The 142,247-nt window shown below is 40.0% G+C and overlaps 9 protein-coding genes and 1 long non-coding RNA gene across 24 annotated transcripts; 4 read left to right on the top strand and 6 right to left on the bottom strand.

The window, feature by feature from the left end:
- Window positions 1-3,748: 3,748 nt before the first annotated feature.
- Window positions 3,749-8,380, bottom strand: cdca7a (cell division cycle associated 7a). The gene is made up of 10 exons (XM_026375643.1): window positions 8,307-8,380; window positions 7,429-7,578; window positions 7,158-7,280; window positions 6,339-6,539; window positions 6,162-6,233; window positions 5,861-6,052; window positions 5,636-5,764; window positions 5,383-5,532; window positions 5,162-5,298; window positions 3,749-5,070 (listed from the first exon to the last, which is right to left on the bottom strand). Exons 1-10 carry the CDS (start codon window positions 8,325-8,327, stop codon window positions 5,037-5,039), a joined length of 1,209 nt encoding a protein of 402 aa, XP_026231428.1. The 5' UTR covers window positions 8,328-8,380; the 3' UTR covers window positions 3,749-5,036.
- A 777-nt stretch (window positions 8,381-9,157) lies between these two features.
- Window positions 9,158-28,863, bottom strand: zak (sterile alpha motif and leucine zipper containing kinase AZK). 2 transcript variants are annotated; one of them, XM_026376873.1, is made up of 20 exons: window positions 28,732-28,863; window positions 27,031-27,220; window positions 25,312-25,399; window positions 22,193-22,294; window positions 22,035-22,100; window positions 21,903-21,931; window positions 21,145-21,282; window positions 19,506-19,592; window positions 19,008-19,082; window positions 18,814-18,920; window positions 16,757-16,892; window positions 13,467-13,511; window positions 13,350-13,380; window positions 13,113-13,252; window positions 12,932-12,994; window positions 12,757-12,846; window positions 10,752-10,868; window positions 10,575-10,649; window positions 10,239-10,389; window positions 9,158-10,079 (listed from the first exon to the last, which is right to left on the bottom strand). In XM_026376873.1, exons 2-20 carry the CDS (start codon window positions 27,187-27,189, stop codon window positions 9,379-9,381), a joined length of 2,400 nt encoding a protein of 799 aa, XP_026232658.1. In that variant the 5' UTR covers window positions 27,190-27,220; window positions 28,732-28,863; the 3' UTR covers window positions 9,158-9,378. The 2 variants fall into 2 exon arrangements, with proteins under 2 accessions (XP_026232658.1, XP_026232659.1); XM_026376874.1 differs by lacking the exons at window positions 9,158-10,079; window positions 10,239-10,389; window positions 10,575-10,649; ... (4 more) ...; window positions 13,350-13,380; window positions 13,467-13,511 and adding an exon at window positions 13,518-16,000.
- Window positions 28,864-29,372: 509 nt separating this feature from the next.
- rapgef4 (Rap guanine nucleotide exchange factor (GEF) 4) lies at window positions 29,373-54,117 on the bottom strand. Of its 3 annotated transcripts, XM_026375700.1 has the most exons (31): window positions 54,050-54,117; window positions 51,750-51,892; window positions 51,538-51,626; window positions 50,754-50,900; window positions 40,992-41,064; window positions 38,746-38,810; window positions 37,688-37,738; window positions 37,475-37,581; window positions 36,857-36,978; window positions 36,573-36,756; window positions 36,393-36,477; window positions 36,157-36,217; window positions 35,965-36,041; window positions 35,723-35,869; window positions 35,097-35,221; window positions 34,222-34,307; window positions 33,824-33,902; window positions 33,592-33,742; window positions 33,216-33,304; window positions 33,009-33,039; window positions 32,825-32,903; window positions 32,052-32,198; window positions 31,812-31,909; window positions 31,503-31,628; window positions 31,190-31,368; window positions 31,003-31,093; window positions 30,872-30,922; window positions 30,600-30,687; window positions 30,355-30,419; window positions 30,183-30,237; window positions 29,373-30,069 (listed from the first exon to the last, which is right to left on the bottom strand). In XM_026375700.1, the coding sequence occupies exons 1-31, from the start codon at window positions 54,115-54,117 to the stop codon at window positions 29,942-29,944; spliced, it is 3,087 nt and encodes a 1,028-aa protein (XP_026231485.1). In that variant the 3' UTR covers window positions 29,373-29,941. The 3 variants fall into 3 exon arrangements, with proteins under 3 accessions (XP_026231485.1, XP_026231488.1, XP_026231487.1); XM_026375703.1 differs by lacking the exons at window positions 50,754-50,900; window positions 51,538-51,626; window positions 51,750-51,892; window positions 54,050-54,117 and adding an exon at window positions 49,595-49,704 and having other exon boundaries at window positions 29,942-30,069; XM_026375702.1 differs by lacking the exons at window positions 50,754-50,900; window positions 51,538-51,626; window positions 51,750-51,892; window positions 54,050-54,117 and adding an exon at window positions 49,600-49,686 and having other exon boundaries at window positions 29,942-30,069.
- Window positions 54,118-60,392: 6,275 nt separating this feature from the next.
- ppp1r9ala (protein phosphatase 1 regulatory subunit 9A-like A) lies at window positions 60,393-83,073 on the top strand. 10 transcript variants are annotated; one of them, XM_026376243.1, is made up of 20 exons: window positions 60,393-60,663; window positions 61,129-63,200; window positions 70,549-70,681; window positions 70,887-71,007; window positions 71,311-71,415; window positions 71,785-71,917; window positions 72,883-73,041; window positions 73,162-73,215; window positions 73,596-73,825; window positions 76,255-76,351; window positions 76,440-76,566; window positions 76,741-76,892; window positions 77,476-77,800; window positions 77,881-77,938; window positions 78,025-78,096; window positions 78,536-78,743; window positions 79,300-79,344; window positions 80,229-80,345; window positions 81,175-81,363; window positions 81,858-82,016. In XM_026376243.1, exons 2-20 carry the CDS (start codon window positions 61,317-61,319, stop codon window positions 82,014-82,016), a joined length of 4,368 nt encoding a protein of 1,455 aa, XP_026232028.1. In that variant the 5' UTR covers window positions 60,393-60,663; window positions 61,129-61,316. The 10 variants fall into 10 exon arrangements, with proteins under 10 accessions (XP_026232028.1, XP_026232026.1, XP_026232031.1 ...); XM_026376241.1 differs by having other exon boundaries at window positions 61,142-63,200; XM_026376246.1 differs by having other exon boundaries at window positions 61,153-63,200.
- Window positions 83,074-83,164: 91 nt separating this feature from the next.
- On the bottom strand, window positions 83,165-88,083 carry pdk1 (pyruvate dehydrogenase kinase, isozyme 1). Its single transcript, XM_026376256.1, has 11 exons — window positions 87,642-88,083; window positions 86,999-87,140; window positions 86,826-86,897; window positions 86,541-86,725; window positions 85,843-85,932; window positions 85,635-85,712; window positions 85,395-85,471; window positions 85,135-85,233; window positions 84,943-85,053; window positions 84,590-84,703; window positions 83,165-84,502 (listed from the first exon to the last, which is right to left on the bottom strand). Exons 1-11 carry the CDS (start codon window positions 87,748-87,750, stop codon window positions 84,362-84,364), a joined length of 1,218 nt encoding a protein of 405 aa, XP_026232041.1. The 5' UTR covers window positions 87,751-88,083; the 3' UTR covers window positions 83,165-84,361.
- Window positions 88,084-88,718: 635 nt separating this feature from the next.
- Window positions 88,719-91,154, top strand: nup62l (nucleoporin 62 like). The gene is made up of 2 exons (XM_026376255.1): window positions 88,719-90,617; window positions 90,717-91,154. Exons 1-2 carry the CDS (start codon window positions 89,016-89,018, stop codon window positions 90,873-90,875), a joined length of 1,761 nt encoding a protein of 586 aa, XP_026232040.1. The 5' UTR covers window positions 88,719-89,015; the 3' UTR covers window positions 90,876-91,154.
- A 129-nt stretch (window positions 91,155-91,283) lies between these two features.
- itga6a (integrin, alpha 6a) lies at window positions 91,284-107,276 on the bottom strand. Of its 2 annotated transcripts, XM_026376254.1 has the most exons (26): window positions 106,935-107,275; window positions 100,443-100,567; window positions 100,271-100,350; window positions 99,925-100,186; window positions 99,624-99,755; window positions 98,231-98,444; window positions 97,833-98,026; window positions 97,660-97,754; window positions 97,380-97,507; window positions 97,208-97,297; window positions 97,058-97,119; window positions 96,797-96,966; window positions 96,111-96,254; window positions 95,873-95,988; window positions 95,381-95,540; window positions 94,912-94,998; window positions 94,742-94,821; window positions 94,541-94,618; window positions 94,349-94,451; window positions 94,081-94,254; window positions 93,843-93,944; window positions 93,651-93,758; window positions 93,436-93,534; window positions 93,210-93,335; window positions 92,594-92,714; window positions 92,016-92,145 (listed from the first exon to the last, which is right to left on the bottom strand). In XM_026376254.1, exons 1-25 carry the CDS (start codon window positions 107,120-107,122, stop codon window positions 92,613-92,615), a joined length of 3,219 nt encoding a protein of 1,072 aa, XP_026232039.1. In that variant the 5' UTR covers window positions 107,123-107,275; the 3' UTR covers window positions 92,016-92,145; window positions 92,594-92,612. The 2 variants fall into 2 exon arrangements, with proteins under 2 accessions (XP_026232038.1, XP_026232039.1); XM_026376253.1 differs by lacking the exon at window positions 92,594-92,714 and having other exon boundaries at window positions 91,284-92,145; window positions 106,935-107,276.
- A 7,397-nt stretch (window positions 107,277-114,673) lies between these two features.
- dlx2a (distal-less homeobox 2a) lies at window positions 114,674-116,717 on the top strand. Its single transcript, XM_026375771.1, has 3 exons — window positions 114,674-115,233; window positions 115,654-115,838; window positions 115,982-116,717. Exons 1-3 carry the CDS (start codon window positions 114,915-114,917, stop codon window positions 116,306-116,308), a joined length of 831 nt encoding a protein of 276 aa, XP_026231556.1. The 5' UTR covers window positions 114,674-114,914; the 3' UTR covers window positions 116,309-116,717.
- Window positions 116,718-117,552: 835 nt separating this feature from the next.
- On the top strand, window positions 117,553-130,359 carry LOC113173621. Of its 2 annotated transcripts, XR_003299831.1 has the most exons (3): window positions 117,553-117,999; window positions 119,360-119,423; window positions 128,051-130,359. It is a non-coding gene; the product is annotated as an uncharacterized LOC113173621 (long non-coding RNA). The 2 variants fall into 2 exon arrangements; XR_003299830.1 differs by lacking the exon at window positions 117,553-117,999 and having other exon boundaries at window positions 119,291-119,423.
- Window positions 121,633-125,687, bottom strand: dlx1a (distal-less homeobox 1a). The gene is made up of 4 exons (XM_026377084.1): window positions 125,480-125,687; window positions 123,720-124,306; window positions 123,240-123,439; window positions 121,633-122,930 (listed from the first exon to the last, which is right to left on the bottom strand). The coding sequence occupies exons 2-4, from the start codon at window positions 124,021-124,023 to the stop codon at window positions 122,679-122,681; spliced, it is 756 nt and encodes a 251-aa protein (XP_026232869.1). The 5' UTR covers window positions 124,024-124,306; window positions 125,480-125,687; the 3' UTR covers window positions 121,633-122,678.
- Window positions 130,360-142,247: the final 11,888 nt, after the last annotated feature.

Consider the following 142,247-nt stretch of genomic DNA (forward strand, 5'->3'; position numbering starts at 1 on the left):
CTATTTTGAATGCTTATTGCACAGTTTTTATTAAATTCACAACGAGTCTGTTGTTGTTGACAAGTACAAAGAAATTATACTAAAAATGCAATTAAATGCATCCAATAATCATTCTTATTGGGTTGTGTGTTGTGAAATCTCTAGGAGTGCATTTAAACGTTTCTTTACAGTCCAGTTTATTTATTATTTATTGGCACTGTACAGTCCATCAGAAGTGATTTGATCTGTATGAAGCTGTTGTCTGAACTAGTCTCAAGTACAAACAGCAAGAGTCACAGTTTAACACATTTACAAAATGAATGAATTCCAAGTGGATAAGAAGCAGATTTTGTTTTAGATAAACCCATACAGGCTGGAGACGTGCACACGAAAAACAGAATTGTCACGTTCAGCTGCCTGATGTGCCTACCCCTCCACCACCATGAACAATTCTATATTTATAATGTCATCTTATCACGTTCCCCTTGAAGGCAGCAGCAAGTGCACTTATGCCTTCCTTTGTTAGGGTGAGTTGGCAATTTCCTGTGAGATGGAGCAACTGCAGGCAGCCCTTTTCTTTGATAATGTCCCTGACACCTAGACCAAACTGCTGTTTCCATCACTTTACAGGCTGGAACAGGAGGAAAGGAACATGTCACAAGCCTCCTGCCACCCAGAGTCACTCACTGTGCATTTAACAGCACTCTCCTCACTATATTTTCCAGGATGTAGAGGTCGGAGCCGGAGGGAGATTCTTGTGTGAAAAGTTGTCTTGCTGAGCTGCTTCGAAAAGTAGGAACAGTGACCGTAACTCCACGTTTCCTTTTATTATCAGAAATGTGTAAGTATTTACTTATACATATCCGCTGTTATAACTTAGCTTTGCATGGCATACCATGGTGTACCATGTTACATTTGTACCATGTAGAGCTGGTTGTTAAGCAGCTAGCCTGAAAGGGTGTTTATTACAGAGGCCTGACAGATTGATTTTAAATTATAATTAATCAGTTGATTTTGACCCACAGATTGTGATTGTGCCCTGTGAGTTTCATTTATTCAGCTTTTCTTCTGGCTCTACTACAATCACTGTAGACCTGCAGGACTCTCAAGCAAATTAACAGTCTTCACGCTACCCTGCAGCCATAATGAAAATATCAGTCAATCAAAACCCATATTATGCTGTGAAATCCTACCACACATCTCCAGACCTGCATACAAATAGAAACTGCAGAATAAGTGCTCAACCAGTTTCAGTTTTATGGCTGACAATATATCAGTGAGACGCTATTTGAAAGGCTTTCTGCGCTGAGCATGTCCACCTGAGGCGCCACTGTACTGAGATGTTCTAGTGCGTTGTCTGTTGACCAACGATAAAACAGTTAATCTGGACATTAAGATGCTTTGGGGAAATCCAGCCCATAATTCCTGGAGTTAGAAGAGGAGGGCACGCAGGGATGTGAGGCCCATCTGCGACCTGTCTGCAGGTCCGGTGATGTATGGCTGTGGGCTGGACGGTCACAGCGAGGCTGTGTGTTGCTGCTCAGTGTGCCATGGCACACAGGGTACTTCAACCCTGAGTCCCTCCTTACAGGTACCCCACAGCCCGCCACCATGCGCTACTCATTTACTGCTACACTGGTTTTCATAATTAGCGCCGCAAGGCCTCATTAAATCTGCTCTAATGAATAAATATTGTATTTCATAGCCTGATTACCAGATCAGCTCAATGCTTGAGCGTAGTAAACAATTACTTCCCTAAATATTCATCACTCCAAAGTGGATGATCATTGGTATTTAATACAGGACTAGTATTTTCAAGTGCATCTTTATTATACTAATAATAGTTTTTGAAATGTTCCTTTTGGAGCAAAACATAAAGGAAAAAAAAAAGATATGTTATGTTGGAAGTTAGTATCTACACAGATGTAGCCAAAAATGTATGATAATGTGATGATGAATTTATTAATGTAGTATTTCATTGATGTAATACAACCACTCTGCTACACATTACATTTTACTTTTAATTGTGATTTGCTTTTGTGTCTGAGAGATGTTAATTCAGCTGTATAATAATTTTTTAACCAGTGACCATAATTAGTGAGAGGTAATCCTAATATTCTATTCACCCCAAACATCTATGGGACTGGACAAAATACATGTATCTTTGTATGCATAGAAAAATATATGAGCATGTTTTTATTATTATTTATTGTTGTGATAATAATTTGTTTTATTCTAATTGTTGCATCAATAGTTGTGTAATTAGTAATATATAGATTTACAGATTCATTAGGAATGTCTTATAACAGCTACTTATTTAATTTAGAAATTGGCACACAAACAGACAGTTGTTTCAGCAGCTTCCAGTGTTCATCCATAAAAACATGGAAATGACATGCAGCAAAGTCTTGTTCTGATTTCCATTTAGCTAATTGATCATTTCGAGGAGGACTTTGTCTAAGTCTCAACTGGCTGACAGGCATTTGTCTTTGTTTCATACAGGCTCATGCGGGCTACGTGGCCCATCTCTGCCTGATAGTGTACACATTTGGATCTTCTAGAATATTCTAAGGTAAGTAGAATACCTTTATCATGATTGCTTTGTTATCTTTATTTCTAGCAACATATTAGCCTGGTAAATGTACCTTTAAACATTATTTCAGCCATCCCTCAAAGACATGGCTCGTCATTATTCATGCCTGAAAAATCCATCAGTACCGCTAAAATGCATGTATGCCATGTATTACTATTATTACACTTGAGTCTGCAGAGCTAAGCATCTGTTTTTCTGAAAGCGATCTTTGATAAATCCCGAGTCCATTTAACAGCACTTACCACTGAAGGTATTTCTGAACTTGAAAAAGATATTCAGTCTGCTACACAATAAAATAAGATTTCAACTTGGTCCCCAGTTGTCAGTCTACTTCTGATCATTGGTGCATTTGAAGGACTTTCTTGTAATGTACATTACTTCTGTGAAAAACATTACAGTTATTACATATTACATATTACAGCTGTATAAATAAGCAGCTTCTATATCAACTGAAGAGGTCGCAAATGCTGTGTTTACAACTTGTTTCCGTTGACTCCAAATGACTAATTATTGCAGTTAAACCTGCAATAAATCAGTTATTATAGGTTTAACCGTAGATAGAATGGGTAGATACAGTAGAACCAGATTGAACCCAACTTTAAGACAACCATTCACACAGACGTAACTAACATCACTCGTCCAGGTGGCCATTTTCTGACTATTCTAACAGGTATGTTTGAATATTTTAATATTGGATAGCAATTACAGTTTATACACTATATTAATGTGGGGTGGTGCATACTAGATGTTTTCTTTACCCTTAAAATAATCAAACAATCATTAATCTATCAATGATTTGTTAAACTTTGAGCACAGAGTAGTTCCTTTAGTGCAGCTGGAGGCAGTTGTAGTCATGGAGGCAGTTCACTCCTTTCCCGACAGTTCAGAGGTAACCCTCAGAGTGCAGGGGTTCTGACAGTCTAGCAGGAGATTGTGTTGACTATTTAAACGAGATAAGCTTAGTCAACATTGTCCTCGCTGAAGTAATGTAAACTCACTATAAATACAGACTGTGGAAAACACTCCAGTTCCACTAAACCTCCAGTTCTTCGGTCTTTAAGATCTTCAATCATTATGAGCATTCAGGATTTCTCCCCCATGTTTCAAAAACAGTAATTACAGCTGCCACTACTGTAGATAGAGTGATGGTCAAGTCGAAGAAAAGTAATAACGTGATTCTGCAGTGGCGAACGTTTTAATGAAAATGTACAGTTTACCCTGAGCACAAAGCAAGCATCAGCAGTTCAGGAGTACATTACCTGATAAACACAAGAAGCAGAATAACCTCCATCTGTCATTACAATAAAGAAGAAATCTCCCCCGCTGGTTATTTTGAAACATTTCATATAATCAGAGTTCGTCCTGGCACAGGTCAGATGAAGTACATTTCAAAGATGAACGACACAGAGGTTAATTCCATGTCATTTCGCGTAGAGTATCACACTTCTGAACAGAAAATGCAGGCCATAACTCTATAGCCACTTCAGTGGCACCTTCAACCATTCCTACTGAACAGTGTAAGGCAGAAAATGAGCCAAAGAGACTGGAGCAGAGCGAGAATGTGCTTTAACAGGGTAAAATGATTTACAGGTATGAGATTCCCATTAGAGTGTGCTAATTGTTTCCACACCATTAGTGACAGTTATCTAATGAGGGATATTTAACCAGGCGCTGTAGTATATCACACAGTTCCTCTCCGTTTAGAAGTGAGAGGCAGTGGACCCCGGTCTGTGCCCTTTCCACCTGCACTGCTTCGCTAGCAAGCAGAGTATTGAGCCATCTCTACAGGACATCCCAGGTAAAGCAAACACATTTTGCCTTTTTTAAACATACACACTTTTACCAGATTTACAAAAGGGTAAAAAAAACTTGTAAAAACACAAGCATAAATTTGAACAAAGGCACAAAGATGAATCCCTTGAAAGCAAAGTCATACCCAATAATACATTTAAAACAATGTAAAAAAAAAAAAAAAAAAACACATACAGTATAAAATTTCAACAGTATTTTCTGCAGCAGAGAAGATGATTCAGTCATAAAAGGGGATTTCTTACATGTCTGGGGAAAAGGAAATATGTCCATCAAATGCTAACATCTTGAAATATTAAGATCACAGGTGCTGTTTGGTAAATCTACACATTAGGGTTGAAACATTTCATTTAAATTCGATTTCCTCTGCGTTAGCTCACAACCATCCAGTCTTAATTTAAAGGCTGAACTATTGAGAACAGGCAGGAAAATATGTAGGAGAACAAAAAAAACAATAAACACTCTGAGCTGGAGGGAGCTGGCCATGTTGTGCCTCCTCCATACGTCAGTCAATGCTCAAAAGGTGTATGAAGTTTCACAAGAGGAACAATAAGCATTTTCTTCTAATTCTTGAAACACTACAACAGTAACTGAACTGTGTAAATGGTCAATGAGTATGTCGGTCAGGCCCAGGATCAGCTTCATCCTCCACACTTCACTCACTGCTCTCCTCCAGCTCCTTCTTCAAGCTGAAGAGAAGAAAAGAATCTCAGTGGTAAAAACACACATTTAAAAACATTTCAGCCAACACTTGTCAAATGTTACAAATGCTCTAGTTACCTTTTCAGGTAAGCATGTACATTGTCGAAGCCGTGATATTTAGCCAGGTAAACCAACACCCCTGTGGCACAGCGACCTTCTCGGGCACGACAGAAGCTGCAGTTACAGATCCCTCTGCACGGAGGGCACTGCCACTCCTGCCAATGAGACTGAAGTTAGTCACTCTCATCCAGCACATACACAAGACCATGTTAATACAGTCTCCACGCTCAAGTACTCACCGGATTCAGCAGAGCGTCTTGGACCTCCTCTCCATAGCGGTTACGGAGACAGGGGCCACAGAACTGACCCCTCACCCCCACACACTCTGGATTACGACAGTTTGTTTTTGTGTCAGTTGTTTTCTGGCGGCACTGGTGGCAAGTGGATCCCTGAGAGAAAGAAAAAAGGTTTTACTATCTGCAGCCACAGAGCTTTACAACAAAAAGGCAGCAGCTCAGATATTCTCTGCTTTACAGTGAAAGTGGGACCTACAGTGGAGCTGTTGTAGACTTTCTCTCGCACATTATGGCAAATGTTCTGCAGCTCTGCCTCTGTGATGTCCTCCACAGGACGCACCACGTGAGGAATGGCCTTGGTACCGTTGAAGGAGCGGCGCCGGTGCTGTAAATGAAATTAAATGTTTCGAATTTGATCAACACTTAGCAGTAGAATTGAATGTGAAGTTCATGGAGACAGACTATTTGCAATAGGACTTACTGGCTCGTCAACTTCCTCATAGTAGCGGCTTTTGCGAACCAGGCTGAACTTATCCTCTGGCTCATCCTCAGGAGTCGGGCTAGGGGGTCCGTCCACCAGAGTGCGGGATCGTGTGTGGGGTCGAGACAAGCGCTCTGGGTTTCTTCTGCAAGCTCCCGGAGATTTTATGGACCGCCGTGGTGCCTGTCGGGGCTGAAGAGGTTTAGATAACATCAGTTAAAACAGAGCTCTAATGGGACACAACATACGTTAATCTTGTGTCAAACAGAAAATGCAATAAACTAGCTTTAAGTGAAATTACCATAGCAGACATTGCCATCCGTGAGGGGAAGAGTCCGGGTACTTTGTTCAGCTCTGCCATGAGCTTTGCAAGCTGCAAATGCAAATCAATAAATTAATATATGAAGAAAGGACATTTCTGTAGCTGTCACCAGAGTTCAGAAATGTATGTGAAATATAAAAATATAACATATTGTACCATTTCTTTGTTCTCTTTAATATTCAGTGCTCTTTTGCTCATGAAGTTCTCTTCTTCCTCAGAGTCGGAGTCCACTACTTTAGGCTGAGGAAGTGGTTCGGATGCAGGCCTCTTCTTGCCGGTCCTCTTAGAGGGAAACGTCAGAGCAACCTTCAGGACATTAGACCTGCGGCCACGTCTCGGAGGTTCAGAGTCTACTTTCTGAAAAGGAAAAAATTATAAAATCTATAGTTAGAAGGAACATATGCAATCTCTGATGAAGTTATGAAATACACTGCCCGTCCAAAAAAAGAAAAAGTCACACACTAATATTTTGTTGGACCATCTTTGGCTTTGATTACAGCACACAAAAATCTCAAATTCTTCAATGGGCTTAAGGTCTGGACTCTGTGGTGGCCAATCCATGTGTGAAAATGATGTGTGATTTAAGCCTGATGAATCCTGGCGTCATCTTGTAATAAGTCTGTGCCATCAAGGAAGAAAACATCATCAGACCTGGTCATTCAATATATTCAGGTAGTCAGCTGACCTCATTCTTTGGGCACATAACGTTACTGAACCTAGACCTGACCAACTACAGCAACCCCAGATCATAGCACTGCCCCCACAGGCTTGTACAGTAGGCACTAGGCATGATGAGTACATCACTTCACCCGCCTCTCTTCTTACCCTGATGCTCCAATCACTGTGGAACAGGGTAAATCTGGACTCATCAGACCACGTGACCTTCTTCCATTGGACAGTTCTTAACCAGGTATTAGTGTTACTACTTTTTTTTTTTGGGATGGGAAGTTCATGTTGCAATTGTATTTTTATTACCATGGCTTTCAACTGGCTGTTGATCACGTTCTCCTCAAACCCGCTGCACGTGTCTTCCTCTGATGTAGCACCGGACACCTTTGATTTCTCTGCCATCCTCCTCGTCTGTCTTAAGCTGCCCCTCTAAACACATAAACACAGGGATTAGTTGCAGAGGGAGCTGGAAAGAGCCTACAACGGGCAACCTTTAGACCAACACATTATCTGGCACATAACCCCTTTAAAACCACGAGGATTGTATTTTATGTAAGACTTGGTGCTACATTATTACCGTATTTGCAAAGCCTCCATCGGAGCCAAAGCTGTCGCAGCTGTCATCAGAAGAAGAAGAAGAAGACGAGGAAGTCTCTATGGGAACCAGTGGGACGCTGCGAAAGCTCCTCAGACTCATCCTGGTGGTTGGAGGCTGGACTGCCAGTTTCTATAAAAGGAAAACAAGCAAGTCGTTTTATAACCAGCTAGTACAGTGTACTCCATCCAGGCAGGAAGTGTTTGTGTCTTTGCTCAACAACACTTTAACGGTATGGCACCTGAGGATATTTAAGTTTATGCAGACACACACTTCTTAATCAGCATTTAAATAACAATTCATACTGGATATCTCCACCTGATCCAGCTTGAAGGGCTTTGTATCAGTATGAATTACCCATGTCCTTGTTTAATTGTTTGAAACAATGCTATAAACTTTAAAAAAAAAAAAGAAAAATACAACTGTTATATAATAATGTAAATTTTCTGTGAATGGACTCATTGATAAATCAGCTAATGATTGATTTGTAATAGCTGCTCATGGACACACCCCTGCACACAGATCACACCAAATGCAGGTAACTAACTAGGTCAGACATATAACTACTGTAAAAATTCAATAAAGACACATTGCATTAACTTATTGTAAGTTAACAAGATCAACAGACAGCTTTTATAACTCGATTAATTTTGGTTTGTGTTTGTTTTTAACCAGCAACGATTGTTCGACTCGGAAACGACTTCAGTTTCCTGATCCAGGAAATAGGATTTAAATGGTAACTAAACTGTTATACACGGTCATAAAAACTGTACGTTTGAGAATCAATCAGACAGACTAAATGTCTTTGACTAGATGTCTACAAGCCTTTTTTCTTTTTTAATCCGTGCATGTGTTCTTACCTTGGAGCGGGTGGACGGCATTGTGTCCTTTAAACCTGGTCTCACTCAGCTCTGCAGCGAACCGCGGGTCCTGCAGCTGCATGCAGCTCGCATTTCCCGCGCCACCGCAGAGTCCTGAACGCTGCATAAACTCTAAATCTGTAGTCTAACAAAATTACAAACTCTCTGAAAACTACAGGAGGTAAAAACAATGAGCGGAAATCCGTAAAAAAATATTTGAGATATGTTCAAACCATCAAATCGTGAAAAATGAATTGATTTGTGTTGCATTTAAGGACTCAGTTTTGCGGGTCTTCCATGTACTTCGCCGTGGCGCGAATGTTTTATTTGTCGATTTGCATAGAAGGCGGGTAAAATCTTGACTTCATTCCAGCTTTGTAGCCCTGCAGCTATAAAACATATCAAATTGAATGTTGTGGAGTTCACAGCACATAACTTATGTGGATCAGAGTTTAGTGGATTAAACAGTAGAGTGTCTGAAGAATTAGGAAAAGGAGATTTAATGAGACACTGCAATGAAAGATATTGAATTATTTCTTTCTTTGCAGTGATTGCAGTTTATTAACATATGCAAAAAAAAAAAAAAAATGGAATAACATCATGAAAATTAAAATGAGACATGAACTTTGCAGGATTAAGTGTGTGCATGCTTATAGTACCAAGGAAAACATTACTACATTATAGTGGGGCCAGTGATACACAGTTAAATGAGTGGATCTTATACAAGTGAATATACAAGAGCCCAAAATGAACATACTCAGATGTAATTGGAAGAAGAAACCACAATATGTGCAGGATCTTATCTGCAATTTAATATGCAAAAAAAAAAAAAAAAAGGCAGACAAGGACTGAACTTTTTATTTTTTATTAATAAATACAGTAGATGCTGAGCATAGACTCATATAATATTAACCACACAACAGCTATTTTTTAAAATCAAAATCTTATTGTGTAAAGCATATAAACAGCGTGATTCTCTTACAACTGTTTATCTTGCAGCGTATTTCATATCTTTTTTCAGAGAAGGACATGTTGAGCATAAAAGAAGCTGTCAGTTCACGTGTGGCCTACATTAAGTTCTTCCTGCTGCACCGCGCCCTCCCCTGCCGCCCCTCCTCTGTCGACCTCTGACTTGTTTATTGTCCTGACGGGGTAATCTTTTCTGCCGCTCCACTTTGATCCAGCCTCCATCGCTGGCTTTGGCCCCCTCTTTTTCCTCACTGGGGTTTCCTGTCACAGACAATATACCTGGGATCGAGGGTGGGTGGTTCTGTGGTGTGACATTGTAAACGTTGGACCGTGGCCTCCCTGGCTGTCGTGAGGTTTTGCTGGTTTTATTATGAATATAGCTACCTCTAGTATAGGTCCATGGATTCCCCTTAACCTGCCCACTTCCCACAGATAAACTGCTGCCAAAGTAGCTGTTTCTGTGACGGTCACGCGCCGCTCCGGCACTGAGTGGGCGCTCTCGTTCCCTCTCTGAGGTGCTCTCTGATGTAGTGCTGGAAGGGCTGCTGCCCTTTGACCCCAGATAGAGTGGTGAGAGTTTGGCCGACAGGCTGGCAGTTGGCGACGAGCTGCGTGAGTCAATCCAGGGAGTTACATGGACACGGTTTGGAGAGCGGCGCACAGCTGCAGCATAAGAAGACTCCTGGCTTTCATGTGCAGACAGGAACTGAGGCAGAGTGGCAGTTCGAGCAGCAGACGGCTGCGGGGATTTCTGGTTGATTATGTGCCTCAGCCTTACGTTGTACATCCACGAGGGATCGATATCTAAAAAAAGAGGATGAAACTGGTGTCACGTACTGATCTGTATATATCAAATTTACAGGAAAATCAAGAGCAACATGTTGTTTTGTCTGGCAGTAGAAACAGTTGTTTGGGCACTTTTCAGCTCGTCAAAGACAACAAAACTATAAATATAACAATTACCAGAGTTTGCTCTGTCCCTGGGGTTCCAGTCGATGTCAGCTGGTGCTGTTTCAATAATCAGCTCCACAGTCTTGATCTCGTTTTGCCCACCACTGTGACTCCACGTCATTAGATAGCTGTGTTTTGTAGACTTTGGAGACTTGACATCATTCTGAAGTGTCATGTCGAAGGGAAAAGAGAATATGAGGACATTTAGTGTCAGAACTGTTTATACCTGTTTCACAGGGTGTGACTGGGACTTTAGTTTGTGATAAATTTGAAATGTGTATTTCAACATGATGCTGTGTAAATTTTTGTTTTTGTGAAGTGCGTCCCACAGAAGCTGAACTGACTCACCTCGTAGTTGACTGTGTAGTCCACTCTCTGGTTCTGTTGCATTCCAACCATCCATTTGTCCATCACAAAAGGAGGCTGCGTTGATAATAACATTAGATCATTGAAAAGTAAGAACCAAAACCACAATACCACAATCCTGTAGGTAAAGTACAATAAGTTAATGAGTTTTGACAACACCTTAGTCATCCGCAGGATTTCCACGTCCGGTTGGTTGGCATTAAAAATCACTTCTTTGATGTAGGTTACTGCAATGTCATCCCCATCAAGTTCCATGTACATTTTCCATTTGCAGTCCTTAAAAGAAAACAATTAATGATGACATAGTGTGGCTTCTCCGGTGCACCTGGAGACACCTGATCCTAAGAAAAAGTTAATAACTGCACGGTTCAATGTGGAGAACTTACTCCTGTACATAAACCAACAGCACAACCTAGAGGTGGTTAAATGGCAGTGGCCACACAGTATAACATAAAACATGAAAACTAGAAATTACACGGGGTCATAAAAAGGAGTAATTATATCAAATGCAATTTGAATGCAGTAACTCAGCATGGTCAAACTTAATTCACAAACAAATCTTAATGGAAATCAATTGTCCACTATTCTGCTATCTTCTACACTTCAGTTGCATTTTGTATAATTATTGTAGCTGAGATAAAGAAATAAATGACAATAGTGATTCATTTTATGCAAACATTTTAATTGTATGTGTCAAACATTTGATGTGTATTTATGTATTAATGCCAGCGTGCTCTGTATTAATTTTGGGGTATAAGAGATAGGTCAATTTTAGTTGATAAGGGTGAAAATGTATTCTTTATTATGAGTTGCCGCTTGCAGCATGCATTAAATCCTCACCAGGAGGCGGAAGTTTGAACAATTCCCTATCCCTCTTCTCCTGCATACTGAATGCTGACGAAGCAGTAATGACTCTGCCAATCCCCATAAGCTGGCTACGGAGCCACAGGTCACTGCTTAACCACGCAGGGTTCACGGCACAGTCAATCCATTGTGTAGTGATCATAGAGAAAGACATCAGAGGAGTGGCACTAACACACTCGTCTGAGGAGCCTTCGCCCTCTTCTGCATCGTCCCCAGGGGCTGGAAACGGCTCAAAGGGGAAGCTTCAGCAATCCTCTGGCTCAGAAACACACCAGTGGTCCCACGCTGGCCTGGTGTCGGCCCTGGACGGTCACACCAGGGCTCCCAGGTCCATGCTAGTCTAATCACTCCAGCAGAAACAATGTCTGGTAATGATGCCTAGGACCCGAGTGCGTCTAATGACAACTCATACATAATTCAGCACCTTTCACTTGGCTGCACGGTGATATCCTCATTAGTAGGGGACCCTCAGTGGCTGTCAGATGGTGGCCGCACAATCGCAGGCCCTCATTTTGTCTTTGAGAAGTGCAGCTGCTTCCATGACATCGCCAGCAAAGAGGGGCGAAGAAAAAAAATGCAGTGCGGGTTTGTTTTATTTAGTGCAAAAAACCTTCCAGTTTGTAAAAACAAGGCTGACACGGAACCTGACACCAGGCAGGGGAAAATAATTAGCTCTCATTTTCTCAGCCTCCTGTTTCCTTCTCCCTGCTGTGTTTTCTACCCACTAAACCACCACATGTCAGAAGAAATGGGAGGCAATTAGCAGGCTCGTTTCAGCCCTGCCGAACACACTGAAAGAGGACTATTTATGATGGGACAATGAACAGCTGAAAGATTAAATAACGTTTGCCTTTTAAAAAGAAAATGACTTCTGGCTAAATGGGCTATTTTTGATTAAATTCAAACAGCAAGTGAAGAGCCACCCTTTCTCCACAGTTTGAGACCCTAACAAAGGGCTGTGAGCAAGTCGAGGTGGATGTGGTGCATGGCTGAGAATGAAATGTTTATTTGTCTGGTTTTATATATGTCTAGTGATGCCTTCAGTGGTCAGCATGACAGCTGTCATCATGAATCCTCACAACAAAGAGCTCAGGACAAGGAGGCTGATTCAATCAACGCAAAAACATGGTTCTGTACATCTCCAGTATTTCAAAAGGGACTTTAATAACAACTATGATCAAATTAGATGCAATATTTATTTGTGACTCTCCCTAACCCTTTAAATTGAGCTACATCACATGCTTGCACCTAATGAATACGTTGAGGCAGAAAGTGTGTTTGTGTTTTACTGTAAACTTACAGATTTCCCAGTTCCTGGTTTCCAATGGTACCCAAACACCAGCTCCAGATTTACAGTTTTACTCAGTTCCACCTCCTTTTCCAGCTCATCCTGAGAAGATAAAGTGCACATTACAGGCTCAGACATGCACTGAAACGCAGGAACTACTTCTGACACTGAGGAAGAAATTTCAGACCTTCAGCAGTGGTGGGAAGTGGACGAATCCGAGGTAATCATTAGTTAGCTTCTCAATTTCAGCCTGCAAAAAAGACGAAATGTAAGATTAACTTTAATTCTAAATAACAATAAGCACAGAATTATGTGTAGATTGTAAAAAATATGTTGACAGTTGTGGTTAATGGTTAAATATGCCTTGCCTGAAGGTGCATGGCATGACCTTTAGACCTGACCCCCATGTCCCGCATGTCGCTTTCTGTGAGCAATAACAGCCTCTTTCCAGTGATGTGATTTTCTTTGAACAGGTCAGCGTACAACTGCATGTCGCATGAACTCTCCCCTGCCATAGAAATTGTATAAATGAAGTGTGTGAAGGTGCCAAAGTCCGCTTAACGATCGTCTTACGGTGTGAAACACAAGAAAGTAAATGAACAAACCTGCACCGAATATTTGCTGCATCCAGAAATACTGAAAGAATCAAATTGCCACAGATTAGATTTAAATAACTATGTTGTAGAGCTATTAAAATATATTTATAGTATACCAATACTGACCACATGCTCCTCAGTCCAGGTATAGATGTCAAGGGTTGGCAGCAACTGCGTAGAAGCACATGACAAATAGACGTAACAGCAAAAGAATATGGATGGATCCAGACATCATGTATGTATATTTATGTCACAGAGATCCTCAAGTAAAAATCTCAGGACTGAAGTAAATGTTATTAAAATGGAAAATAGCCATGTTCCTATCTTCAAGGCCATTGCTTTTCCGGTTACTGTGGTGTGTGATTAAAAGGACTTGCCTCTAATGGTCTATACCAAACAGAAATGTCCATCTGACTGATCTAAAGCGATCTATTTGAATGATAAATCATTTATTGCTCATTAAATGTAATCAGGCAGAAACATGCCAACCAAAATAAAGATTCCATCATTGTGATCATGAGCCTGCTGTATAATGACACAAATAATGGAATGGAAAATTGGGAGAAAGATGACTAAATGAATGAGTGATCCTCATTCACTGTCTTCTTCCCACGGAGTCTCATAACAGCTCAGATTATGAACTGAATGCTGGGTTCAATACACAGCCGCTGCCATACATTTCTGTACAGCCTGCTGCCTCATAAAGCCACTCAGCCCTGAAGCATTTCCGCCTCCTACAGCGTTGCAGTTTGGAAGTAAACAAATTTCGAAACACCCTGCCACTGCCAAAGACTCATCGGAGTGACATAACGTCACCTTTCAAGCCCCATATTGTATTTCACATATATGCTGATGACATATGATAACTGTAATTCAAATTAAAAACAGGGCTGTGCTTTAGGTGTTTATGATATGTGCGTGTGGAATCAGAAGAGATGAAAAAGACTTTGAGTTGGGTTGACTTCACACAATCCTGCCCCCATGTGGACTAATGGATGATGGTTAACTAGGCCTTGAATACTGAGAATCACAAAGTGGAAATAAATTTAGTATCACAAGAATAAACCCAACAAAAATATCCAGTGAAGCAATATATTATAAAATGGTTTCAGTAATGCTTTGTTGTAATGCTTTATTCAATCATAAAGATTTTGGTAATGATAGTAGCAGTACAACTTACTTCCACACAATTTCATTACTCTTTGTGCATGTATGGGAAGTAATATAGTCAATTAAAGACAGAGAGGTGAGCAGAGAGAGTCAAAAGAAACAGATTTATTGATAAAACAATGAAGGATGCTGGGGGGGGGGGGGGTCACATCAAGAAGCTGCAAGTTGCATGATCGAGGTTACATGTTACAGAAGTGACTAGATTTCACACAGGGGAATGTAAATATTGGTGGGAGTGCATGTTAATTGTTCTGTCTAGCATGATATCTCTAGGGCCTGACGACACAGGACTACAGGTGATGTTTGAAAAAGGAATATTAGCTCATAGCAGGAAGCTAACAAGCAAAAACGCAGGAATACAGAGGATTACATCCTCATGAGACCGACTGATGATAAGGGACAATATAATAGGCTATGCTCAAGGAAGCAAGTACAATACCTACCTAAGTATTAACGCTAATATAATATTCTCTACTGTAAAATGCAGGTCTTGGGGCTAATATTCAGTTAGATCAAATGTGTCTATAAGGTTTATTTGGTAAAAACTGTGACTTTTGATTGACTATTATTTATATAAATCATTTTTAAGTCATTTTGGCCTTAGGGTGAAGCACACTCAAAAAGTAAAATGTAAAATGAGAGAATGAAGCTGACAATCGCACAGTGTACACCCTCTCCTGCTGTTTTGAACCTAGGTCAGCCAGAGGGAAAAAAAAAAAAAACACATGTACTTTCTCATCCTGGTAAGAGACTGCATCTCAACAACTGCACTCCACCACATCCAGAACAAATTGGCCAATCTTAATGTCAGCAAAATGTCACTTCATCATAAAAGCCTGGCCTTCTCTAAGCAACTGGCTTACGTCGTTCTTTCCTCACAGCAGGGCACTATACATCCAGTACATTAGGCATACAGTAAATTACATCTATAATATCCATAGGTGGAGGAATTCAAATATGTTCTGTAATATGTTTCTGTGCTTCGCGGAGTTATTACTGAATGTGCTGCGCATTATAATTAAAACTTGAATAAAGCTTCAAAAATTGTATGTTCTTATACATTTTAAGAGTGGACTGAAGAGTGATGCAACAGTGCTTCCACAACACCAATAACGATTCATGTGAGATCACAGTATTGGACACGTGCAGGTGTGGCAACACCAAACATCGGAGAGGTTTTATTCACTGTCGTCAGACCAAGTGAAGCATCTCGTCCCCACAGTCATGTTGATTTTGTGGCCCTCTCTGACACAGCTCGACTTGGAGGAGTTCTGCTTGGCCTGCATGTTGACCTGCATGCCAGAGTGCAAGACAGGCTGGCCAAAGTCCATGGAAAACATGTCCCCAAAGCCTTTCATCACGGACAGCAGATTCACCTCCTCGTTACTCGAGGCTGTGATCTGACATGACATCAGCGAACTGTTTGATTCCTCCATCTTAGACTGATATAACGACTTAGCGCTTATCTTTTTTGCCACAGGTAAGAAGAGCTGAGAGAGGCAGGTGAAGAGCAGGGACAGAGGGGGAAAAGGGGAAACAAAAGAGAGGATAGAAAGGAAAAGGAAGTAAGTAATCAGGTTCAATCCACAAAATGAAGTGTAACTAAGAAGATGCGAGATGTTTTAACCCAAAAAAGATGTGATTGTGGAAAACAAGATGGTAAAGGGAAGCTAACAGAACAGATGTGTGGTGGAGTGGACGATGGGAAAAGAAAGGAAACCACATATTCAGTAAACTTCATTCAAAGGTTGTTGATGCCATTCCATGTTGCTGAGTGATATTTCCCAAGATAACGACACTGTACACCATTGTGACATGCAGAGTGAGATAAACAACAGTGTGACAGTGACAGAAACTGCAAACAATTAGATGACTGATTGATCTGGATATCTATTAATCACGTCTGTAATTTCTCTGCTGATTCTAGTTTCTCCAAAGGTTTTCTGTTTTTCTTTGTCATCGAAGTTGTAAACAGAAAACCTTTGGCTATGAGAAATTATAATATGCACTTAATACTGCAAACGGCGCCTGCGTCTCATAATGTGCTTCCCTTCCTTTCTCATTCCACACGTTTTACTTTCAAGTCGCTGCTTTCCAATTTCCACTTCACTCTATCAGGAAAACTCTGTACTTCTCTTAATGCATGTGGCGAATCCAGGAAATACACACGTGAACAGCAAATTGTAAAAGTGGGGCGATGTGAGGAGTGAGGTGCTGTGAAGAGATAAAGATGACGAAGAACTCACCGGGCTGTTTGACTGTTCGATGAGTTTGCGCTCCCACATCTTTAGGCGCCGCTCTCGCTCCTTCAGCTCCTGTTCCTTAGTGCTCAGATCTCTCTCCAGCTTCTTAAGTCTTTCTAATGTAGCTTCAATCTCACATCTACAGCAGACAGCAGCAAAGATCTTAGTCCATCTCTAAATATGTTCCATTGTTCCTCCCTTATATGACCCACTCAGCCCCACACACATGCTAAGAAGCAAATACATCTATTTTTGAAAGGAAGTTTTTAGCAGATGTTACTATAACAATAGTGTAGATGCATCTGTCAGTCACAGATTAATGCACATTTGGCACTAGTGACTATTTACGGCAGCGGTTGGACTACAGTAATGCCCACTGCATTACTGCTGATCAGTTATGTGTTTCTTTAACAATACAAACCCCTTTAAGTTTAAATGGCCAATCGTATCCTGTCTCAACACGTTTGGCACTTTTATGGCTGCATCATTTAGTTGAACATAAATATTTGGCATCTTTGGCAAGTGTGGGACTTCCCATGGTATTTAGAAATGAAGTTAAGAGCGTTTTGAAAAATGAATGTTTGAAAAGCAGCAACCACTTCAGATCTGTGGGGTTTATAGTTTTTGGACAACAGTGGAGCTCAGGCTTTGGATACACATAATTGACTTGTTAGGATCATCAGGATTTGAGACGTTGTCTTTTGCTCACTACAGTATAGCCCAGCAGGTGGAGCTGCACAGTGTGTCGTTGAAATCCATGCTTAGCTTCAGCCCAACAATGTTTTACATAAACAATGTAACCCAAGCAGGAAGGCCAATCCACACTCCACCCAGTGTGACACTTTCTAAACTATTTTCACTTTTACTTAGCTTGTCAAATAAATTTCTCTATTGTTTCCCACTTTCCTGAACAGATTTTCTCATTTTACAGGGTTGTATGCAAATTTAGTTTGCAACAAGAGACTTGTAGTTTAGTTTTACACATTCAATTTTGAACAAAATATTCATTTCTGTATCTCAACCACCTAAATAATTCCACACAAAGATATGAATACAATGATATTGTGGCCATTAAAGAGCTATAACTTGGCTTTTGACTTGTATTATGTCAATTAGAATACAAAGTGTTGACTCCCAGCTTTATTTGATGGCTTTTACATCCACATCAGTGTGGCATTGTAAAGTATGTGTAAAGTATATGTAAAGTATGTGTAGATCAATCCTGCCCAAGAGTAAAGAGAGCTAACATTTCTACACTGTCAACCCAGTATGAACCTGAACACCTGTTAAACACGAAACATTTTTACATCATGGCCATTCTTTCATTTAAAGCCTAATGAGCTGAATAACAGTCAAAAACATGATCTGTGATACCAATACCCATGGCCTGCTCTACATAAGATATACAAACTATAATGCTTCTATTTCTGGATAAAGCAGATCAGCTGCAGAATAAGCACCTGCATGACCAATCCCATCCCTCTACCACAAGGCTCTTCTTTCGTTTTCAGTCAAACCTCCTCGTTGGCTAAAACCACTTGTTCTATCTGTGTCACACATATAGAAACCAGTCTCTGGTTTCACTCCGACCTGCTCCACCTGCAGATGGCTGCCTGGACATATTCCCATCAGCACAACTTCTGAGGAAAAACCTCAGAGCACAGACAAGCCCAGCAGAGAGGCAGACAGAGAATAAAGTAACAGCTGAGACTCAGGCTGTGCTGATCATCACCAAACCTCCAGCTGCTCATACAGGCCAATTAAACACTTCTACTTGAAAAAGATGGTGATTATTTTTAGGGCCTTATGGGTAAAGAGAGGAAGTATATCCAGATGGATGATTCTTTGGAGGTTTTCATGCCTTTATGTAGCTATCAGTGTAATTATTAAAGATCTATATGCATGAACTCAAGTTCTTTTTTGTATTTCATGGCTCCCATCAGCTACATTTCCACCTCATTCTTTGACAACAGTTGCACATTTAGGCTGCAGCAGTATACTGGTGAAGAAAGGGGGTTATAAATACATTTACTGGTTCTGGAGACGGCTGATCACATTACCTCCATTCAGCCTTGTTGTGAAGAAACGAGTTGCACTGTTGAGGAAGTTGGCTGTCGTTAGACATGGAGTCCAGAGTAGAGAGGATCTGCTTAAACACTGGCCTTACCTAAATGAACACAAAACACTTGTATCTGTTCGTGATTCAAATTAAAGCATAAATATGTTGTTTAGCGTGACTTTGTGGATAACTTACTTTTGGCTCTGTTGCCCAGCAGTTCCTCATGAGCTCAGCAAAGCTGCTAGGGCAGCCACTAGGGATGGTTAACCTCTGAAACACATACGGTAAGTTGGAAAAATGTCAGGAGGTCAGGTGAATCCCTGGATAATTGGGTCTTAACTTAGTATTCTGTTTCCACTGTTTATGCTAAAATGAGTCTCCGGGTTTCAGGTCCATGTTTAATGTACAGTCATGAGAGTGGTATTAATCTTCTCATACTTATCTCTGCAAGAACGACAAGAAGAACTACGTGAAATACGTGAAAGTAGTTCTTTAACTGAATAAAGTACATGTAAGATGTAATATAAAAATATACAGTTATGTACTGGCAATAAATATAAATGTCATAATAATAATATGCAGTAAATATCAACGTGAGTGTGAAGGAATGGAAATTTTTGAACAATAATGATCCCCCATTTGTGAGGGTCAGTACTGTGTACACTGTGTACATCTAATCACACGCTTGAGTACCTCATTTTTCTCCACCACCAGCCAGGCCACTTGTAAACCTTCCAGGCCTTTGAAAGGTATCTCACGGGTGAGCATTTCCCAAAGCACCTGTCACAGAAATCAAGAGGTAAACAAAGGACCTACACATATACATATATACATGTATACAAATGTGGTAATAGGCAACAATCTGCTGTGGTGCTCAAGCATGTGACATGATTTCACATAATAAAGTAGAGATACATAAATACTGTTCAGCAGGTAGCATGTTTTATGTTTTAATATAGCATAAGTGTTCATTAAAGATGATCAAATGTATCATAGATAAAAAATAAACACAACATTCATGTAATATATTTCCAACACCCCATGGGGTTTACTGTATTTGCACCATATGTAATCTGCATTTCTGTACTTGTCGGTTGCCTTTCATTACATATATGTAATCTACTACAGAAATCAGTGCCTCTTAAAGGGGAATACTTAAATTTGCAAATCGTGTGCATTACTTCTGGCATAGAAAACATCCACTGCAATTATAAAAACTGTCTGTTTACTTTGTAAAGTCCTACATAGATCTTAGGAAATATAACTTAAAGATTTTTTTAAAGAAAAACAGCAGGTTTAAGGTTGAGGGCAACTGGTAATGGTTTCCATTTTAAAGGTACTTTGAAATGTCTTTAGACAGTAGATTCAAAGAGAAAGAACGAGATAGAAAGTTTCTAAGAAGCTGTAATTCAGCAAAGGTCAGAATCACTTCTGTTGTCCACTTAAGCTGAGAATGAAACACAGAAATGAAAATATCAGCAGGATTGGTTGACTGGCAGTTGTTTTTAAGCCTTGAATGACTTTAGTGCAATCTTGTATGTATTTGATCCAATTTTTCACAGTTGGATTTAAGCATTATTGTCTGTCAAACCTTTCCTTTAAATGACAAAGAAATTCTTATAAATGTGTTCTGACTGGGTTCAGCCCAGGCTGTGAGTCTCACTGCCCTTGTCAATCACTCACTTGTGATCTTTGATAATAAATATAACATAAATGAATGAATAAATAAATAACTCTTCTAACTCCTATTATGGTCTTAGGAACTGTCCTGAACTAATCCTAAATCAATGTTGTTTAAAGAAGCTAAAAGCAGCTTTTTGCACTGTTTAAGCTGTAAATTTATGTCCATTAGCCGGTAGCTGTCCTCCAAATGTCATGTGTCGTGGTTGCATCACATCTATCACAACTTCTTGTACACTTTAAATGACACTGAGAGGCTACAAATAATTCATTGTTTTCAACATTATATATGCTTCAGTGTACTAAAACATTAGGAAAAAGAAAGCCGGCATTCTCCTATGATAATAGTTCATGTATAGGAACAATGTACTATTTAAAATATTTGTCATATATTGAATAGGGCATAAGTGAAAGGAGGAGGTTAAACAATGGTCGGTGAAACCTTTTTTTAATATATACTTTTAATATACTATTTAAAATGAGCCAAGTTAGGTTTATTGTTCTTTTTTTGCTGCTTTAGAATCATCAGATTTAAGTTTTAGTTTAATATTAATAATAATAATAAATAGAAGAAATAGAAGAAGATCGACATGCTTTATTGATGTCTTTCAGGGTTATGAGAGGTTCCCGTCCTCTTCTTCTCGCCACTCACCACTCCATATGAGAAAGTGTCACAAGTCTCAGACACAGGCAGGCTCTGGATCACCTCTGGAGCCATCCAGGGAAACGTACCAACCAAGGACATGTGTGTTGTGTGGGTCAAGAACTTAGACGCCCCAAAATCACAAATCTGTGGAGATTTGAGAGAGAGCAGAATAGAAATTAACAATCAACAGTGTAGAGTTTTTCTCAACTGGAATCAGATGATGATTGGTGTTAGTAAACTGTACAAATGTGGGTTTCTTTTTTGAGGATCACTTTTTTATCTGATAGTTTCACAGTGGTCCCCAACCAGACTCAAACTGCAGAGACTGTGGCTACATGGCAATAACCACTAATCCACAAGTGCGCTCCACAAATGTGGGTTTCTACTGCACTGTAATCACATTATTTAGGTCACTGCAGTGTCACAGGAAAATGTAATTTAGCACATTGTGGTCTCTTTGATACAGCAGCTGAATACAGAATATCCCTAAACAGGCCTGGCAAAACATGTATGAACAGACAGAATAGCTTTCCCTAAAAACTCTAACACTGATACATCTGCTTTTTCCCTTTGGGTGATGCTGTCAGTGGTTTCTTGTAAATGCTAAGTTAATCACTGCCCTCTTGTGTCCATATACTGCAGTTAAATAAAGTAGACGTATTCCAAGCAACTATTAGACATATAACATTATATTTTCATCTAACAGGACAATTTCACTTCACCAGAACTATGTATGTTCAAGCTCAGCCATATAAAAAACCTACCTTGAGAACTTTGTCTGCAGATAAAACAACTGAAAGGGAAAACAGATTTTTTTTAAAGTCAGTGTAAAAACACATAAATAAATAAATATGTATAGGGCATGGTAAACTGATGGAAGTAATAAAATCTGTTACCATTCCTGGACTTTAGGTCTCTGTGGATCACCTTAACAGGGGCCTCTGAGTGTAAGTAATGCATCCCTACACGTGAGATAAAGGAGAATTGAGGACATTAAGAAAATGAGAGTTTCCAGTTACTCAATTAATCGAACGACGGCAGTCACAGCTGTTACCTCTGGCAATCTCTCCAGCCCATGTCATGATCTGTCCCATGTCCATCTCCTCACTCTCATCGCTGGACAGGTAATCATACAACGACCCACCACTTGCATACTCTGTGGAGAAATGTGATTACATTGACTTAGCATTGGAAGAACTGATGGCAGCAATCAAATGATTAAGTAAAGTGTGATTATTTGTGGTCGTCAAATGTCGTGAAAAGAGAAATGTCTTTTCTTGAGGCGTTACATTAAACATTTGAGTGCGGCATGTCGGAGCATTACGTGAAAACAATATATAGTTGAAATTCTGGTGCACAACTCCTGGAAGCCAGCTGACAGCATCTTGTTTACAGATTGCACTTGTCACTGGCCTGTCGCTGTGGATGAGCTCAATTTTTCACAGTGTACATGAACACACTGAGTCATCCTGTTCCCTCAGGACTGGATGTGTCAAATTCTGATATTTCTACGACACAAAAGAACAATCTTGCTGCTCTGGTTCATACTCCTCTAATAGGCCACAACCTTGAAAACCATGTGGCCTTTTGCCAAACCGTCTTTACAAGACTCACAGGAGGCACAGCTTTGAAAATGAAAGAGATAGAACAGGCAAATCAACATTTTTGCTACCTGTAGGCTACCTTATGAAGTACTCGAATAAAGATAAACAAGCGCTACCTCATACTAACTGCAACAGCAGGAAACATCTGTTTGTGCATAATAACCTAATCATGTCTTAGTCCAGCAATGTAAACATGCACACGCACCAAGACAAGTCTAACTAACAAAAACACACGGGTTTTTCTTCTTATTCTTTGCGTCGGCTTTTTACTTGTGTTGAATTAAACCTGGATGATGGCGGGTATAGAAAGTGTGTTTAAATACAGTAACATGCAGCCACCATAAAGCTGAGTCAAACCACACATCTCTTTTTGAACTTTGTACTTTAATATATCCGTCCACATTCCAGAGATAATGTGACCTGTGGCTCTGTTGTAAATTGCACTTTGATTTCACTGCCATTCACCTCCTCAGAGCGAATTGGTCTAATGTCACAGAAAGTTTATTACATCAGGTTTATGACGCTGCTGACTGACAGGAGATATTGTCAAACGGGAGCGGGTCAACAGAGACAAACAGGCCTCTCAGATAGGTTGTAGATACTGGCTGTTAGGGAGAGCGAACTGACCGACCCAATAGTGTATGTCAACAGACAGAGGAAATTTATAGCAGAGCTGATGAATGTGGACATGGCATGGTCAGGGTGGTCATAAACATCTTTCATGTGTCTGGTGTTAATTAGTTTCTGCTTTGACAAACAGAGACAGCAACCAGCTCCTTGACGACAAAGCCTTTCTCTTTCACGGCCGCAAAATACTACAGCGCCTGCTAAGGAGCCGCTTGTCACGGGTTCTTCTCCACTGGTCAGGCGCAGTTCTGCAAGTCATGCTGAGCAACTGTAAATGCAGTGGTCAAAACTTCAAGTGGTTCACTCAGCTGTTAATGATATCTGGCTCTTTAACTGTTAATAATTTCTTGGTTTCTTTCAACTTTTCACATAACTTTTACGTAGAAAGCGAGGTTTGCACAACATTGACACTGAACGCAGATTCAACCAGATTCCAATTTCCAGTTTATCCCACCCAGCACCAGCTCCTATTTTTTATACTGCTTTTAGTTATTCCAGTGATATGATGTGTATTTTTTCTAACCTTACCTTGATGCACTTGTTGTAGCGTGATGCTTTTTATGTTCAATAAATGTATGGAGGAAAACAGCGATTATCTGCAGGGACGAGGCATTTAGACACGTTTCTGCATGAATCTTTCCCTAACTGTGACATAAATTCAGTTCGCAGGATTTCTCTCTCCACAAAAACGTTTTTGTAATGATGCTGTTCTGATTTATGATTACATCTCTCGCTGTACCATTCATTGTAGTGTTTAAATACACTTAGTATAAAGTATTTCAGATGAAAGCTCCTTTCAAGAGAGAAATGTAACAGCATCCGAGGTTGTGGGAGGAAAATGAATCGCAGTGTGCTACAGTAGATAACACACCATAAACACATTCGATTTAGTGAGGCCAGACAAAGGGAACAAAGGAAATCTTGTATGTGTTTCTGCTGCACTGCTGGACACTGTGTATTGTCCACATGATGAAAGCGGGTGATACTCCCTGTTCGGGATATTTTCACTAACAGTGTGTTTTGCTGTTTATCTTGAAGGACACTAATCTTTGCAGCAGTAGGGACAAGACATGGCTTATGGTTGCTAAGTTTCCCAAACCTGGAAATCCCTAGATCAGTTTTTGATGTAGAGTGAGTAAACAAGTTAAAAGTCTGTAGCACAGCTTCTATCTACGTGTAGGTTGAGCTATTTATACTAAACTGCTGCTCGAGTGCTCTTTTGTTTGGCTTGTCAGAAAGAAGGACTGGTCCCCAGTTTCTCGAAAGTGAGGATTTCCTATTTTAATCACAGTACACTGAATATTTAATAAGTTTTGCATTGTTGGTTTATATTATCTAATGGGCTCGATGTAGCTTGTAACTGTAAAAAACGAATTTATTTAATTCTATTACATTTCATTCCTTTCCCTCACTGATAAATCCAGAATCTATGACTATGTAAATATTATTAAATTACTGCTGGATTCTCAGTTTCCACATCCTGCTTGTGTAAGTTGTATATTATACTGGCAAACTAGCTGCCTAACTTAAGTTTGTACGTTCGCATTTTAGTTTAGTTTATTAGTATCAATAAACAACACACATTTTTCAACTGAGGGGGACTTGTACATTCCCGCTAGCGCCTTGTTTTCTGCAGTCCACAGTTACATGAGCTTTGCGGGTTGAATCATTCTCTCAGCCTCATCTACACAAAAAACACAAGCACAAAACTAATCTATCAATGTGTACACTTCCTGAACCCTCTGGCATCCACTACAGCTTCCATAGAAACCTTTGTATCATTCATTGTTGAACAAACTGTGCAACTGGTGCAAACAGATTCGGCTGCTGCATTTTCTGTCACGATAAGGCTCAGTACGTCTGTTGGACATTACTTAATATTGAGTAATACTGTACTGTACATAGAGAAGTGTGAAGGTTTTGTAATTTAAAAAAAACTTACCAGTGACAATTCCATAGTTAGGAGCCTCAACAATCGCTCCATAAAACTGAATGATGTTGCGGTGGCTGAGAACACTGAGGATTTCAGCCTGAGCAATAAACACACAAATAGAAATCAAGACTTCTTCATTATTAAGAAGGTTTCTTTACAAAAGTCTGCAAATCATCACAGGGGCATCTAAAGAAGCAGGACTGAGAGTCTCCAGCTATAGCTAGCAGCAATGTGAGGAAGCACTTCTACATATGAATGGCAGCATGTTGATGTTTCACATATACACTATCTCAGGTTTGAGTGTGCATGACAATTATTTCTTTTTTGGTCGAATATTGTACTTTACTTGATTTTCTGAATATCTCATCATGTGATATTTTTTCTCTTTTTGCATCAGATAAAATACATCAACTAAATAATTACTAATAATACACAGATATGCTGAACTTAAATGAACATTTAATGAATTATGAAAAGTTTTCAAAAAGAGTTTGAGAAACACAGATGACCTACACTCGATTTTGTGCCTGAACGCCTCACCAGACCTGCTGCTGTGAGGAATGGTCACTCATTTGGTTCATTTACTACAAGACTAGAGGAAATATCTGATATCCAGGAGATTTATTAATTTACAGGCACCAGGGAGAGGTGGGATGTTTGTCATTCTGAGAGACTCTGCTTGTTTAACAGGTGTTTTGATTAACTATTTTATTGCTTTTTATCGAGCGTACAATAACAAGTCTAGTGTAACATCTCTTTCTTTTAAATCCAGTAAACTAGTCAAGTTTCACATTTGTACTTTTGAACCATAGCAAGTACATTTTAGAGCATCATACTTTTACTTGGATTTACATAGAGTATTTTTAAACAGCTAAACAGTAAGTAAAAGGTGAAGGTTATCAGTATCGTAGGTATCTGGACAGAAACGTAAGTTGGAAAAGTTGACATTTTGGATGAAAAGTTAAGAGACTACAAACCATGGTTCTTATGCTTAATTACAAAAATCACCAAATCCATAAGGATTAATTCTCATGGGACTGGAAAATGTATTTAAAATGTCATGGTGATTCATGAAATAGTTGGAGAGATATTTCAGTCTGGACCATAGTGTTGGTACAACAGACCAAGAGCCATCAGCATGAATTAAATACAGCATGAATATACAATATATAGAGACATATTAACATAAAGTCTTACGTGTCACCAGTCCTACAATGAACAGAAACCTGACAAAACTAATTCATTTAATTGTATTCAAACACTATAATTAAATGAACAATTAGTTGAATGTGAAAAGATTACATTATTATTTTCACTGAACAATCATCTCTCCAACACTTGAGTGAAGCTGAATGGATATCTGTGATCTTTTACAATATTATAAAAGAAACCATGAATATTTTTCTGAATATCTCATCATAGTCCAATAAATGTAGTACAATCTTCCTGAAAAGATTTCAAAGATAATTCCTTTTTTGTCTTTAAGACAATGAGCCTGATCTTTCAAAGGGATTTTAAGAATGGTTCCTGCTGTAATTGGGCCAAATACATTCTTTCATTTGGGAATAATGTTTCCTTTGCAGCACATTGCTAAGAGTGGGGGAGTATAAGAGCGTGAGTGATGGGTAAAGAAGTCAATACATCCCACTAAATGGGGTAGCAATTAAAATGATTACTCTACTGACAATTAAAAAGTATATGAAAAGCCCAGCCAATTATGACTCCTACCTCGTTTTCAATCTTGAGCAGTTTTTTCACTGCCACCTCTTTGTCCTTGGAGATCCACCTGGCTCGGTACACACTCCCGAAGCTGCCGCCGCCACAGTTCTCATAGAAAACGATGTCATCAAACTTGATTTGCACGAAGGAGGCGCTGGGAGACGACATCTCATAATGACACTTAGCACCAGTTCAGCTTCTAGGGGGATCACACGGAGGGAGGGAAGTCTGGTTCACTCAACAAAGTCCTCTATGACAAATGAACCTGTTGTTGTACTTCAACAGAACAGCTTCGTACTGAAACACAACAGCAGATTAGACTGGACTCCAACATGACCCGTGTGAGGCCGCTGTGCCATTGGCTGATTCTGCATGTAGTGTCAGTGTGACATCCCTGCTTTTAGCTCTGTGATTTACTGACCATCCTCTGTCTCTTTCTTCTGTCTACACAGTCATCATCATCGTCGGAACCAGTAAGCTATGAGCTCAGGGTCCAGACTCTGCTTGTATAAGGGCGAAGGCATGCCTGGCATGCGGTGATCACGCAGCCAAAGACTATTCCAGCACGCTCTGCTGTGTTCGGTACAAGTAAGGCTAATGCTCATGATGATAAACCGTCTCTGACTGTGTCAGGACACAAACCTGGAGAGCCCCTCATATTCTCTTTATCTTCTAAACTAAAAAATGAGCTCTTGTTGCCTGTGTAAAGGCCATACATGCAGTATTTGTGTAAGCCAGGGTTAGGAGCAGCACAATGCTCCTAAACTGGAGTCCACACAGAATGATTATCACATCCTTTTGTTTGTCTGTAACAGCATAAAAGCATCTTGTAAAGAAATAATTCCATCATTACAGGAAATTGTAGCTCTGTTATTGTTCATAGGTTTCCCATTTACAGCTGAGCAATTACAGCTTTTAAAAGGCTGTTACCTGGGTCTTCATTGGGATTGCTATCCGTCTCAGTGGGGAATGCCTCTATTGTCACAGGGGGGAGCCATTGCTTTCTGCTGATTTACTTGTATTCATGCTATACTTAGCCTCACAGCAATTTTCTCAGCGGACCAGCCCCCCATTATTGTCCATCTACTCAAGAAGCCAGGGTTACTGTGATGTGGCGGCTCTCTCCTGCACAAAATCCTGCCAGTTTCTCAGTTAACAGCAAACACTGCTTTAAGCACTGCAAGGATACCGGCCTGATAACCGCAGGTTGTTACTGTGATCAAATCTAAATGAAAAATAACTCCCCCAAAGCTACCGGGTGGTACGGTGGTCTGTGAGCTTCTGTTTCACATCCTGTCATCCGCCAAATCTGCTGCGTGGTTATATTTAGCCACAGACAAGTTGATATCACCACCTTAAATACATGTCAATGACTGTTCAGTGATGGATGTAGATCATGGCTCAGTGTGAGTGTCTCAGAGTGACTACATGTCTTTTATGAAGTCATGGTGTCCTGCTGACATATAATAAAACCTGACAGTACATAACAGTCTGCTGTTAACAGAAAAATGAGCATTACTATGATTAATGCATTTATTATGATAATATACTGTATAATGATCCTACAGAGTGCTTGATCCCTCATCAGCCTGTACACCACCTTATTAACTTTACACAACAAGCACGTTGTAATCTGTGCAGTAACACATCTAACACACACACACACACACACACACACACACACACCTACACACACACACACATACATACCGACATGAAGTGTGAAGAGCCGCTCGTCTTCGGTGCAGCTGAAACAGGAGCAGAGGAGAAACTTTGTGTAAAAGTGTGTCCGAGTTCCGGGAAACTCTCATGTGACGTTTGAGGATTTCTCCACAGACTCCGCGCTCGTTTCTCCGGTTTCACAACTTCGCTCAGGGCCCTTTCCACCCACCATACCGATGGCAACAGCTCCCCCCGCTGGACCAAAGAGGGACAGCAGCCACGCTCCTCAATTGATGTGTGCGCGTCCTGGGACGCAGGTGCTCAGCGTGTGGTCGGCGGACCAGTGGAGGTCGCACATAATCTTTCTTGTCTTACAACAAATTCTACAAATTCTCAATGACAGCTACATGTGACTTTACAGACAATGTTATTAGCTTGTGGAAAATAAAATATCAGCTAATAATATTTCAGTAACTAAGCTATGTACTACTACTATTCATTTTGATTTGTTAGTATATTTTGTTGACAATACCTAGTTCATTAACCTTTAATGAGCAGACTTCATCAGCTTTCAGAGTTTCATAGTTTCAGATCAAGTTACAGTATTAACGATATACCAGGGTAAAACAGTAATGACAATGTGCCAAACAAATACATTTGAAATATTTAATATTTACATCTCACAAAAGGTTTCCAGACATTAACTGTATCTCAGGCTTTGCAAGAGAAAAGTGCTCACGTGAGTACAAAGTCAAGCAATCATAATTCATTGCATGCTGACGTCAAAATAAATATTTCTACACAATTTACAACACGTAAGAATCTCGCAAACTTAAATATGTATAAATATTGATTGATACAAAAGTTACAAAACAACTGAATATGTGTGTGTGTGTGTGTGTGTGTGTGTGTGTGTGTGTGTGTGTGTGTGTGTGTGTGTGTGTGTGTGTGTGTGTGTGTGTTTAAAGCATCAGCACACATTGTTTATATCTGACATGTTACACAATAATCTGATGAATGAGATCTTTAGTTTCTTCAGTCCCACTTATTTGAGTTTGTGATAATGGTGACAATCTGCAGCACAGTGATACAAGAGGTGCTTCACCCAACATCAATTACTGTACTGTTGTTAAAATACCACAAATTACTGTAATAAAGGGCTTAATAAGTCAGGCAATGGCATCTGAAACAATATCGCATGATGTGATACAGAATTAGATGCAGCATCAGAGTGTAACATTAATGTCCCTGAGTGGTTTCAAGATCTGCGAGGCTCAAGTCCATGTGAGAGCTGAGTTAGCGTCCTTTGGTTGTCGATGACGTGGAGCTGGCGGACGTAAGTCCGAACTTCTGGGTGGTTCTTATTGGCAAGAGGTGAATCTGAGCCTGATTAAGTAGAAAATATGAGAAAAGTTGGAGGAAAACTGTTTTTATCATATACTTCTACTGATTGATATTTCATCCCACCTTTCAGCAGGTGATGGTCATTTGGGACTTACCAAATGTCTGGCTTCTGCAGTATCTCACTATCTTCAGTGTGTTAGCAATCATCCGCTGAAAGACAAAAAGCTGCAATCAGCACCAGATATCAGCCATTAACTGAACAGATTTAAAAAAAAAAAAAAGATTTACACCATTGTTAGATAATAATCTCCACCTTTAGAACCTCACCATTTTCTCAAAATTGACCAAATTGTCAATAAAAGTCTTGTTGCCCTCGTGAGTAAATGTCATGTCTGGGAAAAAAAAAAAAAAAAAACACAGTAAATGACTGAGGCAGTTATAGCAAAGGGGGCCTCGGTTGCTTAGATTGTCAGAGCTGTTGAAGAAGCAGCTCAACAACAAAACAACTGCGACATACGGGTCAAAATAATGTTATGTTAAAAATCAACAGTAATCACATAAACTGCTCTGACCTTTGATGAGCAGTGGCATGAAGGGAATGATGGGAGGCTCCAGTTTGGCAAATGTCAGTCGGTATGCTCGATGGTTCCTGGACGGATCCTGTGGAAACAGTCACACTGCTCTGAGATCTACCATCACTGTGTTAAATGGATCCATCACAGTTCTGGTTGAGGGGCGGTGTTGTTAAACCCACACTGAACTCTAGTGACCAGCTGACGCGGCAATAACTTTGACTTTTTTTATTATTGGAGACACTTTAAAGTCAGTGTACGACATGACTTACCATCAGGTTTTCAAATTCACTGTAAAACCTCTTGAACTTGCTGGGAAGTTTCTGTGAACATACATGGCCTGGGGCGTTAACTTACAGCAAAGATTAATTTAAACAAGCACTGACTGCAGTCAATTACTCACCTCCCAGGTCTGACTCAGCCTGCTTACTGCTGGATTACTCAGGCCCATGATTATAGCAAAGAAGGCGTTCATATTCCTGTACTCCTTACAGCTGTTACATAAAACGGGAAAAGACAAGATGAATGTGCAAAACTGAAACTGAATATTAAAAACACAACCGCATTAAAGGAGGAAGAGGCTCACTCACTGTGCAGCAACCTTGATGAACTTCTTGAGAAGCTGCACCCTCTTGTTGAGTTGAGAACACAGACACATCTCTGTGACCACCCAAAACTGAATCTCATTAAACCTCCTCAGAAACAGGTCCAGGTTCACAGTGGTTTTCTTGACGTTTTGCTTTCCAAATGTGTGGTAGATGAGTTCAAGCTTTCAGACACCACAGAAAAACACGACTGACTTGTTTTGAATAGAAAACTGGATCACGATTATTTATTTGTGCTGTAACAGTAAAACTACTCCTGCTTGTCAACCTTACAGATGACAACATATCTCTATCATACCTCATGTACACAGTGGAAAAGCTCCCAGTCAAAGGACGTCATGTGGTAAGCAACATCCTTAGAGCTCATCACTTCAAAAGTGGCCAGTGACCCCGTAGAGGGGCCCTCCTGCTCGGGTAAAGGAGTCTAGAAAACAGAAGGTGACATAACCGATGCTAAAATCTACAGAAACAAGTTCATGTTCACCAAAATACAGCAAATGTAACACACAAAGATTTCACATTTGTCAGCTACAGGTTTCAGGTTTATGGGGCTTCTGTAAATTGATTTTCTAAAGTTTTGTGTGTTTTCTGAGAGACTTAAACAGACCAAAGAATCCAGCTGGTCCCTGCGGCAGACAAACAGTCGCCCGTTTGTGCTGAGAGTGGAGAAGACTGACACATCGTTGGGCTTAAAGACGACTTTCTCTGTGAAAAACATAACACAATAGGGACTTTAATGACTTTAACTTGATTTGCGGTTTAGCCTGGTTCTGCTGGAGGTTCTTCCACTAAAGCCTGCTTGGCCTCTTTTCTGCTGTCTTTGTTAACACATAGCTGCTGCCCTCACCTCCTGCTGAACTGAGGTTGACCAGGATCAGGTCCTCAGCTGACACCAGCTTGTCGGCCACAGCACCAATGACCTCCCTGACTGAAGCAGCCACAGGGACCCGGATTGTGGTGTAGGTGTGGTCGCAGCAGTAGACTTTGAACAGAACTGGAGGCATGAATCAGAGCAAACATGGGCTTGTTATCAAATAGAAATGAAAGAGTAAATTGGATTAATGCACTGGCTGGCAACTTAACATAAAGATTTTTCTCAAGTCTTTTCATGTGCAACTGTTTCACCTAAATTAAACAACACACTCTGCTTTATTTTAAAGGATCAGAAATGTCCATGTGTGACTATGCACACGAAAGAAGTGAAGAAATAGAAATGACTCATATGCTCAAATCAAACAAGGAAATCCTTTGTTGCAACAGAACTGTCTTTGTACTTTAACGTAATCAGCACGTGGCCAGAGTTTCTTTTTGTTTTAATTCAAAAAAAGCACAACATCTTTATTCCCTATATTGGCTAGAAACTGATGAGAAAGACAAATGGAAGAACAAAAGATGTTCCATCACTATGAGTCACAACTAAATTAGGTCAACTTGTCAAAATATGTAACTTGTAAAATCCCCTCTCATATTAGTGTACATATTTCCTGATAAACAAAAACACCACCCCCTCCAACACCAGTGTTCATCCAGTGAAGACCTGACACAACAGCACCGACGTAGCAACAATACACTCTGTCTAAGACAAACCTTGGTCCACGCTGAGGCACGTCTTGTACTCACTTTCATCCTTGCTCTTAATGGGCTGACGTTTCTGAAGCTTCTCATCTCCCATACTAAACTGACGCAGCAGGACTTTGTGCTGTGACACAATAGAAAATGTTCAGTCAGTCCAACAATTTGGCACAATGAAAAAATAAAATGTCTACATTAACCTTAATTTGAAATCAAAATAATAATTTCTTACCCTTTTCTGTGAGACTTTGGCATCTTCTGTGCTAAAGTGTGAAAAAAGTTACAATTAGTCAACTTGCAGTTCTCTGTTTGTTACTACTATGAGCACATACAGGAGGAGCATGGTGCCTATAACATATGGAATAAGGGTTTTCAAATGAAAGCTCTTTGAGTTATCTTTAACTTCTGCTTACAATCCCTAAAAAAAACCCCAACATACTTGCACTTCACAAGTCTCTCCAGCTCTGTCAGTTGGTCCCTGAGGGCTTGAATAAGTTTGGCATCGTTAGATACCGCCATGAGAAACGTCTGCAAAACACAATCAGAAGAAAACTTAAAAATAGTTTTAAACATTTTGACCTTTACTGTGTGTGTATGTGCGTTGTGCATGAATAAAGAAATACACATTCACAGAAGATGGGAAAGAAAACTGATGACTGTAGTAAACTCTAGGAAAATAAATAAATACATAAACGTAAATTAATTTATTCAGTGTATTGTTTGTCATTCCACTTTGGTATAATCCAATAGAATCACTAAATTACTTGCACTGATGTGTGTAGTGGGTATATTAGCACTCATATCTGTAGGCTGACCTCTAGGAAGGTCATTGAGACGTCCTCCTCCTGCAGGTGATCTCCGTGTATTGCAGCCCACTGCATCACCAGCCGGATCACTCTGCGTTTGTTGTGAAGTGTGTAGTCCAGTTTCTCCTGTTCAGAGCCCTGCAAGGCCTGAGCATGGTAGGTGCACAGCAGTTAAAGATCATAACGCATAGTTTAAAAGTGCTGAAAAAGGGCATTAGGTAACACGGTGCTGGAAGGATATTGAGTCAGCAACACTGGACATAGCTGACTGTTTGGGATGAAGACACAGTGCGTGAGCAGAAAGTCGTCCAAGGCTGAGCCTGTGATCAAAAAAGAGAGATTATAAGAACAGATCAGAGAGTGTCCATGGCCATCAGGCCTTGATCCTCATGCCCCTGCTGCTGTCACCTGTGCATGCACATGAAAAGCATATGTATCCACACAAGCGAGAGTAATTAGATCAGCTAATGAGAACAAACGGGTGGGAGCAGAGCAGCAGGCAGAGAACAGAGAGAGCAGAGGAGAGAATTCAAAATACTGAATGGAAGAAAGCCCCTTGACGGTAAATGATCATCATATTGAAAGATTGCATTAGATGGTACTAATCTAATGTGCTGAATGTTTTCCACTGAGCAGTACCTGACTCTGTGAATTGAGAATCCAATCGCATCATTTCAAGTAGGTGCTCCAAAATCTTCTCCGGCGTCCCCGACATTACCTTATATCTGAAGCAACACAGAATAAAACACACCCTTCACTAATCAAGAAACACTGGCCCTTAATGCTTAATAACACAGCTAGGGCCCTTGACTGATTTGTGTTACTTGAACGTGTGTCTCTGATTGCTTCATTTGATAACAATCCTATTTACAATCACAGAGTTCTTCGGCGGCTAAAGATAAAGGGCAGTCTGGGCTAAGTGCTGCCAGTGAAGCCAAAAAAAAAGTGTAGGGGCATCTTCTCTTGTGAAGGAGAATCAACATAATCCAGCCTTGGTTGTTTTCATTACTTGATGGCAACGTGACAAGAGGGAGCTGCACCACCTAGGCCGTGACTTCCCCTCTCACAGGAGAGAACGCAGTCCTAACACTCTCATGTGCGAGGAGCACAGTTGATTAGAGGGTGACCCTGAAAATATAATTGTGACTTGCCAGGCCTTCTTTCCCTCTGGGAACTAGACCATTATTATCATTAACATGTCTCTCCTTATTACAGCAACTGAGGTGCAGTGACAGATGCCTCCATTAAGATAGCATCTGCTGGTCTCAATGGCTGATAGATGGACTGATAGAGTCCAGTATTAACCAGCAACTTGAAATGTATTTCACAGCAAGGCTGTCAATATCCTGCATTTTTCTTATTGTCCAGAATGAAAACACAAATATCACCAGTGAGTTCACCCTATAACAAAGAATTGTCTGTGGAAGTTTTCTCTAGGGACATACCCACACTGCATGAACTTTACTATATTCAAGTGAAGCAGTGGTGTGTTAGGCTTGTGAGGAGACGTTTACTTGTAATGGGAGGAGGAGGACGACGAGGCTCCATGCATGGAGGTTCGACTGCTGCTGAGACTCTTCTCTAACACCAGCACATCCTGACCGTGCTCTTTCAGACGCACTGTGTTGGCCTCCACATCCTTCAAATATGCACAAACAGTGAATAAATAACAACTGTGAATTTGAATATGACATTATAAAAGTGGAGCTACAGTGAAGAATGCCCATAAAAATGTGGGATTTCATTAGTTTGTCCAACACGATCGTAATAACAGATATTGTTATAGCACTGAAGTCACATTTATCATATACATAATACATAATAAATCTAAGAAAGGCTGTTTCCATCTCAAGCAGGAAATGTCACATCTGATGTTGTCACATCTCCCAGATGGAGATTTACCACAGAGCAAGTCTGTATCCATGACCTACAAACTTCAGATCTGACTCTTCTTTCTAGCTTGAAGTAAAATAAGTCATCGTCAACATATTTGATATTTAGCAGGATGACTAAGCTAATGAGTGCAGAGGGCTCATGTTCATTCCCAAAGGCTTTTATCCCTGCACTGCTGAGCTTTTGCCAAGAGAGGGCAACAGTCCCCTGTTTTATTATTGGTGAAGCAGCATCAGCAGAAACTCACCCTCAAGATCCTATTGAAGTCTTCCTTGTCTACTCGGAGGAAGTGACAGTTGTCTTCTCGCAGGACAATGGAGGCAGCTCGGGGGGCGTCGTTGACAAGAGCCAGCTTCCCAAAGTCGTCTCCTTCGTGAAGCGTGCAAACAACACCCTGAGCACGGCAAACTGGTCAGCTACTGACACCTGACAACATAATCAGAATGATGCTTTCACAGTTTGTATGACCTCATCTGGGGGAATACTTACTTTTCCACAGATGACAACGTTGACTGAGCCCTTTAAAATAATGTACCATGATGTTCCCTCCTCCCCTTGATTGAACACTGAGACAGAAAAGAAACAAAAGCTTTGTTAGGCAGATGCAGCCTGCCTCTTTACTGCCTTAATAAAGTCAATTATTCAGCATCAATAGGTGGGTGCACCTTTTTCTTTACTTACACACTGTTCCTGCTTTTGCATGAGATTCAAAGATCAGAACTCCCGCCAGTTCTCTCTTCACCTGTGCAAGCAGGGGAGAAAATCAACATTAACACCTGGATGCAGGTTCAGGTATAATCATGTGTACCCAGGACCTTTCCTTTAATGTCACTATGTTGCTCTGAAATGTGACGGGAGTCTGAAAAACTGTTTTCACAGAAGTCATAGACATAGAAGGAAAGAAACACTGCACTCACAGTGGTGGATAGATGAGATAAGGCTTTAATGTGCAGAAGCTCTTCATAAATAATCTCCAAATCATCTGCTGTTCTTTCGGACGGACTGGAAAACAGTATATATGCAAATGAATTGATGCCACAACACGCTGACTCGATTTATTTAACATTTCTTTGGTGATTACAGCTTAAGAGCCATACTGTTTCCTGAGAATCATCCTCATGTGGGCGTCAGGCCCAATCTGTGAGAGTAGAAGCAGAGTGTCCTGCAGCTCCTCTTGGCTCTCCCTCCTCTCCTCCTCACTGGGGAAAGGGGCATCCTCCTGTTCATCGTCCAGGAAACGGTAGAAGAGGTACTTGTCCTGGAAGCTCAGCTCCTGGTCCACTGCATCAGAGCAGCACCACACAAAACACGGGGCTTAAAATTGAAAACCCCAGCCTCACCAGTACATGTGTGGCGACAGAGACATCACACAGAATCTCACCATGGTTGAGAACACCTTCCTCCAACAGCACCTGCCACATGCCCACGGCCTGAATACGCGAGTGGACACATGAGCTCTGCTGCATTTGCCAATCAACCAACTCAGTCCCCACGCAACACTGTCTAGGAAAGACACAAGCCAGAATATGATTTTATACAAAGCTGAGCCGTTATGTAATGTGTTCATTGTCAAATTTAGATTTATTGCTTGTTGTGTGTATTCGTTTGTTCTGCCTGATTTTCTGAAACAGTTATCAGGGTGCTACAATAAAAGAGCTTTTATGTTCTTGCCCAGAAAGCGGTTAAATAAAATAATTAGATCCTTGAAAGTTTGTTACATTCTCACAGTCCAAATTATAACACATCTATCACTGAATTGTGATGAATATGTAAATAAATAAATAAAAATACCGCTGGCAACTTCAATTTTGATAACACAGTGAGCAATTATAAAAGGAAATATTTAAATTAAGCCTCCCAAGCCTGCTGATGATCATGTACTGATGTTTTAATATGTTCTCCTCTATCTACAGCACACAGTGCTGCAGTGGGCCGCAATACTAATAAAGAACTTGAATTAAATTGATTTGATTAATGCAGTATTCACATACTCACTTACCTGTACGTCTTCAGGTGGTACTTCCTGTCTCTGATCATGTGAGGCGCCCTGGAGAGGATGGCATTACGGAGAATCTTTCCGGCCCTCAGGATCCTCTCAGAGGGAACCTGTAGGATAGGAGTCAAGCTAAATCTCAATCTACTTATAGGTAGTATCCTGCTGCATATACAGATGATGTGAGCCCTACACACAGAAAGCAATAATCTTTACTACCTGATTAATGCATGTAGGATGGTGTTTGGCTGGACTTTCAATAAACGACTTCTGCAAAATAGAATAGAAAGGGAAACATCAACATGACAACTCAAGCTAAATGACTGGTGTTTTTCTTTTCACTGAGGGCTGCAGGATGGTTTCTTCACTGCTACAGTGGTTCACAGTTGACACTATGTGTTTATTAGCTGCCAATTTTAATTGAGTGTATGGCTTTCTATACTGCAACTGAGTTAAAATAATAGTCTGTTACCACAGTCTTGATTGATGCATTCAATTGCCCAAATGAGAGACGGATATTGTGCATCACTGTATGTGTTGTGTGTGGGTTTTTTTTTTTTCCCTGCTGGGGCCACGGGGTGGGCTGGAGGGCAGTGACATTTAAAATGCATTCTGCATGCTTCAGAGAGCTGCGTTAACTCGTGCATTTATGTGAAGGCTTTAAAGCCTCATCATTTATTTACTAGAAAATTAGTCAGTAGCCAAGGAAGCTGGGCTTTCATGGTTATTATTTATATATGTTCAAGTACATCAAAGAAGTGTGTTTTACATAACAGGAAAGCAGGCTATGAATTTCTATTTTTTACTTAAGAGAACAATTGTGTTGTGACTAAACCCTACATAGGAAGAAAACACAGGGCACCATAAATCTGCTGTGGTGCCACATTATCAAGCCAGTGGTCAGGAAATGACAACAGGAGAAAGGTGGGACAGGAACTCCGAGCACTACAGACACCTTGTTTATACTTAGACCAACTTTAAACAAAATTCACATTGCACACTTAATTTAACCTCTGCTGGAGAGGCTGGTAACAGTATAGGAAGCCATGGTGACGACATGAGCCACAATGATTGCACTGACAAAAGGAGTGATGGCTTAGGTTTAGAGTAGTCTGGCTGAGTAACACTCTGCTAGACAGGAACAAGTCAAAGCAAACATTTAAAGCATTTTCTCTGCTCTGCAGCCACTCTGTCATCCTTAACATGTCACCACATAACATAACATTTGTAATAATAATTAAAAAATAAAGAGTGGGTACCAGCTTCAGAGAAATTACCTTATCCTGATGCTTGGAGACCGAAACAAATGGGTTGTTGCTTATATTTTCTTTATTCGGCATTCCTGGGTGGGAAAAATAGAGAGCATGTGACCAAAGTTACTTGTGTCTGTAAAACAGGAGAGAGGAAACATTAAATTTACTAAATTTACTACCATTGTATTGCCCGGTCAAAGTGTGCCAAATGTCATATGTCAAACATTCTTATGAATCTCTTTATGCATTTTGTGTTTTCATCTGTGTGTATTTACTCAATTTTACCTTTTTGTCTCCTTTGAATGTTTATCCTGTTTTCAGTTACTGTGCTAGATAAAGCACCTTGAGCTTCCTTGCACTTAGCTTAGCTTCATAAATCAATTTTAAACAATTATAAAACTATTTTGTCATTTAGATATTCTCATTTAAATATCTGCTAACTTAACCAAGCTATTAGACTATAGTATTCTACACATGGTGTTAACATGGTTAAAATTACTAAATGAACAAGGTTTTATTTTACTTTTCAGTGTTTGTACTCTTTGTGACAGTCCTTCACGGGCTTTTTTAGAAGGGTGTGGTTCTCTCTCTGAGTTAAGCACATTAAGCTTGAACTGTTCTTTTACCCTCCAGGACAAATAACATAATCAGTGAAGGCTGCACAGACACAACTGTATCTGCAAGGAAAACTCTTCTATTCTTAGATCTGCCTGTCAGAGTGCTGATAGCACGAAAATAATACAATAAAAACAATATATACAAGGAGGGAGACAACTGTAAATGTAATATTTCACTTGTGGCTATACATCCAGGAACAGGTACTGTATGTATCTATTGAACTTTGCTTTGTGAACTATAATTCCTGTTTATGTTTGTAACTGTTCTTTGTTAGACCACCTGACCACTGGGCAATTTCCTGTAGGGAGAATATTCATAGAAAAGCTGAAAATGGAAACCTGAACTAAATATCAAACTGGTTCCTTTAACAGGGACTAACAATAATATGTATAATCTATGTATAATATGTAAGAATATATCTGTTTCTTTCTCAGGCTGCTGAACATTTGTTGGATTAAAATCTGCCATACTAAGTGTCCCCAACTCAACATTGTTCATTTAACTCAATACGTTTCATTAGCCTGACTGTAAATGCTCAGTTACATGTGTTTTGATAGGGGGATTTGTCCAGAATAAGCAGAAATTTGAATGAATGGAGATTTCACACTGACAAACTACACTATACTATACTAAGTTGTTTTTGTCTGAGCACTTGTGGAATTGTTATGTGAAGGACATGTTACACTGGTTTTTATTTGTTAGAGACAGACAAAGATTAACTGTTACATTATAATTATTTAAGAAAGCAGGATCAGATCATGGTGTCAGCCGTATTGTTGAACGCCCTTAAAATAATTTCTATTTATATGCTGTGGATCTGTATATTCGTATTTGTTTTACCACAGCTGTCCATTTTATTTGTGAAGCTGTCGTGCTGGTCCGTGTGACATCATGCCTCTTATTGAATCACATCAGCAGGAATGCAGCATATATAAAGTATCTATGTGAGAGATTAACATAAGATCAGAATTTACAAAATCTTAAATTTTACTTTTTGGTGAGAAAAAAAAAAAAGCTTTCATTTGAACATTGTGGTTGTGAGAAGTAAGTATTTCAGTGTCAGTGCTAACTTACTTACTTATGTTTGATAATGTGATCAGGTGAAGTGGTACTGTGTTGTACGCTCAGCTGCACTGACTTTAAAAGCCTCCACTAAATGCCCTTTTTACCCCAAAGTGCTGTAAAAGTGATGTGTTGCTGTCACAAAGAAAATGATTTAAAACATGTTTAATTTATTTGACTCAGCTGCTACAGTTACATGCTGCTTTGGCCATACTGTACAGGAGCAAGCATCACAGTAGCGCTGCCTGATGCTTGTGTGATTTCTGTCCTTGTGTATTCATGCGTGCATACTGTAAATCCCCTAAGTACTGTCCCGTATGTTACTGTGCTGCTCCAACACATGCAACACTAAAGCAGACACATCCACTTTTTAATATTAGGCTACACTTGTGATAGTGAAGCCATTGATGTAAACAGTGGTAGAAGTCGTTAATGCTGATAAAGTCTTCAAATTTAAGATTAAAATAAGTTTTAGTAACTTATTAATTACAGTTACTTAACAGTTTGATAATTTCAGTTCAGAGAAAGACAATAAATAACAGGAATAGAGACAAAGTTAGGAATAAAATGTGTGGTTCAGAGTCACTTACTGTCAGCACTACAACCACTTTCCATCACACCATAGGGTGGGGCAAGCAGCTCAGCCATGTACTGATGATATTTCTATACAAATAAAGAAAATAAAAGAACAAATTAGCCATAACAGGTTATGACTGGCCGTAAAATATTCATTCTGTAACTAAGAATCTATAGATATAGATAGATGTGTAGATTAATAATCTTAGGATCACACTTTGAGGATTTTCACTCAAAAACATAAATGTCAGCTTTATCATGGTGCCAGAGGAAATGTCAGAGAATCATCGGAGCCAGTAGCATGCAAACTAAATCCAACTATTTGATTTTCAGTCCAAAACAATGTAGTGGCAGAATAGAGAAAAGAAAAGATGATCTTAAAGATAAAGCGGTGTTAACCAGTTTCAGTGTTAACTGGTTTCAACAAACTTTGTTCCTGTGTTTTATAACTTAAATAAATTGGTCATGAAAATAAAATATGCTTATGTTACATCAGTTTGGTGTAACTATTGACTCTTCGTCACCTAGAATGTACCAGCAAGCAGTTCACTACACACTGGTAATGAAAAAATGCTTCTGAGATGCTTCAGTATCTATTAGTATATAGTACTAGACGCATTTTGATCTGTGTTGCATGTTATTTCCCACTCTCTTTCATTTCACGGCTATGGCTCTGTCTAACAAGGTGCCCCGAGGAAAGAAATCAACCCTTTATTTGCCCACAAGTGTGAGGACAAAGAAAGTCCCTGAGAGTTTGGGGTGTTTGTTGATATTTCATCCTCATCAGTCACACAAGAGCACATGCAAATAAAAATGGCTCAGTGAAAACCTGAAGCTAATACAGCTTAGTTTTCTAAGTGCAAATATCTTTGGAACAAAATAATATAGTATAATAAAACATGTCATTAATGTGATTCTCAATTTCACATCTCTCATCCTATTTCTCAACAATTAAACTCTACATGTCTTATTACCATCACTGTGCCCTGCAGCATCACAAATGTTATGTAAGGACCACCACACTGCACATAGCCATTTAAATGTTATGGGTTGACTGAGTAGAAGCAGGACACAAACAAAGAGTACAGCTCATGATTCTCCAAATTTAAAAAAGGAACTAATATTTTAAATATTGACTAAATGGCTGTATATCCTTATGTGTCATCCCTGACATTAACTGGTGACCTGCTCAGGCTGTATTCTGCTTTTCGCCACACACAGAGATACACAACCACTACCACCCCCCAGATTAATTTGTGGTAGAAGACAAACAAAAACTGATTATGTGCCAAAGGAGCTGTGTTGTAGGTCAATAAAAAGCTGATTGAGAACCACTTAGTGACTGGCCAATTCTCCCTAACATCCTATCTTTTGGTCAGAGGAGACTGAATGAAAGCTAGACCTCTCGAGCCATTTGTTCCTGGATGGTAATGTACTCTCAAAGGTCATGTTTTAAATTCAATCTTACCCACTGATGTCAGTTAATCGCTTTAGCAACCCTTCAGGGGCACACAGCCTTTTCCTATCAAGAAATGTCTCAGTGACCTCATGTTTTAAAAACCTTTCCACATATTTACTGTAAAATTAGAAGAGTGATGAACTAAAAGATATAGATTAACGTCAACACCACACTCAGACTGTGAACACGTGTCTACTGTGGAGCATTACACATGAAAACAACAGACATATTAATTATTGACAGTTAATCAATCTTCAGAGTCACTTCAGGGAGGGAGGGAGGGAGCTATCTGTTTTCGCTGACAATTAAAGGATTTAGGATGAGGGAGGAGCACTTAAACTGAGCAGCACATGAACAAATGAACTCAATCCCTGTGAGCCAGTTAAGCTGCGCTCCCCGAGGGTTTGAATCCAGTACACAGGGTGGGAGGGGGGTGTTTTAGAAGAGGATTAGCACTGTTGTCAGGTGTGTTTTTTGGTAATCATGATGTTTGTGACAGTGCACTTCTTTGTATCCTCCAGATTAGCAGCTGACTTCAGGTGTGATTTTTATTTGACCTTTTTTTCTATATGTTTATTTGATCTTAATTTTATTGTCTAGAGACATTAGTTGAGCACCACAAACACAATAATAATAGGCAGTTGAATTATGATTAAATCACTTAATTCATGTGAAGCTTTGTGCAAATGTTAACCATCATTACTATTTCTAACTATAGGAAGAACATCTCTCTAAAATACCACAATACAAGAATTAACTTGAGTCTGATTAAAAACCACAATCAATCTACCACACAAATTAAATGATAATTTATGAAATATGCTACATGACGTACGTGTTAGTGAAAATCTTGCTTTTAACTTGTTTGCCATGAAGCTGAGCAGTAAAGTCTGACAATCGAGAGGCTGAATGGTGCACTGTAGCAGCCGGTCATAGAGAATCACTGGTCTGATACTAAATCCACACACAGTAAATACACATTTACAAATATAACAAATAAAGCAGCTTGTATTCATAATATATAATAATTATCCTGCATATGTTAGTAGGTAAAGATGGGCACACTGACTCACAAAGTAATAGAAAATTTGTTTTTTTAATTTTTTAGTTTCCTCCTCAAACTTAAAGGCTGGAAACATGGGAAAATGAGGAAGGCAAGTGTTCATATACAACCAGGCCAGTCAGTTAACCCCATACCTCTCCTGTCTGAATCATCATATGTAGAGCATTAAATCTTTTTATAACATCAAGGGAGAGAATAAAGTTGCAGATATCCAAAGCTTAAACTACAATGTGGTAATAAATACATAAAATGCATTTCTTTGATCTGAATTTAAACATTTAAGAAAAAAGGCACACATTATTATTTCGTTGGACCACCTTTGGCTTTGATTGCGACACATATTCGCTGGCATCGTTATATATATCACATGGCTCTAACACATTTATACCCATTCGGAGTTGCATTGCATTTTTCTTGTATCATCTTGCATTGATGATGGGAGAGTTGGACCACTGCACATAGTCTTCACATCCCAAAGATTCTCAATGGGGTTAAGGTCTGGACTCTGTGGTGGCCAATCCGTGAAAATGATGTGACAGGCAATGTGAGATGCATTTATAACGATGTTTACTTGCAATGTTTCCCAGAAATGTGAAATCAAATATTTATGACAACAAAACAAGGATCTCTCAGCTTGAAAAAACAGACATTGTTTGTGAAACTATGTCTCTAAAGTCTGTCACTTAAAGACTGTAATACTGACAGACATTTCGCTATCATCTCTCTTTTGCAGCGCTGAACCAATTTCGTTGTATAAAGACGTGGACGTAAATATTGGCACCCTTCCCTTACCCAAAGAAAAACCCACAAAGGTCACAAAAATAATTTGAAACTGACAAAAGTTATAATAAATAAAAATGTACAAAAAAATAAAATCAGATATTGTTTATGAGTTATGCTTTTGAGTGAGCATATTATTACTTTTGTCAGTTTCAAGTTATTTCTTAAACCTTTGTGGGTTTTTCCTTCTTTTCCTTCTTTAAGGGAAGGGTGTGAATAATTTCGTCCATGCCTGTACATGATGTACAAAGACAATAAAGCCTATTCTATTCTATTCTCTGCTGCAGATAATACTTCAATAATAAGAATGATGTTGTTTAAAGTGATGGGATAGGTCTAAAGTCCATCACATCCACACACTGGAGGTAAGAACTTTATACAAAAGTGCAGCTTCAAATCCTCAACTTAACAAATTGTAATTATTCTGCTTATTTAGCATGCAGCAGTAAATATACAATCAGGTTTACCAAGTGTTTCAGTACAATAGTAGAACTGACTCTAAAAGTTGTAGACCCAAGGAATCTTTTTAGACCTTAGGCAGCTCGTGTAGCTCAAACAACACAGCAAATAATGGCACAAGAACACGTGGACATAAAACAATCTTGAAACTATAAGACTGAAAAAAAAAGCTAAACAACTGTGATTAGCTTAGTGTCAAGTGGGAGCTGATTCCATCTGACACCGGGCTGTAGTCATCAATTAACCTGCGTGTCTTTGCACTATAGGGAGGAAGCTGGAGGAAACCCACGCAGCCATATGGAGAATGTGCACGATGCACACAGAAAGTAGCTCTCATGCTTTAAGAGTTTATGGGTAACAGTTCACAGATAAGGTTAGTCTTATGTCATAACAACAAATTAGTGGAGATATTAGCCATCTCAGTGCATCCTCAGTTCAAGCTCCTCCTCGGTCTTTCATGCTTGAGCACGTTATTACATTGTGAGCATCAATGTGCATGAATGCACTTTTGTATTTGGAATAATTCACTCCAGATTACATAATCTGCATAGTGCAAAGTGTTCGTGCGCTAACTATTCTGGATTCGTACAGGCACAAATAAGGGCACTTGGGGAAACAGCAGGGGGAAGTCTCTCCAAAAGCTTCACTTCTGCACAGTTAGACTTTCTACAAGAAACCCATGATACATTTGATATTTTTAACTGCAATGCAAAATTTCACTTTTAGATATTTTGAACACATTTTCTTAATTTCTGTGTAAAGTGCAGTTATGAAAATATTTTTTAGATGACTTTTTCTCAGTAATCAAACGCATCAAACAGTTCAAAAGTTTAAAAGAAATTACCTAAAGATGCTACCAACGTCGCATGCAGCCTATTACTGTTGTCAACGACTGGAAGGTCCTCCACACCCTCTTAATCCAGGTGTTAACAGTCCAAGCACGTACAGCCAGTTCTAAGATTCAGAGTGTCGCACATGCAGCATGGTCTAACATGATCCAGCAGCTCGGTCGCCACCGTCTACATACCATGAGCAGAGCGAGCAGACTGTGCCAGTCAGCTGCTGACTTCTTCTGAGCAGCAGTTGCTAGGTGATTACTCAGCCCCAGTCATGAGCATACAGGAGAGCATGCTGAATTTCTCTCTCTCTCCCTCTCGCTCTCACACACACACACACACACAGAAGCCATGTCCAATACACCGTACACACACACTAGAGTAATCATTAATTTTTAGCATGAGCACCTTCGTGAAGCAAGTGGTAAAGCAGAGTCTAATCAGCCGCACTGGATAACATCATCCAAAATATAAACATTTATTACACAAACACCTCTAATGCTTTTTAAATCTAATAAATCCCCAGTGCAATATTTTCCACTCTGGACACACCTATAGAATTTAGTTACACCTAACCAGCCCTCAGATGTACAGACAGTACCTTTCAGTATCCTGTTCGTTTCACTGAGCTCCTTCCTCTCAAGGACAGAGACCAGATGGTGTCTTATCTTCGACCTTGTTACTTGTCAACTAAAACTCTCCAAGACTTGTCCAATTCACTAATTAACCCCTTTGCCAAGTGCTTCTAAAACATGTATCTCCCAACATCAACATTTGAACAATAAATGTCACATTTCTATGCAAATTATAATACCACCAATAATATTCATACATATTACGTTAAATGATGGAAATCAGTTACTGATTGTGAATATGCTAACTGATTTAACCTGCATATTTTACCAATATTTGATTTATTGTACTGCGTGTCATTTGTTTTTGATCATTTGATTAATGGCAGGTTTGTTGTTGATTTTCTTCTGCTATTAAAATATACTATGATCAAATTTTTTATTTCTGCATTATCAGGTAACTTTGTTTTTTGTTTTTGTTGTTTTCTTTTACCCCGTCCTTACAAATTGGGTTTCATGTCAAAATAAAGTTCATCATCCATAGTCTGTAACAGTACATGGCAGTTGTTGATTACTTTAGTAAACTGTCCTAATTAAATGTTCTCTTATTTCTTTTTCATCTTCACTTTTAAGAATAAAAAATGTGACAACACAGAAAAGGAACAGATAACAAACAGAACAGAACAAATCCTTTAAACATATAGAAGCAGAGTGGATTAGTGAAAGACAGAGAGATGAGGCAAGAACAATGCAGGACAAATTAGGTTATTTAATGTTAAAGATAATGATGCGATGGAAAATAGTGTCTCGTTTTGAATTTGATGGAATGAGGCCATATACCGCACAATTAGACCAAATTATATTTTTTATATAGGGGATATTATATAAGGGATAGTGGCAACTCAATGTGCTTAAGAGAAAACAAAATTCTTCTTCATTATATTCTTATAATAAAGACCTTTTTTGTTTGAACTCTGTCCATACATTACTGTGCCTCCCCAAATGTACATACACAAATGTCTTGGTGTTTTGTTTGAGTCTGACTAAAACCTGAAATAAATGCGTGAAACCACTTTTTAAAGGTAATTTAAAATCTAAAGTCTAAAAGTCTTCTAAGTCTTTTAATGCTGATGCTATTTTTCAAAACAATTTGGGGTATTTTGCCCTAAAAATTACCACAGTCCACAAAAGCCTGAATTTCAGCACCAACTTGCCATGATAATTGTGACACAGTAATCCATTAAACATATTTGTTGTTTTCAGTCTCTACCATAGTAATGGACTAACCATGGGCATATATCCATGTTGCTAATTTTAGAGTTCAGATTTTGGGCTTTTGATGATGTAACAATGCTGTGAATAGAGATAAGAGAATAAAACATAAATGTTTTTGATTCCATCTTCCTGATCTTTCAGTGTATACATCCGTTGTACACTTGGAGGGACTCTGGTTCTGGTATTTCAGTGTTGAATGGCTGGAGAATTCACGTGGCCTCGTTTCTCCAACCCCACTCCACCCAATCCTCAGACGCCAGAGGGCACGCTGTGCCCCTGCCACTTCCTGTTCATCAGCTTTCTCCACTGGCTGCCCACCAAGCTGCCTATGGACTGACACAGCAATCCCCCTCCCACATCCTCAGCTCAGCACCAACAGATCTGCCCAAAGCATAAACGCACATGTGTAATCCTGCATACACAACCACAAGTATCCATAATGTGATGTTACTTAAACCATGTACACATTGTCCCTCTGTGATGTGTAATTTGTCACATTACCACACAAACTAACAAACCCTCCCGTCCATGCCACATGCAGGCTGACATGACAGTATGAGAGCCGCCTTGCTACCCTAAAACAATAAATTTCAATTGTGTTGTTACAATCACAGTGTCCATCGGAAGCAGGAAACAAAGGGAGGAGCAAATTGATGATCAGGTCATCTAAGCTTCAGTCAGTGTGCCTGTATTAATGCTGAGTTCAGCTTAGGTCTGCTGAGTTAAACCAACAATCACATGGTGACTTGCTCCCAGTGACAAAATCCAGCTTCTGTCATACGCGAAGCTGCATGTAAGCCCTTATCGTAGTGGTTGTAGCAGTCAGCAGCATAAGAAAATAAATATTTAAGCTGCATGCACAAGCGATATCCAAGGACCGCTTATACAGATGGAATTTGTTTCATGCATTTGCCATATACCACAGTTACATGCATTGAAATAAAGTGGGGAAACAAAAGCCTGATAATGTATATTTTTCCCTCTACACACAGCACAAAATCACTGACATATCCATATACTTAAAATTACTCTAGGAGAAAGAGCAAAAACAGGAGAAAGGCGTCCACTGAATAACTGACATAGACAGCTATGAATAAAAAATAGTATCCATTGGTTCATTAGGGCAATGCTGTGCTCACTCTGGCATAATTCTGTATGAGTGCTTAGCCAAAGGCAGGCGGACACATCTGTGTAGGAGGAGGAGAGGTGTATAAGTTTGTTGCAGGGCTTCTCTTTAGCAAAAAGGGGTAGTTGGTAGCCTCCTTTCCTGCTATGTCTCCATATACATGACATTCAGCGACACTCTGATTTTTAGTGCTATAACAGGAATATCAACCTCATGCAGCTTAACATTTTCATGCATTAAAAAAAGTAATTCAGCTTTCATAAAGCCTGCATGACATAGCTGCACTTCATTTATTTAAACAGTCACAAAGTTATGCAGCTTATTGCAATGTCTGATGCCACCAGCAACAACAAACATCGAATTCTTCTGGACTACTGTGAGGAATAAATGATTTTTACTCCACAGCCCTTCAGTTAGTTGGCCAACTTGTGTGACAAAGGCAACTCAGCACATCTGGCATTAGAGGATCCATATATTGACGGTAATGCTGTAAATGGTTGTCATGGTTTTTGTCTGAAGTGCTTCAGGAAACACTGCTGAGATCAAACACAGTGGATATCTAATTTGAAGAAGAAAACATCTCTAACATGTTTAAAACATATTACAATATTGTCCTTTGAATAATAATTTGTATCTGCTTTATAATTATTTTACTAAACCTAGAAATCCATTCTCACTTGATGAGCCCTGGAGAGTTGAGGTTTCAGCTTCTTACTTGTGCACATTTCATACTGCACCACATTTAGCATTAACATTTTTAATGTTCTTGTAATGATAGTGATAGGGGACTAAAACCACAGTCCCAGGCTTATGCAAAAATGAATGTATTCAAAAGTTTATCTGAACCTAATATGGAGCTTTGGTTTATCAAGTGAGTTGGAAAAGATGATTCATTAAAAATGATTTATCCATTGCATGGTGGATATTAAATGAATTCATGTCAGATGTTTTCCAAAGTTCGAAAAATATAAATATTCTGTGTTACACTAAATATTAACACAGTTACTTCCTATTGTGTACAGATATCTACAACAATCTCAAACAAACCTTACTGTAGAGAGTGCCCCCAGGCAGAGATGAAACATGTAGCCTAGTAGTATTTCCACATGATCCTCAACACACATGCAGCCAGGGTTATGTATCCAGTCACACTGTTTCTGACCAGTGCTCTTAGAGTATAATTTAACCAGTTTATGTCCTTTGGTCCCGGAGGAAATGGGCTGTCTCTTTCAGGAAACCAGCCCAGTACAGAGGGGGAGCTGAGAGAGGAGAGCCAACAGGAGCAGGAGATGGAGACATGAGTGGTACATTTCTACTGAGAAGCACCAACCTACTTGGGTTTATCTATAAACAATATTGTACAATTAGAAGGAGCAAATACTTTTTTACAGCACTGTCCCTCTGTGCTATGTTGTCACATCCATGCATACTCTTTCAAGTACCTTATGTTAAATTTTTAAGTCCACTGTGATACAGACACATATACTTCTATACTTCCATTTTAATGATAGTGAGTCTGGTTTGCATATCCCAGAGAGACTACTAAAATAATGCATATGATAAAAGGCCAGAAAGAGTCTGTTTCTCTTCAGCGTTGTACTCCCATCTAGTGGTGAAAAGCTGTTAACCTCCTACACTGCAAGAAAACCAATTTTTGGACCCAAACTCGGGAGCAGAATGTTGCAGCATAGTTAATAAGTGGACAGCTGACATTATTCCTTCAGGGGGTCCAACAATAAATCCACAATCCTACCTCCACCAGTCCACAAGATACTTGGTACACCACCTACACTTTGGCTTGTGATCAACTCAATTCATCACATATTTCACATTCAACACTTCAACTCCAACAAGAACAGGTGGCTGTTCTCTGCTTTAAAACAGCATCTTCACTGGAGCAGATAATTAAATTATAGAATAAGGTTTCTGTTACTTTCCAGCCAAAAGCAGCATAATCTGGCTGTTGTTATTTGAATAGGTAAAAAACAAAGAGTTACACTACTGTAGTTTCTCTAATCTTACTCTTTTGAATAAAAAGAAAGAAAGTAGACTAAAGAAAATGGCCTAACATGTGCTAAAGAAAGGACATCAACACCAGCTTTTTCAGATCTCAAGTAAGCACTTGCCTTGAGTTAATCTCTCACATGTGTCATGACAACAGCTGTATGCTGACACAAGTACAGATGGAGCAGATCAGTGTACTCACCTCCCACAGAGACCTGAACGCCCTCTGTTCAATGCGTAGGAGCTCACTGAATTCCCGTGTAACAATGGTGGCATGGCGAGGGGTGTTATCCAGGATCGATTCCCCAAAAGCCGTGCCAGCCCCCAGTGTGCATATAGTAACAGCATCCTACAACAAACACATAAAATAGCTCATTTATCCATTAGGATAAAAATATCCAGCTCGACACCCCTCTACACTATGCTTATGCTAATGTAACGTCCTTTTTCTGCTAAGAAGTAATGCTTTTGTGTGATGAGGAGCGGTGCTCTGCGCTGATCACATCACTCTCAAAGGTTAGAGGCAATCACCTGAACATTCACAGTAGATAGATGGACACACTTCAATCTGCAAAGAATTACTCCAATCAGCACCCGGCACACTGACATGAATGGAGCCGAAGTATTAAAAAATATTTAGTAATGTGCCCCGATCTAACAAGTAAATGCTCTTTACAGCCCACACTCCAAACAAGCTTGGATGTGCTTGCTTTTTACATGTGTGATGAATTTCAAGTAGGGCTTTACTGATAAAATAATTCAAGTCTTCACAGAAAGATGGAAGGAGAGGATGCAGCTTTAAGTGCAAATTTAGAGCATTAGCAAACCAAATTACCACTTAAAATAAAAAATAACAAAAAGAAAAAATACGAGCGGCTCTGATATGCTGCTATGTGATATGCTAATAGCCCGACAGATCCCTTTTTCATCTATCAGTTAAAATGATATGATATGATATGATGTTTGTGAAATCATATCAAGCATACTTGATGACTTGATGTCTCAGACACTTTAACATCCAGTGACCCGGAGAGGACGGCATACCAGCTGGTGCCAATGTCGCCCTGCCGATACACTGAAAAAAACACAGCACATGTTTGAAGAGAACAAGTTAGAAAGAAAGAAACAGCTTTTCTGGATCTGCTGAACTGTTCTATGCACAGGCGTGTGATGTTTTGGTGCTTGTGTTTTGACCCACAGGTGATGCCCTTCTCCAAGCACTCATAGAAACCACACAGACAGATCTGCTGCAGCAAACTGGGGTGGAATCTCTCAAAGGCCTTCACGTTTTTCAGACGTGCAAGAATTATGTCGACATCTTCCCCAGAGCGCTCTGCAGGTCTGGAGAAACAAGAGAAAAAAGACAATATAACCAGAGGTCACTACCAAAATAAGCACATATAAGGCACCTAAATAGGCAGCAGAGCCTGTGAGGCATCTTGGCCTGGATTCTGCAAACATGAAACTCTGCAGGACGGATGTGTCACGACACCAGTGAATTAATCACAGCACTGACTATACAACACTGTTAACAAATTTGAAACTTGATGATTCCAACAGCTCCGATAAATGTCGTTTTACACCCTTTCAACTTGTCCTATATATGGATCAGAGTATGCAATTGTGAGAACAAACCCAGAACCTCTGATGTAATGAGTGGGTGGTTGTACTGTAGCTTAAATCACCTGTGAATCCAAATCCATTCTTTAGAAACAGTCAAACATCAATAATTCAAAAAGAGAACCACATTTTTGCTTCACAGCTGCCAACAATCCTCTGGCCTATTGTAGCTGTGTAAACAATTTACTGCACTGTATTAACTTCACTATCTTAGTATAATATATGTTTTCATTCAGGTGTAGCATGCAAGTGAATGACTTTTAATCAGATATTCCCTGATAATCTTTCAACTCACAAGAGTCCCTTTATCTCCGTTCTATACACTTCCTGATAAAACTGTATCAAACTACCTGCGGCCACACATGTGAGAGCTCCTGGTTTACATCCATATAAGCTCTGTGGCATTTATCACACACACTACCAAGTGAGACAAAGATGTGTAGGTGTTTCAAATATGAAGCTACTGTGTCTGTTTGGAAGCGAACCAAGTCAAAAAATAGCTTTCAAAAAGTGCTGATACAGAGTCCTGGTGAGGACAGAATGTTTTCATCTGGAGGAAGCCTGGTACAGTGCGTTCATAACATTGATGCCTTAACAATGCTTCTCATTTACAATCCAGTTTTCGGAATTAGATGTAGACCCACTGTCTTCGTGCTCGTTTTTTATGTAATGTGAAGTCCGTGCAAACATACAGGTCCATTACCCACCGCATTTTACTGCAAACTTAGCAACAGAATAAGATGCAGCAAAAAATTTTCTGGGAAAAGGTGAGTCATACATGAACCATTTGGTTTGAGCCGCACAGGTGGCTGTGTAAACACGTCAAGCACACCGCGTCACTTTGCCATTTATAGCTCAGGTACTGTACTTTGGACCTGTCTTTGTGAAGCCCTCAATCTTTCCCTCTTCTTCCTGTAAATCAAAGTGGCCTAATTACACATGTGCTGTGTCCATCATCAGTCAGCGTTTGACACATACTAGGTTAACCTGTCGCCATTTTGTGTGTGTGTGTGTGTGTATGTGTGTTAGAATTCAAGGTGTAAAGCTTCAAAATGATCCACAACATGCACGTGCGCATACAGTATTTATCAGACCAGGTGTTCCACTGGGATGTGTGGTAACATTCAATTTACATCTAAATACTCAATGCACAGAGCCATACACACATGATATTTAAATAGTTGAATATTTTTCGTAACAAGACTTATGAGGCATAAAAAAGAGAAACCATACAGTTTGATTACACAGTTTACCACCTCCTACATTCAGAGTTTCTGCTGTGTCCACAATTGTTGTATTTAATGTACAATATAAAGATATATGATACACAAGACATAGCATCAACAGCATAGTACTTATAGCAGAAAGGCTATTTCTAAGGGAAGTTTCAAACCTTTGCTTGTCTTTCAGCTTTCTTATTAGATACATAAATCATATAGAAATCCCCACAGCTTTTACCCTGGATATTATCACAAACCCCACTTAGTAACTCACTGAAGCAGCTGGAGGGCACAAGGGGGACAAGGGGCTGTAAGAAATCAATATGATCACTGATGAAAACATGTCTAAAGTTAGTAGCCTTGTTAAACTCAGTGTTGTTCAATAACCAGCAGCATGGTAAGGTCGTTTACATGCATACATGTGCCTGAATAGGAACACGTGGCGCTTTCAAGTACGATCCTATTCCAGCCTTTGCAGCATCAAGTGTCAGTCCCGTGGTGAAATCAAAACTATGGGGCTTTCATTCACGTTTTAATTCGGCTACTGAAGTACAACGCCCAAGTTGTGCTGGAAACAATGGGTCAATTTCCAGTCGCTCGCCCCTACAGTGGTCCAACAGCGACGCAGACATGATCTGACTAAGATGGATTAGCCTACCTCTTATCCAGACAAATCACCCACTCGGCAGATTCCGACGAATGTGAAGAAGTGTGCGCTGCTACCATCTTGCGATCCTGCTGCTGCTGCTGCTGCTGCTGCTGATGCTGCGGCGGAGGAGGAGGAGAGGGCTGGACCAACAACAGCACTTCATCTGGCTTCACTCACTCACTGCCGACAGTCTGATCGTCTTCTCTGCTGCTGATGCTGCTGCTGCTCACCTGTCCAGCATCCACGGGAAATGAATCTGAGGGTTTGTGTTAAAACAATTGCAGGTGCAATGAATGAAAAGCGAGTGAAATTAATGAGGGAGGAATTATTTTAGGGCTGTTGCCTCACATTGCACTACTTCTTTCACCTACAAACAGACTGCTGTAGATTTAATTGTTTCAATAATAACTTGTTTAAATAAGTGAGTTAAAATACCACGATTCATCTCCAAAGTGTGAAATGTAGCCCACACATTACACCAGCTCATAATGTCTTTTCCTACCCACTGACTGGAAAATCATGACTGTGAGGTGGAGTTTATCAAAACTGTACCTGAAATAGTTCTCTCACTGCAGCCGTGTTGTAGTTATTGCAGAAATATAATGTACAGAGAGAATAACTGTTTGACTAATCATGACCAAGTTTCCTGTTTGGTGAAAATCTGCAGCTTCTTGCGAGTAGAAAGAAAAAGTGAACTGTGGATACAAATACCTATTGGTATGGTGCATGACTGCAGACAGTGTGAAGCTGCTGGCATGAGGTGAAGGACAAGGTTACATGTGCCAGTGAATAACATCTTTACTTCAGGACATTTTCAAATACTTGCAAGGGGGTGGAAGAGAACATGGTGATCATCTGATGGGGAGCCTACAGAATAACATCCACTATATCACCATCCACATGATAGCTCATCAGGAATATACAGGCACATATGCAGGATCTTGGGCAAATAACTTACCTATAATTAAATGGCTGCTTTTCTAACCGACTGTAACTGCCTCCTGCAGCACTCTGAATAAGAACTGATAGCTTTCAACATTTCCATAATGATCCTGAGAAAATTATGTTTTGCAAGGAGAGGCCACGTTGTGAAGGTTGTCATTAGTCTCTCTCAGTTACCATGGCAACAAACAGTTACAGAGACCGAAGTATAGGAACTCGGCGGTGCAGCTCCACAATACTGTGTGTGCTAACAAAAACGTGGAGAAAATTATTTTAATGCATCTGAGAGTGCAAATAAGATTAATATATTTTATGGTATTTAAATTGCAATAAAACACATTTTACATGCAACACTGAGCTAGAAGATTAACGATCAAAATAAAATTAGGACTTTTATTATAAAGCTTGATTCATTAAAGCCAATCTTTTTCTATTTAAAAGTATTGCCTTGTTATTAATGTGATTAAAACAGTATTGATATTGCCATTGTGTCCTGTATTAAAAGACATTTCAGTCTATGTGGGAGTGACAACAGGTGGTGGACCACAGATTGTGCTTTTGTGTCTTTAAGGAGTGACAAAAATGGTTGTGAGTGATGGTTTAGAAATGGTTTGCATTTAAACGATGTAAGAACAGTAACTCTTTGCTTTTTCTCCCTGTTTCCCTGTTTGAATAATGCAAAGTGATGATTTTTTACTTTTGTAATATTACATTTTAGGCTGTGGGCAGTGGGAGTGTTAGTCAATTATTGTGTTTTTTGGAGCCAATATTTAAAATCCTGTTTTTATTTATTTTTCATTTTGGACCACCAGATGGTAGCATTCACTTTGTAAAAGGCAGGAGGATTGGGGCCGAATGGTATTCAACCTTTCAAATTCAGTTCTGTTAATTTTATAAGGTCGATTTAAAATTGTTTTAAAAGATACAAAATTGTTGACATTTTGTTTTAAATTGTTATTGTCTGCACGAGTACTCTGTTATGCACATCAAAATAGCACTGAGGGTTTCTGAACAGTTATCTTAAATTCAGATCAACTTACTAGCTTTAAGTTTTATCAAGAGAAGCTTACACTACAAATATTATAGATTAATAATACGATTCTAGTGTCTCCATAATCAAGAATGAGCATGCTCACATTTTGACGGTGTAGTATTTTACGTTTTTCCTCAGGAACTACAATTCATGTCCAATCATCTTGCTCCCCCCTTGTCTTGCCAAAACAAACAGTGGGGATGCGAGGCTGAGCTCACGCCAGGACATGCACAACACAAAACACACATTCCTGTAACATACCACCAAGTCAAAGCAGCAACAGACCAACTCATGCCAGTGTGTGAAGATGCCATTATGCACTACAGCACTTTGCCACACCTTTCCTTTTTAATTTCAGTGAACTAGCCAGTTTCCAAAGCACTGCAACTCACTGTACTCCAAGTGAGTTACCATTATTAAATCCTGCGTTTCTAAATGTAATCTTTGTTTAGATGACAACATGTAGGTGTCAAGATGTTATCCATTGCAAGAAAATGACCACTATCTGTATTCTTAAAATACCATAGAAATGCAAACTTGCACTGAAAAGCTAATGACTTACAATGGAAACATTTATCTGTTGCATTGCATTTCAGCAAAAAAGTAAAATACAGATATAGAGTCAGTTTTGTGCTGTTAGTTGTGCATGGTTGGACCGAGTTTGAGACATTGTCTCAAAGGTTCCACTCGCTACTCTCACTGGATATCTTCACCTGCTCCTGTTTCCATTTGGTTTCCCTTGTTCATTCAGTGTTGTTTAAAGGGTTGCTATAGGGACCACTGGCTCGGTTGCAGCGTGCCATGTTACCCCAGGGAGAAAGCCCACTGACTGTGCAAATATGGCTTTTCAGACCCACAGTTGCTAGGAGATGATCTAGCAAGCTTGCAATGGTAAACACATAGACACATGCAACCCTTATGTGCATAAACAGTCTGAGTTCAGATGCTGATGGGCATTGTGAAAGACATGCGTTAATGCTGGTATGCAGAACTCCTGTGAACGCATGCAGTCATAAATTACTGAATGTTCTAGGTCAAATGTCTTTTTAAATTTCTTTCTTCCTGTCAGATAATTATTTTGAGACGTAACACTTGTTTTTGGTAGACATACTCCTTACTTAGAGTAAATAACAGTCAAAGGAGATGATGATGACGATTTTACTCCCAACCTAAAGTTCACATCCCCATGGTAGCTAAATGTTAGATGAATATCACAAAACAAATGAGCATAGAAATCAGTGCTGAGACGTAATGTACAGTGGAAACAAAGTAGAACTCACATGAACCACATGACAGTGGTTATAAAACACTACATAAACTTCTCATATCAGACAACAACATCTCAGATGGAATGTGAGAGTAGATAACTCCAGAGGAAATGCCTGAGAACAGGACTTTTTCTAAAGACGTCACTCTTATATTAATATTTTAAAACACTAAGATACGTTTGGTATGATGGCCTGAAGTAAGCAACACTATTCTAATAAAATGTTTAAAAAGGAATCTACCAATTGAGGGCATAAAGTGATGCCCTCTGGAAGAAACTAGTCAGCAGGTTCAATATTTCATGGTTTGTACAATTAAAAATGTAGATGGGATTACACTTTAGGCAACTGAAAAAAATGGCCATGCGCACAAAAATGCCTGATAAATAGATCACCATCTGCTTAAGCCTCTTGTTGCAGTCTGGTTCATATTTATCAATATTGACTACCCACTTTTCATTTTGTTACATAACAGGCTTTATTTTTAGTTTTACATAATTATCAAGGACTATATGGACTGTGGCCCTTTTAAATCATATAAATAAATATATAACACTATGAAGCCTTTTGTATATATGACCTTATTACACCAAGACCATATTATACATGCAGTATTATTAAAACTAAAAGCAATTGCTCTTGTAAAAAGAAGCATTCAAATATTCAGTAAATATTCACACAAGTGCAGTTCTTTGAAAGCTATTTTTTGCAGTTCTTCTACTTGATCTGTTTCCTAGGTCACTTTGACTGGATGATATTTTTGCAATGTAGGTTCTCAGTCACTAAGGAAATCTGACTTATACACTCTCATTCATAATCTTTATCATTGGTCTCAGTTTAAACAACATATCTTTATGTTCTGAATAAAATTAGCGGGCACCAATGGTGTAAAGAATATTTGCAATATTTTAGTTAAACTGGACACTATTGTTTTCTGGGGAAGGGAATAACAAGTAAAGACAAAATAAATTATGTTGAGTTTTGCATTGAGCTATGTCTTTCACTGTTGTGTAACAGATGATTTCTGCATGATGGATTAGAAATTTAAAATATGAAAATGTCCCAAAAGATTATGTACAGCCAGAGCAATTGTATGAAGATGTAGGAACACTGCTGGTGACCTACTTTTATTGAGGCCATATACAGTGGCAAGAAAAAGTATGTGAACCTTGTGGATTTAATAGTTTTCTGCATTAATTTGTTATGAAATCTTATGTGATCTTTATCTAAGTCAAGAGTATTAACAAATATAATGTGCCTAAAATAATAATCTTTCATGTCTTTATTGAAAACAACCATAAAAACATCATAGTGCTAGTGGACAACTGGTTAATAATTGGTTGATCCCCCCTTGGCAGTATTAACTTCAACCAGGTGCTTCCTGTAGCTGTGGATCAGACCTGCACATCATTCAGGAGACATTTTAGTCCATTCTTCCAGGCAAAACTGCTTTAGCTCTGTCATATTCTTTGCAAGTCTCATGTGTGTGTCTCTCTTCAAGTTGTTCCATAGCATCTTTATTGGGTTGAGGTCTGGGCGTCTGGTGAGGCATGGCTCACATAAGTGTATTCTTCTTGTACGAAGCAAACTCAAAAGGTTGAGTTGTTTTTGTCAGTCAAAGTCGCTCTAGTCCACACACTGAAAATAAATTTCTACTAAGTATGCTAACACCTGACTCCAAGTAGCTTTTTGGAGGTTATTATTCCAAGGGTTCACATACTTTTTCCACAAGCTCTATGAGGTTTTTATGGTTGTTCTTAATAAAAACATGAAAGATCTGAATTTCTTTTGTGTTATTATTTTAGGCACATCATATTTGTTAATGCACTTGACTTAGATGAAGATCAGCTCACATTTTACGACAACTTAATGAATTAAGTTATCATAAAATGTGACTTTACCCATGCTGACATGCCTTAGTGTATGACACACATGGGCCACTGATGATTTGAATTTTGCATACCTTGTCTCATTGGTGATTCCATTTTTCTAGCATCACTGTGTTATACGGGAGTCCCTGACAAGGAGAGACACACAAGGATGTAGATGTGGGACTGTGGGAACTTATCACAGAATCAATCCTGCTCTAGGGATGTAACAGAGTCCTGAAGCAGCTGTTCTGTGAGAGTCAGGTAACTAAGTGATGAATAAATTATTGAACAATAATAATTTTCTCTGAGACTAACATAAGTAGCTATTTCTTCCTGGCTTTTATCATAAAAGCTCATCTGAGAAGTTAGTCATGACGGTTTGACAGTGAGCCATCATGTGAGACTCTGATTCTCTACCTGGACCATGAAACCCAAGGCATGTTTTATTATCAGACCCACAGTTTTCCTATTGTACTATGTGAAATGATGTCTGTGTAAAAGAGCGATAAATCAGTGTGGGGCCTCTAATGGCCTGGACCTCTGTGGCAGGTTCCCACTTTGTTCAGCTGATAATCCAGTCATGGCCAAGTCTACTTTCCATAGCATACCAGAGTTGCAGTGAACAATAAAGTATCCTAAAGGGATAATCTAGTGCATAAGTGTTGCTTTGCATACTTTATGCTGGGGGAGAGAGAGAGAGAGAAAGAGAGAGAGAGCAACAGAGCTAAAAATCAGTGGACATTATCATTTCCTCACTACAACCCCAGAGCACTGGACCCACACAGTGCCCTCAATGTGAGTTCCTTTCATCCCCTACACTTTCAGTTCATAAGGTTGATTTTCTGCTTAAAGTATCACCTTGAGCCACAGCAGCAACTTTTCACAGGCTATGACCCAGACTTTCTTCCAAGTAAACTTCATGTGTGTGTTTTACTCTAATGATAAGCTATTACAAAAGCAGCCACTCGGTGAGAACGTTGCATAGACTAGTGGATAGATAGTATAAGGTTCAAATAGAAACCATTTACAGGCCTGTTACTGAACATGCGCAGTGTAAGTTTAGCCTCCTCTAGTTAGTTGTTTGTAGTCTAGGTGTGGACTTTTACCGGAGCAGAGGTCTAGGTGATCTCTGATAACACACTAAACTCTTTTTTTTTTTTTTTTTTTTTTTACTGTAACACTCCCCTACAGTTTCTCTTTTACTCTGTGCAGCACAGTGGAGAAACACACAGGAGGGTGCGGAGCGCAGGAGACTGGTGGTGGGTTACACTGCTGGAATGTGTGCGCGCTCCCGACTCCCTGTGTTCTCGTCGGCCGCACGGACGGACGCGTTTGCGCGCGCAGCCCGCGACAGGTCTGGAAGTGTGCGCGGAGGAGGAGGAGGAGGCTGGAAAATGCTGCCGGAGCGGGGAATGATGGCGGTGAGCAGGGAGAGGGGACAAGTTTGAGACCGTCGAACTGGGGACACTGTGGGCGGTATTTCGGTGCCTCACACGATGAAGCGAGTAGGGGGTGAGAGCCTTGTGAAGTTGTTTACCTTTGTGTGGTGTTGTGTGTTAACATTTCCAAACGGCTCGTAGTTGAAATGCTACAATGAGTTGTTCAGAGTGAGGCACTAACGTAACGCATTGAACCGTCGGCCCCAGTAAGTTAACGCTAACTTAGTTTCGGCTTTTTAATAGATAGTTTATTGTTATGGTTGCTAACAACACTAGCGGTGTTCAAACGGCTCAACTAAGTATATTAAAAGTTGATATCTAACCAGTTAAAGTTACTTTGAAGGTTAACATTTGTGGGTTAGCTAACGCCTGTGGGCAGATAACCATCGAAATGAATAAAAACGGTTGTGCTAACGTTAACCTTCACACACACGGTGTTTTGATTTAAATGTTGAAAGTGATAGTGGTGTATTAGCCAAGTTTCCATTGTTACAGTCACAGATAGTGAGGTAATGGTGTCCGGTCTCTGTATTTACAGAGTTTATTGTCAGTTTCTCTCCAGATGACTTCGCTGTGACTGTTCAGTTGAGACGGTGCTCCAAAGAAGCTCTGCCGGACACAATGGCACCGCTTGCATAAAGTGCAGGGATACAAGTTCACCAAAAGAGCAACAGCCTCTCCAGAGCCACTTTTTATTTATTTGGCTTCACTGATAAATAAGGGAAAATGATCAAAGCGGAAAGCAAAGGAGGCGAGAGAACCCTAAGAAGCGCCTCCCCCCACAGAAATGCATACAAGTCTGACTTCCATGCTATTAAATGCTCCTTTGATGGATCAAAATCCGAGGCTGCTGCAAAATCATACACCAATGGGTCCAGTGATACCCGGGAGGACTCGAGGGGGAGACCTTTTGGGACCAGAGTGAACAAGATAAAAAACATATTCCTACAGATGGATGGTCAGCAACAGGAGTGCCAAGAAGCAAAAGTGACTGTAAAGTCTGATGTGCCTCAGGTGTCCCCAACAAAGCTGCAATTTCCAGTCAACACTCACAAAGTTAACTTCAACACTGCCACAAGCCCTGAATCACACAATTTAGATAAAACACCCAAGGGGGAGGATGTTGAGATTGACAAAGTGGCTTTGGCCGAGAAATTTTCTGTGACCAGAAAACTCTTTGAAAGGGGCATCAAAGAGCAGCCTGCAGCTGAAAAGCAGTCTCCAAACAGAGCAGTAAATCGCTTGTCCCACGGAAGTTCTTCTGATGAAGGGAAAAGCACAAGGAGAGTGTCAGGATCTTCCGAGATCACTCTTAAATCGGACCAATCATCAACAGTTAAATGTCAACCAGACTGGAATGCTGATAGTGAGAAAAAGCATGCATCTAGAGTGTCACTGAATGCAGGACCCATGTCCAAAAGGCTGGAGAATTATATGGGTGAGAATGACTCAGAGGACAACAACACAGCTGCAAAAGGGGGAATGGTGCCTGCTAAACAGCACAGTATCACAGAACAGTTACCACCTACCTCTCCAGCAAAGGACAGCTTGCCCAAACCTTCTACACCTGCTAAAGAAACTAACTCATCGCCTGCAGCTGATGGCACTAGCAAAAATTCCCCCTCAACAGCTTTTGTCATAAACAAACCACCAGCCTCTGGTTCTAATACTGGGCTCAAACAAACATTCCCAGTTACTAATGCAGCTTACAAGCCTGTTTCTCCTACTAGTGATGCCACTAACAAAGCCCTCTCCCCAGAGAAGACAACTCTAATCAGCCATGGCTACAAGCACTCCTCATCATCTGGTGATGGATTAAAAAAGACCTCAGTTGGTGGGGATGATGGCAAGCAACATAGTCCACCCCCAAGAGATGTGAAGCAGCCTGTTCCATCAGCTGATGGCATTCAGAACACCAATAGAGCAAAATACTCTGAAAAAACCAAGACTAATGATGGCATTGTACAAAGTCCTACTAAGGAGAAGCCACCCAGCCAGACATCATCATCGGACAGAGGTGTGGGCATGGTGCGAGCTGAACTGGTAGTTGTTCAGAATGAATCTTCAGAGAGCGAGGAGAACGAAGATGAGAATGTGGAAGATAATGTGTTTGAGGAGCAAAACGAGCAACACCCCAAAGACCTACCAACAGACCTGGAAAAAAACCTTCCATCCGAAAAACAGAACTGTACCCATCAGGTCATAATGAGAGATGTTCCAAAAGAGGCACAAAAGTTTACAGAGACTGTGGGTGAAAGTAGAGTCCAGGAGGACAACAAACTATTTGACAGTTTAGAAGTGAGTCAAGATGGTGATGTTTGTGAGGAAGATGAAGAGGCTGCAGAGGACGAGAGTGAGCTAGAGGAGCAGGCGGGTCAGTACACCCTGGATAGAGCCTCTCCAGTAGTGTATGGCATTGAGAACGCAGCATTTGTAGATGACAGGGATGTAGACCAGGTCCTCAGGGAAGAGGAAGAGGAAGAAGAGGAAGAGAATGAGGAGGATCAAATGTATAGGGAGTATGATAACTGTTACGAAGCACCTGGTCTGTCGGATGAGGAGGAGCCCCTCCCAAAGAGGAAAATCAAGTTCTCTTCTGACCCCATTCTGGTAAGTATTTTGTTTTCACCTAAAGCACCTAAAACATTGTCATTAAAAACCGCTTTGTGATTGACTCAGCAGTGGCGTCTGACCAAGGAATTTTTTTGCAGACACAAGGCAAATTAGTGGAGGTTGAGAACTAATGCTGATGACGGGCATGTTGGCGTCACAGCTGCTGCACTGTATCATCAGACAAGCTTTGTCACAGAAAATCAGAATGATGGTTTACTTAATCTCTTGACCAGGGAAGCTGGTAGTTTAACAGCCTCCTCTCCTTTATATTGCAGGACATTACAAGATGATGAATAGAGATGGGGATGTTTAGGGCCGTGAATTTTATTTATTTATTTTTGATGGCATAATGTCTTTTAGTACCGCCACACATCATGTGTAAATATTGTCAGTAGGAGTTTCAGGGGTGTGGTGGTGGTGGAAGTAATATCTTTCTCCACAGATATTCCACCATCAAAGTATCAACTAATCAACATTTTGCTAAAGTAAGGGGAAAAAATCACTCCAGTGCATTCCACACAGCTTGTGAACAGCTCACTGTTTATCCAGGCCTTAAACTCTGCTGTTATCTAAGGGTGTGGATCCCCCTCCCTATCCCAGTCATCCTGGCAGGGGGTCCTGGGAGAGGGGACCAGAAGCTGACCTGGAGTGTAGGGGACACAAACAACAGTGCGTCTCCTCTGCACAAAGTGGAGCGATGACAGGAAGAAACACAGCATTATAGTTCACAACAATATGCTAGACTGTGTCTGTTCACACACAGTTTATAAAACCTATCAGAGGGAGACTTAAAGCAAAAGAAATCACACAAAGAGAGAACTGACTCAAAGTTGTAATTGTTATATTGGAGTAGTATCTATGTGCACATGTATGTATGTGTCTTTTTACTTGCTCTGGGCCTTAGCTGGGTATAATTATATGGACAAATAGTATGCATGTTCAGTTTTTTTGCAGATTAGTATGAGAGTACCTTTAAATTGGTAAAGAGTGATAAGTGGTGCCCTATACGCCATTCAGGTCTGTTTTTTTTTTTTTTTTTTTATCTGGTACTGGAAAAATTCCCATTCAGCTGAATTTGTCTACTTTGACGGGGAAGTTCAGGGGTTCACCTCCTTCGGCTATCATACAGACCAAACGTTATGAGGCAAATTTTAGGGGGCTTAAAACTTTTGACTTTTTCAAACCTCTTTATACCTTGAAACCAGAAACAAGCCCATGCCTAGATAACACGTCTTATGATCACCAGATGACAGTGGAGGATATATGTGAAAGAGCATTTGGCAAAAGCAATGTTAGGTGAAGTTGAGTAGTAAATCCAAAAATGTCCATACATACTTTTATGTTTTGTTGGTTTTGCAGATAATTGTATGATTGGTGGCTGTGTGCAGTGGAAAGACTGGAAAGGATACAGAGAGATTTGTCAAAACAGTGACATGAGCTTGGATTAAAACTATGGGGCAAAGATTACATGCTGTGTGTGTTAGCCAGTTGAGTCACACAAATGTCCATCAGCCAACATTTCTACCTGTGGCCTAGCTAACACCAGCCTCCTGCTAGGACGGCATTATTCTCCTCAGTCTACTTAGCTTGAACTGGTACTGTGATTGAGCACTCTTGAGTTGTAGCCAACTAGGAGAGAGGAAGTGCCTTGTGCTTGTGGCTCACAACGGGATTAGGTCCCTACGTAACCTGAGTCTTCTTGACAGAGGAGGTGTCCTGTATGGAAGAAAGATTTTCTTTGTGAAAGAAAGTAGGAATGCAGCATCAGTGTGTATTTACCCCTATCATGGTTGAAAAGAGAATTACTACAAGAGAATTACTTCTCATGTAGAGCCATATAAATGCTGTTTGTGGCATTTAATATGTAATTTCATTGTGTTTGAAATACTCAAGGTTTGCAATGCAACAGAAAAATAGCTGCATAATATAGTTAAAAATAGCACTGCAGTTATTTTACACAATGTTTGTGGAAAGATTCTTCTGCATATGTACTAAGTCACTGTATGGTAGGGCACTTGAAGAGCTGCATTCCTATTGTTCATATGTCAGTATATATGTTTGCTTTACCAGCTGAACAGTATAAATATTGCACCACTGCTTTAAATGATTTCTTTGTTTTTTTATATTGGAGTTGTTTTCTTTAACCTATCTTTTAAATAAAAGCCAGGACTGTAATATTATATTGTGTATTCAGGTATATCCTTACACAGAGAAATACATTCGCCCCCAGATGATGTTTATTTGCTAGTTTAGATCAACGGAATTTACATTTGCTCTTAACCGTACAATATAGCAAATTCCAAGAGTTATAGAATATAACGCTTCTGATTTGTCATTTGCAGGATAGTTAAGTGGGATCTTTAGAGAGTTTGTCTTTGGTTTCTGTCATGTGTATCTCATATAAGAACACGTGGAACAGGAGTTAATAGTAACAGAAAAGAAAATGTCTGAAACCTGGATTTGCACCTGCTGCCTTGCTCCACCCACAGGAAGTGTCAGCAGGAGTAACCGGTCAACACGTTTTCCTTTCTTCAACACACAGGGTGTGTTAAATGGTTGTACAGTTCATTTACTTTCTTTGTTAGCACTGTAGATAATTACTGCCTGTCACTGTCCAAGTATAAGAACCTGTAGAACTTACAGTTTGTAAATATTAATGTGTAGCTAGATGAAATAATTGGCATTCTTAATTTATAAGTTGAGAGAGTTAAATTCAGAAGGACAGAATCCTCTGTACTTCTATCTATATTTAACCTGATTAGAACAAAGCACAAGGGGAATACTCTGTGTTTGCACTCATGCTTCTAGTCAGTTCATCCAATAGAAAATTAAATAACACTATCTGAGACATATCTTCTGTTTGCTGAATGTGTCTGACATGGCTCCACCCTCATCCAGCAAGCAAAGAGGCCCTCCCTTATAGGATCTGAGTTCCAACCACCTGGGCTAGTGGGTGATTATGTGACAAGATGGAGTGGAATACTAATGCTGTCAGCTCAAAGCTGGGCATTAAGCATCTTGGCATGGGATGAGTCTTGGCCTGATTGTGATTGCTTTTAGTAATATCATTATATGATTACAGACAAACACATTAGATGATGCTGTTTGTTTTCAGTGAAAGTTAATAATAATTTCGCATCAGAGTTTTCAGCAGCCCATTTAAGACAGGAGTAGCTTTTGTGGGCCATTTATATACAGACCTGTTCAACCTGTTTCTGTTTGCACTCCTTTTGAAATTTGATTCTCTTGTGGCACTCTGCCATAACTTTTTTTCCTGCTGTAGGTCACACATTAACACAAGTCTAAAGGAGCGAAAATACAAAAGTTGTTTCATTTATAGTTAACCCTAATCCTAACCTTATAGTTAAAAGTCCAAAGCCATTCATACAGGAAATACTAGATATATATTTTTTCTTTTTCGTGGTGTGTTTAAACATGGTCTAAAATCTGGGCCCCATGCCTTCTTTCCTAATTACTCTGTGATCTGCGCCAAGCCACCACCCCTGCCCCAGCTCGCTCTCACAGCATGTTTTGATTTGTTGTCTTTTTGTAGGTCCGCTTACATTACAAACTCCCCAATCCAGTGGTCAGCCTTCATTTTTCACTGGCAAGAGATTTCTCTGGTTTGCTTTTTCTCGCAGCTGCTGACTCATTTCCCATACTGGCATTCTGTTATGTGGAGGGAAATGAAAGAAAGATGGAACGGCTTTCAGTTTGGTAGTATGCATGTGTACACCTGTGTGTGAGCATACGTAAAGAGACCATTGGCATCTTGAGGATGGAAGAAAAGCCCACACATAGTGCTGAAAGTTACACTTATGGAGGAAATGGGAATATGGCATAACTGCTTATTAATCAAATTCCACGGAGAAAACAAATAATTTAAGAGAAGAAATTGGCATTATTGCAACAAATTAAATACCTTGATCCAAAATGCTTCTTTTGGTCTCCCATATTTGGAGTCAGTCTGCCTAGTAAATTCTTAGAATACATTTCCTGAACAACAAAAGAAAATTGGTGTTTAGTCCTCTATAACTGAGGACATTGAGCTCTGTGACACTTTCTTTTGAGGAAAGGGCTAATAAAGAGATGGATTCTTCTTGCTTAGGTTTTAACAAAGAACAGTACATTGTTTAAAAAAGGACTGGGCGACCATGACAACAGAAAAAACAGACATTATAGAAGAGGGTAAGGTATGGGGGAGAAGCCAAGCTGAACTACTTCTTCTCAGTTAATGCTAAGGCCACACTACACACAGTGGTGCTTCTTATATTCTATTAGCCTACATTTTCAACCATTAATTACTCAAGTCTCCAAAGTCTAAACTAAAAAGTATCTTTCATTCTTAATGGAACTTCTGTCTGCTCTAGTTCTGTGACTATTTTTAACTGTCTAAATTAGAAGTTGATAAGCTTTGTTAGTCCTGTTTTGTCATTTAGAGCTGTGCAGAATTGGTGAGAAAGATGCAACCAGGACAAAAATGATTTTAGCTGCTTGTTGGTTATTTTAAAAGCTGATAATTCTCAGTGCTATGTGCAGTGGCCTTGGTCTTGTGTGGCAAAGATTTGTGAATGAAAAAAGCATAATATATGGCCTTAGAAGAGAGGACCAATGTAGATCATAGATCATTTAGATCATAAACCCAAAACAATGTTGGATTAATGTGTGTGAAAAAGACTGCAATTTGCTTTGACAAATTGAACAGAGAGCTTAGAAATTTACTGTGGAAACTTACTGTCTGCACTATTTTGGATTGCATCCAAAGGCTACATAGTGAGGCGAGAGGAAGACAGAGGGAGGAGGAGACTGTTTGTGGTTGATTCGTCATGTTCTGACATGCTACAGGATCTAGAACGTATACTGTTACCCAGCATGTGAATGTTTACTTAATTAAATCATTCATGATCCTTGCAGATGTCTAAATCAGTCCAATTTTTCCATAATCTTACTCCTTATTTTTAATTTAGTAAATTGTATTCTCGTGTTCAATGTTTCTTTCCGCGCATTGTGTTATTCAGTACACTCCACATCATGGGAGCAGAATGAAAGCTCTATTCAAAAACCTGACAGCAATTTATGTTATTCAGATATTCAAGATTGCACAGTAGACCACAAAACACCGTCTGACTTCTCAAGTTGATTAAGCAAGTTTCTGTGAGTTTTCTGTGGGGTTGTACATGCAGGAGGTTTTGCATGCTGGTGCATGTTGTTAAATTAGGTTTCAGGATGTTGGCTTATTATTCCCAAATTCTCAAAACAAACCATCCCCAAACAAAATCATCCCCACAGTAAATATATTTTGCCAAAGTATTGCTAAAAAACACGGCTGTTGTCTCAGTCTTTACAAATGAGAATGAGCTTAACCTCTTAGGACCTGGCGTTCACATACGTTTACAACAACTTTTGGGCTCTTGTGTGTGCAAGCTGATCGCAACTGTTACACGGCCTTTCACAAATAGGTGTGTAAAGAAAAGGGCATTGCTAGTTTTTAATGCAAAATGTTGTTATGTGTGTTATGTGTTGATAAAAAAAAATTGTTATAATTAGGTTAAAATGTAAGCATATGATGTCTTTTCTGAAAATGTTTGTGAAAAGATGATGCTTAGTTTTTATACTTATCGGGTCCCAATAAGCCCAAATAGCAAAAAGAATTGCTATTAAAAATGCATATCAAATTAGAGCTTGGGTCTTAAGAGGTTAAAGAGAACAAAATTCTGGTCAGAACTGACACTACCTACTAACTACTACCTACTAAGACATGTAGTTACGTAGAAGTTAGTATTGAAGAAGTTAAATTAAACTAAACTAACTAAATAAATCTTGCTGATTGATAGGGGATCAAATACTTCACTCATTAAAATGCAAATCCATTTATAACTTTAACTTTCTGAATTTGTTTGTTGTTATTCTGTCTCTCACTGTTAAAATACACCTACCATTAAAATTATAAACAGATAATTTCTTTGTCAGTGGGCAAATGTACAAAATCAGCAGGGGATCAAAAACTTTTTTCACTCACTGTATATTGGCACTGTAAGGTTTTTTGAATTTCTATTTAGTGAAATATCTAAAAAATATCAGTTTAATCAAGCAAACCTTTAATAAAAATATAGCTCTTTTTAAAATTGACATTGTACCTGCATTTCTGCAAAGCTAAGATTTTAAATTTTGGGGACTCATAAATAATGAAACAAACTAACATAAATACAGACATAAGGATTGGCCCTTGAAGTAAAGCTGAAAGTCTTGATTTAGCTCACATTTTGAATTGAAATTCATTATTGTTGTGTCCAAAGAACATTAACACAAATATTTAATTTTTTAATAACCTGACTGTATATTTTTCACTGTTTCCTTTAATGTAATTGTATTACAGAAATATAGTAATTTTGTTGTAACAGATGGTCATCTCAAATCCATTTTATGTTGACTATTAGAGCTCACTTTAGCTTGACTTTTCGTGTTTTTCGGTGGAATTCAACTCAAGGTTGTTATAACAATTAAAGCTGGTTGAGCATGAAATAATACCTGTGGACTGACGGGTAGGGGATGTATTTTTTTTTTTTTTTCTCTGCATTGCTCTTTATTTTATTTCTTTTTTATTTTGCTGATGACAACACTTGTCTCCTCCAAACAATGATCTTTGTTGCATCCACTGCTTAGCTCTTCCCAGCTGTGCCCTACTTTCCACGCTACTCATGTTCAGTAATGCGTGTGTGTGTGTGCTTTTTAATTCCAACCAGAAAACAGCCCCTGGGACACATCCAGTGCTTTGCGCGGCCTGTTTGCAAAGTTCACAACTTCTGAAAACTATGATGAAAGTCTTTTTAGCATATGTCTTGGGAATACATATTCTGCTTCAGTGTCATCGATACTTGATTTACATCAGTTTAAAAAAAAGATTGATTTCACTAAAGATGAAAAAAAATCACTAACGGCAATTCGAAGATGCAGTCTGTACAGCTGGATAACTAAAGATTATATAGCGTCATAATCTCTCTGAGATTATTTGAGAAATGAAAAAGAATTGCTGAAATTTTATGAACAAATGAGTGCATTTCAGTGGTCAGTGGTCCAAATCTTACAAAGGGCTCTGCTATCCTTTGGCAACTGTGAAAATGTGAGTCATTAGTGCACTGGTGCTGTAATTTCCCTAGAAAACCTCAAAGCTATGAGTGAAGTTCTTTCTTGCCATGAAAATGTTGCCAGGTTAAGAAACGTACAAATAATATGCCTGCACTGGTCTCCTCCTTTGGTACTCCTCAACATTCATTTGTCTGATGATTAACAATTAGTTAAGCACTGTAGGTGGTGTGTTAAAACTTTGCAATTTTGACAAATACAGGTCTTTAGTACCTTCTCAAATGAAGAATATGATCGGCGAAATGATGACGTGGATCCAGTTGCAGCATCTGCAGAGTATGAGCTGGAGAAGAGAGTGGAGAAGATGGATGTGTTCCCTGTAGAGATTGAGAAAGGTAAGGTAATTAACATTAAGTGTTACTAGTTATTTATATATGTCATCATCATTACTACACCAAGTATAAAAAATACATCAAATCATGTACTGCAAAAGCTGTTTCACAAATGTTGATATTAACGTGTTGAATGTCTAGGGGATAAAGCTGCGATACGCTTTTTCTAAGTCAATGCTCTTCATAATTTCTCCGTATAATTCCTCAGGAGACAACGGACTTGGAATCAGTATCATAGGAATGGGAGTGGGAGCTGACCAAGGTCTGGAAAAGCTTGGCATTTTTGTGAAAACCATAACGGAGCGAGGAGCAGCTGAAAAAGATGGACGGTGAGTTTGTGCAAAAGACCCCAAAGTCACCTGTAATGTTTTTTTAATACAACTGGAAACATGGCGTACACTTGCCACAACTGTTTGTCATGTGACACTCTAGGAATTCCATCTTCTCCCAGGGCTCAGTGACACACTAAACTCAAACAACTGGAATTATTTATAAACTCATGAGGAAGATAAAGAAAATATTCTTGCTGCTACTGTTTCCCAGGCATTTATAGATGTGTTTTGTTAGCTGCTGAATGCAGTGAGCTAATCTTGAAAACCTCCCATTGTAATCACAGTCTCTTTTCTCTCTAGCATACAGGTGAACGACCAGATAGTGGAGGTGGATAGTATCAGTCTCGTGGGTGTCACCCAACTGTTTGCCGCTACAGTACTGAAGAACACAAAAGGCACAGTGAGGTCAGCTTAAATCTCCTCTCCCCCTAAAAATAACACAATGAAAATGATTTGTTGACAAGAATGTTATTTCTTATGACTGTTCTTTCACAGTTGAATAGTACAGTCTGTTGCCTGAGAGTCCAGAGGTCATAAATGTTTAGTGTTCTTCTTTTAGGTAAATGAAGCAACACAAAGTATTGTGGCATGTTAATGATTTATTATAGGAAAATGAAATACTCTTACATGACGTGGTCAAACCTAAACTGCATCCCAAAATTTGCATTTCCCCTGTAGCAAGTAAGACATAACAAATGCTGTAATTGTGTATTTCTATGCAACATGTAAAATATTTTATTATATGGTGCACTAACATGCACTTTAAAAAAACAGGTTTCTGATTGGACGGGAGAAACCAGGAACACAAAGCGAGGTAGCCCGCCTGATAAGCGAGACATTAGAGCAGGAGAAGAACCAGCTGCAGCAACAGCACATGGATGACCCGTATGAACACTCCACAGAGGAGGTGAGTTAACTGATTAGGACAGTTGCTGCTCAGCCCTATACAATGTTTTATGGGGTGGATGGAGGAGATGGAGATTTCCATGTTAACACATTCTGAGATATTCAGGGCCAGTCTTTTTCCACAGTTGTCTTTTTAGGATTTAAGTAGTGGGCTTTGACAATACAAATCAGTATCACTTCAATTATTCTATCACACATTGATCAGACTTTAGAATCAATATTTGCCTGTTTTTTTAGCATGTCTGAATGGTCAGGTTGGATTTTTCAGCGCTACAGAAAAATCAGTGTTTTACAGTTATAATTATGAGTTGGATGTTCACATGAATGCTATTTATACTTTGGAAACTCTTAATTACCATCATTTGGGAATTAGTTTCCTTGCCACGCCCCAGTAGCACCCAGCTCAAACCAGGAAATGAGCACCTGGTTGTCAGTAAGCCATGCGTCACAATTCTGTTATGTTGTGAGGTGCTCATTCGGCTGCTGCTTGTCTGCCAGAGTTGTGAAATATTTGCTTTCTGCAGTTCAAGCAGCCACAAGCCTCTGTTTTAATGATAGAGAGACAAAGAATATTGGTGGAATTTACTGGAACAAACAAAGACAAATAAGACACATTGCATAAGTTGGTGAGGAAGTAGACACTATTTCTACTGGCTCTGTGGTCATGCAAAAATGTGTATATGTATATGTTTGATTTGCAAATGTGTTGATAGTTATGGTATCTACAGAGAATGTTGTTCATGTTGCAGATATCCTACATGAACATCATGTAGTCAAACTCTCATATTGCATCCTTGTCAGCCAGCCCACTATTTGGTTATAATGTATTCAGTAAAAACTTCTTCTTCTTCTTGTGGTGAAATATGCCACAGAGAGTGTTGCCGACACTTGTTGAGCATGTTCCTGGGCATTCAGGGAGTTTTGGTGTTCACAGCATACAATGCCATGTGGGATATCATATTTCAGGAGGAGCACTATGAGGAGGATGAAGGAGCAGATGAGAGGATTCTGGGCTCCAATTTTTCTCCAGGGCGGAACATAGAGGTGTTTGAGCTGCCTGATTCAGAGACTTTGTTTATGCCAACTAACATGAACAGCTCTCAGATGACCTTCAAGTTCAATGAGGTAATACCTACATCATTGTGATTTTAAAATCTCAGTCAAAGTTATGGTATTCTGTTAGGACAACCAACAATTCAATAACGTACAGTACCTAAATATTTCATTTGTCTTTTTGTCCCATAGCTGCAGCTTAAACACGGCATTGCTATAGCTGAAATAAATCAACTAAAAGAAAAGGTATGAGAATTAACTTTTTATCTCTAAGATACACATAATATAAAAATATACAAATTAATACAGTAGTATTATATACAAATCCATAAAAGAAAATAGACTCTCCTATTTGCACATTTTCCAATGTTTTTGCCATCTAAAACTGCATCATACTTGTATAATAACATTAACATTAAAATATTAAATGTATATTATTAATTTGCTTCACAATTAACTATTAACTAAATTGTTGAAGGAAATGGCACAACAACAAGCAGTATGCTCCAGTTATTGTAAATTACCTTTTACTTCTATAATGCAGTAGTGCATTAAGTAGCAGACAGACTCAGATCAGCAGATGAAGTTGAGCCAACCAAAGTTGCCATATTGCCATCTCTCTGCAGCTGACTGCGTTGGAGGAGGACAAATCGCTGTGGGAAGCAAGGGAGTCAACACTGGAGCAAAAGATCACAGACAGCAATGACAAAATCCTGAAGTTTGAGAGTTTCTGGCTGGAAGCCCAGGCTCTGTGTAAGACTGTGAATGAACAGTTAGTTGAGACTCAGACCCAATACGAGACCCTAGACAAGAAGTACAACAAAGCCAAGAAGCTGCTCAAGGACTACCAGCAGAAGTAAGTATGTCCAGTGGTACACAACACTTCACTGTTAAGACATTAAAATAGCTTAATTAATTATTAAGTAAATGGGTAATACAGTGTTTACAGTGTAATACAAGTAGACTCTTCTACTTGATATCTGTTAAATAGATTTTAAGTAGCAGTATGGAATGTAGGCCTATGGTATATGTACAATAGTAGTTAAGGGAGTTAGTTACAAACTAGTGTCAAACCATGCTCTGCTTTAAAAACATTAAATTAAAATAAGGTACGTGAGAGATAAACCACTTTACAGTTTTAACTTTAAATTGCAATATCATAACTTCAGTCTGAAGACACCAGTAAAACACTGTATATTTTCTCCCAGGAAAGCTGACTGGTGTACAAATGGAATATAGATAAGTTTTGTTTTTGTTTTTGTTTTTGTTTTGTTTTTTTAACTCAGTACTCCCCTATACACTTCAGAATCCGTCCTTATACTCAGCAGTCAGGTTATCAATAAACATTTCATTGGCAGTCATACATGTCCATGCCATGAAACTGCCTCCACCATATTTGACATGTTTAATGTGGTATAATTTGGATCATGAGCCGTTCCTTTCTTCTCCATAATTTTCCCATCTTTCTGGAACAGCAAGGAATTAAAGGGTCAGCGCAAACACAAAGCACAAAAACATATCTTCACATACAGTGCCTATAAAAGTATTCCCCCCCGGATGTTTCATCCTTTTATTGACATTATAAATGATTCATGGTTAATAAAAGTTGGACACTTTGACAAAAACATTTCAGAAAAATCCTCATTAATGTCAAAGTGAAAACATGTTTCTACAAAGTAATGTCAATTAAATTGAAATCAGTGTTTGCATTAATATTCACCCCCTTCAGGTCAGTATTTAGTAGATTCACCTTTGGCTGCCATTGTAGCATGGAGTCTGTGTGGGTAGGTCTCAATTAGGCTTGCACATCTGGACACTGGAATTTTATGCCATTCTTCTTTACAAAACTGCTCAAGCTGTCAGGTTGCGTGTTGATTGGGTGTGAACAGCCCGTTTCGAGACCATCCACAAATTCTCTATTGGATTGAGATCTGGGTTTTGACTCAGCCACTCCAGAACATTCACCTTGTTGTCAGTAAACCATTTCTCATGAGACCAAAGAACACTCTTCCACTTGACCATGGAGTCTTGTTTGCCTATTGGCGAACTCAAGTCATGATTTAACATGAGTTTTCTTCAACAGTGGCTTTCTCATTGCCATTTTCCCATAAAACTTTAGTGAAGAACCCAGGCAATGGTTGTTGTATGTACAGTCTCTCCTATCTCAGTTGCTGAAGCTTGTATCTCCCTCAGAGTAGTCATGGGTGTGTTAGTTGCCTCTCTCACTAGTCTCCTTCTTGCACAGTCACTCAGTTTGTGTGGACGGCCTGTTCTAGATTTAGATTTAGATTAGATTTAGACATGTGCCATATTCCTATGATTTCTTGATGATGGATATCACTGAACTCAGGGGGATGTTCAGTACCTTGAAGATATTTTTGTATCCATCCCCTGCCTTATGCTTTTTACTGACCTGTTCTCTGAGTTGCTGGGAGTGTTCTTTTGTCTTCATGGTGTAATGGTAGCCAGGAATACTGATTAACCAGTGACTGGACGTTCCAGACACAAGAATTTTTATACTGCAGTCACTTAGGACACATTCACTGCACTCAGGTGATCCCCATTTCACTAATTGTGGGACTACTACCAGCAAGGATCTGGACCTCTGTTGGATTAGGTCACTCCTTTTAAAGGGGGTGGATATTAATGCAAACACTGATTTCATCTCACATATTTTTATTTAATTGACATTACTTTGTAGAAACATGTTTTTACGTTGACATTAATGAGGTATTTGTCTGAAATGTTTTTGTCAAAGTGGCCAACTTTTATTGACCACAATTGATTTATAATGTCAATAAAAGGATGAAACATCCAAGGGGGTGACTACTTTTTATAGGCACTGTACTTATTGTATATTGCCATGCCAACCATTTAGGTTTAGAACAACCACAACAACTGTAAACTGGTTTGAAGACTAATTGCTCCATATTAGGGTTTGCAGATTATCCGGTATTTCGAAAAGACACATATACCATGCTGTTGAAGTTATCAAATGTTTAAAAATAATTTTTGAATGCTTTGAACTGGGTAAAACAATTGCACTCACCTTAAGTATATTGGGGTGATGGCCCGCATGGTTCTATCCTCTGTTTACTCTTTTTAATTTGTGAACAACACAAACAACAACAAAAACAAGCCTTTTGTTTTGTCTGTCTTGAGCAAAAGTAAAAAGGAAAATGTCTGTCAGAGGAATTAAGCTTTTTTGTGATAATTACATAAAACAGATTTAATTTATAAGCAAAAGGACTAATGAGAAGCCTTGTTTCCTTGTTTTCTCCCCAGAGAGATAGACCTTGTGAAGAGAGAGGAGGAACTGAAAAGAAATCTAGATGAAAAAGACAAGTGGTATAAGGAGCAGTTGGAGGGCTTGCAGAACAGGGTAAGACCCCAGCTTGAACAGGAGTGTTATACACCACAGTAGACTTGTACAGAGACTGTAATGAGGCTTGATGTTTTCTTGTCCACAGATAACTATCCTGGAGTCCACAGGGGCCTCAGGTGTAGAGCGTCAGAGTGCTCAGGACTCTGCTGCAGAGGAGAGGCTAAGCAGCCAAGACTCTGTCACCAACACACAATCTGTTGATTCTCTGCTAGGTACAAAGGGTAGATACAATTGTTTGAAACAAAAGTGCACACATGACATTGAGTAATCTATAAAACATTTACAAACACATCATAAACCCCAGTAAATCTTGGTAAATAATTAAATCGGTGATACATTACCTTAATGACTTGTGTGGAATGCATTTGTTTTCATTCTTACTGTAGAGCAAGACTGGAGTGAGTTGGTCCCCGAGACTGAGCGCTTAGACACAAGTGCACACAGAGCGAAAGGCCTGCTGGCTCAGAAAGCCAAACGTCAGCCACCGTCACGGATCAAACTGAAGGAGAGCCTTACCATGGCTTCTAGTCACTCTCAGGTCAGCCAGGAACAGCTGATACTGTTACAAGACAGAGGAGCAGAGCACTTAGTGTTTTTAGAATAATATAAATAAGCTGACAAATAACAGTAAACATGGGATTTTATGCAAATTGTTATTTAGATATTCACCCACTCAGTGGATAATTTGACTTCATGCAAGCAAAGTTTTAAAAAAAAATCTCAAATCTGCCAGGAATAAAGGTTGGCATGTGTGACCCACTCAAATTGTCACACCAGCTAAAGACATTATCTTTTTGGTTTGTTTGAACGTGATATCACAGGAATGCCATGAGAGAAGCTCTTCATATTTGACACATTTCTTCAACTTGAACAGGATGTTCAACTTGTTAGATATTTGTGGTCAAAGGTTAAGGTCACAGCACCCATAAGTATGTAAATTCTTGAGAAAACAGTATCTCAGAGAATGCCTTGTATTTCATCACATCTGGCACAAATGTCAAGATGGACTCATTAATAAACTTCAAAAAGTAGAAGTGGTACTTTCTTTGATAAGAATAGCTTTATTTTTTATTTGTACTTCCTTTAATTGTCCTTGTAAGTAATTAGCTTTGTCCCCACAGGAAACTGAAGAAGAGGACGAGCAGGAGGAGCAGGAATCTCCCAGGAGGAGGAGGTCCTTCCAGGAGAGCCTGTCCCTCCCATTGCCTGCTTGTTACCCTGGGAGTGCACAGAAAGATGATCCGTGTGTGGCCAGAGATGCATCCAGGAGTAAGTCAGAGCTCTCCAGCAGCCCTTCCTTGTCACCATCACAGGGTGACAGTGTTGAAAGCACTGGAAGTCCATCTTTGTCTCCTCCAAAAGAGACTTCATCACCACATTCCCCTTCTGGACTTGCACACAATGTCAAGAAGAGGGAGTCCAAAGGCAAGAGTAAAGAGAGTAAAGGTATGCCAGACCCACATATGGTGGCTGCAATATTAGGACTTAAATTACTACTGAGACTAATAAGCATTGTTCAATTCCAGAGGAGTTAAATGAACCATCACCAGCAGGAAAACCTAAAAGACGATTTCCCGACTTTGGGTAGGTTTCCGCTCTAAACACTGTTATTATTTCCTAAGTTCTCACAATTTTTGGACTGAAAGAATTTTAACTGGTAATCCAAACAGGGGCCTCCGGAAGTCTGGTGGTAAGGGAAAAAAACATGACAAGGAGGCAATGAGAGCATCTTTGGACAGCAGGTACTGTATTACTAGAGTTAAATACTATTTATAACTATGTTAAGGCACCTAATTCTTGGCTTGTTGTGGACCTTTTTCCAACATTTGTATATTGCTACATAACTGTAGTGTTGGTGAAGGTAATGTAATGTAGTGGACGTAATGTAAAGAGCCTAATGGGACAATATGTCACATAATTACTATACTAAGTAATAAATTGACCATTATTGGTCTTCAGACATTAAAGAAACATACTAAATTTAGCTTCTCAGACATCAAAGGTGGAACCTGTACATTCTCTTTTAAAATGTTTCTTTCCGTTTGGACGTAAACAGCAGTATTTCCACAATTTCTCTTAGTCTGTGATATATATGTTAAAGTGCGCAGGACCAGCTTTATCGGCATTGTTGTAGCCAAATATTCATTAGGTATCTCTATTTTTTTTTTCCTCAATGCCCAGAGGGTCAGCAGAGTTACTGGAGGAGTCTGGAGGAAACCTGTCACCAGCAGAATCGATGACCTCCATCCCTACCTGCATGCCTTTCTCCTGGTTTGGAGACAAAGAGAAGGACAGGGACAGAGACAGGGAGCCCTCATCCTCCAGCAGCAGCCTGCCATATGCTACAACTGAGACCAGCAGTGAACAAAGCCAGGAGCGCAAGAATAAGGTATGTAACCTTCTCTAATTTAGTGTGAAAATAAATACATTTGTACCAACAAGGCATTAACAAGGATGGTGAGATGGAGATATCACTGGGGTCATAACCTTGATACCTCAGTCGTCCGGCTTTTATAACTGATGACATGACCAGCCTTAACATAGTTATTGTCTATCCACTATCATCACAATATACCTTTGGCATCATTGAAAGGGTAAAACTAGTAGACACGTAATGGGAGGCTGTTTTTATATGGCCACTTTCCAAATCTCCAAATAAGGTTACAATAACTAGATCCATATGTTATCGTTCAGAGAGAGCTAGCAGGGAAGAATTTGGTGGCTTCTAAATGAGTTTGGACAGTGACACATCAAACGCATCCAGTGAAATGCCTGGCTGTCATACAAGCTGTGGTTGGGCCGATCCCACTATTCTGTTTAATGAATTCAAGACACAAACTGAACCAAAGAGAAATTATTGCCAAGAGAACGGTTTTACGTTCTGTTGCTGTGTGTATTATGGTTTTTTTTACTCTATCTTACCGAATCATGTTTCCTTTAAACAGACAAATCTCTCCTGGTCCTCTTTATTCAGTCGCTCATTAGATTTGGTACAGTATGCAAAATTCTGTCTCATCTTTGATTTTAGATGGAACGGTAGAGCTTTACTAACAAATGTAGCTCTGCAATTTCTTTAATTTCTCACCTCAACACATTAAATGATTAATTCATTATTGCTTTTGTAGTATTACAAGAAACTAATGTCTGATTTTCAGGTCAGATGTAGAGCCTTGTGGCCTGTTCCAGAGGAAACATTAATCATTTCAGTGGCTTTTTCCACCAGCTAATCTGACATTTGATCGGACATGAGCAGAGTGAACACTGCTACTCAGCTACATTGTGACTAATTTGTATTGTGCAGTGTGTTTTTATAGTGTAATTCTCACACTATGTTGAAATTAAACTATAGCTGAACTTGCACATTGCTAGGGCAACAGCCTACACATCTGGATAATATTTCCCTGATTCTAAATTTAGCTCACTTTAATGTCGTAAAAACAGGCCACAGAATAAATATTTAGACAGCGTTACATGTAAACGTCACTGGATGAACCTAACTGGTCATCTCGTAGCATCTGCTTGACATGATTTGTAGAATTCCTTCTTTATGTTCTTTCATTAGATGTGGTGTTACTGTAGAGGTCTGTTTAGAAGTTGTTGGTGGTGGATTGGTGTTAGATGTAATCACCCTCAAATTTATAGTGTAGAGCTTCTTCCTTCTACATGTTAAAGATCACAGCACTTACTCACAATCAATGACCTGCTGCCACTGTAATTAGTTAACACTTACTATTGTAATTTCAGTTCGTAATGGAACCAGCACTGCTCTGACCCCCTCACACCTGTAGCATTATGTTTGCTTGTCGTAGTGAAGAATTGCTGTTCAGTCATGTGTTACTTTAGTAAATGCGTTCCTTGTTTTCACTTGTTCCAGAGTTTTTCAGTCATAGATGATTCTAACGCTGGCAGTCCCAGTTCAGACATCTCTGGGTTAGTTGCTGAACCCAATCTGTCTGGGCGCTCACACACTTTAATCTTCTCTTCCAGCGAGGTGAGTGCTCTCCTTGTTGCACAGTCACAAAAGCCGTGTGGGACGCCTTGATGCAGCTGAAAGGGGACATTCTCAAGCATGCTCTTTGAGCCTCCCCCTTTCATAGCAAGGATTAAAACATGAATGGAGAGGGAATAGAAGGCGGCTGCATGTGTGTGTTAGAACTATTTTGTTTTGTGTTAAGAGTCTTGTGGCTTAACATTTCTCAAGTTGGCTGTGATGTTATTAGTTTGTATTTGTGCCCTTGTTAGAACTGTCAACCAGTGCTTCATGTTCTGTAAAAGCTTTAGCTGACCACAGAACATTGTTGACTGCTCGGCTGCCTGCTCAGGGGTGTTTCACTCTATTTTTCCTTTTAATTTTTTATTAAATTTTTTATTTATTTTATAGTTAATTCAAGTGTTTTTGTTAGTCAAACCTTTGAAGATATGTTGACATGCATCAGACAATGTTGGTGTCATTGCACGCTTTTAAGGGCTCATTTGAACTTTGTACATTGCACAGTTTTGATCATCAGCAGAACCTGCACTACATGTTCTTTTTTTTTTTTTGTTATTCAAACTGTAGTTGGGTTTTCATTTTTATTTAAATTCCCCACAAGTAACAAAAAAATAATTACTTTATTCAGACAAAATAATTTCAGAATAAATGAAAAAGGACATCATGATACATGTTGCATTCATGATCTATCACAACTGATCCATAAATTCTAAACACATAGAATCTGTAAAATTACACATTACATGTGTTACATTAGTAACAGTCTTACTACAGTGAAAAGTGTGTTTAATCTTCTAGTATCTGTTTGTTTTATCTCTGTCTTCTGCAGACTTTGGATGATGACCCAGTGGCTACAGGAAAAGAGTATCAGTGGCAGAACCGGGCTGTCTCTGAATGGACAAATCAGCAGGTGTGTCACTGGTTGATGGGCATGAATATGGACCAATACACACCTGAGTTCACTGCTAAGGGAGTGGATGGTCAGCAGCTCTTATTCTTGGATAGTGACAAGTTGAAGGTAATAAATAAATAAAATGTTGATTAATGATCTTTTTTTAATTCCTTGTTTTGAATCTTAAGACTGTAGAATGGCATTTTTATATACGGCATACATGAGGTTTTGCTCGCTGCATATGAAGTAATTATTCAGTCAGGCCTTGTCAGCCTTTGCTTCCACCTTGTGGCCAAAATGGTAAAAACAACATATTACAACATAGATTTTTATTATATTTTAGATTTCTTAAGTACACAAATGACATGTTAAGAAGAGAACATTACAAGATATAAAAGCCCTTGCTTTTCTAATGACAGTACCCTGGCTCCAATTTCTCAAATGTGAATACTTCCCTTTAGTTTGCTTAACACGACAGTAAATTTAATATCTCAGTTTCACTGCTGTGACAGATTATGTTAAATTTCTTTCACTATTTGCTTTTCACTATTTTCAAAGACTAAATGAACAAATTGTGTTTGTCATTATCCTACCCTAAATGTTTGTACTTTTTCCCTCAGGCACTTGGTGTGTCAAGTCAGAGTGACCGTTCAACGATCAAGAAAAAGTTGAAGGACATGCGTAAAGCCCAGGAGAAGATGGACAAACAGAGAGAGAAAAGAGAGAAAGAGGTCCGACGCAGTGGGAAGCTGCCAGTCAGTAATGACTCTGTCTGCTGAGGTAGCAGCTCTGTACTCTGAATTCATGTAGTTCATAAAGTTCATCACCACGCAAAACCCTGAGAAACTCTTTTTATACCGTAGTGCCATGCTGTCTCCTCTGTGTTAACACGTACAGCTGCTGAACATGAATGTTCTATGAGCATACATGAGCTGACTATGGTGCCAATTGTGAGTTATGTTCATACTGCAGCTCCTGTCTCTTCTTTCATTACATTTGTTTCACTAATGTTTTAACCAACTTCAGCTCAAATCATTTTATGAATGATGGGGGAATGTCTTAAAACATAAAAGGTGGGTATAAGACCAAAAAGGTTCCCTAACATTTTTACCACTAAAAAGCTCAAAGCTATAATTATAAAGTCTGTTTTCAGATATAATGTAGTTGTTGCAGATCATGATCACTTTGACCTATGGTTGTTAAACATATCCTGCTTTTTCAGCATCCTATATTTTTGCTAGTATTCTTTGTTTCCATGTACAAATTCTTTGCAAGAACGATTACTGTACAGTTAAAAGCACTATATTTGTCTTCTACGCTTCAATGGGCGACAAGGTTTTAAATGTATAATAAGTTTTATACATGTGCTTATTAACAGCATCTTTTTTTAATTAAATATCACTGTCCGTTTTATACTGTGTACATTTTTCTACTAAGTAGAATAGCTAGGCTCTCTTTTTTTTGCTGAATGAAAAGCAACAAAAAAAATCTAATAGGGACAAGGTGAATGCTGCTTCTGCTGGTTGTGTGTGGTACAGCGATGCTCCATGTAAAAACGCACAGTATGCAGGTCTGCTACATGCACACCTCACTGATCCATTAGAAGGTAAGACGAGCCTACGACAAGGACTTGTGAGTCAGGAGCTCTGCGTCGTGTGAATGAGAGGCTGAATGATGAGTTAACAGCCAAACTGAATGCTTCCTTTATTCTCAAGCATAAATCTATGCTCTGTATAGAATATGGCATGTTGGACTGCAAGAAAATTGTTTTCCATGTCTCATGAATCGGAAACATTTCTTGGTACATACAGGATCAATAAACAAATTTTCACTTTACATGGTCTATGTTTTGTAGTGTTCACAACACTTGCTCCTGCTTTTAATTACTTGCAATTAATATTATGAGGTAACATTTTTTTATCAGGGTCATTACTCGGTGTACAGTTACTTACTCAGGGGCTCACACATGGCTACTGTCATTCAAATGCAACGACGTTTACTCAGTAATTATTTTCAAGCGCGCACATGTTGACGCTATTTATGTCTGGTGTACTCATATCAGGTGCACAATAACAAAGCCCCTCACTCATGTACAATAATTTATTCAAACAATTCCAGTAATACTGTATAGTACATGATGCAAACACAGTAACAACAATTTGGTTAAAATGCCCCCAGGCTCTTTGTGAATGATAAGTCAACTTGGACAACCTGTCACTGTAACAGTGTATTTGATTCACTGATGGTGCATATTTAAACAAAAACTGTATCTACATCAGACTCGCTTCTTCCCTGTACACCACCTGCATAGTATGTTTTCAATAATGTTTGAAATATTGTTCTTATAATAATCCTGTTTAACATTTGCTGACTGAACTTTGTTGTGTAACAAAGTGGATTTTGAGCCTAAATCATCCTCACACATGGCAAAATGTTTTGATCGTGCTGCTTGTGCACAAGAAGAAATGCCCTAAATCAAGTCAGAACCAAAAATACAAGCAAAATAATCCTGTAACAAGTTTGTTTTTTCAGTAAAACATCAAACATCTCACATTCCAAGACGTTTTCTTCTGTGGTCCAGATCATTCAGATAGTTTCAGTTGTTCTCACAACATAAAAAAATAACACAGAGATACATTTGTTGTTACTAATGTTCGCCGGTGTAGACACTTTAGAAACTGTGCGTTCATTTTACAATCTGTTCACCAGAGAGTACTGACAATACTAATAAATATATTTATTAGTTATATATTAACGGTATTATACTAATTTATTTTTATTCATTCAAAAGAAATTGTGCAGACCTGTGACGCCAGGCTAGATGGAACTTGTCCACTAGATGTCAGTAATTTAAAACAAGCTCTTGAATGAGGCTTCGTGAAGTAAACGTGGGTTCAAAGTGGGAACCTTTGACACCTAAATGAGACTTCATCTCTTCGCCATTAGTAGGTGCATCAGTGCCAGTAGGAGTAAGCAGCAGCTGGTCTTTGAACAGGTCTACTGCACTCTGAAATCTCCCTTGTCCCAAAAACTATTCTCTAGGAAATGTATAGCAATAAAATTTAGTTCTATCACTTTTTTTAATCTCAGCTGCTGCAGCTTTTCTACCATTTGCTATTTGTTTCTAAAAGCTACGAAACGTCGTCATGTCCTTGGGCTCTTTGCTTGGCACGCACCAGTCGTCAGCCTCGTGGATCGTCTTGTAGTGTTTCCACGCCGACTTGTTGTACACAGGGAGCCTCTCGATGGACTCTGTGGAGAGTGCCTGACAGAAAAGTGACACAAAGTTGAAATTCGCACATCCTGCGTTCATTTGGGAGACGCACCACTGTTCATGTAAAACTCAAATTACCCGAATGTAGATCACAGCATCGGTCCCATAACCTTCCAGAGAGTAAAGCTTCAGGTCCCCTTGAAAGTACAGCGCATACAGTCGAGAGATGGGCAGGCCGTGCCCGTAACCGGCCTAGAGGAAAATAAAGACAATTAATTCATAAAAGTTAAGTTAGATCTAGAAAAAACTGATCAATTTACAGTTATGAAAGAAAGTGATAATTCATAATAATAGTTAATAAAGTTGTAGATACACTGAACAGAGGCAGGGTTACAGAAATGCTTATGTTGTGGTTGAAACATGTGGAACTCACAAAACACCACTGCAAGATTAAGATTAAGTGTTTCACAGTTCACACTGGGACTACTGACCAGAGGAGCAGCACGAGAGCCGTCGATGGATGGTCGAGGGGCTGTGGAGTACGTGTAGGTGAACAGCCTGTCGATCTTCCGCAGCGGCACGCCTCCTCCGCGATCACTCACCTGAGGAAGAGCGCATGGTTTGGACTCTTTCTGACCTAATTAACAAAAAAGGTTTTTTACACTTTAGCAGCGCAGCCTTACTTTGACTGTCAGATCTTCAGTTCCCAGAGCGACCTGTGTCTGGATGGGAGGATACTCGGTGGCATCGCCGTGTAACTCCATGGTGGCCCGCATGGCGTTCTCCACGGAGAAAAGCCAGACAAGAGATGAAGATAACAAGATGAATAAAGATAAATAAAAACACAAATGGATAATTTATCAGTTATACAATATAATGCTCAGTAATGTCTATAAATTCAGAAGTAGCGTCTGTAGAGAGGAAAACAAAAAGCAAAGCTTACCTTAAAAAGTTCAAACATCATATGGTATAAATGAGATGGGACGTAGACCACAGTGATGGGATTTCCCTGCTCTTTGACTGTCAGGACGAACAGATGATCACAGATAAGACTAAACTTGGATCAGAATCGAACATTTGATTAATAATGCAATTTAGATTAAGTATGAAAGTGTGACAGAAACGAATGTGTGCTTGTAGTTAAATGTGCCCATTTCTGCTGTTCAACATCTAAACAAATTACCGTTAAACTCCTCCAGTATCAGCTCAGGGGAGTTCATGTAGTACCGGTCACAGAGGTTTCTTGCATTTTCGTAGGCATCTACAAGGAAGATGTTTGTTTTGCAGGAAGAAAGAAGAAGAGTGGCACTTGAATTCTAGAGTGACAGCGGTTTTTTATTATACTACTGTCGCAGCATATGTTCTGATGGTTTTTAGAACGACGGTCTTGCCTTTGATAACTTCACTGACGCAACAGTGTGGATCAATACTGCCGATCTGTTTGGGATGTGCAGGGTTCACCTTCCCACCAAAGAGGAGAGCTACGAGGAACACGAAGAGAAGTCAGCATGCAAATAACATGAACTCTTACAGACAAATGAACTTAACATTTTCCAATGCAGCAGGTTTGATGTATGTCGCTCTAGATAAATTAAAAACAAAGTGTCTGTGTCACATGTACTCTTGTGGATCAATCAAATCATGTCATTTGTCTATTTTAAAAAGTAATTCAAAAATGTGTAAAACGATGCACAGGACATGTTTTATAGTTCTTTGCCCTTTAATATCCCAGTGAATTGAACAGTTCACTTACAATAGAGAGAGACATGTATCTTTTCATATGAAAAGTGTCTGTCAGTGTACACACTTCAAAATTGAACGCGGAAAAATGCCAGAAAATGACACAGGGTGTGGTCTGTTAATTCCTGGTTCACCAAAGCGCCCAAGCTGGTATAAAATCAACATGGCTTCCTGGACTGTGTTCAAAAATATAAACCTTTGATGTTCTGCGACTGGAGAAGCCCGACTGTCTGTCACAATATTCAGCTTTTATTCCCACACAAGCGCAACTAAAGCATGTTGGTAACACATTATATTACTCCTGACTAACAAAAGCGGATTTTTATGAAGTGGAAGAGAATGGACTCACTGTGCTGGTTGAGCAGCATCCTGATGGAAATCCTGCTCATGTAGAAACGATCCAGAAAATACTGAACGTTCTGGCTGACGACCGGATCTGTGCCGTAAGTCTCCTTGTACTCAGCAAGTCCCTGAGCCATGGTGGGAATGACGTCATTGTGCCGATTTCTGATCTTTATCACCGCATCTGTGAAACTGTGTGAAGATACGTTGGTATGATTACAGCAGTGAATAAAACATCACAAATGCGGGAAATAAAACACAGCTGCATGGTGTATTCTTTTTATTTACTTACTCATAAGTGACTTTCTCATCGTCTGCATTTTTGTCCTTGAACTCAAGAATCTCTTGAAAACTCTGCATGTACCTGTTCAGGAAAAGAAAAAAAATCATCATCCTGGATTTTTGCATGGAGCAGTGTTGATATTGAGAATAAAGAAAATAAAAGAAAAAACCAAACCAGCATACCAGCTCTGGACCAACCGGACTGACTGAGTCTGCAGCAAGTTGTCTGGCAGCAAGTTGATCTCTTTCATGATGTTTGCCAACCTCACGGGTAACTCCTGTCTGAGGAAGACGAATGAGGTTTTCTCACACGCATTTTCGGAGCCTGTGGGGTGAAACATAAAAACAGAAACATCAGAATCATCTTATCCTCTCGCGAAAGCTGCTTGTTATTGATGCAGTTGTGTTTTTGATCTGTGACACGGTATAAGGCTTCACTATACTACTTACAGTGTAGTCATAGAAGGCAATGCTGCAGAGTAAGAAGCTGAGCTGCACTAAGTCAACATCAAATCATTGGAAAGAGTGGCTCTTTTATTTCTGGCTCTTGTTTCCATGCTAACATATTCCTAGTGTTAAATGTAATTGTTTATATCTAATGTTTGTATTTCATCTATATAATGATGTGTGCGGTAAAAGGTCATGACATTTGACCTATGTGTGTATGGATCTGGACACATATACTGTGTACATACTCTGTGTGAGTGAGTGAGTGAGTGAGTGAGTGAGTGAGTGTGTGTGTGTGTGTGTGTGTGTGTGTGTGTGTGTGTGTGTGTGTGTGTGTGTGTGTGTGTGTGTGTGTGTGTGTGATGACACCACCTCTTACCAAAATCCAGAAACTGCTTCATTGAAAGAGGAGAGGGTGAAAATTTGGAGTAGTAGTCTACGTCCTTCCCTATAGACAGGCTGCTCCTCAGAAACCTTAAAATCCTCATGTTGTCAGGTGCTGTGGTGCCTGTTTTTCCGACGGTTTCGCAGACTGAGCGGCTAATTACGAAGTTTAACCTCTGGTGTCATCCGCAGGCGGCCACGCACTTACAGCTAGCTGCCGTTAATCTGTGTTGACGTTAGCTTGTCGGCTAACTTTAGCGGCTCGCAAAAACCACTCGTTAAAACAATTATTTTCTTGTCAAGCTGTATGGTGAAACTCGATCATCCATAGTCAGCGCTGCCGCAGAGTATATTCACTCCGATTACTCACTGCTGATTTTTTTAGTGGCCAAAATGTCAACATGGAAAGAAAGTGCTGCGGGTGTTCAGTATGCAGGTGGTTGACCCAAAGAGTCGTTACCAAGTCAAGATCATACCGCCGAATTTTTTACAGAAATAAACTTTAAAATTGAATGAATAATATTTAATTTTTATATGTTATAACTCTTATAATATATATACATATATATGTATATAGATATAGGTTATACTCGGAACATAGCGTTAGTACTACGTTTTGTCTTTTAGATTGTTTGTTTTTGTATTTCTCTTTAACTCCGTTAAAGTGTGTGTTTTATTGGTGACATCAATAGCGAGCAAATATCAATAGATAACTCTGTAAAAAGGTAATTATTATTATTAATGTAATTATTATTATTATTAATGTAATTATTGTTATTATTTCACTTCTCTCTCGTTTTAGTCTTAAAGTAAGTCTGTAATCAGTTCGTAGTCTTCAGATACAGTAACTCTCTTTCATAATCTTCATACTCTTTGGATATAGACACTTTAGGGTTAATTCCTCCCACGGTTCTGTTTTTAAGGCACCTAGCGGGACCAATCAAATTTTGGTTTCATTCTGAGAAGAGCCGTGATTGGACAAACCGGCCGTCGATCTTTTAAGATGGGCGGGGCTTGTACGTCGGCAGACAAAACTCAGGGCGGACAGCTTCCTGTTGCGTCCTAACCACACTGCCGTCACTTCCTTTTTGTCCTCTACAGACATGTCTGCTTGAGAAGTGTCGGAGCGGCGGGCCACGTTTTACTAAATGATGTGTTTGTTAGTTCTCGGTCCCCGTCAAACATCTGATTGACTTTTTAACGGGTAACGTCTGGGAAGTGATCAGAGGAGGGACACGTTTCCCCGGTAACGCCACCTGAAGCAGCTCGTGTTTGTGACCCGCCAAAAGACGCAGAGGAAGTGACCATTTTGTGAGTGCGTTGATTGAGGAAAGTAGTTTAACTGTTGTTTATCTTGATCCGAAGCAACATGAGTGGCGGGTTTAACTTCGGACAGTCCTCTGGGGGGTTTTCTTTCGGAGCTCAGAAGACCCCAGCAGCAGCAGCAGCCCCCAGTACCGGGTTTGGATTGGCGAGCGCCGCACCTGCGGCCGCCGGAGGGGGCTTCAGTTTCGGCACCGCCGCTCAGCCCACCACCAACTCCACCGGAGGTTTCAGCTTCGGCACCCCAGCAAAGAGCACCGCAGCCGGCGGAGGCTTCTCGTTCGGGACCACCACCACCTTTGGCCTGGGTACGGCTCCTCAGACCACAGCAGCAGCAGCAGCAGGGTTAACTTTGGGCTCCGCGGCCCCCCCAGCAGCCGGGTCAGGGTTCTCCCTTGGCGGCGGTTTGTCCGCACAGACCCCCGCAGCTGCCCCCGCAGGAGGGGGCTTCACCTTCGGGACCGCACCTCAGGCCCAAACTCAACCTGCTGCGACGGCAACATCCGCAGCACCAGCTCCCACAGCACCAGGCGGCCTCTCGTTTGGAGGGTTCAGCTTTGGAGCCACCAAAGTCCAGGTGACCACAGCTGCAGCCCCTGCTGCTGCTGCTGCTGCAGCTCCTACTGCTGCCACAGGTGGAGGCTTCAGCTTTGGCACCAGTGCTCCCTCCAACCTCACCCTGGGCACCCAGCCCCAGCCAGCATCCACCACTGCTCCCCCAGCAGGGCAGAGTGGAGGATTTGCCTTTGGAATTAAGCCATCATCAACCCCAGCTCCACCTGCATCCAGCCAGCCCACGCCAGCCTCAGGACCATCTCTCTTCGCTGCACCTATCTCTACAACTACTGCTGCTGCTGCTGCAGCCGCAGCCGCAGCCGCTGCTGCCACTGCTACCGCCACTGCAACTGCAGCAGGTACTGGCTTTACTTTCGGTGCAGCTCCAGGTTCAGCAGCAAGCACTGCTGCAACAGCCTCAGCACCCAGTGGTTTGGCCTTTATGCTCAAGCCTCTGGGGGCAACTACCACCACCTCCGCCTCTGCTCCTACTCCTGCCTCTGTTCCTGCTTCTGCTCCTGCCCCTGCCTCTACCGCCACAGCTGCAGCTGCTCCAACAGCTGTTGCTACTGGCTTTACACTGGGACTGAAACCAGCTTCTGGCACAAGTACTACAACAACTACTACAGCAGCAACAATCACTACAACCACTGCTCCTCCAGTGATGACCTACGCCCAGTTAGAGGGTCTTATTAACAAGTGGAGTCTTGAGCTCGAGGACCAGGAAAGACATTTTTTACAGCAGGCAACTCAGGTGAACGCCTGGGACCGCATGCTGGTGGAGAATGGTGAGAAGATCACATCCCTGCACAAGGAGATGGAGAAGGTGAAGCTGGACCAAAGGAGGCTGAACCAGGAGCTGGACTTCATCCTGTCCCAACAGAAAGAGCTGGAGGATTTACTTTGCCCACTGGAGGAGTCAGTGAAAGAGCAGAGTGGAACCATCTACATGCAGAACGCTGATGAGGAGCGCGAGAGAACATACAAGTTAGCTGAAAACGTGGACGCGCAGCTGAAGAGGATGTCACAGGATCTGAAGGAGATCATCGAGCACCTGAACACATCAAGTGGCCCAGCAGACACCAGTGATCCAGTAAGATGAGACATAATTAAGATATTTTCGAACCTTACTTTACATATTTTGGTGTTTTAACTAATGTCTTCATCTCTTTTGTTTTACTTTTTCCTCTAGCTTCAGCAGATTTGTAAAATTCTCAACGTCCACATGGATTCGCTTCAGTGGATCGATCAGAATTCAGTTCTTCTGCAGAGACGGGTGGAGGAAGTGTCCAAACTGTGTGACAACCAGCGCAAGGAGCAGGAGAAAACCTTTCGTTTAACATTTGACTGATCTGCAGTAAATATGTTGGCCTGTATACTGACGTAATGATAATTTTGCTTTTTTTACCCTGTAGTAAACAGGAACGTCGTAAGGAGTCACAATGCTTTGGATTTGTGCCACAATTCCTGTTAAAATACTTTTCCCCTTGCTGTTCTGAGTGTATGGGGTATAAAGATCAATATTTTCAATGCTGTAGCTTTTATATAGGGCAGTGAAAATGATAATTTCTCCTCATGTAAATGATCTGCTTGTTCTAAATAGTGTGATAAAATAAACCTTTGAATTAAGGCTTGTTGTATTACAGCCATTTATTTCACTGTCAGTGTATAAGTGGGCACATCCATCATTTTATATTATATAATTTGAGCCCTGCTTTATATCAGTTGTACAAATAGTAATGAAATTCAACAGTAACAATCAGTTTTTAAGCATTTTATTGTATTTGACAATTAAGACATTAACTTCTAATGTATATATAAAAGCTGCATCTCACTTGCTTTTATCCATCTTCCCTTTGCATTCCTCACATTGAGTAAAGAGTAAATTCTTCAGTGATGATCTACAGTACAGTGGATGCTACCTGAACGCCACAATAATGAACTGAGGTGAAAAGAGACCTGGTCAGTCAAGTTAATTTCCACACATGACACAAAAATGTACCTAAACGTCTTGCCAAAGGGCACAAGCATTTTTGATTGAAAATAGCAAATAGATGCATAAAACACCAGCAATAAATTGATACTGATTTACATTCATATCACACTGAGCTGTACCTTTGTTGCATAGACTGTAGACGTTCAGTAAGACAACTCCAGTAAACAGTAGTAAACATTGCTTTTCATTGTTCTGCACCAGAACTCGAGTCAAAAAACTCTTTGGCTGCATGATTTTTTTTTATCAAAAAATAAATATACAGTGTGAATAAGCATTTTATTATATACAAAACATACCAAAAATTGTCATCTATACAGTCAAACCTCAAAGACATAAACCCAAATAATTCAAGGAAAAGATAATGATGTTCACCAGCAGAGCAGCCAACAATGTTCAGTGTGTTTGTTCAGGTTCCCCTCCAAAAAAAAAAAATAATAATAATTTTAACAGCACGAATCTGTCACGAGTAACTTTCATTGTCGAGCCAAGTTGTCATCCACTGCTTCTTTTCAAAAGGATCGAGCTTAACATTTCCATCTTTGTACTCTGGAGTTTCCTTTCTAATCCTCACGGCGTGGTATCGAGGGACGTTGTCGTCTTGTTTGGAGCGTTTGAAGAATCCACACTAAGAAGGGGAGATTTGAAAAAGTACAGTGTATTATTCCAATGATGTAGGTCACAAAATCCTATGCATACTGTAAACGTCAGAGCACAGATGCGTGGGAAATGTTAAGCATGCTTTGCAGTTTCTGACAGGACACTTCAAAAAGCCAGGAAGTAGAAATGATCTCAGCAAGAAGCGCCTGCAAAGCACAAATATAAACTTTAAAGAGGAAAAGATTAAAGCTGTTGGTAAGAAAAATCTATTGGCAAAATTCAGAGACACATATTGTACCAATACTACAAAAACTTTGGTTAATAAATTATACTCCAGGTGTCTAGGTGTGTAATGTAAATCATCCCTGAGACATCGTCTTAGTACAATATGCGTCTGGTTGAATTTTTCTGCATTAGACCAGCTGAGCTCATTAGCGACCGCAGGAATCACACTCCATGCTGCAGCTTGTTTTTACCCCTGTCAGAGAGAATAAATCAGGCCTCAGCAGAGTGTTTGTCTTTGTCAGAGGGCTGAACATGGATCTCTGCCTTGTGATATGGGGCATCGTCTTTTGATGGTCTCTTGAAGAAACCACACTGAGGGGGAGCAAGGGTGATGGAGGGTTAGGAGTAACAAACTGAACATTACTTAACTAAACATTTCTAATTATTGCCCTAAATGTTATCTGGAGAGTCCCGTAGTGGTGCTTACATGTCACCTGTGTTGTTACCTCTTTATTTGCTGCTCATCTACATAAATATTGTAACGCTGGCTTTGACTGATACCTTTTAAAACTTCAACCAACCACTAATCTAGACCTATTTTAACATCAACACCAGTCATCTAGACCTCTAATACCTCTTGACTATCACTCTTCACACAGTAATGAGCATTTCCTAACACGTCTTCCACACAGTTGAATTTCACACAGATTAATATAAAAAGATGTAAATGATGAAATTATGAATTTAAGATACATATATATATGTGTACGAGTGTGTATGTGTATTCCACCTAATGACCCTTGTTTTCTCAAATATACCCCAAATCACACAGGTGATATGAGGTTGTACCTTTTTTCTTGCACTCACCTTCCAGAGCAGAAACACCAACAGAGCCAAAATCAGGATGCCTGCAAGAACAGCTATCAGTATGATCCACCATGGAACTCCTCCATGCTGTGCCACTGCACTTTCTGGAGACACTGTCACTTTCACCTGCAATAAAGCATCGCGGGAAAGAAACCCACGTGATCCGATAAGCTGGCATCAAGCAAGTGAGGAGTTAATCATTTGCAGCAGCTGTTGAGCTACTTACATCAATGTCGGGAGTTGTCAAGATCATGTTTTTAGCCTGAGTGTGAAGCGCAAGCGAGGCCTTCACAAAAATGTGCAAGGTTGAAACAGAGGCATAGTCCTGTGTGAAAACAGAAACATTCGCTCTGGTAAGACACTCATACCTAATCACAAGGTTCAACACTGTAACTGAAGGCTGATGAGACACATGAATTAAATTGAAATACAACGTGTCACCTCAATAAAGGTGGAGTTCCACAGACGAGCTCTCAGCTCCACTGTTGTGTCATTCAGGTCCTGAAGAGGGCAGCTGAGCTCCACGCATGTGATCCCGCTCTCGCACGTCTAGGAGCAACAACATGTCCATTGCAGATCACAGTGATCTTCAGCACCAGTCAAACAACATGAATACCTCTATTAAAGACTCACCAATGTCTTTTGCCTGCCTGTCTCTGACAGAGAAGACATTTTCACTCCAGTTTTCGATTCTTTTCTCTCAATTTCCCGTTTTGTCCGGGACACAGGGGATTCCTGAAAGCACATATCTTCACGTGAATTCATAGCAGATTTAAGCAGTTAAGGTTTGTTATGATGGCAGACTTCTGACTAATGCTGATTTCTCTTTCTGTACATGAATATAAAAAACAAAAACTTTAAAACAAACTACCTGGATGTGTTTGAGAGGGTTGATCTCAGACTCAGGAGAACAGTGAATCTCTGGTCCCGTAGTTTTAATCTTAACCAGGTATAGAAGCCATTTCCCATCTTTGTTGTATTTGGGCCATTGAATTTTTAGTGAAGCTTTAACAGACGACTTCAAAGACTTCCACACGTTATTTATCTGAAGGAAAAATCTGTATGTTAGCTCTTTATTAGCCTTATATCAACAATGATTTATAATCATATACCATAGGAGCAGGCTGGAATAAACCTACTCTGAATGTGTAAGTAATTAAACTGCCAATCTCATCTTCAGTCTTCATGGCACTTTCTCCTTTCACAACACCTCCAAAAGAAACCTGATTGGGGCTGGCTTCCCTGAGAAAATAAGCATATAATTTAATTTCACATACGTACTGTTTGAGGTGCTTAGTTTAATACAGCAGGATCTACGACGACACACTTACCCGCTAACCGTCAGCGGCAGTTCAATGATCACTTGAGCCTTTACTTTCAATGGAATAATATTTTCTTGCACACTGGTTCTAAAAGAAAAATAAACATAATAATATGGTATATTATTGTTATTTTATTCATAGCATTAGGCACTGAGCTGACCATACAGCAGAAAATGTACGCAGCTGTAAATGTAAAGCAGCTACACTTACGTTTGGAGCTGCAGGTCAATGTCAATCTCTGTGGTGTCCAAAGTCATGCCAGCAGTGCTCAGGATGATGTAAAAGGTAGTCTTGTGGAATAAAAGGAAAAGCATCTCTCATCTGTCTCTTTTTAAGTACTAAGTGGATGAGCATGTGAAAAGCGTATGATAAGTCTGTACCTGTGAGTCTCTCTTAAAAGGATTTCCCAGCTCACACTCTGCTTGAGAGCCGTTCTGATTGGCAATACACACCGTCACCTTCTCCACCTGGAAATCACATTGTAAAATTTGAGCACCTTGATGGCTATTAAATCTACAAATCAAACAGCAATTAGTAAAATGGTTTGTGCAAAACATTCACTTTTTGATGCCAGTAGTCACTTGATGTGGAAATGGATGTCAGTCAGCTGATGGACATTTATGGTAATCATAATAACTTTGGTGATCCTCTGATCTTTCATCGAGCACTAACAGTAGGTCAGATTCTGCAGTCATCCAACAATTTATTTAAAAAACAACCACTAAATTCCCACTATGTCTCTTTAGTTGACCTAATAGAGGATGTTCATGTTCAAAGTCCAGGAATAACAAATGTTTCCAGTATGGTGTTTAAGTATTGTACCAGAAGTGAGTGTAGCAGAGCATTTACCTTTTGATGTGATCGAACTCCGGAGTACGACAGTATATCTGGGAAAGTTCCCACCAGCTTTGCCTCATAGGCATCGTCTCCATTCATGTTGTTCACAGTCACCTGCAGCGCCAAGTTCCTCCTCTCATAGTTTAGATAAAAGACAGGAACGTTGTTCTTTCTGTCGATTCATAAAATAAACATGATGTCATTCAATGCCTAAAAGTGTCCTACAAAACACAGAACATACATGTTGGTAGTGCAGCAGTAGAGGTCATGTTTCTGGCAAATGTGAGGAATATAATAACTTGCCCTGGTTTGTATATTCACGTTTTTTCTGTACTTTGATGTGTCTGAGCTTGGTTTCATATCTGTATGTGCACGTCCAAATACCAAAACAAACAAATAATGTGGCAGACTTGATGTTTCCTTTCATCAGGATTATCAAACACAGAAGGTCACCTGACTGTGAGTTTATAACTTTGCTTTAAAGTTTTCAATATTAAAACTCACATGAGTAAGGGCTTGTATATGTCCAAGTTGTTTTCTTTGTAGTATAATTTGTAGTCCATCTTCAAGTTACTGCGGCACGTTTGATCACTTCCACATCCCTCTTTTACAAAGTTTACCTGCAACAACGACAAAATAACAACAAACCACTACATAAATTCTGCTCCACTGTGAACAGTATGTTTTTAACTTTAATTATAGAGTGTGTTTGATTATATATGTTGATGTCTGAATTGTTTACCTCAGTAGCATCTTTGCTCGGTTGAGAAGCGTCTAATATAGGTGTCAGCTGAGGGAGACCGTTCTTCGTCCTCACTCGCTTTGTACCCAAAATGTTTGTAGACACCTCAATGGGAATGCTACGCATCTTGTCCTTAATACTGTCCTGTTTAAAGTTTAAATCAGTCATAGTTATTATCTTGATACTGTCAAAATATATAAAATATATATATGAAAGAATTTTATTTGAGTGGATTATATTCTATACAGCCTCTTCTCTTTTTGCATACATGCAGGAACGTACCTGCACTTTCACATGTAAATCTCATCTATAATGTCACATGTAAATAAATGTTTATTTTTATTCATAATTACAACATAAAAAAACTACATTACACAATTATCATGTAATTATTATGCGTAAAGATAGATTTTCCCTTTATTCACTGGAGCAATTTTCAATGTATTAGGAATTTAGCTTAAAATATATTTTCAATTGTTTAATCTATAAATAAAATCATTTAATATTTAGAATAAAAATATTTTTTAAACCCCAGTGTGATATTAATAAATTATTTGTTTCAACTGATCAACATTACAAAACTCCTTTCCTTTTAGATTTGATTTTTTTTTTTTTTTTTTTTATTGTTTCAGCTCCAGATAAGGGCATTTGATCCTGTAATGTGACTACATGTCAACATGTCTTACCTTAAGTTTGGCTTTTAAGTTGATACATGTTTGCTGGTTTTGGCCACGGAGGTCTATGGTGCCATTGAACTGGTAGTCTGTTTCAGTGAGGGACTTGTTGAGGAACACGACTCTGGACGGCAGCCCTTGCTTCCTGCGATCACCATCTGCCTCGACTGAATAGCTGATAGCTTCGATGTGGAGGGAAATTTCATGTAAGAAAGAGCAGCTAAACAGTTTTCTATGTGGAATATATATATATATATCTTTTTTTTTACTTACATAGTCGTGGGCTGTAAGATGCTGGGTTTGCCTTGTAAGTGAAGCACGCCTCCACAGTGAAGCTATGTGTACGAAATAATAGTTGTAGGAATTATAACAGAAGTTTTAACCACGAGGTCTTTTAAAATATAATACTTTGAAAATACCCACCAATTGCTGTTACCACAGGTTTTGATTGTAAGGTCAATTTCTTGTGGAGATATTTTGACATCTCTCCTGATGCTAATGATTGGCCGTGCTCTGAGAGAAAGGGTGTTAAATGAAGTTATGAAAAAGATCAGTAGGGTTTAATTTTACTTATAATGTATGAGGAAATGATTACCTGTAAATTAGAACTGTGTCTGACAGAGAGCCTACAGCCAAGTCTGGATAAGAGTTACTGTCCAGGTCCATGTTTCCTGCCAGTGAATATCCAAATAATTGTAGGTTGTGCTCTTTTCCCGAAAGGATCTGCGATAGAGGACAAAATGATAATTTAAAAATTTAACTTTAAAACTTGATCAGTAAATGTAACAATAATTTATTATAGGTTAAAAACACTTCGCTAGCACCACTATCACAATAAAAAGTCTCTACAGATGAATGTCAAAGCTTATAAAGACCTGTGCAGGAGTGGTGTTGATTCCTTGTGAGGAGCCATGATAAATGTAGACCTTTCCCGCCCCACTGTCATCATAAGGAGCTCCTATGGCGATGTCTGTATGAAAGAGTAATAATTTACTGTAATGTGACAGCAACTGATAGACAGGATGTAAATTACATCTACTGTAACTACCTTCATATGAGTCTAGATTGATGTCTCCAATGTTCTTCACTGCCAGTCCAAACATTGAGTCTTTGGTCCCATTAAGACGGATAGGAGTGTTTTTGTCCCACCTCCCTCCCCTGTTGATGTAGATGTAAACAGCCCCTCCAATGTCTCTGTCCTTCATGTAGAACTGAGGAGCTCCTACAACTATGTCTTGCCATCTAGATCAAAGAAGGGAGAAGAAAAATTAACAATGAGATGCAATAGCATAAACTGGTATTAAAGAAAAGCAGGTACCCAAAACAGAGATATTCTCATACACGCTCTGCATATCGTTCTCAACGTTTTGACTTATTTTAAATGTAATTAAATTTAAATAATATACATGTTGAATCAGATTTAAAGCACTGAGAGACGTTGCCCACCTGTCACCATTCAGATCAACTACTGCCACATCATATCCAAAGGAGGAAGCCAATCCCGGTCCATGCAGAATGTGTTCCATCGACAGTTTGGCGGATCCTTCGCTCTCTTTCTTCAACAGAAGAACAGCTCCACTGTGATTGGCTCTGGGGGCTCCCGCTACCACCGTCAGACCACGACTCCTGGTGATGCTGTACCCAGAATCGAGGGAGAATCCTAAAGTGTGACAGATGTGGTGGAACATGAATATTTTATTTTACACTGAAGGACATGTTTTCTGTTTACTCCCCAGGCTCCCTAGTTTAATATCTCAGACGTTTACATATGTAGACATTTAAAATATCCCCCCATCTCTCCACACAGGTGTCCTAACCAACCAGTAGGGGTCATTACTGCAGCGAAAAGAAACACAATCCAGCACTTTGTCTACAGGCACTGCCAATTTTGTTCCACAAATCTCCATTTTAGAGGCAACAAAAAGCTAGAGTTTTCCTAAAACTCATTCCTAACTTTCAGTTAGTAGCAGGGTTTGTACCTGGTACCAATCTTTGGTTGGTGAGTTGATTTCAGTCTCAATGAATAAAAAAAAATGTGCACTGTGTGGTTCTGCAGTCCTGCTCATGACATCATGGTATTTACTAAGAAAATCACTGTGTGCAAACAGACGTGTGTGTTTCTCCCCCTCTCTCTCTCATACATTCATGCAGGTTGTGTGACCCAGGTCCTGCTGGCATTCTCTGTTGCTTGTAATTGCCTGCTCTCCTCCTGTCCACTTTCCACTCACTTCAACCGGTTGAGGCAGATGGCCGCCCACCCTGAACCTAGTTCTGCTGGAGGTTTCTTCCATTAAAAGAGGTTTCTCCTCTCCGCTGCTGCCCAACGCTTGCTCAATGGGGATTGTTGGCTTTCTCTCTGTATACAGTAACTCTTTAAGGTCATGACCTTAGTATGTGTGTTGTACAGTCCTTGAGTACCTCGAGATGATTCTGATTTGGTGCTATATGAGTAAAACTGAATTTAATTGGATTATTACTTAGTTTTGTCTCACTGTCTTACACTTCATGTGTCATTTTTCCTTTTGATCGAATTTTGCCAACCTGGATCTTGATATCGTTGTTGTTGAGTAATTAACATTGAGAGAATATTTTGACAGCAGACATTTTGACCTGTCATAGCGGGAAAAGCTCAGCTGCAACTAATACAATTAATGGCTCTGTAGCAGCAATTATTGCAAAGCAGCAGTTCATTATGTTATTAGCTACACCTGTTTTTGACAAGTCAGAATAATTTTCCCACAATAATACACTCTGAGCTCAAGGCAAGAATAGAATAGTTCACAACAAATGATACCACAGCACTGACAACATTTTGGTTTCCATCCAGGTAGATACTTACCGAGGTAGCTGTTGGCAGGTACAGGCACAAGCTCAGGGTTCAAGACATTCTCGTCTCCAACTTCATACGGGCCGTCATCATACACTCCCATCTCCAGCAAAGTGTTGTTCTTTTGCTCCACTCGCACTATGCCTGCAGAACGAGTGAGGGAGCGACGCAGGAGATGTCAACAGACATAAATGAGAAATGTTCATTTTAGAATTAAAGAACCAAAACCAACATCACATCACTTGTTTTAACAGAGTGAGAAACTTAATTCCCCGCCCCCAGTAAAAACTAGAAATTATGGTTAGTTCAAAACCTTTCCAGTTGTAAGCTCCTGGGGCTCCAAACACCACATAATGGTAGTCTTTGGTGAAGGTGGCAGCCAGACCCTGCTGGCACGATCCAAACATCTCATGGCCTCTGGATCTGCCCTCACAGAAGTTCCAGTTACCTCCATCCTCATCGGAGGACGAGTCGATGGTCAGGTCCTGACTGAGGATATAACAGCGTCCAGTGATGTCACAGGACTCCTGAGGGGTTTTAACAAACAAGCACCTCTGATAGCGATGAGCACATGTCTGAAATTGCAAAACATGTGTTTTATTTCATACTCTGATAACAGAAACAACATCAAGAATGAGCAGGCACCCAGTTTGACTTACCACTATCTTTCCCCCAGGTCCCTGGCTCTGAACAGTCACCCCCATCCACTGGTTCTCCTTGTTCTCTGTACGTATGTCCTCTTTCGAAATGCAACAAAACAGCAACATGAGCAGTGAAATTCATTCATGGGCTTTGAGACAATATTTGTAGATACACAGATGTACCTCTCACCTTCATTATCGAATTCAATACGCTCACAATCGGTGGACAGTGACATTTCACATTTATACAGCCCTCCTGTGATGTTGGCTGTCTGTTTTCCTAAAGCTCGGGCTCTGGGGGCACCAATCAACAACCTGAAAAAAAAAAGCAAAAGCAGACAAACTGTATCATCATCAGCCTATTGCAGGATTAAGTGATCTGCTCTGAAATGTGCTTTTTTTGTTGTAGTCGCCTGTCATTACTCTGACAAGCTGCTGCTTCAGCAAGTAATGCTTCAAAAAGCAGAAGCTTGTTGAATTTAGCAAATGTACGTGAAGAGAACAACACTGAGAACACTGACGATGATGGCATAGCATTTTCCTGTAGAGAAAAAGGAAGTAACACATCTTCCTGCTGCCTTCATACAGTACAATTATTGTGATTTGAGTTAGCAGAGGAAATGGCTTGACTTGTTATTTTTCTCTCTCTGAATGTCAAAGCTAAACAAGTGCAGAATACAGTTCACGTCTGAAGGATAAGAGGCTGACCATAAAAGCTGACATTAGGCGTCCATTTGTCTCCTATTAAAGTACAATGAAAATCTGAAGTCACATCATCAAACACTCAACAAGCAGACAGCCAACATCATAATCTGCAACACTTCAGAACAACATGAGGTATTTCTATCTGTACTGAAGTGGAGATCCAACTACTTAACAAACAGATCAACAAATTGCTTAGGCTAGAGCGTGGCTAAAAACTGCTGTGAATCTATATCTAACAAATATAAATCAACCTTTAGGTTACAAAATACATTAACTGGACCAAAGTAATTCAGGTAAAACTAATGCCTGAAAATAAATAAGACTAAAATGTGTTAAAGATAATTCAGGGCAATCTCCTTGATGTTTTAAGATGGAGTAGAGGAAACTAAGCCAAAGGCTCCTGCTCCTCTGGGGCCTGACTCCCATGCCTGACTCCTTCCCTGGCATCCTGCACAGGGCAAATGAGCGCTGTAGCAGACAATCTGATTTGGAGCGTGTTCAGTAATGTGGTTGTTCTACCCAGTTTTTGCTCACTGATCACAGCCCCTCCTCAAAACCCTTATTCCCACATGGATGGAGAAGAGGATGTGTTTCAGTGGTAACTCATGCCACAAGGATGACATAACCGGCAGTACTTCAGATCACTGGGGGTTCATCATCTTTTCCTTTACACAAAAATCTGAAGCAACATCTAGGTCTTAACTGAAACTAGTACCTGCCTGGACGTACCGTCAAGGTATCTTGGCAGGGGCAGGTTTCTAACTCTCACTGTCTCACTACACATCTCTGCGTGCCTCACTGACATCGCTGCTTGGATGAGAGAGAGGCATCTTCAGCTCAACCTCACTAAGACAGAAGTTCTTGTGTTCCCAGCATGAACCGAGGGTCCACACTGAAGTCTGCCAGAAACCTGGGGGTGATCATTGATGATCACCTGAGCTTTACCGACCACATCTCCTCTGTCTCAAGGGCATGCAGATTTTCAACGACCATAGGACTATACAACACAATTCATTGTGCAGGCTCTGGTCATATCTCAGCTTGACTACTGCAATGTCTTACTGACAGGGTTATCAGCATGCACCATCAAACCCTTCCAGATGACCCTAAATGCAGCTGCATGTCTTATTTTTGATAAAATCAAAGTGGACAAATGCACCACTTTTCAGATCTCTGCACTGACTTCCTGTAGCTGCCAGCATCAGGTTCAAAACCCTGACCCGTGCCTACAATATTGCACTTATACTCTATGAAACAGAAACAGCTCTTTCTAGAGCATTTTACATTAAAGTTCCTCTCCTTAGATATTTCTTTTTTGCTTTGTTCCTCACTTGTAAGTCGCTCTATATAAAAGTGTCTGTGAAATAACTAAATGTAAACATAACTGTAAATGTTGTACCAACATCAGCTTGTCAGCTTGTTGCAGTATCCAAATTAAGCATTATTCTTGACATCTGTGAACACATATATAACCTTTAACACAGCTATAAAGCATTTGTAGAGCGGAGAGACAAAAGCAGAGACCGCAGGTTATTTCCTGTCAGTAGCAGCAGCACAGCCGTCCTGCAAGTCACCCTATTTAGAAGAGTTGATCTTTGAAACATATTTCCTTCCTAATTTAAAAGCACACTCATATAGATTACAAATATGAAGTAATGTTATATTTTTACAAACAAAATTCAGTTGGAAGTCTGAGTTTGTGGTTACCCTCTTATATATAGCTAGTTTGCTTTAGAGTTAATGTTGCTCAACCTGTGTAACACACCCACACAGTTCACAGTGATACTGGACAAAAACTATATTTACCACTCAAGTCATTTCTGAAACAGTTGCCATTAATTCCATACACAAGTAAACAAAAGTACATCTTAAAGCTAATGTTAAAACGTCATGAGTTGGTTTATAAATGAAGTGAAAGGACTTATTTAAACTTTAACTCGACTATACTTTAGCTATAAACATCTGAATTTAGTCCACATAATTTAACGATTTAGCTTATTGAGAGACCTGAAAGGCACATTACAAAGGATGTTTAATGAGCTTATGAGAATAACTGTATTCCTCAAACTAAAGCAAATTACCAAACTGCCAAAACAAGTTTTTTTTTTTTGTTTAAAGTGAACATTCCTTTAATTTGTGGGGGAAAAAACAATGACATGTGAACAATGCAGGGTTTTCTCAAAGGACCAAGAGGAAATCCTCTCCAACCTCTTCTCCTCCCTATGACTCTGCAGTTCCTTCTGAAACCCACCTGCTGAACTACAGCTCAGCCCTCTTTGTTTGTAAGACAAGGACTCTGCTGAAAAGGTCAGATGTAAAACTAAAGACCACACTGTAAAACCCTCTCCTCAAACAAAGCCCAGTGAAATGCAAATACAAGCACAAGCCTTTGCTTCACATTTCAGCTTCTGAGCTACAGAGTGATGCTTAATACCATGACACAGAGGATCCTAATACTCAACACTGCTGTACAAAGCTGTGTTACCACTGACTTAAATTAATGCATTACTGGGACTGCTTTAGATTTAGAGCTGCAGTGATACATAAATTATCTGATAACCAGAAAACTAATTAACCGATAGTGTGATAATTGATTAATCAAACTAATCTTGTATGAGCTACAAGATAGACAAATTGATTTTGAAGATACTTTTTAAAGTTGCAGCCCTATTTAAATTTAACAGGTTTTTATGTGTCCACTCTAAAAAATCACACAGGCTAAGTGTTTATTTATAATAATAAAAGAAAAAGGGGTTACACAGTGATAATGAGAAAACTATACATTTACATACTTAATGAAAGGTCTGTGCTCCTCAGTAGCTCCTTAGTCTGTCTTTACATTTATAGTTTTGAAGTGGAAGCTGATTAAGTGTATCATCTTTGCTCAAGAGACATTAAATCCATGATGCCACAGAGAGGAACAGTAGTGACAGCTGTAAATTTTATATACATACAACACAAGTCCAACAAATGATTGCCACAGAAACAGCAGTTTAACTGAGGATCACTTACTAGCTTTTAACAATAGTAAACTATTGCTCCTACTTAACGACAACATCAAGTAACAATGTGAAACCTCATCTCATCATGCGGCACGTCTTCCACTGCGGTGTCAGCGAGAATATATAGTGACTGGTGTGGGTTTACACAGTGATCTCACTAGTCTTTGTTAACAGATGTGCTCCAGAGTCCCCACAGCTGTGCACTTAAAGCCACATGAATCGCTGCAGCTGTTCTAACTGATTCAGTTTACACACAAATACACACACACACACACACAAGAAACACACACACTCTGATTGATGCTGACCTGTGATTGGCTGGGTACACGCCACACAAGAAATCATGAATATTCACCACAAGGATCAACTTAAAAAAAAAAGTAAACAGCAAAGTTTAAAGCAGTTCACCTGTTTTAACTTTTATTGTTTTAACCCTTCTTAGCTTTGTGCTCTCTTTACAAATGTTCACACTTCAGCTTGAAGTTTGACTGGAATGTCTCAACTGATGATTCACTGATGCGTCTAATCTATCAGGTTACATGTGCACAGATGGTTGCACATGTCCAGTCAAATGGCCTTTTCCTCTGGTTTCACTGAGGAGATGTTTAATCCACATCATTAACCCAACACATTATTCACTGAAGAGGCATCTTTGCAAGAAGTCCCATCATTATGTTTTTACATGGAAGACAATGTAATATTTAAATCTCCAGAGGAGTGAGGAAGATTTGGTTTACCCCTAAAACAACAAAATGATGAGAAGTTGGGTAAGTAAACAATCTATGCATGTGTTACTTCAAAGAAAAGAATCTGAAAGGGTCAGTGCTGCAAATTGTTGTGATCAGATTAATGCATGCAGAGATAGTCCGATAGTCCGTTGTGGTTTCAACAGTTCAGAGAGTGGTCAGACTAAAGTGAGCAGGGCTGTCTTAATCTACTTCTGCGTGCTCTACTGAGCTTTCAGTTAACTTGTCTGGCGTTTAATTTCAGGTTCATGTGAGGATTTAGAAGTAAAATCATGTCCATCCTTATTTTCCTCAATTACAGAAACAAACGAATGTTTTGAGATGAAAACATTCTTGAATTCACATTGGTGATTTGTGAAGCTTTGTTGTTTGTCTCTGTCTACTGATAATAATAGAGCTTAAGATATTTTTTAGGATCTTAAGGCCCCAAAATAAACAGTTATTATCTTATATGAGAAAAGTAATCATGTGTATTTGTCATTTTCTTGTATTAAACTGTTTCTTGACTAATCAAAGGTGACCTACAGTGATCGTGTTCATTTTTGAAGAAACAGCTTCTTCACATTTTAACAACGTTTTGTGGCAGTTTTACTAAAACTGAGGTTTAGTCTCTTGGATCAGCATGTAAACAAGGAGAACTCTCCTCTTACATTTCTTGCCTGAAAACCAACAATCAGGCCAGTGTCACATTCTGAGCCTCTGTTTGCCCAACAAAGATTACATCCACGACTTTCACTCTCTTTACACTTAAGATCTCAGACACATTCAGTGGTTACCAGTCGCTCTTTCTGCACAAAATAACGACTGAATGAAACAAAATTTGCAAAACGCGACATGGTGACACCATGAGCTGCTATTGCACAACAACCAAAACAACACTTAGATAAAATTCCACATTAAGGCTAATCTATTTGATCTTTAGGAAATCTCTTTATGTCCTGTTATCAGGATTTTCCACCTCTGCTCTCAACATGCTGCTGCAGAGTCCTGTTCCTGGTGTCCCTGCTACAAAACAATGGCTCTTGGATGCAATCTCATCCTAGTAGCAGGCTATGACATGTATCCAGGAAATATTTTGGGTGTGAAAACGCAGTATTAGCTGAAAAGCTCTCTGACCTGGGATAGAATATATATGATAGTATATCAAACTAGAGTCACAACCATGCACCAGACTGCTTTGTGTTAATGTGAACATCTGAAATATGTGACAGCTGAGGGCAGGAGGAGTCACTGAATGTGCCATAAACATTAACTCAATACATGTAGAGATGAATTCCTTCATTGGTGCTATCCATTACATGTTATGCTTGAGTCACAATGCACCAAATGAGTATATAACATCATCATCATGTTAAGCTGTACCAAGTGGTTATTAAATATATAACGTGTATTTATGTAGGGAATGAATTCAACACCAACCTCTGTTATGGTTCACATAGTATATACTGGTGTGAATATAATAAAGACAAATAGCAAGTTTCCATCATGACTACTTTCTTTAAAGAACTAAACAGAACAACATTTTATGACCATTGCCAAACGTGTGCTGGGAGGTCTACAAATAACCTAATTTAACAAGTTGAGTGAACTCTAATAAATTAATTCATTTAACAAATTTTAAGTTAGATAATGAGTTAAAGCTAAGCCAGAACAACTAATGTTTATGAGCTGTCAATAAAAAGTTGAATTAGCTTAAAAATATTTAAATTTAAACTCTTGAACGAGAGTTTACAGTGTACTTATGTTAACAGGCAAAATAAAAAGCTCCAATGTTCACATTTACAATGTCATAAGGGAAGTGAGAGTGCCAGATTTTCACATCTGCAAAACTTCAATCTTTCCCCTTTAAGGCCATTATCAGAGAAGTTAAAAGTTACTTGAACTAACTCACTAACACTTTCAATCCTTTCTGTGCTCTCTCAGCTGAACCTCACATTTGCATGACAGTTATGGCCATTGTTTTGTTCACTTGTTGTCTTCGGGCTGTTTCCCATTTCTTATTCAAAGCTTCACGGGGAGATAGAAATCGATGGTAACTTTAAAAAAAAACGCGCAACATCTGGCAAGAAAACCAAAGCTTAGGACTTCAGACTTTATGCAGCAGGCAAACTTTTGCAAACTCTAATTGAACCCGTCCCGTCAGGTGCCTCTCCTGCAGCTCTCGTACCGGAGCTGGACTTTTAAACACACACCAAGGAAAACAAACCTAGGGTTGTAGACATAACTTACATTCTTTTATCTGGGTTGAGCTGCCGGTGCATGGCGAGAGAAAACCCGAACAGGGTCCCCGGCTCTCCACTTTTCCTGATAACATGACTGGTGTCAAGGTTGAAGGCGAGCACCACAGTTGAATCCAGACAACTAAGACAAAATAAAAGTGCAAAAGAAAGAGCGGAGGATCCTTCCAGCAGCAACATGACAGCGCGGTCCAGATGTGTCCAGCAGCTCCGAACTCATGCGCCACTGACACCGCTTCACCTCTCAGCCTGGCGCAGTTTGAATGGAGGCTGCAGCCGGTTGGTTCCTCGCCCTGCTGCTCCTCTGCTACGCCCCCAGGAGGTCTGGTAGCCAGGGGACTGCTAGAGCACAGGGTTGATGAGTATTTCTCATTTTGGGTGAAGTGTATTTGAGCTAGAAAACTCCTCCCAGGTTCAAAAACCAGTTTGATTACATGGCGCATACTCTGGTCTGACAGCAGATCATCCATGCAAGGAAATCAGAATAAAATATTAATATGTGCCTCCATAAATAATGCCTACTAAGGACAATGATTATGAATAATTAATGCTATGAAGATTTTATGAGATCTTTAGTTGCTTAAACACTAGTTTCTCTGGTATCCCTCCACTTTTGATGATGTTTATGTTCATCTAGAGCATAAGACTCCTCTAAAAGTTTAGGATCCTCCAGATTTAAGAACCTTGTTCACAACAAACTGCTTAACAGTGTTTAGTATTATATAAAAAGCTGTCATTCAAGAGATTTCCACTCAGCAGCAGCAGTGAAATGATCCACTGTGTGTCATCTTCCCAACCTGCTAGAAACATGAAACAGCGTCTTTGTATGGCCGGCTCACTTGTCCCAGTGTATCTGCTGCTGTTTGATGGTGCTGCTGAAGTTTGAGCCAGCCTGGGCCACAATCACACAACAGAACACAACACAATGTGGGCATTGTTGAGGTTAGAGAGACTCTGTACTCCGTGTGAGCCAGCGGGCAGGGGCAGGGGATGTAAGCAGGGTCTTAACCACATTCCTAATTGCAGCAAATGACTTGGGAGGTTCGAGTGTAAGATATGTGAATGGCATCTCTGTTAGTGCGGGTTTGGTAACAGATGCATCAAATTCTTAACACATCACAGGGCTCGTCAGTGATGTCACCCACTTTCTCCGATAAACCACAGTGTAAGATCGACTGTCTGCTGCCAGAAGCATGACTAGCTGTTGAACGGCCCAAGCACATGTTGGCGTACAGACAGAAAACGCTCAATTCTGAAATGAAATAATTGCAACATGACTCTATGTAAGATAACACTTTTAAAAATGTCCACATCCATTTTTGGACGTGCAGTTTCTCAGATTCAAACGTACCATCAATGTGACACATGTAATGGTCAATATTAGCCTGATAGAATGAGCAGTTTTTACAGTTTTAATAAAAACTGTAGTGACCTATATTCCTCAGTCTAATGAAGTGTGATGATTGCAAGTATACAGTCGGTTTAATATGGAAAGAGACACATCATCTACTTTGGCATATATAAACAAAGCTAATCAACAATGTTTTTATATTTTTAATGGAACAGATAACATATATAGAAGTAAATCTGTTAATTAATACCCTGCTGATATTCTTTTAAAAAGACTTCAGTCAGATGACTATATCCATATTAAAAAAAGAAAAACAGCAGCTATTTAGTTTAATGCTGCTGTTTAATTATTTCTCAGTAACTTGTGTGTACCGCTGTGGGCAAAAGGGTGTGTAAGTGCCTTTTACCTGAGCTCAACCAACCACACAAACAGCACTTTCATGTCCACTGTTGCCCTCTGCGGCCGTGTAACACGAGCTGTGAGAGGAGGTGAACCTGTGCGGCCGTGTGCTGTCTCAGGTCAGTGGGAACGGAGAAAGCGGAGAGACGTTGCAGGTCGAACAGGTGAACCCCTGCAGGTGACGAGGGCCTTTCTTCACAGATTAGCTGCACTTTTGTGTGAACAAAACGAGATCCTGACTTGAGAAGAGAAGGGTCTGTGTGGCCCCCCGGTCAAATCAGTGGTAAAGATATTAGGTTTCCCTTGTGAGTAGAGAAGTGGAGCTCTCCTAATGTTCTAATGCTAGTCGTATACAGAACAAGTTCTTCAGGTTTAATTCTTCAAAGATGTTAACCAGCTAAGGGTGAAATAACATTTTCTCTTAATTACACAAATCTAAAAAGTGATTTTCACTTACAAGAAACAGGGAATATCACCTACTACCACGCTTACAATCTTCAGGCTTTCTTTTGACTTCATACATGAACACAGGTTTCACTTAGAGCAGCATGTGCCCCATTATTGTTAATGGTGGGATTGTCTACAGTTGTGCTCCAATTGTTTTGGTTTTGAAGGGTCCACTCCTTCAGTTTCACATTCAGCGCCACAGAAAGCGGCGAAGGAAACCAAACCCAAAGTTATCAAAGAGGCAAGGAAGCAACTCCAAAATGAGCAGCTGGCATATGGGAAATTAGCTGATGTGCCAAGGCATCCATCTGTTAGCAATGTTACCTTAAATGGATAACTTCAGTGCAACTTACTCCAGTCCGTTTGATAATTACATCTCTACAGCACACAGTGGAACACACAATACTTACATTTTCACAGTAGTTTATCAATCACGTGAGGTTTCTGTGTCTGTTTTACCATGAATTAGACAGAAGGTTTGACAGAAGGGCCAACTCCTTAAGTTTCAATGTAATGAAGTGAAGGAAACCAAACCCATAAGTTATCAAAGAGGCATGGAAACAATCCCAAAATGTGCAGTTGGTGTAGGCAATTTGCCAACTGATGTGCCAAGAAATTTGAAATATGGAAAACCACAATGCAACAGTATAGCAGATGGATATTTTATTAAAATGGCTTCAGACTTCAAGCTGATTTATGTATCTTGGTTTAACTGTTTATCTGCTGCTGCACAGAATCCTTCCTGACGCTGTCTGAAAATAAGGGCAAAACATTAATCATGAGGAAAAGGTAGAGATTGGGAGGTAAATGTTAGATCTTTGGACCTGCAACACAACAGTTAGCCTGGAACTGACAGGATTTCTGTGATTCAGTCATTAGTTGAGGTGTACTGATGCTGAGTGACCGTAGAAATCGTGTCTGCTTCAGTGGCTGTGTGAAGCACGGCGTTAAATCACACTGTGTGAAAGTGGGAGCAGCTGATCCTGGTCCTGTTGTGACAGTGGCATGGTCCTTTGTAGAGAGACCATCCACAGTAAATCTGCTCCACTCCCCTCGCACAAAGGGCTGCTTCCATTTATGGTTCCCGAGTGGGGGGGTGTGCCACTGAATCAACAATGCGGGGAGCAGGACCTCGCAGACCTCTCTGAATTCTTTCTCAGGAAGGTCGTGCAGATGACACAGGGAATTATGGGGATTCCTTTATTAGGCCTGCAAAATGCAAAACATTTTTGCTTCAGTGCAAAGGAATGACCTTTGGGATGTATTACACTACCATTATGACATGACAGTCATGTTTTACTGTTGCCAGGGATTTGACATGAATGTTGAGTATATCCTTTATAGAGATATGATTTTGATGAAGTGTGTTTTACAGCAAGCCTGTGGAACTTCTGGATTAAAACAATGTACTACAAACTAAAATTACTTATAATAGCAATAGACACATCAATTCTGCTTACATTTCTTTTTTGGAGGATGTTAAAGATTGCAGTCTAAAACATATTTAATGTAGATTGTAGTTTAATCAAACAATGAGCTTTAACTCAGATTGTCCTGCTGTGGAGCATCGAACATTAACCTTACATCTGTTAGGATCCCTAAACTGTGAACTTCCTTCCAGTTGTTATTGTCTACCAGTCTTCATTAAAGCCTTTGTTGTTAAAAATAACTTCTCATCAGGGGAAAAGCCACCATGACTAATTCTAAGGAAACACTCGCTCACGCCCTGCGTGAGGTTTCCAACTTAACCTTCATTCATCTCCTCATCCATGCAGAACAGGCCTAACCTTTCAAACTGGGAGGTCAAGAAACAATTGGTAGATCATTTCCATGTTTGTAAGATGGACACGAGGTGAAGGTGTACAGGCACTGCATGCAAGTGTAATTTAAAATATATAGAAAATATATAGAAACAATGGAAGGACAAATAAACCACCTTCTTTTAAGCTTTTCATAGAGGTATTTGAACTTTTAGGTCAAAGCTGAAAAACTTAGCAGTAATGTGATTTGACTAAAAGGTTGAGTTGCCAAGGTGATGAATGCTTCAATAGACCCAGCAGGAGATCAGAGATGAGAATCTACCAACTGCTAAATCCCTCCTAAAACCTGTCTGCGTTAAATACAATAGAGCCAATGCTCTGACCCTGAGTACAGTACAGTGTAAAAACAGCTAAAATCTATTTCATCTTATTATGAGTATGTAAAATATTTCCCTAACTATATAAAAAACTTAACTGGAAGCAGAAAACTAAATCTTTAGGGACTTAGTCTGATGTCTGGTTCACACACTGTCAGACAAAAAAAAAGTCTCATAATATCTAATTATCTCAGGTAAAATATGGGAACACCAATCAAACAAGGTTTCAGTTTCAGACTGAAGCCCTACAGCTGCTGAACAATGTTAGCAGTAAATCTTTGTGAGTGTGTACTGTTGCAAATATCATTAAAACACCATCACCATTGTTCTTCTCATGATGGATTATGCATGTGTACTATGATAACATCTCTTCAGGTTTATTTAGGACTTCACACCATGTCCTGAAATCAACAGCAGTTTGGATCTGAATAAATAGGTTAATATTCGCAGCAACATCCGCTCCAAAGTTTTCCTTTTCTTTTGCCTGTCCTTCTGTGTTTCTAGTTTTGGACCACTGCCCACTGAGTCTTGATTTGTGCTAATGATTTTTAAAGCTTGTGTCACAGTGTCATTTATTTTTTATTTTGTCTTTTCATTTTCCTCAACAAAGAAACAAAGAAAAACTCCATAATAGATGCTCAAAATCAATAACTCCAAAATGTCAGGAATGTTATTTTTCACAATGACTTCCTGTTTTGTGCACTTTGATACCTGGAGTTGCTCTTTCATGTTTTCTGAGTCACAGTGGCTGTAATTGAATACTGACTAAAATATCCTTTTAAGAGAATATGTGAACCTAAGGAAGGAAGTTATTGGACTTTCTGTGTTGTCTTAAAGTAGACACACAAATAATGCGTTATACTTATTGCAAAGGAAGAGAAATAAAACAACTTTTTAGTGTATACCTGATGCCGCTTAAATCAGCCAACAATTACTCAGTGCTGCATCCGTTTTTTCACAAGCCATTTATTTTCAATTCTGAACATTTGGTTTTAATATGGAAAAGAGTAGTTCCATTTTTCATGGACTGAGGAATTACACAATGCCAGATACAGGCATGCTGAATGGTAAGTAAAGCCAGCGACAAATCATTTTAACATCGTCTTGAATAATGTGCGGCGAGACAATGATGTTGCCAACTTTATTTAGCTTTCAAGAAACATTAAATAATGGTATTTCAATAATCATGTGGGCTGTTTCACTCTAAATTATTGACAGCGGAGCAGAAGACAAGACGAATGACTTCTATTTTCTACATAACAGTTTTCCTGACAACTGACAAACAAAAATGAAACAACATGAACTGTAAGGAAAGATAAGGAATACATGTACATTATAAGTAGTGTGATTGATGTGCTTAGGGCCAAGTCAGGAGAAGCTACTGAATAAATGGAAATCTGGAACGCACAATGAAAGCTGCTTACATCTGTGTCCTGTCATTTTGCATCATCTCCACATCACCGAACACTGGAAAGCTCAACTATACCAGCTGCTCTGCAGCAGAGGGGAGAACATTAGAATTATAATCAACTAACTACACATGACCACCATGACAAAGGGGGTTCTTATGTTCTTCATTCATTGTTGTCAGAAAACAATTTTTACTTTACAAAAATGTTGATTTAAAACTCACTGAGTTATTAAACAGGTTGCTGAAAAAGTTATACAAATAAAAGATGTGTCTTTTTTCCTTACCCCAAAACTGTAATGTGTAATAAAACTTTCCATTCAGGATTTCAAAATTCACTAGCCTTCAAACCACCTCATCAACCAAACGTTTGATGAGAAGAATGCTGAATAGGGAAGATAATTGCTCACATGACTTCCATTGTTAACTGTGAAAATGATTAATTAGAGAAAAAGGTCTTCTGCAGCTTCTACGTGACTCTGACTGAAGAATTTCTGCTTGTTCTGGCTCCGATGCCAGGCAGCTGAATACAGACACTGTGCTCCTCTAATGAGCGGTGACACAGAGCCCCAATGGGCCATGATGGGAGAGGACTGCTGGCTGCTCCAGGAAACAATAGGCAGATAGAAGCCTCCCTGGACGGGAGCTTGGGGTCCTGCTGCAGGGCCACCAGATAACTGCACTGACAAAATGGGCAAAAGTTTTTTTATTACATGAAACCTTGTGGTGCATAAACTTGATCAAACCGAGAGGGGATCCATTATAATGACGTAACAGCTGCACAAGGCTTTCCCTGATAAACAAAGTGCCCACACCCTGAATCTGCCTCTTCAGGGTCTCCAAACTTTACAGAAGTGCAATAGTACAACAACTAAATTATTCCATTATTTTTATTTATTTATTTTTGTCATGTTCTTAAAAGGTGTGAAGTCTCTGTTGTAATTAACCAATGTATTTGTTGTTGGTGCTCCCTGACTGTAATGTTTCATTTTGTAGTGGGTAAATTTTGAGGGTGACATATCAACTAATTATAAAAATTAAAGAACAAGTAACCAGTGCTCACTGGGTCTCTGACAGAAGCATGAGTGACTGAACTGGGTGAACCTGGGTAAACAGCTGGTTTAATAAAAACGAAACTATGCCGCCATCTTGTGGCCATATTCAAAAGCACATCAACAACTGCGCTCTTCGCACCAACTTCTGCGCGCAGGAGAAAACACTGAACCAGCAACACTTCCGATTTGAAGTTAGGCTGCAGAGGTGAAACACACTTCTGTGAACCTATCCAAGCCTTGGTTATGACTTCTACTGTGATCCGTCTCCCAAACTCTGCACCCAATGTGGACAAAAATAGGTTGTACTTCCGATTTCCAACACCTGGGTGCGCTCTAGCGGCCTCGTTTACTCTGTTAAGTGTCTCGTTTAGTCTCCAGCATCATGCACGGGGTTTGCTTTTGTATCAACACGTTGAGACCCCCTTTGAGGACGCCTCTCTGTGTGGCTCTGCCTCGTTTTGTTGGTGTTAGACTTGTGAGTTACTCTGAAATTCATCAAATGTTCATCAAAAGACCTGTTGCTCCAGGGAAGCTCACACACAGCGCTGAAAACGAGTATGTTGTACTGACAAGCGTAAAATTCAGACGAATGGAACTAATCAGTCGAGAATGAAATCCCTTCACCAGCTCAACGCTGTCTATTCCCATACTCAAGTCATGCTTTATCCTCTCTATTTATATGGCAGGTTGTGCACAGGGAGGAATTACTCAGCCTGCGATGTGGGGATGAAGAACAAACCTGCAGGTTTTGCTCATAACACTTTTCTCTGATTTCTTTTAAGACACATTGATGGAGGAGTCTGTGCAGACAGCGCTGAACAAAATAATGGAGGGTGGACGCGGTGGGGAGTAGTCAGTCGTGCAGCGCGTACTCATTGGTCGCCTCAGACACAGTAGCTCTACCTCTGACTCTCTCATAAATGCGCTCCCACCACTGGCCGTAGCAGATAATCGCATGCCACTGTGAGAGGGACACACCTTCCGCTGATTTTTTTTCCTCTACTTTACACGGGGATGCGTTTTGACTCACGAAAAGGTGTCATCACTCCAACATTTGAGTCGTGTTTTCAACTTGCAGTTTAGCAGTTCTGCGACTGTTTTGGGTTTTTTTTTTGTTTTGTTTTGTTTTTGTTTTTTGCGCACAGGTTAGGAGACTGCTCCGCTCCAACTCGAAGATGACCGGGGTTTTTGAGAACTTAAATACTGATATGCATTCGAACCAAATTACCTCAAGCAACTACCACAGCTTGCACAAATCGCAGGAGTCCCCGACTCTCCCAGTGTCCACGGCGACGGACAGCAGCTATTACAACAGCCAGCAGCCGGGCCATTGCGCAGGGTCTCCGTTTGGCCAACTGGGCTCTTACCAGTACCACGGCAGCGCCACGAGCACTGTGCCATATAATGCAAAGTCGTACGAGCTCGGTTTCAACTCTTCGTACAGCGCATACAGTTCATACGGCTCCAGCTCGTCTCCTACTGCAGCCGAAACAGGTAAGGAGGATATTCGACTTTTAATGCATTTAAATACGATTTATACTTTTTCTCTAAGACCAAACTTCCAAACTTGTTCAAGGCGTTAAACGTCTGAGACGCATGTTGAATCATGCAACTGACAAGATAATTATTATCTGGTCAGAAATGATTAGACACGTATGTGTCTTGCACAGACGTGCACACATTGAAATTGAAGGTTCAGTCATTTTATTTTTTAAACACCAATTTTGATCATGTTGCCCTATTTTTTTTTTTCTCGGCGCTGTAAAATCGAAATAGGATCAAATCAAATGTGTGATTATGTGCAAACAATAAAATAAAGCAAAAAGTGGCGCCCGTGGAAAATGCTTAACAGCTTGGAAACACTGCAACACTGCAGGACTGCATAACATCAACTTTATTTGAATATCCCTTCAGAGAAAGAAGAGAGCGAGCCAGAAATCCGCATGGTTAATGGAAAACCAAAGAAGGTCAGGAAACCTCGAACCATTTATTCCAGCTTCCAACTGGCCGCACTTCAACGGAGGTTTCAAAAGACGCAGTATTTGGCTCTACCAGAACGGGCCGAGCTGGCAGCCTCGTTGGGCCTTACGCAAACACAGGTGGGTACATCTAAAACACAAATTCACCCACTGGCATATGCAACTTCTTGTCTAATATGAAAGAGTTTTTTTAATCAAATGTGACCTTATTAGTTACTGGATTGTTTGCTCATATTCGTTCCTTCATTCCTTCATTCGTTCAGGTCAAGATCTGGTTCCAAAACCGGCGCTCTAAGTTCAAGAAGTTGTGGAAAAATGGAGAAATTCCCCCAGAGCAACATGTTGCTTCCAGTGAATCCCCCCCCTGCACGTCTCCCCCAACTACTGCCTGGGACTTTCCACATACTCAAAGAATGAACAGTGTCAACTCCAGTTTACCTCAGAGCAGCAGCCCTCCCAACACGGCTGCGCCTTCATCCTTTTTGGCAAACTACTCCTGGTACTCAACCACGAACTCTAGCGCGCATCTGCAGCCTCCTCTGGTCCAGCACCACCACAACTCCGCCATAAGCGCTGGGACGATATTCTGAAGAGTAAAAAAAAAGATAACATCGGGTTTAAGTCGGACAATACTGGTTAAAAATGCCAATACTTTTATTTACAGACCTCGTGTGTGCGTAAAGGGGAGGTTTACGGAGCCAGACAGGTTCAAGGACCTCTCCAGTTTTCGCGCTGGCAAATGTTAGACACAGATTTCTACAGTTATTTTTGTATTTATTTATTTTGTTTATGTCGAGGGATGAATGAACCACTATTTCCCAAAGCAATCACAGCCTGCAGGGCGCAAGCCTGCTTTTACGCGGACGTCACTTTTTTCCTCATTCCTGCAAAATAAAACCCTCGCAGGACAAAATGTCACAAATGTAGCACAAGTGAACTGTATCGTGCCTTTTTTCAATATGACCTCATTTTGTTGTGCGATTAAAAAAAAAAAAAAAATACAGCTTACCTTTATCCATTCCGCATCACATTATTTGATTCAAATAGCCTATATTGGGGGTGAAGTGTAAGATACGTTTGTAAATATTTGACCACAGCTTTTTTTTAATAGCTCATGATGCTTTTTAGGCTATTGGTGCAAATCCACCGTAAGCTACTGATTGTCCTCCCCTCTGATTTACTTGTATCACACTCAATTGTATTTTTTTTTTATTTTTTATTTTTTGTCTTATTTATTTTAGCAGTGTTCCATACATGGCCAGACGTTATTTAAATAAAAATGTTTTCTGTGCACATACATTTCTCTTTTTCCTTCCTTAACAGGTATTTGGGGATGACTGGGGAGGATGTGTCTCATCTTTTTATTATTATATATATTTAAACAGGCCCATAGGCGAATAGACTAGGTTTGTAGGGTCTTGAATTTAAATAAATTGATTTTTGTCCATTTTAATAATTTCAAAACGCCTCTAATTAATCTTGCCTGCAAAGTGTCCACATGTCAATTGGGTTTGTTTGGATAAATTAAAACACAACATTAGCTTGTGTCACAAATTTCCACAATACTGGCACATTTCAGTGATTTATTTAAACTATATTCGTCTGTATTTTTGTGGTGTTTTACAGAAAGTCCTTTAAAAACACAGGATTTAATGTTAAAATCAAACTAGCAGCCTAGCAGAGGCCCTGGCCGCCAGCTGTGTTGCCTAGCAACCGTTGCTTAGCTGGTTGGCACGGCTACCCTTGAGGCTGTCGCTAACGAGAGTTAGCTAGCTGCACTAATTTAAGGCTGTGTCTTGAGTTGTGGGCTAATATAGTGATGGGTGTGATTTGAGCTTGCTAGGGTGCAGTCATGACACAACTCTGTCACGGGTTAAAGTGATTTTAGCCGGTTCCGTCTGCAGATGATCGGCCGAGCCGGGGCTCAGGCGCACGGCCAGAGGCAGAGGCCGAGGCCCGGGGGGCCGCAGGCTGAGCCGGAGGGGAGGCAGCACAACAACACGCCCTGGTATGCGAGAGGGGAAGATGAGGGTGGAAACGAAAGAACACAAGCTCCGCAGACTCCGTGGAGTCAAAGTGCCGCTTTCCAGACGTTTTATGAAGTCAGCCTAACAAGAGAGAAAGAGAGAGGGAGACCGGCTCCAAGACCGCCTGGAGCTCCGACATCATGGAAACATTTCTCACGTCTCACAAGAAGCCTGTGATCTCTGAAGACGAGCAGGTTGACCTACATCAGTCTTAATGCGGCTCATGTAGGGCCTGCAGGTTACATGGAAGACAGGTAGGGCCCATCCCTCCAGAAAACTGGATTCACTGCATGTTAACCTATTTTAACTTGACATATTATCATCTATTACAGATAGATAGATAGATAGATAGATAGATAGATAGATAGATAGATAGATAGATAGATAGATAGATAGATAGATAGATAATTATTGCACAGTCCCATCATTTAGTTTTCATTCATCACTGCCCCCCCCCACACACACACACGCTTCCCTTCAAACTATCACGGGCCATAAAGTGGGATCGTTTCCTTGTACATAATTAGGACTGCAGCTTGTCAGCGGTTGCTGTATCTCTATGATGGAGCCTCCTCCCCGGGGCTGACAGGATCAGAGCCCAGGCATGCAGCAACGTGCCAGCACAACATTACATGCATGCACATGTGTGCCCCGTAGATTGGCCCTTTGTTTTCCAGTTGTCTTTACTGTTCTTGTGCAGAAAGTATATCTACATATATATATATATATATATATATATATATATATATATATATATAAGTGTGTCCTGTCATGATGCAGGTCTCATCACGTGTAGCACAACATGACCTAGTTTTCTCCTGTCAGCTCAGCCAGTGTGTGGCTTTAGCAGCTGTGAGGAAACCAGCACAGACTCCAGAAGAATATTGCATTCAATTAGTTTTTATTTATTTTTTTTGTAATATTTATTGATCTCTTCCTGAAAATAAAAATGTTTTCTGGCTGTTTTCTCCTGCTCCATGAGACTCCATTCACAGATTAGAGCTGTTGTGGTTAACACTTTTGCATTTCTGTAGGCAACTTGTAAATGCCATACCCCCCTATCCTAATTTATACCCTGATCTGTAATTTCATCCACATTTGCTCTGGTTTGAACATTCTGGCTTTCAAATCTGAAAGCCTGCAATTACTATATAATTCTTCGCAATTTTAGATGTCCTAATATGGGGTGTAATTTTTACACAAGACAATTTCCCGCTATTTCAAGCATCAACATTGTCAAAGTTGTATGTACATAATAAATGGGAATATCAATGCATAGTTTTTAGCCTAACATCTTGACTCAACGATAATTATATCCGTGTGGAGCCTACGCAGAATTAGTCTGAATTGCATGGTAACTGCTGCTTTAAATTTTAAAAAAATTACTCATAATTTCCCCCAAAGATTACCAAGATCTCGAGTGCACAATGTCATCAGCGTAATGAGGAGTAAACATTTATGCTAATAATCTACATTTTTTTCCCCATCAGCTATAAAGAGGGGAAATAAAGCAGATATTTCCAGTCATATTCTGAACTGTGCTGCTATAGCTTAGACCAACACATGGGACACATTTTGTGGGATTTAAGCGCTCGTCTTGTGTCTGTGCTGCAGGATGCTACTGCTGTTTGCTGAAAGTCCTGGGAGGGAGCTTGCCTTTTCAATTTCAAGCTGAAAGGTGTGTATTAAATACTCTTTTTTTTTTCTTTTCTTTATTATTTTACATCGAGCGCAGGCTCATTAAAAACAGGAACTTGAGTCTCGTTTCATTTCCTCGCTTGTAACATTTGATTTATTTTCATTCTTAGTCTAATCGGTGAATTTAACAGATTCTTTGATTTGAAACTATTTCAAAGACTAGTTCATTAAGAGTGAAATCTATTTTATCCTGTAACTTAGGTTTTTAAAAAAAAATGATAATAATAATAATTTGCGGCGTCTCTAACGTCAGACCAAGGAGCTTCTTTTGTGTCCTAAAGCTTTCAAAGCTGCACATACTGGGAAGAAACGTAGGAAGGGAAGACACACAAGTTGTTCTTCAATTTAGTCGTTGCTTTCATTACTCTTACATTGTGCTTTGCTAATTTTGAAGCCTCTTCGCATTGACAATTCCGTGATGTACACCTGCAAGCAATTTGCAAGCCTTACACATAGTCTAAGTCTAAGGGAACAGTGACGAAATGGCAGCACACCTATTTCGCTTTTTTCCCTATTGCAGCAGCACATTTCTTTCAGAGCACTATCTCTTTTGTCAACCCAGAAAGATCCTCCGTGCGAAAAAAAATTGCTCATAATTACCTCAGAGATAGGAAACTGCATTAGAATAAATAAGGGCGAAATTACTGTAATTATGCTGGGTTTGATGGGCTCAGCTCGTATAATCAAGAGGAGAATACAGCGAAATAACACTGACCCTCTTGGATGTGCAGCTGCGCCTTTCTGGGGCTAGGTAGGCAGATTTATGTTCGCAGCAGCAGCAGCAGCACAATCCTTTCTTAATGATATCGAAATATACATAGGCCTGTTCTTGTTCACAAAGCACTGTGCATGTCCTGACTTTTGTATTGAAACAAGACAGCAGAGCATATTGTACAAGGAACAGATAAAATAGGCCAGGAGCTTATTGCTTTTTTAGTTTCTCTGAAGGTGGTTACACGCGTAATGGCGCTGCTGTAATAATAATAACAATAATAATAATAGTAAATAATGATAATTTAAAAAAAAAGGTATTTGGCTGTTACCTTGACGCATGTTGGTCTCACTCTGTTTTCATCAAATTTGACACTGTAACACCAAACATTTATATATGTTCGTGCACATATTCCAGCTGGAGGGTGTGGGAATGGAGAATGAATTACGATTAATTATTTCAGACAAACATTAAAATGATTTTTTGTTTTTGCCATGTTTTCTTGAATATTTGACCTAATTCTTATTTTATCCAGTGCTAAAAATTGAGTTTCATTTTTCATCACTCAAATGCAGTTTACTGTATTTTTTCAAAAGGCATTTTCTGAAATAATAATAATTATTATAATATAATATCACGTTGACATAAATACAAACATAAAAGCATTCTCAAAATTCCTATCAAAACAAACTAGCACAGCATTTTAACAATATTTACTATCACAATAATTAAAAGGCTTACTGCTAAATTGCGTAATGGAGTAAATGAATGAAGTGTGAACCCTAAAGACGGAGGCCCTTGAACTGTTCACTTTCTCTGATCTCCATCTGATCCGCCATGTGTATTTTTGCAGCACCTGGCTCTTGCTCAATTATTCACTTAACACGCAGAATTGATCTCTTTCATTCATGGCAGAAAATGGGGATTGTCAAATACAAACAGAAAGAAGATTAACTATAAGAAAAGATGAATAGAAGTGAGCGACGCGGTTAAATGAATCCAGGTTTTACGCACCGCTGTGGTTAAGTCGCAAAGCAAAGAGCTTATATCGGCGACAAGGATTTTCTCTGGTTTCTGTATTATTTAGGGTAGTATGTTACTTTTATTTTTTTTCCTTTTAATTGTCGCTGCACCACATGGGCATTTCCGTGAAGACGCATGAATGAGTTTGAAAAATATTAGAGTCAACATCAAATTCCTAATTCTTAGGTCACTCCAGAGGTTTGACAACATCTGCAACCAGTGAGCAGCAGCAGCACAAACCCGTGTAGGCTGCATGCTAAACATGACCATAAATTTAAACGACAGTGTCTGCTGCAATAATCAACATGATACTGCTTTGTGTCTGCTCACATTAAACGTGCGCCATGCTGAAGCCTTTCTTTTCACATGGGAGGAGGGTGAGAGGGGGTGACGGTGGAGGAAGAGGAGGAGGAGGAGGAGGAGGAGGAGGGGGAATCAGACACCTTTCTTGACGTAATTTAAATCATTATTTTACTGCTTTTGAAACTTTGCACATTATGTACATAAACTCCAGAAACAGATAAATAAATTAAAGTGATCAATACAAAACTAAATATTTTCTATGTTGACTAAACACATCTCGACGAATACAGAAAGCCTAAAACCCTGTTTCACAGCGTATCCAGCACAGCACAAAAACAAATCTGGAAAAGTATGTACAAAATACAGTGACAAATGAGCTGCTCACCCTCAGGACATTTTTTTCTAAAGCAGCAAAATCGCCAGGCCTCTTACATTTTCACATAACATCGGGGTACGGCATAGAAAAGCTTTGCTTGCGTTAGTGCAGCAGTAACAACACAGTGTTGTTGTTCAAACACACTTACAAAAAGAACACAGACTGACTTCAACAGAAAAAACTAGTCTGAATAATTTAACTTAAATAACAAACACATATAAACAACATAGTAGCAATTTGAGGCTTTGCACAGGATGCTCTGTAGCTGAATGTGCTGTAAGCATATTGGCCGTCATGTGTCCTGGTGGAATTTATTCATTAGAATTATTTGGTCATTCAATCACCCCTGTGGCCTAATTGACATTTTACTGAATGAAGATGATTTTGGGTCTTGGACAACTGGGGCCCGACATCTGGCGTAAACAAACAGGCGTTTTCTTAAAAACATGTAGCCTACAGCCCGACAACAGAATAACTCACACGAATAGGATTTTAAAAGAAAAATAGAAACTCAACAGAAACGATAAACAGCAGCCAAAAAAAGGATCCGTTTGTCTGCGGCTTCCGCTCACTGTCACGGACTTGTTGCCCTTGGGGGCATTGCGTGCCTTTTCAGTCTCTCAGTCCCTTCTTCTCCTTGTTCTTCGTCTTCACTGCTTGCCGTCATCCGGTATGAGGAGGCCACTGTGTCAGCTCTCGGTATGCAACAGCAAACTCCGGGATGGGTGTTGTGCACTTTGCTGGGCATCGATAAGCGGCCGTATGCCCCTTCACCATCCTGATTCACGAGCCATGGCAGAGTCGAGGGCTGAGGTCTCTGTTCACATGAGCTGTGACTGTTGCATAGACTCTTGGTGTGTGGTTGGATACCATGAGGTGTAGCTGGGAATGTAAGATCCGGTTGTCCCCACTGAAGTCTTAACGGTGGTCGGCGAGCTCCAGACAGGTGCCACCGAGGGAGACCCGCTTGAAAGTCCACGGCCAGTGGCTAAAGCATTGGTGTCAATGGTGCCGCCGCCTTGCTTCATCAATTTCTTGAATTTAGATCGCTTGTTCTGAAACCAAATCTTCACCTGGAAAGACAAATAAATTGTTTGGAACACTGAATCTGGAATTAAAGAGTAGATTTAAAAACGGTTTTTAAAACAATTACGCACGATTTACGCACACTTTGCGCACGTAGATTTAGTTTATTAATATGTTGAAGATATCAAAACAATAATAATATTCATACATATTTTAATACATGATTGGACATCGAGCATTGAACATACTGATAAATAAAAAAAAATGAATGTGTGTGACAGTAAAGACGTGTTTAGAAGGAGCCTCATGGTGCTGCTGCAGAGTGAAGGTATTTGTGAGTCTGTTTCATGACTTGCCTGTGTCTGAGTGAGACCCAGCGACGCTGCGAGCTCAGCTCTCTCCGGTAAAGCCAAATATTGAGTTTGTTGAAATCTCCTGTTCAGAGCTTGGAGCTGTAAACTCGAATAGATAGTCCTTGGTTTTCTAATCTTTTTCCCTTTCCCGTTGAATCGAACCTCTCCGCCTTCGACCACTGTGTTTTTCTCTGTTTCTGGCGCTGAGAGAGACAGAAAAGAGCAATGGAAGAAAAATGAGGAGGCAGTTGTAGCCAACTGTGCTACGCAGCAATGAATACTCCAGCGCAAATGTTACAGGCTGTACTTTAGGTATAATTACCCTTAATTGCATACATTGTTTATAGCGTTACGCAATAAATAATTACCAAGCCTAATTCCAACATCTGGGTCGTCTTTTTGATGCAGCGAGGACTGTATAGAGTCGAGAGCCTTGCACAGAAAGTTCATATTTAAGATCCAAAGATGCTGTTGCACACTTACCTGTATCCTCTAACCGCGTCTGTGTGAGAGCCGAGCTGTTTTGGTAGGTCTGTACTGTGCTGAGATATGGACTGGTGGAATGGCTGCCGACGGAGTTGACGTATGGATAACCCAAAGATCTGGGGAACGATGAAGCTGGACTGTAGCTGTCGTGCTGCGTATGACCAGCAGAATGTAAACAGTGCATGGGATAGTGAGACATGGAGGACGGCGACATTTGTTGACTCGGGGGTCCAAACTCCATGAAAACGGTTTTTCCTGAGGCAGGGCTATTAAGACTTTCTGGAATTGTAGTCATTGTCATCTCTTCTGGCGGTTCCCCTTGTCTTGCTTTTGTTGTTTTCCTTCTATGATCTCAGTGAAGGATGGGTCCCAATTTAAGCCAAACAGATTTTTTCTCTTTCCATTCATAAGAAAATGTAGTTTGTGCCTGTGAAAAGTCCTAGGTATGATGCTGTGGACCAAGACAAACTCGCTCAAAGGTTTGAATCTCGGACTCATGAATATTCATCAAAGAATGTCGCTGATTGGTCCACTCTCTCCAAGAGGGAAGCCGATTGGCGATGCTGGGGCTGGGTCCGAAGAACCTGATAAAGTCAAGGAAAACCACAAAACCTCAGCTTTACCCTTGACATGTCAACATTAACGACTATTATTATTATTATTATTATTATTATTATTATTATTATTATTATTATTATTATTATTAATTTATTGTTTGGTTAATTCAATACTTTTGATTAAAATGTGTTTTTTGACTATGTTAAATCAAATAATAACAGTACTGGATATTATAAGGTGACACATTATTTGTCTCATGCACAGTTGACCCAACACTATTGAAAAATGCAATGTGTAATAACACAGGCCTGTTGGCTTTATGTTGAGACGCCGCTCGAAAACAAAGCAGGTGTGTTATTTTGTATTAAAAGATGAAGTTTGTCATGCATCTGACTAAAAAAAGTGGAAGCTGCCTCCTTGAAGCTGCTCTGCGTGCTGCTGGCCAGTTTGATTAAAGCGTTTGTGATTAAAGCTCACGATGCTCTCTCAGGATTAAGGTGTATTAGCATAACACTAGTGTTCAATTTTCATAAGTAGCTCTGTAATTAGTCATGTATTTAACACTTGCTGTAGCTTGAGGTCTCAGTTACACCTGGCAGCAGCGGGACGTTTGCGCAGACTATATATTGGTTCAGGTATAGGCCCAGTGATGTTTTATATAACCTGAAACATGTCATAACGCCACAGACTATATTATAAGAAATATCTTATAACCATCGTTATAATTAACTGCCATACATGTCTGGATTTCTAATCAGCTAATTTCGGTATATCAGTATATATACAGACACACACATTGTGAAAACTGCTGTCTATTTCTTGCTCGCATGGATTTTTCCTTTTTCAGCTTTCACCAGTTTTACAAAACAGCCATGCATAAATGTTTAGGCCTATTTTCCTATCACACTTTTCAAGCGTCTTTACGCACCTTCTGTCAATTAATGCCCACAGTTTTGTAAAACACTGGCACATTTGATTAGCATGAAGTGAGGATGGGGGGTGCGGCCAGCCTCCCACAAGAATAATTATCCATGGTCATTTGATTTAATCGAATTGACGACTGACAAAACAGGAGACATTTTTGTTGAGCCCAACTCCAAGCTCAAACAGGATCACTGCTGCAGCTCTAAGTTTAACCAGGCTGTATTAAAAAAATCTCCATTTCAATCGGCAGCTAAAAGCAATGATTGTCCACTTACTTAAAAATCATGTGACGCAAATGAAGCAGATAAATCCACGCTATCCGGGGTCAGAGAACCTCCACAGGATGAACTTAGGCAAAGAAGAAGAAGAAAGTCTCCAGCAGCTCTTCATTTTATTAGGATTCATTTGCAGGCTGCAGCTCTTCTCCTGGTGTCTGTGCAAAGCTTAAGCGCAGCCTGGCTGCTCCATCCGCAGTCCTTCCATCTCCACATGAATAACAAATTAAAGGCAGTTAAATTCCGTCACTGTGATTATCAGTATAATTACATAATTGAACTCAAAACAGAACTAGCAAGTTGCAAAATGTGTTATCAAAATGCAGTCGCTGACACCACGGCGCGTGTGCCACAGTGTGCCAGGCGGCTGCAGATGCCTGGATTTAAAGATTTCTGTGAAATATTAGGCTATAACGAAAGCTGGTCTCTTGTCCCCTAAAATAGGCCAATTTGAAGTGATTTCTCTGGAATTACTTTCGAAAAATGCTTAAAGATTTCCTCTATCAACAACGACAATGATAATGGTAGTACAACCAATAATTATCATCTTCCAGAACAGAGGACAGATTTTTATGGGTACTTGGTGGGTGCGACTGATAACTGTCATTATTTTCCCACGATTATAGTATCTGCAAACTGAAACGACTGTGAGCAAAACCATTAACAAAATGGAGGCAGAATTTGCACTAAAATGCAAAATAATACTAATAACAGCAATAATTGGAGGACTTTTGTTCAAGTAAATGCAATTTGAGGCTGAAGAGGCTCACAACATCATTCTGCATAAATTATATTTATTTATACCTTTTACAAAATATAAACCTTAAGGATGGAACTATTTATTTCACGGCTTTTCTCGAGTCGTCCTCAGCGCGAGTGGGTGTGTGATAATATCACCATTTTAATTTCTAATTTGACTCCTGCGCTCGTTGGCAGAAGGGCAGCACAGGCCACAGTGGTCCTTCCTGCAGCCTGGCAGCAGGGCTCTAACTAGCCGCACTAAAAATAAAGTCCTCCATGCACGGATGGAGCGCGGAGGCAGGACTCATTAGGAGTGAGTAGCTCTGTGGCTGAGGGTGTTTTAACACCTGCTGCTCTTCACCTGAGGGTTAGTGTAGAGGTGGAGAGACAGAGAGGTGGGGAGGGGGGCCATGTGGAGGGGTAAACGGGCCAGGAAGTCACAGACTTCATTTCAGTCCGGTGATAGAAAGCCCTCCTCAACTGCCATGCCAACCCTCTTTTTAACAGCCACCAAATATCGCGGAGCACTGATGCACCGTGTATCCGTGCTGTGTGAAGCCTCAGCTCCCTGCAGACTCCGCATGGGAGCAGTGATTAATTGTTGTTATTGGTGGTGCAGGCAAATGTGAGTTGTTTTACTTCTGCTTCCTCACGGAGGAGACATGATGCAGCTTTAAAACCTGCACTTGTATTTGTTTTGTGTATATTTACACGCAGGTGTTTATATTTTTTACAGCTTTTTTGTATTGTATTTGACAAATCCTGGTTATTATAACAATTGTATTATGTGCAAATGAAAGTCTTAAAAAAATAAAAATTCAAAATAAAGAAAAATCATTTTTTTGTCATGATTAGTTTGATTTGGATACAGGTTTACTCTACATCATGCTGCATAAATATTTAACTTAAATTCTTAAATAAAGAAATAAATGAATTATTGTCTATGATCATTTTTACCTTGATACAGTCATAGGCCCTTCTGTCAACCAGCCCATTAAGGCCATTATTATGACATCACATCAAACGCACATTGGTGAGTGACTTCCAGCAGAAATATCAAACTAGACCTATGTGAAGGTTTGGTTTTACATTTTAAAAGCAGTTGAAACAAGGGAAATTGTCTTTTGTTCCTTTTCCTCTCTGGCTTTGCTGCTTTGTTGCCATCCTGTAATTTGCAGCATCAATGAACACAAACTAGATGCACTACAATTAACTTGATTCAGTGTCTATTTTCCTGTTCAATGTAGCATCAAAATGTGAATTGATTCTGTTTACTGAGTTATATGTAAACAAAAATGAATCATAATATCTGAGAAACAGGATTGTTATACTGGTTAATTGATTGCATTATCATAAGGGCCAGGGGAGAAAAATGTGAGAAAATGAAATTATATGAAGTTTTAAAAAATTGTTTTTAAAAAATACAGAGAAATTGAATTTATTTCGAACAGTCGGAGTAGTTTACTTTATGTGATAACCAGATGATATTATCCCCAAGTCGGGTCCCAGCTTCTGGTTTCTAAAATGAAATTATATTATTTATTTGCTAAGGACCCAATCAGGTGTTTTCCATATAAATTAAACTCTATTCACATTTTTTGGCAATTTATAAAATGAAAACCTTGTACATTAGAATTAAATGACTCAAGACAACAAGACATTAACAGTGACAGGTTCAAACCTGTTTTACATTTTAGTGTTAGAACCACATATTATGATTTTAACACACAATATGAAGTAGAATCATTTAAGTATTTTCTATAGCATTTAAAGAGGAGATAATAATGTTAATTTTTGCAGGAAAGTGATGTTTGTTTTGTCTGTTTTTAGGCATCAATGCCCATGTGAGGAAACTGCATCACATCGTCGTGTACTAACCAAAGGATCCTGTGGCACCAAGCTGTACTTGAAGCTCTGAAGACTCTCCATTTGCTGTATTGTTTTGTCTTTTTTTCCATGCTCAAGTAGGACATTTATGAAAAATTACGAGCCCAAGTAACTCTTATCATTGCCAGAATACAACATATCTAACTGCAAAAACTTCGGTGGGTAAAAAGAAGGAATCTATAATTAATACGTGTAATATGTCTTAAAAACTGTTCATAGTGGAGTTGAGAAGTCACATTTCAACTCCTTTTCCCATTTCAGGGTTCAGAACAGCTCTCTACTGAGAAAGCTGGGGTCACAGTGTGGAAAAACCCCCAGCGAACTGGTGGAAATGCTGACCCCATTACTGCAGCAGCAGGGGTCAGGCCATGGCAGCAAGCATCCAACCTGCCTGAAATTGGCTGCAAAATGACCAATTATCTAAGTGAAGGCTGGGGAGAAAGGACTTGGAAAAATATGACTTTTACTTAATTCAGCTAAACTGTAAAAGAAACAAGTGTCACACTGACGCTTCATCGCTGTCATATGTTACACTGTCCCACTTGTTAAGTGAAGATGTGGACATCAACTAACAAGAAAATCAGTTTTGAAGCAAATCTAAATTTAACAAACTTGATCTGATGTCAGATAGTTGAATTACAGGAATAACATGAATATAACATAGGTGTAAGATGGGGAATTATTTCACCAACACTAAAACAACGATTGATTAAACATCTTTACATGTAAGTCTTATTGAATTAATTTCCCTGCAAATGGAAAACATGCAAATTTGCCAATTAAGTCATTTGCCCATGGAGAGCCGGGCTGCTTGACGTTCAGCTGCCACTGTGCCTTTCGTCTGAAACCCCTTTTTAGTTTTTGTTAAGAGTTAAGTCTCCAACAAAGACAGGAAGGAGGTCAGCACTCAGCCAACACCTGAATGCGCCTCTCTTTTTTGTGCTCTCCTTGATCCCCACAGTCTGTGCCTGTCATTAGTCTTAATGATGGAAAATTGTCATGTTGATACAAGTCTTGCTCTCCCCCTCTCTTCTTTGTATAAGTAGAAGGTGGAAGCACCATTTGTAACAAAGTTCTTTGTGACTAAAAGCCGTGGACATTGCATTTGTGCCGGCAGAGAAAAAAGGCTGTAGATGCTCTTTCCATAGCTGGGATAATTATTCCTACTGTGACCTTAATGATTCGCTCTGTTCATCCTGCATCTCATCCACGCGCCAGGCCCTCAGCAGAGCCCTGTGTCAGGGAATATGAAAAACCCATATAATGAAACCATTTTGGCTGATGGAAAAAAGGGGCTACTGAAGCTGCACTTGCTACAAAGACGGCTCAATTATATGAGTAATTGTGATAATTTTCCCTCCATTCACTGCTTTCTCTGAAAGGTAAAAAACACAGATGCTGAAAGGGAAATTACTTGGACAATATATAATCTGTGAAATGGTCACAACAGAAAAAAGGTGACTGTAAGAAAGTGTAGGACTATAAATAGCTATGTTAATGCAGGGCACATAAATACACCCTCAGAAGCTCACAGACACATAAACAAACAGCGCTATCTTGTGCACGCTTATATGAATAGGAAAAAAGAAATGCAACAAATGACCACTGGAAAAAAAAACATGATAAAAGTAGATATGCAGCTGCCAGAAAATTAAACCTCCTTCTCCTTCCTATTTGAGCTTCTGAAAATGCACCCCCATAGTTGGCTATCATTTGTTGTTCTCTGACAGGAAAAGGATAATTACCTCTCTCAGAGGCAGGAGGACTGGCATGCCCTTTAGACTTTGCCATGAATGGCAGAAGCTTGATAGAAGGCTTGAGGAATAATTTTGTTCTTTGCCTTTCCTTTATGTTCAAGAGCATGTTTTGTTCCAAAGAACTTGGAGATGGCAGTATTGTAGAGTGCATTAAACCATGGGTGTTCATACTGTAAATATGACATCCCCTGTGTCTATCTGCTTCTCTATTCGGGGGAAAAAAACTCTAAAATGCATCAAAATTTCAATTTCATCTCGCTGGGAGACAGGCGAGATAGTGAGATATGCATTACTTTTTCCTTTCACAGTGGGTGTTGGATTAAACATTTCTTATTCCTCACTTAAAGAAAAAAAAAAATAAAAGCTTCTTCCTGTCAGGCAGGAGCGAGGCTGTAAATTCAAATTCAAGTTGTGGAGACAGAAATTGGTTGTGGTTGAGTGTCCTCTGTATGTACATCTGCTTGAAAGTAAATACCAAAGGAACTTCTCATCTCATCACATCTTGTAAGAGTGATCTATCTCCTGTTTGGGAAAATATATCATTAATCTCTTAGCACTAGTCTATGTATAGACAAACTGTTCTTCCTTCTTCTTCTCCACCCACAGATTTTTGCATGTCTACCTCATCTCCCCCCCAAAAAAGAACATTTTTTTCCAGACAAACCTCCCACATGTATGCTCACTGACCCCTCGGGCACTGCAATCTGGGATAAATCTTTCCAGACAAACTGAGCAACATTACAGCCTTGCAACTCAAATACTTGTATCACACTCAAATGATGAGTCTCTGCCACACACCATGTCATCAGTCATCAACCCCCCAATTACTTCCGTCCCATTGAACAGCCTCATGTGTTACGGGGACCAAGACAGCCAGGACCCCCTGGTCCTACCTGATTGTGCCTCCTGTAACATGGACAAGCAGCTTGGTCCCAACACCAGCCTGTTCTCAGCATCACTTTTTGTGTAGCACACACATACACAGACATGCACACATGTACCCACAAACCACCAATCTCAATTCACCGCACCCCACTGTGCACTTCCTGACAGCCCCCAAAATGTTTTCAAGTTGTCAAGGCTCTGCGGTAATAATCCAGGAGCAGAGAGTACTACAAAACAATAATCACATGATCAGAAATGTAGGTTATGTAAAGACTGTAAGAATAAACTGTTTGGGTTTCTACTTACAGGCTCTTTCATTTACCGTTTCCACTTTGTTTCACGTTGAAGGCTGGCACAATATTTAAATTGTTCGGTCACTTTGACAGAGAACTAAATTGGCTTTTCAAATTTGACTCTCTTTAGTTGCAGCTGTTGTGATCTTTGAACCTAAATTCGTATTAAGGTTCATTTAACTTGTCAGTGGTAAGGGACTGTATGAAAATTATTAAGGGGACGGGATGTGTATTTTATCTTGGCTTTTATGGGAGGGTAGGGTTAGGGCCTTTTAGCTTTTTCTAATTCCACATCCAGATTTCATTTCATTTATTCTCTTCAGGATTGTAGCAGTTCATTTAGAGACACCATTTCACTTATGATGTTCTTTTTTATAAGTTACAAAATATAAATGCCCTGAATCTTTTGTTATTTTCACATAATGTAGCTATTCATACACGCATCAGTTGACATACTGTCATTCATTACAAAGCCCTCAGGAGCAAATTTGGGATTCTAAACTGTGTTAATAAAAATATTTGACGCTAACAGTTCAGAATATTCTTTAAACTTTAAACCTCTGGTTAAAGCCAAGGTGCATTTCTGACTTTCCCTTGAATATAAAAAAAGCAAAATGATGCATTCAGTTTGACAAATATTGCAGCCATTTATTATCTTTTAACCAAGAACTCTCACTCTATGGGACACATTTAACATTTTCTCTCACATGCAAATTTACTGTAGTTCTGCTTCCTCGAGATGAACAATAAAATTTTATTTTTTATTTTAATTACTAAAATATAAATAATGAGGTCTGCTTCTGCTCTGTTCCTCAAAACTCATTATTATAAACTATTTTTCCTGCTAGTTTGTATTTAACCTTTATGAGATTAATAAAGCCTTAATGCAGAGACACATTTGCTAGTGCACACAATGTAAATGTCTGATTGTTTTACATTTTTACAAACATACAACAACCGTGGCCTTTTCCCCAAAGCTACAAGCATGAAAACTCCTGACCATGCACATGTGATTCACAGATCTAGGCATAAATGCAGGGGCATCAGCGTTGCCCCTACTAGCACAGACTACACTGGCCGTCACACAGAGGTGGTCTGATTTTGTTCTTTATAACCAGCAGTTTCACATAAACCAGTCTGACCTCCAACTGTACCTCACAAATATTACTAGCCAGTGACAGAGAGAGAGAGAGAGAGAAAGACTCGTCTTCCAATTACGCTACTGCACCACTGCCTGAAGTTCAGCCATCTACAGAAAAAGCTAAGACAAGCCTGTCAGAGATTTTAATAAATGTAGGGAACACTGCATGGGAAAAGTGTTGCTGTCTCAATAGAGTGACACAGACAGGCCAAGGCTGTCAATGGAGCCCCTAATGACAGAGTAAGATAATGACAGACCCCAGTTAGAATCAGCAGGAAGAGGAAGATCAATCTGCAGCCAAAGAGGGAGGGATGGAAGGAGGGGGACAAACTGTGGGCTCTTTCTTTTCTATTTTCTCCGTTTTAGCTCATCTCATACATATATCTGTCTGCTGCAGCTGGCTCGCATCGTGGCAGGGCAGCTCTGCATTAAGCTCACAGTGGATCAATAGCCATTACAACTCCCTCACAGCCTGACACATCGCAGGGCCACAGTTGACATTTCACTCAGGCCCGCATTGATCCCCAGTGCACAATATTGCAGCCCCCAGTTAGCAGTCGAGCCTGGGGTCTGGCTGGAATTGAAAAGCAAGGGTGAGGGGTGTATAACAGCAGAGGGGTGGCTAACCAGCTGCCCATGCTACAAGTAAACAGCACACCCCTTGATGCATTCCTCATTTTCAATCTACTGGTTTTCCTGCCACTGGCAATCTGAGTGGCTGTATCAGAGGATCAAAGCTTGACCTATGTGAATTATTTATACATGCACCGGATCATTGTATATGTGTGTGTGTGAGGCAGGAATAGTCACACTGACATCATTGTTGATAGCATCTACAGCATTTAGGAGAGTAGTGGAAAGGCAGACTGGTTAAAAAAAACTAAAATAAGCATTTAAAGCAATTAAAAAGTGGGAGTTTCCAAGAAACCTTGCTCAAAATAAACACTGGAAAATAGCAGACAACACAAAATTAGCCACAATTTGAGCTAATTTGTTTTTAATTACCTTCTGAGACCTGAGATGCTATCAGCTGTGGTCAGTTTGACTTTGCAGCATGATCAGCAAAGCTGGTGCAAAGCGCTGAATTCCTACATATACACTAGTTTCGAAATGTGTGTGAAGTAAATAAAAAATATAAATAAAAGGTAAGAAATACTGTCATTGTACAGTCACACTGAAGATCTAAAGACTGCATGTTGATACAGTAGTCTCCTATGAGAAGTATTTTTCCTAGTTTATATTACAATAGGACACTTTGTATGAAACCTAAACCGATGCAAAACCTGCCTCTGTGTGATTTGTATTGTTTTTTATCATAGTGACTGATGCATCAATGGCCTCTTTGAAAAGAAAACATCATCTCTGTCTTTGTGGAAATATTTCTGGATCTAAGCTGTGTGAGTTCTTATTTGAATAGGGAAAAAATGATTTGAAAGAGATGGGGATTCCCAGATAAAATGGCTACAGGAGTCTAAATACCTGTCAGGTGTAGTGTGACCACATTGTTCACTGGTAAGACTGATGGAGAAGAAAATCTCCTGAAAGAACAAAAGGGAAAATATAATGTTGAAATAAAAGATGCAGACTGTTTCTCCATGTTTTCTCTACAGCTCATTTGATTTATGTGTGTGTGTGTGATGTTTATTAAAACCATGCCCTGTGAACATGTGTTTTTTTTTTAATGCACCAACTCCTTATATGTCTAAAATGACAGAAACAAGTTAAACTACAGGGATTAACAGTGTGGATAGTGACAGTGACAATTTAAGTAGTGCTCCATGTCATCAATGCGTTAGATTATAGGTCTAATTCCATAATTGAATTCTTGCTCTGGGTATAAATTTGATTTAATCAATTGTTACCACATGGCTCGATGTGTGCTAGGACACGAGGGGACAGACTCACAGTGAGGATGTAAGAATCAATTTAATAATTATTAAACAAAAGACATACACACGTGCACATACATAAATCTATACACCTTCAACATCTCTGAATTCACTGTATAGCACAGAAAGACCTGCAGCTGCCTCAGAATCAGATCCTCATCATTAATTTCTATGTGGTCGGCTCAGTCTGATACAATGCCTGTCGTCACGTAGTCTGGGGTCATTATGTACTGTGAGAAGGAGAAAAAAAGAAAGTGTACATGAAGATGAGAGCAGGTCTGCAGTCACAATGCACCCATTTAACATGACGGGCCTGGGGAGGGGACAGAAGAATGGGATTGTGGAGCAGCGTCTTGCCCTCTCTGTCCAATTGTGCGACCCAGAATGGCCCGGCAGAGAGACACCGGAGCCCCGCGGGCTGACAGAGGACTCTCCCCATCAACACTCACATAATGCTGCTTTGGCACAGACTCCCAAGTAAGACAAGACTTCACTCCGAGAGCTGCTGGCATGCGTCCAAGTGGCCTATGCCGTAGATATTTGCCAGCAATGGGAATGTTTATGGTGCACATATTGTTTAAATTGACTGTCACACAGAATTAAATACACTTGTAAACCATAATATTTCCCATGAAAAGCACAAACTGTATTTTTAGGGTGAAAATCTATTATTTACAGTAGATACTAATTATAGATTTGAAGCTTCAAGTGTCAATACATGAACATTTTGTTCAAGCAACAATTCTTTTTCTCTCCCCTTCATTCTGAGTCTTCTTTGAGAGCCACCTCTTTTGTCCTGCTCCAAAGTCACTTGTTCGACTGGTCAATTACTATGTTTTTCTCAATCACGGTCTCACAAAGTCAAATAGATGTTTTCGAAGCTCCGTCTCCGTCTTATGTTTGTGTGAATTCTTCAACCTTTGCTTTTATCAGATAATAATAACTTAAAATCCTTTATTCAGAAATAGCAATTCAGCGAGTAACTCAAACTCAGCTCCCGGCCTCACACCACCAACGTGAAGCTTCAGCCTTTCTCGAAAAGAATAAGCCAACAAGGCCACCACTGTTATTCCTGGTTGTATTTTGATGGAAGCACACGATGCTCATATACAGTAGCTCATGAGATAGTATGTGTGGGTTTCATAGTAGGAGCTTAAGACTTGAACTTCACATTGAAGATGACTGTTGAGAGTCACCTTTTGTGACAGTGAAGGCAGCATGCTGTTCTGGCTTTGCTCAGAGGAAACACCTGCAGAGAGTAACACATCTGCAGGGAACCCTCTGCTGTCCATTTCACACTGATGAACTACTTCCAAGTAAAGAGGACTGTGACTTTGTTCTGAACATTTTTACCTCTGGATATTGTTTAAATGCACCTCTAGGGAAAGCCTGACAGAAAGGCATGTAGTGTTAGCAGAGCAGGGCTTTTTGTAGTCTGCAGCCGCGGTGGTTGCGCCTGGGAGGAGCTTTTGCTGTGCAGCGGCTCGGCTTCTCCGGGTCTGTGTGAGAAAGTTTTCTCCCTCCATGCAGCCTGGTTAAATTAGCCCCAGAGCCAGAGTGTGGACAGCAGCTGGAGTGCAAGAGTCAGCTCTGGCAGTGGTGATAATCAGCAGGGAGGATGTAGAGAGAGAAACCCTCAGGGAGGAGGGGGTTGGCAGAAAGAGGGGAGGAGGGTGGCTGCGATCTTACAGACCCAATCAGAACCCAAGTGGAGCCGAGGCCTCATGCAGTGTAACAGTACACCATCATGCTGCAGCACTCAACATCCTGGACACAGAGCAGGTCCTCTAACCGACTGCTTAACCCTTTCAGAGTGTGTGTGCGTGGCTCCCCTGGCCCTCATTCGCTCATCACCACACTAATCAGCCTCAGAGACAGCAGCTGCAGGGAGCCCCACTCCTAACCTGGGCTGGAGAGGCTGTTATCCTCTGCAAGAGGGGTGCAAATACAGAGCTTAGTGTTCTCAACAGAGACCACCGAGCATCCACATGTCTGACACTGGCTGCTTCCTTTATTGTGCCACATTCAACTGAATCGTCGAATATTCAAAGCACATGACGTCTTTACCAGGCAGCAGTGGCGATTTACTGAAGTAAAAGCAGCAGTATTACAAGATAGAAATACTTTGTTGGTCTTAAATTCATTATTTTACTTTGCTTGCTTTTAGAATATCAATATTCCAGTCACATTAGTGCCACCAGAAACAAAACCACCCTAGACAAGTACACACCACCAGCACAAAACATCAGTAATATGACTTCTACAAAACAAAATAAAAGAATAATAATAATAATAATAATATTACATAATTTCAAAATGAAATAAAAATCTAAGTTAAAGTCAAATTGAATATAATGCTGCAGGTAAAACATCATGTACAATTTGTAGTAGAAACTAAACTAAGTTATAAACCTGCAGTAACTGGGCTACAGTCACTATTTAGACATGAGACAGTGGCTAAATTCAGTCAAGAATCAGAGCTGCAGTCAAGGAGGAAGCTAAAACACTGACTAGATTAGCAGCCATTTCAACTTCCTTTTCACTCCACCTATAGCTACAGTATTTCCCCATGAAACGTAAATATAGTGTTAATAATCAAGTATGGCCTACTTGGAAACTGTACGCTACTAAAGCGTGTATTTATGATGTTCTTGTTATTTTTCCATTAATTGCACAGCTCGAGTGGCCGTGAGTCCACAGTAAATCAGCGGGAGTTCAAATAAAAAGCTGATGAATGTTAAGGAGAAAGACTAATGTACTGTATTCTCTCGTAGTTTCTACAGGGCAGTTGTGGAATATCCTCAGTAAATCAAAGTGCAGGTCAAACGAGCTCAGAGGTTGCACGCGACCAGCGGTTCATCAGGGTGTGCATGACACATGGACATGATGAAGGGTGTGGAGGAACATCCGGGCAGGTAGGGTCAGAGCCAGGTCTGATTACACAGCTGCTGATCCTCCACCACAAAAACCCAGAGACAAACCAGCACCCAGACCTGCTCCAGTCCTTGAATCCATCCATCCACTGTCTGACTGATAAAACAGACCCAGGTCGTGGATACTGCAACACACTGCCACGTGGTCCAGAGCACAAAGTTTAGTGGCAAAACTAGCTTGTGTTCGAGGTTTAACTTTCTGTGGAACAGTTTTCATGTGTGTGTAAAGGCAACAAACATGCTCGGAATGAATTACTCAGTCAACATCGCTTCACAATGTCTTGTCCAAGAAACACTTCTACCAATGAATTGAATGATACTGGCAGAGCCAACGCGATCTCTAAGGCCCAGCTTGACATGACATGAAGCAACGATTTTATGTTGTCTGTCAAATTTACTGGGAAAAAAAAAATCAATGCAACTTGACAGCATTACATAAAGAGCTTTTGTGCCTTGATATTTCTTTTCTGCCTGTGCACTTTTGTCTGGGGTGTACGGAGTCGTTCTCAAGGCCCAGGGGGAGCAGAGCTGGCGAGAACAATGTGGGAATCCGAGGAGGAAACTGTGCATGTTGTCTTTTCTCTACAGTTTCTGCTGTGACTCTAAAAGAGGCTGCATCTTTACAGACCATTTCATACGGCTACATCATCCATCATAGCAGACGGGTTAGCCTGCACCTTCTCCACAAATCCCTAACTTGATCCCTGAATACTTGGGAGATGAAAAACATTCAAAACAAATGTCTTGGATATGAAAGCATTCAAAATACAGAATTAATGTGTGCAATCAAATCAATGTAATGAGGCATTATTGTTGGCCGTGTCTGAAAATTCAATATTTATTTGTCCACTGTGCCCCTCTCTTCAAGACCTTCTGTATTGCCAAATGCATTTTGTGGCTTTGTAATTAGCCTTTTTTTGTTTAAATTAACAGTGAGATGTTGTACAAACTGATAAACTGAAGATAAATATAAGTGCAATACTGCATCAAAGACTCATTCAATATAAGCAACCTAAGTGAATCCATCTGCACATCATTATAGAAATAGTCCACATTTACAGCAGCCTCCATATAATCAGATTATGGCTTAAAACCGAGCTTAGTGCTGGTGCTTTCTCGAAGAGGTGACAAAGCTACGAGTGCTACTGACTGCCCAGGTGCAGCCAGGCAGCCTGAGCCTGGTGTGTCTGTGTGGGCCTGCAACACTCCAGGCCTCACCCTGCATAGCCTCAGCCACGGCTGAATGCAACAGCCTCCCACTCTCCCTCTCGTCTCAAAGAGGATCAGCAGTGACTTAGAACTGCCCGGGCTGGGAGGTGAACAAGTGGGGCTTTGAGGAGCCTTCTGCCAGTCAGACGAAGCGCTTCAGGCCCCCAGCCCTCAGGGGTTAACCTCTCAGACTGCCAAGCAAAATAGTGCAAGAGGCTCGCAATTACACAGACAGTCAAAGGCCACACGCAATTTCCAGAGCTATTTACACAGTTAGAAGCCCCCCCCCCCCCCCCCCCCCCCCCCCCAGAAGAACTGCCAAGAATAGGCTGAATTAAGTTGGCAGAGCGAGGTAAGGTAGGCTTTTAAATACCCTTTGACCTCCTGTGGTTGTAATTCATTTAGAAAGCAACTGATGTCTGTATTAAATGCAGTTATGCAAAATATAAAGAACATGGGGAGAAATTCACAAATGCATTTATAAATTCAGGGAGTTCAAAAATGAACAGGAGCACCTGTTAGAATACAAAAATAACCAGTGCTGAACCTTTGGGAAGCTTAAGACGTTTTAGATCGACTGTATAGCTGGATAACATATAAACCTCAGAGGACCTCTAACAAGATAAGTGGTATGGGTAATGAATAGATTTAAATATTAAAATGTACACTGATAAATTATGTTAAATGTAATTTTAATGGGAGGAATATTAAAAATAAAGCAATTAAATTTAACGTACTGTCGTGCTGATCAGAAAATCACCTCATCTCCAATTTTGTCACACAGCAGTCTGGTCGTCAAACTTCAAACTTCATTGCTCAAAACAGTTTTATACCTAGTTTAGTTCCCAGTCTGGGGGTCACAGCCCCCAAATGGGGCCCAACAACACAACAGCAACACTGAAGTAAAATTATTTTTTATTTTTTTTGTCTGACTTTTCTGGTGAGTTAATATTTACATTACAGCTATAAAGTGATCTGGGGTCAAAAAAAGGTCCAAATGCTGGAACTCACCCAGAGGTCATCAAGGGATCACATTTAAAAACAGTGATGCTTGACTAGTTATTGGGTGTATATATGTGTTTAAATTCATTTTACTCCAAACCTCCTGTCGAAGACTGGTGACTGTCCACTGTCAGCTGGACGTCAGCCCCTGTGTGACCTGAGCAGGTATCAGTAATCAGTGGATGGACGTCTTTCTGTCTGTGCCCTGTGGTTTAGTGTATTCACTAACTTGTATTGCTCCTGCTGTTCACCAGTGTGCGATGAGCACTGCGATGTAAACCTGGATAAAAAACAGTTGTACCTCCTGGTGGGCTGGTGCAGCGGTGCTCTCTGGGGACTGCGGGGGCCTCAGCAGCCTCTAACCCGCACAGCTGTTCTCCAGGTCCGCAGCCTCTCCAGGGCCTGGCAGTTCCTTCTGCTTTGGGGACCGCTCGCCTGAGGGGCACAGAGCACTAATAATAACAACATCCAACATGCTGGCCAGGGGTCAGACACAAACGGTGACCCTCCCCATCACAGCACCAGAACCTGGACAGGAGCCAGGACCCAGAGTCACACTGCAGCCTGGGAGAGCAGGGTGGGGAGGGATGAGGTGGGGTAGAGGGGGTGGGTCTGCGGGTTGCCGGAGCTTTTGGCCTCCTTTCACTTCCTGCCACCACCACCATTTTGGGGGTGGAGGAGGATTTGAAGAATGGGTTGTTATGCAGGGGGAGGGACAGTTAATTGGTTATGTGCAGATTGTGTTTGGAGGTGGCACGTTGCCTCAGATTAAAAATATAACGATAAATGACAAATGTCACACCTGAAAGGCTGATTGGTAAACTGCTCGCTGGGGGAGCACCTGCGTTTTGCTGTGGTTCGCCCACACGTGCAGCCCTGAACGTAAGCGTGCGTGTAAGAGGCGTACTGAAGCAGAAGAAAGCAATAAGTCAAAGACGCTGTTCATGTGCAGCTCAGAACATGAAGTCCACTGTGAAGGTTTTCTGTTGATTTATTGTACAGAAATAAATTTAATCGTGTGCCTGATCTAACTGCAGCTTCTGGGAGACTCTGAGCCGTCCTGAGTTTAACACGTGTTCCCGGGGAAAAAGCTAAATGTTTATTTGCGTTCAACATTTACAGATCTTAGATCATGTACCTCCATGTATGAAAACGGAAATAACAGAGTCTTGCTCCGAATAACAACCCTGAGTTTGTTATGTTCAAAGTACAAAACACAGAACTCCGCCCCTGTCAGGTCTTACAGGTCGGCCAGCGGTGCACTTATGGTTTCTCACACACTCCACACGAGGGGGAATACTTGGCTCTAATTAGCACAGAGCATCTGGCAAATGTCAGTGTGTGTCTGTGTGCAGCATTCCTATTTACTTAGTAAGCTTGAGTTCAGCGGGAAAAAAACACTGTGAGAGTTTTGCAGTGTTGCAGAGGCCTGGGAGTGTTTTGTTATCATACTGTGAGTGACATATGTGTAATATTATAGCGGTCTTCTCACTATCCCCTGACTTTTGTGTACGGTTAAGGTTTACTGGACATTTTTCATTCTGTAGTAGGTCACATACGCCCCACCAACTAATCCATTACTACGCCAGTGGAGTACAAATACCCGTCATATGGATTTGTTTAAATCTGCTCAGTGGCCTTTGCTACTGATTTTGATTTTGCCATCAGTGAAATCGTGAACGAAATCACTCCCCGTCAGAGGTCTACGTCTATTACTTCATTCCATGTTAAAAGAATAATGTTTCCTGCCTGTTTGTCCTCCAGTCAAATAATAGTTTAATAGCATCCTGTGATTCTGCAGCAGCTGAAACAGAAAACATCACATGTGAATCAAAAAAGCTGAGTTCAGACCTGCACATAAGCCGACTGGACTTTTGTTCCTATAAACCCAGCAGACACACAACCTGTTTTCACATGTTTAGCTTCTGCTGGTGTTATTTTCCCTGGAGTTTGTACATAAACTAATCTCTGATCCCCTCTGATACTTTGTGTATACAGTCATAACACGGTGCTCTCTTTATATACAAAGTTGAAAATCATCCAACATGCGAAGACTCATTTGAAATCCAGGCTCCTGTGGAAACAAAGACGAGAGGAGTTCACAGCAGTTCAGTACACTCCCTACGAAGCGACAGCACAGTACACACACAAGTCGAAGTCAGTCCAGTCAGCTTGATCGCAGCTCCGATCTCCAACCTGACAAGATTGCACAGAGGCTTCCTGTCTCCTCGGCCCCCGATACCATCTCAGTCTGACTTCTAGCTCCCCTCCCATATGGCTCCGTCCCAGCCTCAGATAGCACCAATTACAGCCTAATGGTACAATTTTAATTAGAAAACTACATCTAGAAAAGCACATGTTCATCCAACTCCACACTGCATGGCTCATTAAAGAGATCAATATTCACACAGGCCCCGCAGCACTATAAAAGTAGGTCTGGAGCAATAGCGGCTTAGTCAAGGAGGCTATTCATGCAGCTCAAAGCATGAAGTCCACTGTGAATGTTTTCTGTTGATTTATTTTACAGAAATAACTTTTAAATACTCCATGCTGTGTTGAACAGAAACACGTGAATGTTTCTGATTTTTCCACCTAATAATTAAGCACAACTCGTTTTTATTAAAGCACATTGAAAATGAGTCCTCGAAGGATTCTCAGCAAACAGCCTAACTTCCTGCTAGATGCTGTTAAGTCGTGTTTTAGTACAGCACATGGAGTGAATTAAAACCAAATGCCACAGCAGGTTCCAGTCATTGATCACTACATGTAGTGCGATGACTCAAAAAGCATAGGGTCATTTGCATTTGTTAAACTCAATTTAAAAAAGCACAAGAGAAAGGAAGAAGAGCGTAAAAAGGGGTTTTCAATAGGCAATGAAAGAAAAGGATATTTCTACAAACATGCATCGCTGATGACAAAAATAACAAGTCTTGTCATGGGCTGTTCACTCACTGTCAATCACGATAACAAAATACTGTGCTTTATGTAGACTAACTGATCTATTTTCATGCTATCTGAATAGAAATCCGGT

This window comes from Anabas testudineus, chromosome 21 (assembly GCF_900324465.2).
Source record: "Anabas testudineus chromosome 21, fAnaTes1.2, whole genome shotgun sequence".
In the NCBI taxonomy this organism is placed as follows: Eukaryota; Metazoa; Chordata; class Actinopteri; order Anabantiformes; family Anabantidae; genus Anabas; species Anabas testudineus.

Coding starts and splice junctions, on each gene's coding strand:
- cdca7a (XM_026375643.1), bottom strand. CDS start 8,327: ATGCCGTCCACCCGCTCCAAG. Junction 7,579..8,306: donor TGCCGTCCACCCGCTCCAAG/GTAAGAACACAT, acceptor TTCCTTTTATAG/AAACTGGCAGTCCAGCCTCC. Junction 5,071..5,161: donor GTACATGCTTACCTGAAAAG/GTAACTAGAGCA, acceptor TCTTCTCTTCAG/CTTGAAGAAGGAGCTGGAGG.
- zak (XM_026376873.1), bottom strand. CDS start 27,189: ATGTCGTCTCCCAGCGCCTCCTTCGTGCAAATCAAGTTTGATGACATC. Junction 21,932..22,034: donor AGACCTAAAGTCCAGGAATG/GTAACAGATTTT, acceptor TTTCCCTTTCAG/TTGTTTTATCTGCAGACAAA. Junction 12,995..13,112: donor GTCATGCCATGCACCTTCAG/GCAAGGCATATT, acceptor TCTTTTTTGCAG/GCTGAAATTGAGAAGCTAAC.
- rapgef4 (XM_026375700.1), bottom strand. CDS start 54,117: ATGGTAGCAGCGCACACTTCTTCACATTCGTCGGAATCTGCCGAGTGG. Junction 51,627..51,749: donor CTTGGAGAAGGGCATCACCT/GTGGGTCAAAAC, acceptor TGTTTTTTTCAG/TGTATCGGCAGGGCGACATT. Junction 30,923..31,002: donor GGCTGAGTCAGACCTGGGAG/GTGAGTAATTGA, acceptor GTATGTTCACAG/AAACTTCCCAGCAAGTTCAA.
- ppp1r9ala (XM_026376243.1), top strand. CDS start 61,317: ATGATCAAAGCGGAAAGCAAAGGAGGCGAGAGAACCCTAAGAAGCGCC. Junction 63,201..70,548: donor TCTCTTCTGACCCCATTCTG/GTAAGTATTTTG, acceptor TGACAAATACAG/GTCTTTAGTACCTTCTCAAA. Junction 71,008..71,310: donor GCAGCTGAAAAAGATGGACG/GTGAGTTTGTGC, acceptor TTTTCTCTCTAG/CATACAGGTGAACGACCAGA.
- pdk1 (XM_026376256.1), bottom strand. CDS start 87,750: ATGAGGATTTTAAGGTTTCTGAGGAGCAGCCTGTCTATAGGGAAGGAC. Junction 85,713..85,842: donor CGTCAGTGAAGTTATCAAAG/GCAAGACCGTCG, acceptor TCTTCCTTGTAG/ATGCCTACGAAAATGCAAGA. Junction 84,503..84,589: donor ATGCTGTGATCTACATTCGG/GTAATTTGAGTT, acceptor CTTTTCTGTCAG/GCACTCTCCACAGAGTCCAT.
- nup62l (XM_026376255.1), top strand. CDS start 89,016: ATGAGTGGCGGGTTTAACTTCGGACAGTCCTCTGGGGGGTTTTCTTTC. Junction 90,618..90,716: donor CAGCAGACACCAGTGATCCA/GTAAGATGAGAC, acceptor TTTTTCCTCTAG/CTTCAGCAGATTTGTAAAAT.
- itga6a (XM_026376253.1), bottom strand. CDS start 107,122: ATGTTGCTGCTGGAAGGATCCTCCGCTCTTTCTTTTGCACTTTTATTT. Junction 96,967..97,057: donor ATCTTACAGCCCACGACTAT/GTAAGTAAAAAA, acceptor TCCACATCGAAG/CTATCAGCTATTCAGTCGAG. Junction 93,945..94,080: donor ACCCTCTCAAACACATCCAG/GTAGTTTGTTTT, acceptor ATGTGCTTTCAG/GAATCCCCTGTGTCCCGGAC.
- dlx2a (XM_026375771.1), top strand. CDS start 114,915: ATGACCGGGGTTTTTGAGAACTTAAATACTGATATGCATTCGAACCAA. Junction 115,234..115,653: donor TCCTACTGCAGCCGAAACAG/GTAAGGAGGATA, acceptor ATATCCCTTCAG/AGAAAGAAGAGAGCGAGCCA. Junction 115,839..115,981: donor TGGGCCTTACGCAAACACAG/GTGGGTACATCT, acceptor TCATTCGTTCAG/GTCAAGATCTGGTTCCAAAA.
- dlx1a (XM_026377084.1), bottom strand. CDS start 124,023: ATGACAATGACTACAATTCCAGAAAGTCTTAATAGCCCTGCCTCAGGA. Junction 123,440..123,719: donor GACGCGGTTAGAGGATACAG/GTAAGTGTGCAA, acceptor TGTCTCTCTCAG/CGCCAGAAACAGAGAAAAAC. Junction 122,931..123,239: donor TGGGTCTCACTCAGACACAG/GCAAGTCATGAA, acceptor TTGTCTTTCCAG/GTGAAGATTTGGTTTCAGAA.